General features: G+C 44.5%; 1 protein-coding gene and 1 pseudogene across 1 annotated transcript; both read left to right on the top strand.

Annotated features, from left to right (window-relative positions):
* The first annotated feature begins 28,117 nt into the window (after positions 1-28,117).
* CCDC3 (coiled-coil domain containing 3) lies at positions 28,118-115,958 on the top strand. Its single transcript, XM_068987462.1, has 3 exons — positions 28,118-28,491; positions 32,320-32,494; positions 114,159-115,958. Exons 1-3 carry the CDS (start codon positions 28,118-28,120, stop codon positions 114,432-114,434), a joined length of 825 nt encoding a protein of 274 aa, XP_068843563.1. The 3' UTR covers positions 114,435-115,958.
* Positions 115,959-121,833: 5,875 nt separating this feature from the next.
* LOC138091814 (PRELI domain-containing protein 1, mitochondrial-like) lies at positions 121,834-122,478 on the top strand (annotated as a pseudogene).
* The last annotated feature ends 21,701 nt before the right edge of the window (positions 122,479-144,179 follow it).

Below are 144,179 nucleotides of genomic sequence, written 5' to 3'. Positions count from 1 at the left end.
TGTTTTTGTTTTGTTTTGTTTTTAATGTAGTGATTTATTGTTAAGCAAGGCAAGCTTCAAAATACTACACAGCATATTTTCAGTATGGAGAAATAGCTAGATATAGACACACAAAAACACACAGACAGGAGTAGCTATAGAGATAGTGGTATAGAAATATATGTCCCCAAGTTTTGTATTAAACTGGAGGATGTATATTTGTATTAAACAAGGAGGACAGGCTAGTTTATGAGAGAATTAACAACATTTTAAACATTTCCCAATAGTTAGAATACTTGGGAAAAAATGAATGCACCTTTTGTTAAACTAGAATAAAGAAATATATGTGGCTTAGGTTTCCTAAGGATGAAAACAATTTTTAAAAAATACTTGTTTTGTATTGGAGTATAGCCAGTAAACAATGTGGTGATAGTTTCAGGAGCACAGCGAGTGACTCCGCCACACACGTACATGTATCCATTCTCCCCCAGATTCAGGGAAGGGCTTTTGATGGCAGAGTTAGGGGTGAGAGGGTGAGATGCCTGATAGCTTGTGTACATCCTTTTGGATTGGTTGGTGGTGAGGTAACTGGGTGACTCTAGGAGTCAGTATCATCAACCATCAGGTTTCAACTGGTCTGGGGTGTACATAGCTTTAGTTAGCATGCAGTTAACTTCTTCCACCTGGTGGGTGTTTCAGTATCTGCAGAAGAATTCAAGGATATGGCTCAGAGTGTTATCTATAGCCCTTGAGGAATTAAAGGTCCTTGACTTGGAGGTTTTAACTATCGTTATTTTGTCTTGCTCAACTGTTTTTGTTTCAGCATTTTCTCACTTCTCTGATTACATTTGCTCTTTGGTCAAAGCCTCAGAGGCTAAAGCTTTTCTACAAACAAAAGGCAGGGTCTGTGGGCAGCTCCTCACAGGGTCCTACTTGGTTTCCATTAATTTTTCTTTTTAGTGTGTCCTCCTTTACTTTCAATAGATTAAAGAGGTGGAGAGATGGTTCTGAGTTAGGAGTTTTTCATTCATAACCCACCTAGGCTGGAACATCTAGAAAAATCTCTCTTCTTAAAATAATCTGTGTGTCACATTCCTCCACCTCATATATTAAATACACATCCTGTCCTTCACAAGCCGCACACCCAAAAGCAACCAATTCCAGAGTCCAGTCTCTGTGCTGGGTGCTAGAGATGGAAAAAACAAACAAAATGTGGCTTCTTCTCTCACGTGGGTTGTTACTGGTTGCCACTGGGCGCCTCAATGCTCGTGACTCTTTGGACTGAATAAAGGTGCTTTATGAAACTGCAAAGAAAATGGAAGGAAGTCATAGGAAAGAGCCCTTAGCTTCTGAGATATTTATTGGGAGTTGGAGAGATTTGTTCTGAGGGATATAAAGCCTTGTCCCAGCAGGAAATAATTGTTAAAAATTCTACTGGAGTGTGCCTGACAGTGTGGTGCCAGTTTAAGGTGTACAGCAAAGTGAATCATTATATATATAAGTGATTAACAATATATATATATATGTGATTAACAATGTATACCCCTTCTTTTTCTTTTCAGATTCTTCTCCCATATGGGTTATTGAGTAAATTCCCTGTAATATATTGGTGGTCCTTATGAGTTATCTATTTCTATTTTATGCATAGCAGTGTATATATATTAATTCCAATCTCCGAATTTATCCCTCCCCCCATGTTTCCCCTTTGGTAACTGTAAGTTTGATTTTGAGATCTGGGAGCTGGTTCCTATTTTGTAAATAAGCTTATTTTTATTAGATTCCACTGTTAAGTGATATCATATGGTATCTGATTTTCTCTCTCTGAGTTACTTCATTTAGTATGAAAATGTCTAGGTCCATCCATGTTGCTGCAAATGGCATCATTTCATTCTTTTTATCGCTGAGTAATAATACTCCATTGTGTGTATGCGTGTGTGTACCACATCTTTATCCATTCATCTGCTGATGGATATTTAGGTTGCTTCCATGTATTGGCTATTGTAAATATTGCTGCAACGAACATTGGGGTGCATGTATCTTTTTATTTTTTTTTAAACACATTTATTTATTTGGCTGTGCTAGGTCTTAGTTGTGGCATGTGGGATCTAGTTCCCTGACCAGGGATTGAACTCAGGCCCCTTGCATTGGATGTGTAGTCTTAGCCACTGGACCACCAGGGAAGTCCCTGCATGTATCTTTTTAAATTATGGTTTTCTCTGGATAAGTGACCAGGAGTGGGATTGCTGACTCATATGGCAACTCTATATTTAGTTTTTCAAGAAACCTCCATGCTGTTTTCCACAGTGGGTGTACCCAGTTACATTCCCATGAACACTGTAGGAGGGCTCCCCTTTCTCCACACCCTCTCCAGCATTTATTGTTTGTAGAATTTTTATGCTGACTATTCTGACTGGTGTGAAATGATACCCCATAGTAGTATTTCGGCACTTCTCTAATAATTAGTGATGTGCAACATCCTTTCTGAGCATCCTTTCCTGTGCTTTTTGGTCATCTGTAAGTGTTCTTTAGAGAAATGGCCATTTAGATCTTACACTCATTTTTTGATTGGGTTGTTTGTTTTTGATATTGAGCTCTTTGAGCTGTTTGAATGTTTTGGAGATTAACGTGTCAGTTGCCTCATTTGCAAATATTGTCCCCCATTCTGTGGGTTTTCTTCTGTCTTGTTTATGATATCTTCTGCTGTGCAAAGGCTTTTAAGTTTAATTAGGTCCCATTTGCTTACTTTTGATTTTAGTTTCATTACTCTAAGGGGTGGCTCAAAAGAGATACATTGCTGTGATTTGTGGCAGAGTGTTCTGCCTGTGTTCTCCTCTAAGACTTTTATAATGTCTGTCCTTATGTTTAGGTCTTTAATCCATTTTGAGTTTATTTTTGTGGATGCTGTTAGGGAGTGTTCTGATTTCATTCTTATACATGTAGCTGTCCAGTTTTCTCAGCACTGCTCATTGAGGAGGCTGTCTTTTCTCCTTTGTATAGTCTTGCCTCCTTTGTCCTAGATTAATTGACCACAGGTGCGTGGGTTTCTCTCTGGACTTCCTATCCTGTCCCGTTGATCTATGCAATATATTTCTCTTTTTGTGGCAGTCCCATCACTTCATGGGAAATGGGGAAACAGTGGAAGCAGTGTCAGACTTTATTTTGGGGGGCTCCAAAATCACTACAAATGGTGACTGCAGCCATGAAATTAAAAGACACTTACTCCTTGGAAGAAAAGTTATGACCAACCTAGATAGTATATTCAAAAGCAGAGACATTACTTTGCCAACAAAGGCCCGTCTAGTCAAGGCTATGGTTTTTCCTGTGGTCATGTATGGATGTGAGAGTTGGACTGTGAAGAAAGCCGAGTGCGAAAGAATTGATGCTTTTGAACTGTGGTGTTGGAGAAGACTCTTGAGAGTCCCTTGGACTGCAAGGAGATCCAACCAGTCCATTCTGAAGGAGATCAGTCCTGGGTGTTCTTTGGAAGGAATGATGCTAAAGCTGAAACTCCAGTACTTTGGCCACCTCATGCGAAGAGTTGACTCACTGGAAAAGACTGTGATACTGGGAGGGATTGGGGGCAGGGGGAGAAGGGGACGACTGAGGATGAGATGCCTGGATGGCATCACCCACTCGATGGATGAGAGTCTGAGTGAACTCCGGGAGTTGGTGATGGACAGGGAGGCCTGGCGTGCTGAGATTCATGGGGTCGCAGAGAGTCGGACACGACTGAGTGACTGGACTGAGCTGAACTGAACCAGTGTTTTGATTACTGTAGCTTGTAGTGTAGTCTGAAGTCAGGGAGCCTGATACTGTCAGCTCCTGCTTTTCTTTCTTAAGATTGCTTTGACTATTCAGTGTCTTTTCTACTTCCATACACACTGTAAAAAATTTTTTCTAGTTCTGTGGAAAACTCCATTGGTAGTTTGATACAAATTGCATTGGATCAGTAGATTGCTGGGGGTAGTACAGTTATTTTGATAGCAGGAAATGGTTTATTCAGAGTGGTTCTAGGTATGTGGTGGCCGCCGTGAATTAAATCAGATTCAATCCGATTCCTTAGATCAGATCTGATTTTCCCAGCCTGTGGCTCTTTGTGTCCTGCAGAAGGCGCCAAATGACTGCCCAGAGCTCTGATGCTTTGGAAAACGTGAAATGTAATACTAAAAGGCCAGCATCTGAAAGCATTCAGTGGTCTGTCTGGGACCCTTGCTTTTGCTTCATTTTAGTGTGACGTGGGTCAAAATGAGAAGCAGAAAGGCAAATGGTTGCCTCTCCTGGCACGTGGTAATATTGTGGAATATGAAAATGTGAGTCAAACACAGAGACAGCCCAGTCAAACAGCACCTAAACACAGAGCTTGTATGGGAACTTGTGTGTGTGTGTGTGTGTGTGTACTTGTGCTTCTGAGAAAGATTAAACAGTAAAGAATGGAAGTGATGAAACATACTTCAAAAAAAAGGTAAAGAGAAAATATTGTAGAAAAACCTATAAAAAGAATAAAAAAGTGGGTCATAAAAGAGAGAGAAAGAGAGAAACGAGAGCTCAAGGGGGCATGCGACCAGGGAAGGCAGATAAAAGTACTGCCATGGGAGCTCCAGGAGGCAAGATCCTGGTCCTCTCTTTCTTGCAGTTCTAATAATAGTTGAATTTCAGTGACTGTCATGCAAGTGGAGGACAAGAAGAAACACATCAGGTCACCTGGAACCGATCCAGTGGAATTCTTTATTTCAAGGACTCTGTATAATTTCTCCATATTATATTTTACATATATCTTACATACTATATTTTACATATTATATGTTTATATTATATATATATTTATATATGAACGACAATGTCAGGTGGTAAGTTTTGAATTTTCAGTGATACCAAAGAGAGTGTGGCAGGAATTTAGGAGGAAGTTGCATGGTAGTGAGCTAGTGTGGTCGGGAGAGAAGACTAGCTCGGGAGGGTGGGACATGGCCTGGGCCCTGACTGATGGGAATGAACAGGATATTCGAGATGAATGAACAGAATTCGCTTCCTAGAATAGTTGTTAAGCAAGGATGTTGTGAACATCCATAAACCTACAGTAACGATGGCAGAGTGGCAAAGGGATTAAAAGAATAATCTTGTTAACAGCCTTCAGAGGAGTTATAAAGGATGAGAAGCCAGAAGTTCCTAATTTAGCAACATCATCTCCTTGTTTTTTCAGTGTTCTTGCATCAGTTGTACCATATTTTTTTAAAAACAAATAATAAGTTGGTAAATGGTAGGAAAGCTTGACATGACATATTTACTGTATGCTTTTGACAGATCCATATTTATATCATCCAGCTGCTTTAAAGAGTTAAAATTATTATCATAAGACACATGAAGGGCATAGACAATGAGCATCTTAAGAAGAGGATCAGGTCCCATTTGTTTCTTTTTGCTTTTATTTCCAATATTTTGGGAGGTGGGTCATCGAGGATCCTGCTGTGATGTATGTCAGAGAGTGTTTTGCCTATGTTCTCCTCTAACGTGTATACCTGTGGCGGATTCATGTTGATGTATGGCAAAACCAATACAATATTGTAAAGTAATTAACCTCCAATTAAAATAAATAAATATATGTATATATTTTTAAAAAAGAAGATGATCAAGAGGATTTGAAACCAAAGGAGGAAGATTAGTGTAATTAAAATTACTTCTTGTTTAATAAAGAAAGCTGTGTTCTTTAAGACTTATGCTTAGACATATTATTTGAGGTTGTATTTTGCCTATCTCATTACATGGAAGAAATTTTAATCTCATTAGTTCGTTTTCCTCACCCAGCTCTTCTTACCAGCCCTCCTACAAAGCATTAAAAAGAAAATATTTAAGCCTAATTTGTCCAGGAGGTTTCACTGAGCATGTAGAGTATCCTGCTCACAGACTTGCTGTGTGGTGTTTATTCCCTGGCACTTCTCTGGCAGGTTTCTCTGAACCTTAACATCTAGAACCCATGACCTGAAGAGCTGAGAGCTCTCGCCCTTCACCTGTAGGCAAACCATTTGATTTCTGCTCCCCTTGTCTTCCCATAAAAGGGAGTTTGGGAGGATGATTTCCCAGGAAATTTCTAGTGGTTTTAGATCAAAAACTAGTTTTGATGCCTTATCTCGTTTCTTCCAGCTGTTTTGAGTTCTGTCCTTGGTTTGCAGCTGCTACCGCTGCTAAGTCACTTCAGTCGTGTCTGACTCTGTGTGAACCCATAGACGGCAGCCCACCAGGCTCCCCTATCCCTGGGATTCTGTAGGCAAGAACACTGGAGTGGGTTGCCATTTCCTTCTCCAATGCATGAAAGTGAAAAGTGAAAGTGAAGTCGCTCAGTCGTGTCTGACCCTCAGCGACCCCACGAACCACAGCTTTCCAGGCTCCTCAGTCCATGGGATTTTCCAGGCAAGAGTACTGGAGGGGGGCGCCATTGCCTTCTCCTTGGTTTGCAGAGGCTTATAAAAATGCATTGGTTATTTTGCAGCTTCACAGGTGAGAGCAGAGGCTTCCCAAGGGCCGATCCAGTTCCATTTGAGGCTGGACCAGTCATCCATGTGGTGGCCTCTGGTTCTCATCTGCTGTCTTGTTCTGTGTGGAGTGAAGACGGTGTGCAGAGTGAAGGTACAGGCAGAACGCTTCACGGTTCCTGTGTTCCAAGAGCAGAGATGCTCCACCAGCTCACTCTTGCACCTTGTTTCCCAGCAGGGACGACAGATTTGTTTGAGTTCTGAGCTGCTGTCAGAGTGGGGAGTCTGATTGGATCTCCATGCTAACCAAAATGTCCAGCACTGGTGCATCGCGTATCGACTGATTTCTAACCGGAAGTCCTGGGGTCTTCCTGGAGGAAAGGATAGCAGGGACTTGTCCTTGTGTATTGTCAGTGGTGGTGTCTTAGATCAAATGCCTGCGAAGTTCCAAAATGTGACCCAAGTCAGGTGACCCAGCCCTCTTTCCCATGTAGTGAACAGCGTCAGGGACGTCTCTCCCCAGCGGTGGTACTTGAACTGTGTATTCTCATCTTCGTCATAATAATGTAGCGAACTCTTTGTGCTTGGCAATGAGAAGATGGACAATTCAAACCAGATGATCATAATCCACGTGGCTCTGGATGTAATAAAGACAGGCATATGATGAGACACAGTCTATTTCTTACACACACATTCCACTCATATATGTTTGATTTTAATTGTACTCTGCATCTAATTATAGTCCTTTCTTGACTAGGCCCACATCATCATGGACCATGGGGCCCAGAAAGACAGCTAGGCAGGCACCAAACTGACCTCCACTGGTGGTTATTTGGATCATAAGGCTTCAAGCTCATGGCTGCAGTGGGTGCAGCCCCTACGTCAGGAGCACAGAAACCTTCCTGTTGTACCAGAACGTCCATCTGAAAACAGGTAGCATCAGTAGGAAGGCTGGGGCAGAGGGTAACACTGCCCTAGCAGGTTAACAGTGCTTGAAAACCAACCAATCTCAGGTCCCCTGGAAACTAGAGAGGCCTGTAGCTGTCACGAACAGGTCAGACCACATAGATCTCATAGGAGACTCAGGCCGGCACTCGGGATCAGAGCAGATGATTTAAAGTCTCTTTCTATATAACTATGTGTTCTTTGGGAGAAAAGATTGGGGTGGGGGAGCAAACTGGTTTCAAAATTCTGATATTAGTGGCAAATATATTCTGATTTAGTGGCAAATCTCTAAGAGGGGGAAATAAAAGGGAGCTTTTCCCAAATGTTTTTCAACTAGGATTCCATCTCCACTGAATCACTCACATTTCAATACACACAAACACCCCCCAACCCCCGCCCCAAACCAGTTTGGAGAATATCAGCTGGAGAGGTTAGGGAATCTCCCGCTCTCCAGCGTTGCCAGCTCTGCGGAGACTCAGGTCCCAAGTCAGTGGGAATCAGCTCCCAGACAGTCTGGTGGTGGGGGCCCTTCACAATTGGATCCTCACATGCTTGGCGGTATGTGAATGCTTACTAAGATTACATCAGTGCATGGATTAAAAAACCCTGACGATCCACAGCCTGCCTGTGCATCCTTTCCAAAGGTTGCTCTGCCGAGAGCCGAGCGGCAATGAGCGGTTCCAGGTGGGTGGAGGGTCTTGCTCTCTGCAAAGACCTCTCGATAAAGGTGAGACCTGCCTCTCTCTGCTTACTATGATGAGTTTCTCCAGAGGCCACAAATCCCTTGGGTGCCAGATAAAATGTTTTTTTTGAGAAAGTGAAAGAGTCTGTTGATTTAGTATTAAATCTTTTTGCAACTCAGATGATTCCTAATACTTTGCTTTTATGAAAATTGAGGGAAGACCTAATTGAGCCATCAGAAATTAAATCATTAAAAATCATTTTGATGATAGATCACCCTATCAGAGGGAGCTCGGTAACGGACATTGCTATGATAAAGTTCCTTTCATTTTCTTGTTCATTTTCATGAAAAATGTTTCATAGTGTGTACAACAACTGTAACAACAATAATTGTAAAATGAGATTAATGTTGGTGAAGATTGCCATCTATTTTAGGAAGTAGATGCATCTTAATTTAGCAAGTCTGATGAAAACTGTTTTCTCCAATAAAATTTTACTTTTTATATTTATTATTAATAAAATCCCATGTGATAAATCACATATTAATAGAACCTATAGTGATAATTCAGTTTAGAATTATTTCTTTAATCTCTAGAGCTACTTGGCTACAGGATTGAAACATTACCTTCAAATTAAAATGTACAAAATTGAATTCAAGTTATATACTTATTTTTGCTGCAGATAATAATGGATGATCAATGAAAGGATTTTAGGCATAAAATGTATCACATTAACGTAAAATTATGTGAAGAAAGTAAAGTGGAAATACAACTTTAAGGAGTAAATGAAATAATTTTTGCCTACTAAAGACAAGCTTGTAGGTGTATATTAAAATGAATTATGGTAGATATAAAATTGCTGTGGTATTAGACTGTCCTGGTAACAGTGAAGAAGTCAGATTAGGATTTTATTTTTAAAATTTCCTATTTCTGATTCACCAGAGATTATATCCTTTGCAACGATTTAAGTTGATGAAGAAATGTTTTAGATATTAATTTAACTTCAACACATGTGAAGAGACATATAGTGGTTTTTGTTTTTTTGTCAAATGATAGTGTTACTATGCATTTTGAAAGATGCACAAATGCATAATTTGAAATGACATAGAGTTTAAAATATTATTTTAAGGGATAATCAAGCAGGAAGTGGAAGGTCTCTATATCCAGCAGCACATAAGGAGAATGGAGAAACAGGGTCCAGAAAGGGCTCCATGTGGTCGGGTTCAGGCTCTTTCCACACTTCCTCCCACTGCCCTCCTTCTAATGCAGGACCCAGGTCTAACAGGTCCTCAGCTCCCAGCTTAATATCCCACGTTACCACTGCTCTCCTCCTCCCACGTGTGGCACTCATTTCTTTCACACTTAATGACAATCATGTTGACTTGGCCCTGGGACCACCTCATGGAACTATCTGGGGAGTCATCGTCCCCTGGCCCACGCTCCCTGCCTCACTCTTGCCTCAAATCCCAGAAACCCTCAGACAATAGAAAGCCCAAGTTTAGGCCTAGGCCCTCAGCCCTTGTCCATCTATCGTCATCTGAACGATTGCTATAAATTTGTGCATTTGCAGTTTTCAAAGTGCCTCTCTCTTTATACTTCCTCTTTTCCTCTGTGCCACGACCTGCTGTGATAGATGAAGGTAGAGGATGGATGGATGGATGGATGGGTGGATGGATGGGTAGGTAGGTAGCAAGAAGAAACAGGGGCTCAGAGGATTTCGATGGTTTGCCTGTGATGACGCAGCAAGAAATGGTGGAGTTGGTATTTGGAAGCAGGTCACCTGTCTTCCTCTTGCCTGGAGAATCCCAGGGATGGGGGAGCCTAGTGGCCTGCTGCCTATGGGGTCGCACAGAGTCGGACAAGACTGAAGCGACTTAGCAGCAGCAGCAGCAGCAGCAGCACCTGTCTTCAGACTCTTCGCCTTATGCACAACATCACAGGCAAGTCCAAGGTCAAAGAAAACCAACTGGAATCTTTTGAGTCTGGGGTGGCCCACTCAGAAAACTTACTGATCGTGTAACCCTGGAGATAGTGGTGGGTGTTAGCACGTGGTCCTTGTCCGATGGCTACCGTCTGGGGCCTTCACACTTCATCCAGGTTCTCTGCCAGACATTTGGAAAGGACTTACAGCTGGGGAAATGAACACACGTGTGTACTTCCATGTACCGTGGGACAAGATTACTTAGAACAGGACATGATGGTGTGGAGTTTAGATAGATGAGAATAAACAAACATTCACATAAAAAGGGGCAAGTTTTGCCGTGAGTGGTATTTTAGTCTGGATAGTTGTACCGGAAATAAAACTTGGGTAGATGTCAAAACACCAGTCATCTAACTTTAGTTTTATTTTTAATTAAAGGCACTGACTTTTAGAAACCAAGAGAAATACTAAACTTGTTTCAGCTCACCTCAAAGTGCCCAAATTTATAGTTATTTCTGGCTAAGTTGACTTCACCTATGCTTTTGTGTTATTTTTTGGAAAACTTTTGAGGATACTTTTTTTTTTTTAAGTGCATTCAGATATACAGTTTAAAAAAATAATTACTCTGACTTTGGAGCTTTATATTTATTCTTCAGTGTGAGGTATTTCATTTGAGACAGCCCTTAAGAACGTTGTAAAGTTAGTTGGAATTTAGGGTCACAAAAATTTAGACACAACTTAGGGACTAAACAACAATTGAATAACAGAGTAATTGATTTCTTAGGACTTAAAGGAGTCAATCTGTAAGTCACAGATACACAGTGAATAGTTTTAGTTCACTTAGCACACACAGGACATACTTTACTAAAGAAAGGACTATGGCATAATAAACAGCTGAAGGTTGCTCTCCAAGACTACTTGGAATTTCAAGTGTGCAGATGGCCAGGAGTTCAGCAACCTGGACTTATTCAACCTGTCCTCGTGGATTGGCTCCAGCTGTTTCTGCTGCTGCTGCTGCTGCTAAGTCACTTCAGTCGTGTCCGACTCTGTGCGACCCCATAGATGGCAGCCCACCAGGCTCCCCCATCCCTGGGATTCTCCAGGCAAGAACACTGGAGTGGGTCACCATTTCCCTCTCCAATGCATGAAAGTGAAAAATGAAAGTGAAGTTGTTCAGTCGTGTCTGACTCCTAGCGACCCCATGGACTGCAGCCTACCAGGCTCCTCCATCCATGGGATTTTCCAGGCAAGAATACCGGAGTGGGGTGCCATTGCCTTTTCTGGTTTCCTTCTGAGCATAGCTCAACTTGCTGAGTAGTCAGGCTCACTGTCAGTGATCAATGTGCATAGATTGTCCAGCAGGGAAGGGTGGAAGAGACCAGTGTAAATGACCTCCCCTGGCATTTGGGGCAGGAAAATCTATTTCTGTGAAACTTTGCTGTACAGGAGAAACAGCATCCAGACCCCTGGTGTCTACATATCAGTAATGCTTCTGCTACTATTATGAAGAATAAAAGTCACCTCTCCCAGAGTTTCAAATACTGAGGATCATTTTATGTTCAGCTGCCAGTGCTGGATACAGGGAGGACCCAGGGCTCCAGGGAGGTGCAGGGGCTTGCCTGAGATCATAATGCAAGTTATTAATGGTAAGACAGAATTTTTTCTGATATCTTTTGACTCTAAACACCTGCCTACTGCTATCCACCTGTGAATTTGGAATCAATTTACAGATTAATTTACTACGCATGGCCAGTGTTTGTGAAGTGTTGTAATGTCCTGTGCCAAAGATACTTGTGTGGATGCTCAGTCGCTAAGTTTTGTCCAACTTTCTGTGACCCCGTGGACTGTGGCCTGCCAGGTACCTCTGTACATGGGATTTACCAGGCAAAAATACTTGAGTGGGTTGCCATTCCCTCCTCTAGGGCATCATCCCAAGCTCTCCTGCATCTCCTGCATTGGCAGGCAGATTCTTTACCACTCTGCCACCTGAAAAGCCTTCAAAGATGCTAATGGTATTTTATTAGTATGATTTGATATCTATTTATAGTGTAAGGCAGTAGCAACAGAATATAAGCTATAGAAGAAAATTTTAAGTTGGAATCCATTCTGAAAATACTTGAAAAAAAAAGAAAAAAAAGATCAGGGATGGATAGAACACAACTGTGCCCAGACTGACAGCTTTGGGAGGAGTGGGATATTCCAGTCTGGAGTAGTCTGGAATATTCTCCATACGCCCCAGTGCCGAGCACCAAGCCTGGCTCAAAGCTGACAGCCAGCCAGCGTGTGTTCATCCAGACTGAAGCACGTGCATGTCTGCATTTGAGCTGCTCTCTTAGTTCATCCAAAGGAGTATCTTAGAGTTTTTCATTTCTGATTCCTCCAGGGGTTCCTATCAGGCTCCCCTGGGTTATTGGGAGGAAACTGGACCCTGAAAGTAGCCCAGGTGAGTGGGAACTCAGAAGGCATGAGTTCTTGCCTTCTTCAGAACCTTCTTCAGAAGCTTGAAGCAGCCATGCAAGATGTGGCCAGGACGAGCTGCCAGCGCTGCTGGGCTGGTGTGAAGAGGCCCTCTGGGCAGCTCATCAATCCCCCTGCCCAGGAGCCTTAGCATCCAGAGCAAGGTGCTGGCTCCCAGGTGCTCTGAGCCGCGGGTGCTTCATCCACATTATTGTTTCTAACCTGCTGATGCAGGCTGCGTGTTAAGTACAAGGAAAGGAGCAACTTGGGTTCACATGCAAATCCTCCTGAGCGCCCCAGCCTGCTGCTGCCTTCCAAGAAGAGATGCGGCAGCTCTGCTGCTGGGCCTCAACAAGTCCTCTACATGTGTTTGTGATAGGAGCTTCCTCTTCCAGAACACAGATCCTGTTGGCTGTTTGTTTTTCTGAGACAATCAGCTTTTGTTCTTTCCCAGCAGAGCGCCTCCACAGCCCTAGGCTTCTGTTTCTCTGGACTGTGGAAACCCTACTCTCCTTTTCAGCTCTCCTTGGAAATCCATTAGGGACCTCCTAGAGACGAAAGCTATTGCTTGGGGTTCTAAGTGGATCCAGGAGAGGAGTAGGGTGGTGTGGGCACAGATGATACACGCACCAGTTTCACCAAATGGGACAATGCAGTGTGTCCACAATATCAAATGATACGCCTCTGGAAATCCTAGCTGGCCACGGGATTCACAGTTTAAGAAATGGCTTCGTAACTTATTCAAGTGTGGCAAGTCCTGCAGGATTCTGAGCCCAGTTTTTCAAGCTACTCAATGACATGGGAAAGGAGGGGGGATGCTCTAATGTGAAAGAGATGTAAAAGAGACCTAAGTCACATAATAATAACCCTACATAGTGTCTCAAAGAAGACTATGGTAAGAAAGAGTGTTTTAGGTATTTGAGGAACTTCTGGATATTTGAGAACAAATAGGAATTTGTCTGTATCTGCTAGGTTATCCGATTTTTTGGTATATACTTGTTCATCGAGGTCTCTAACAATCCTTTGTTCTTGTATCTTATCATTTGTAATGTCTTCTTCTTCATTTAAAATTTTACTTCAATCCTTTCTTTTTCTTGATGAGTCTTGCTAAAGATGTGTTTATATTTTTAAAAAACAGAGCTTATTAGTTTCATTGATATTATGTTATTTTTTTTAGTTTCTATTTCATTTATTTCCATTCTGTTCTTTGCCTTCCTTATATAAATTTTGGGCTTGGTATGTTCTTATTTTTCTGGTTCTTTATCAGGTTGCGTATCTGAGACCGTTCTTTTTTTCTTAATGTACACATTTATTGTTATAAACTTTCCTCTGAGAACTTCTTTTGCTCCATCTGTTAAGTTTTGGTGGTATTCATTTTCTTTCTTTCTCTCTCTCTCTCTTCTTTTTTTTTTTGGTGCCTAATACCTATTGTTTAGCAGCTGTTCTGTAAAACCCATCATAGTGTCATGCCAAAAGGTGCAAGTTTCTTTTACCTGACTTTCAGGTGCTAGTAGAAAATGAATGTAAGACATGCTGGAGCAAAACAGGAGCAAAAAGCACTGAAGCTTGCAGAGGCCACTTCCACCTAGTAAAGTTCCCACATGTAAGATTGCCACCCAGAAATAGAGAGAGCCATGGTGTGCTCTACTTGGGCATCCTGAAATAATCCCAGAGCTGCGTGTTACAGAGAGTTCCTTCAGTCTCTTCTGTCTGTAACTCAAATGTACAGAATGAAACTAGCTCCTCAGGCAGCATCAAAGCAGCTTTCCTCCTGTCACAAAAATTTCCAGAAGCGTGAGACTTAGAAGTGGATCCCCAGTGGGGCAGTGGTGTCAGAGCCCACAGCAGGAGCCCGGGGGAGAGGCTTACCAGCCTCCACTCTCATCCTTGCTCACACACCACACGCCTTGTTTAGAACAGGTTGCTCTGAATCAGCAGGAAACCCCATGCATGGTTAGAGCACACAGCGACCCGTTCACTGTCTGTGGAGCGCTGACAGCATGGCCACCACTTTCCAGGGTGCGGCGATGTAGCAGGAACTGGGACACCACGCTTCCTGTCGTTGTGGCATTTATAGTCGAGCAACATCTGAAGTAACACCACATTTATAAAGAGGCAGAAGCCTGGTTTTGGTAGCTTTGATTGTCAGAAAAAGAGATCGCCCCCTTCACACTTTACTGTCCTTGTATTTTCTGTATTTGTGTTTTTGCATCAATTTGTCCTCCTAGGACTCCAACTCAGACCGGTTATGTAGTAGTCTAGGAAACCAGCAGTAGTCCACAAGTTGGCTGCAATACCCTTTTTCTTTTTGGTTGGTGAGGTAGCATAATCCACTAAATCCCTCAAGTTTTGGTACTGCTCTGTCATCTGGGAGTGTTCTAGGAACTGTGAATTAGAAAAAAGTTAACAAATAAATTAGAAATCCCAGTGAGGTTGTTCAGATGTCTGGGTCACATGTGTCCCAAGTTCTGTTCTGAGATATTCCATTGACTATCGATGCTGAGACACCATGTCTTATGTTGACCTAGCCTTTGTAAACCAGGGGGCTCCTGGTCAAAAATGTGGTCAGCATTCCACTGCAGAATCATGGTATCTCCCTAACAGGAATATTAACCTTGGTTTCCATCACTACTTGAGAAGATAGACTAGAAGGTTTAAATGCTGGCTCCAGCATTTACTAGCAGTACGACCCTGAGAACTTAAGCAAGTTCATATAACCTCTCTAAACTATTGCTTCAGTTCATGATCAATCAATGAGGCTAATAATATTTACCTTGTAGTGCTGCAATGGTTAAATGATAAAGTCCGTGGTAGAGGGTTCATATACACTGTGGGCTTCCCTTGTGGCTTAGCTGGTAAATAATCTGCCTGCAACGCAGGAGACCTGGGTTCAATCCCTGGGTTGGGAAGATCCCCTGGAGAAGGGAAAGGCTACCCACTTCAGTATTCTGGCTTGCTTTTAACGTGTACCCCGGGGGCCCCTCACATGCTGATTCTGGACTTGGCCACGTGACAAGCCTTGACCAGTGGAGCGTTAGCAAGGGTGATGCAAGTGAAAGCCTGGTAAGTCCTTGCACATTGGGCTCTGTTTTCTTGGAATCCACCTGCCGTGCTGTGAAGAAGCATAAGCAGCCATGTGGAGAAGCCCAGTTGGAGGAGAATGGAGGCCTTAAGCCAACTCCCAACTGGGCTCCCAGCCTGCAGCCAGTACCGATTTCCATCCATCTGTACGAGTCCATGTTAGATCTTCTAGACATCCAGCTCAAAGCCAGCAACATTCTTGAAGCCTAGTAACCTTGAAGCCGAGTAACCTTGTGGTCAACCCCCAGAGCTGTAAAAAGGAAGAAGAAATTGTGAGAAGCCATTAAATTTGGGGTGATGTGTTATGCAGCAGTCGAAAGCTAAAACAGAGCCATGTGGAGTCCTGCCACCACAGGTGGCATTGATTTTGTGTCTGGTGGAAGAGTGGAGAAGTTTGGAGGAATGACGAAGAGACTGTTTGGTGGAGGCTGAAACGCAGTGGAGGCTATCCTACTGGAAGGTGCAGGAAAGAGAACTTGAGTCATATAGCTGCAGAACAGTTACCAAAACTATGCCAGTGGAAATACGGGAACTAGAAGAGGCGCCTCGTGAACGTGGGGTCTGGCTAAGGAGACTCCTGGACAGGATGCTGAAAGTGTCATCTGCCTCCTTTTAGACACCTGTGGTAAAGTCCAGGAGGAGCTACTTGAGCTAAAGAAGGAAATGTTTAGATTTCAAGCAAATTTAGAAGAACTAAAAAGGCACTAGAACTTGTGGGTTTGATAATAAAATTGCTTTCATCTCTCCAAGGAAAAATTTTCAACGTGAAAAATGGCCTTGGTTTGAAGATGAAATCCAGAGTGCTGTTAGTAAAACATGACCTCAGGGTCAACGTCTCTGTTAAAACATGAGCAAGATTTAAAGAGTATCTCAGTGATCCTCTCAGCTAAACAAGAAAACTTCTAAGAATCTTAAAGGTGGCATGTAAAGCAGAACTACCAGATCATCCAGAGGAGCTGGGAGAAATGTTACCTTGTTATTAAGTCTGTAAGTAGACGGGTGGTTTCTTATGCAGCAATAGACCAGCCAAACCGGTCACTAATGGATTTAGATGCACTTGGATAATGGTAGGATAAAATATTTTTGACTTCACGTTTGACTTTTGCCATATAGTCAGAAAAGGGCTACTTTTGCAAAAATATTCAAAATTTTAATTTTTACCCACGTGCTCTGTATCTTTGTCAACATCTTTATTTTCTCTTCTTAAATTGTTAACTGGTCAAGTTGTATATAAGGGCTTCCCTTGTAAGCTCAGTTGGTAAAGAATCTGCCTACAATGCAGGAGACCCAGGTTCGATCCCTGGGTCGGGAAGATATCCTGCAGAAGGAAATGGCAACCCACTCCAGTATTCTTGCTTGGAGAATCTCATGGACAGAGGAGCCTGGCAGACTACAATCCACGGGGTTGCAAGAGTCGGACATGACTTAGTGATTAAACCACCACCTTCACAAGCTGTGTATATTCTCATTTATTATTGGCTTGACATATTTCAAGCAGTTCTATGAGATTGCTTTCATCAACTTCATGAAATCCTGCACCTTTTGCAGTATTTACAATTTCTTTTCACTTTTACTGTCCTTGAATTTATTATCTGCTATAATGTTGGTAAGATGGATACTAATGTCTTGAAAGAATCGGTCTTCAGTTAGACATCAATTTTATAAGTAGTCAGTTTATTAATGAATAATTTTTCTTTAAAAAGTTTTGCTTCTTTTAAATAATCCAGACATTGGATTCTCATATAATGAGAGGCACTCCAGTACCACTCAATTTATAACTGAACAGGCCCTAGGACCAGACAGGGCTTAACGTTCTGGTAGACGCTGAGTTGAAGTATGTGATTCAGGCTCACCGTCTAAGAGGCGCTTCTGTTTTTCACCCTGAATCTAAATCTTGGTGCAACCCACTCAGATGTAACTTTGGGGCAGGAGAGAACTAGAGAGTAGTCTGGCCCACTTAGCATGCCATTGTAAAGTGTGGAAGAGGTGGAGAAAAGAAATGAATGCTCTGTGAAGACAGCTTCTGCACAGTGTGCAGGAGGAGGCTGACAAGAAAGCTCTGCCCATCCATGTAATCCTCCAAGGCACCATGAGCCTGCTCTTGGCAAGTGCGACCTGAGGCATGTCCTGGGCGCTGGGCAATAACATCAGTACATTTTCATCTCTTGTGGGAAGATAGAGGAAGGAGTGGGTAAAGAAGTAGTAAAGCAGGAACAGAGGAGAAAAGAATCCCCTGTCTCTACAGGGTCCGTCATACTGGAGAGAATCCATCCATTAGATGATGGGAGGCTGGTTGGTCAGAAAGTAGCGAAAGGAGGTAGGTGTTGTACTCAGAGGGCAGATCCCTCTATATTTCCCTCTTACGTTTTTCCCCTTTGGAGAGGAGACAAGAGAACTGAGCAAAGGAAGCCACACTTCTGGGCAGCATTGCTTTAGCAACTGTGATAGAAGCTGGTTACAGGAATGAGCTCTTCAAGTTGAAGTTCAGAAGTTATTGCTAAAAAAAAGCTGTAAGAGTTTTTAAAAGCCCGTTTTCCCCAAAGTCTGTTACTAGAAATAGAAGGGAACTGACTCCAGGAAAGGATTGAAGTGGAATGAGAAGCTCTGGAGTGAAGATCTAGAGATTCGTGTCAGATTAAGCTGAGATTGAGGAGAGGAGAGAGATCCAAGGGAACGTATTGTACGTCAAGTGGATTTCTTTAAGAGTTATTCCCGAAGAGTTCCCTGCTTCTATTGCTGAGTGTTACGCTTAGGTATTTCCACAAAGCACTTCTTTTTGTAAATAAAGAGTAGAACATGTATAGCTATATTATATTATAGTTATAATCGACTCCCAAAGCCCACCTTTTTTTTAGTTTGAACACACAAATTTAATACATGAAAAGATGACATTTAAACTGAATAAATTGTTTCAGTGTTGGATAAATTTCAGCTGAGGTTGTCCATTTATAGATACAGAACATATATATTTGTCCATTCATTTAACAATTATTCAGTGCCTGCTCACTGCTGGTCATTACATGTAGTGTTCATATTATTAATGCAAATTTAGAAAGCTTATTTTAAAGGCTGTAATGTGTAAAGAAGTGTCACTGGCAGTAAGTCATAGAATTTTTAAATGGAAAAAAGTCAGTAATGGCAAATTTGAAAAAAAAAAAAACACAGATATTCTTCTGCAATGTACTTTATCTTAGAGGTAGAAGTTGCTGAAATACTGACCACATTATGCTTTTGCAGTGAGAGCACAGATAGAAAGGTTAATACATGCAGAAGGCAACTGAAAAAAAATCAGGGGGAAAAAAATTTTAATTGTGACGCCTTTGGGGTTTTGCTATAAATAAACCTGTTGGACTTTTTCCTGATGCCAGAAAAGGGGCTGCAATCTAGTATTATTTATGTTTCAGTTATATTTATTAACCCTGTTATTCCAATGCTTTCACAGTAAACGTAAGAATCCCCAAACTGCTTCCAACTTTTCTGTTCATTTCTCAACAGTCATCACAGTGTCCCATCAAGCCAAAAATCCTGTGAGATCCTTCCTCCGGAATAAGAGCCTGTTTCTCAGCAAGGTTTCCAACAGGATTTTAACTCTTCTATGCAGCTGGCCTAAACATTGAACCAGCAAATTGAAAACACACAGTGGTATGTATGCTTGGGTCTTAATGAAATTTCCCACATGTGCTAGTCAGTCAGCTTCATTCATTCTCAGGACAGGTACTGAAGAGCTGAGGAATCAGGCAGGTGCTCGGAGGTGAGAACTGGCCCAGGATACACAGTGTGTGAATTCACAGTCTAGAGAGTGGACCCAGCTTGGGTCTTCTCTTTAGCAGGAGGGCTCTTCCCTTTTAAGAACTGTGTCCCATTCAGCCTGCCATGGCTTCTCCTACGTCCCCGGGAGACTTCACTTCCTGTGGGAAAGAACCACTCGTTGATAATATCTCAGGGAAAGTCAGAGCAGCATTAGAATAATCACACAGATACCCTCTCTCCTCTTCTCAACTGTGGCTTATTTCCATTTGCTTCCAAGGACACTGATGTGAAAGGGAACAATGCGATATTGATGTCAATGAAACCCACCTTGCTCTCAGTCTGAGGGTTGGTTATGCTCTGAAATATAAAGGGGAACTTGGTTCCTTAGAGACCCATCTGAGCCTCACCATGCTAAATCTTAACCGTGGTCAGTTCCATGGACTTTATTTAAGTGAAGGTGTTTCAGAGGACGTTGAACAAGGTTCTCAAGCCATTCTTCCCCGGGTAAAGGCTGTGTCTTCCAAGGCACGCCTTTCTCTCCCCAACCTGTTGATGGCACCAATTTGACTTTTGGTGGATATTCCCCTCAAAAGGAGGGTGCTCTGTTTTATTCACTTCTGTATCCCCAGAGCCTAGAATAGTGCCTGACACATAGCAGTTGAAAGGGAAATGTTGCAAGTTATTTGTTGAAATGTACATGTGATTGACAACAGTGTCAAGATGCTCAATCTATGCCAAACCACTTCCATTTGGCATCTAGAAACTTACATGAGAGGATGGTGGGGATTTGGTTTGATGGACTTAAAATTGCAACAGGAATTCTTAGACCCTCAGCTCAGCTTCTTGGAAAAATCAACGAGTCCCCCTGTTTCTGTTTTGCCAACTGTGAAAAGGGGTCTGGCCAAGTCTTCACTGTGACGGAGTGAGGAAAAAATGCGAGCGCAGTGTTTAACACCTAAGAGAGTGATGCGTTCCTGCGAGGTGCTTGTCAACTCCACTCTTAGCTCCTTCTTTTTCTGAAATGCGACATGGAAAACTAGAGAGTGAGATTTCTACCAAGAGTCCATCCCTCTTGTTTCTATCTTCTCCTGATAGAACTGTCATGGATTCAGCACCGGAATGGTTGTTTAGGCTAAACATTGGTCCCCAGATTGGATGGATTGAAGCTACTATAGACAATGCCTACATGTCCTAAACCTGCCTTCTGAAAATGTTCTCTGTATGAACATGCAGGGGAAGGACGGTGTATGTGGCATGTCAGCAGTCCCATCACTTCCCTGTTACAGAACAAGATTCCCACAGAGTTTGAACACAGAATTATCTTTAAGAAAGGCCCTATTTGGGAGCCAAGGGACCCCAGCCAGGGATTCCTAACCCCGGCCCCGTTCCCAGCACCCCTAATTGCCTGTAGTTTTGTGACCGGGGCAAGGCGTTTAACCCTTGGGACTCAGCATCTTTGTCTGTGAAATAATACTGGCTTCCTGCCTCCCAAGGGGACAGAAGGAAGACTGAATTATTATTTACATAGCACATTGAGAACCTCCAAGAAAGGCACCATACAACTGGGAAATACGATATAATGGGAGGAATGTCTTTTAAGCTGTTAGTCTCTGCTCAGCCTTTCCGCATGTCTCTGGTCAGGCCTGTTCCACATGCACAGTATTAAAAAGACAGGTGCAGGGGCTTGATTGGATAGAGTGCTGGTCAGGCATGGTCAGAACAACAGATGAAGGTATATCTATTATATAATATCACCAACATGATATGTATATATGTGTATATAATATATATCAGGACATACCTATATTTGTATATACTTAGGATACAGGCGGAAAAGTCAATGGCACCCCACTCCAGTACTCTTGCCTGGAAAATCCCATGGATGGAGGAGCCTGGTGGGCTGCCGTCAATGGGGTCTCTAGGAGTTGGACATGACTGAAGTGACTTAGCAGCAGGATATAGGCATATATTTTTTCATTATGCTTCACTTCATTGCACTTTACAGATATGTTATTTACAAACTGAAGTTTTGTGGCAACCTGGTATTGAGCGAGTCAGTTGGTACCATTTTCCCACCAGTATTTGCTCACTTCGTGTTCCTGAATCTATCTTACTAAGGTCAGCCCAAGGCTGAGGGCTTACTCTGTCAGTAGTAGGGACCTATACCAATGCCTTATTATGGTCCCAGGAGCTGCCTGTGGCTCAGATCGTGAACTCTTTATTGCAAACTTCAGACTTAAATTGAAGAAAGTAGGGAAACCACTAGGCCATTCAGGTATGACCTAAATCAAATCCCTTATGATTATACAGTGGAAGTGACAAACAGATTCAAGGGACTAGATCTGATAGACGGAGAGCCTGAAGAACTACGGATGGAGGTTCATAACACTGTACAGGAGGCAGGGATCAAGACCATCCCCGAGAAAAAGAAACACAAAAAGGAAAGATGATTGTCTGAGGAGGCCTTACAAATAGCTGAGAAAAGAAGAAGCAAAAGGAAAAAGAGAAAAGGAAAGATATATCCATCTGAATGCAGAGTTCCAAAGAATAGCAAGTAGAAATAAGAAAGCCTTCCTAAGTGATCAATGCAAAGAAATAGAGGAAAACAATAGAAAAGGAAAACCTAGAGATCGCTTCAAGAAAATTAGAGATATCAAGAGAACATTTCATGCAAAGACAGGCATAACAAAGGGCAGAAATGGCATGAATCTAACAGAAGCTGAAGATATTAAGAAGAGGGGGCAAGACTACACAGAAGAACTATACAAAAAAGATCTTCATGATCCAGATAACCATGATGGTGTGATCACTCAACCAGAGCCAGACATCCTGGTGTGAAGTCAAATGGGCCTTAGGAAGCATCACAATGAACAATGCTAGTGGAGGTGATGAAATTCCTGTTGAGCTATTTCAAATCCTAAAAGATGATGCTATGAAAGTGCTGCACTCAATATGCCAGCAAATTTGGAAAACTCAGCAGTGGCCACAGGACTGGAAAAAGGCTGTTTTCATTCCAATCCCAAAGAAAGGCAGTGCCAAAGAATATTCAAACTACCACACAACTGCACTCATTTCACTTGTTAACAAAGTAATGCTCAAAATTCTCCAAGCCAGACTTCAACAGTACATGAACCGTGAACTTTCAGATGTTCAAGCTGGATTTAGAAAAGGCAGAGGAACCAGAGATCACATTGCCAACATCTGTTGGATCATAGAAAGAGCAAGAGAATTCCAGAAAAATATCTACTTCTGCTTCATTGGCTCCGCTAAAGCCTTTGACTTTGTGGATCATGACAAACTGTGGAAAATTCTTAAAGAGATGGGAATAGCAGACCACCTAACCTGTCTCCTGAGAAATCTGTATGTGGATAAAATGCAACAGTTGGAACAGGACATGGAACAATGGACTGGTTCCAAATTGGGAAAGGAGTACGTCAAAGCTGTATATTGTCACTCTGCTTATTGAGCTTATATGCAGAGTACACCATGCTAAATGATGGGCTGGATGAAGCACAAGCTGGAATCAAGATTGCCAGGGGAAATATCAATAACCTCAGATATGCAGATGACACCACCTTTATGGTAGAAGGTGAAAAGGAACTAAATAGCCTCTTGATGAAATTGAAAGAGGAGAGTGAAAAAGCTGGCTTAAAACTCAACATTCAAAAAACGAAGATCATGGCATCCGGTCCCATCACTTCATGGCAAATAGATGGGGAAACAATAGAAACAGTGAGAGATTTTATTTTGGGGGGCTACAAAATCCCTGCAGATGGTGACTGCAGCCATGAAATTAAAGATGCTTGCTCCTTGGAAGAAAAGCTATGACCAACCTGCTGCTGCTAAGTCACTTCAGTCGTGTCCGACTCTGTGTGACTCCATAGACGGCAGCCCACCAGGCTCCCCCGTCCCTGGGATTCTCCAGGCAAGAACACTGGAGTGGGTTGCCATTTCCTTCTCCAATGCATGAAAGTGAAAAGTGAAAGGGAAGTCGCTCAGTCGTGTCTGACTCTTGGCGACCCCATGGACCACAGCCTACCAGGCTCCTCTGTCCATGGGATTTTCCAGGCAAGAGTACTGGAGTGGGGTGCCATCACCTTCTCTGATGACCAACCTAGACAGCATATACATTACTTGGCTGACAAAGGTTCGTCTAGTCAAAGCTATGGTTTTTCCAGTAGTCATGTATGGATGTGAGAGTTGTACCATAAAGAAGGCTAAGCACCAAAGAATTGATGCTTTTGAACTGTGTGGTGTTGCAGAAGACTCTTGAGAGTCCCTTGGATTACAAAGAGATCAAACCAGTCAATTCTAAAGGAAATCAGTCCTGAATATTCATTGGAAGAAATGATGCTGAAGCTCCACACTTTGGCCACCTGATGTAAAGAACTGACTCATTTGAAAAGACCCTGATGCTGGGAAGGATTGAAGGCAGAGGGAAAGGGGGATGACAGAGGATGAGCTGTTTGGATGGCATCTCTGACTCAATGGACATGAGTTTGAGCAAGCTCTGGGAGCTGGTGATGAACAGGGAAGCCTGGAGTGCTGCAGTCCATGAGGTTGCAAAGAGTCAGTCACAACCGAGCGACTGAAATGACTGGAGAGACTACACTGAACCTCTTCCATCTTGGAGGGAGCAGAGGCGTGTCCTCGCTGGAGTAGATACATTCTAGGTGTCCATCTGCCTTTCCTGCCCCACAGTGCTTCTTCCAGGAACTCTGTCCACAGAACCCACAGAACCTCTTTTCCAGCATCATGGTACTTCCTGTAGCATTGCTTCTGATCAGTGATTTTCATAGCATCTCTTCTTTGATGGCAAAGGGACTACAGCAACGTGCCCTTGGCTGTGGAATTAACTGATTTTACTGAGGATGCCATCACCTAGAAACAACTGGGCAAACTTTGAAAGCTTACTGAGACAGTGTGACAGCTGATGAAGACTCAAGTGTGTCAGATGGGAGTCAACATCCTGAAAGGGTGGGGTGCAGTCTTAAAGGGTACTGTACATGCTGTGAAGGATACAGTGTATATTTGAAGCATAATGGTGCTATCTTCCCCCTCAGCCAGAATATACGGGTCTTGTAATCAAGGGGTGGAAGCAGCTTGTTTCACTACTGAACCCACAACCCAGTTGTAGAATTTTTGCTTCCCATCCTGGCTTCCTTGAGCTCTGCTTCTTTGGAGATCTTGGTCTCCAAAGGGGAGCTACTCACCAGGGGATGCTCACATATGTCCAGGGCTCCAGGTGAACAACCCCAATCAGGGAGGCACTCTGCCAGACCTTCCAGAGAAGCAAAGCATGACTGATGTGTCTGTGAAGAATCCAGGAGAAGGACAACCCTCACAGGCCCCTGTATCCTGAAAATGCATTCTGGGTAGCACTGGAAGAGTTTTGATTCTGTCCAGTTTATACAACAAGAGCGACATCAGCTGCACATACTGATTTTTACTCATTTGTTCATCTAAACGGAAAGAATAATCAGGGTCTTCAGGTCTGTAGAAACAGAAAAACTTTTTCCAGCCCTCTGAAGCACTAGATACAATTTAAAGAAAAACTTCCTTATTCTCTTGTCTGCATAAGTTACAGCACTAACTTAAAATAAACTTAACAACTTAAAATAGAGCAGGGCTGCTGGTGAAAACAAAATTAATGTTAGTCCGGTTACTCCCTCACTTAGCCATCACTGGTGATTCTGTGAAGGTTATTACTATTTATATACTCAGCTTCTTTTTAAATATTCAGTTATTTATTTGGCTGCACCGGGTTTTAGTTGTGACATGTGGGATCTAGTTCCTGGATCAGGGATTGAACCTGGGTTCCCTGAATGTGGAGCATGGAGGCTTAGCCACAGACCACCAGGGAAGTCCCCTCTACTTGTTTCTTGATAAAGGGCCCACCTGAGCCTTTAAAACATTGCTTGTTTTGTCCATATTTTAATGCTGTAGTTAAGAACATGAACTCTGAAATCTGATGCTGGTGTTTGAATCCTGGCTCAGTTCCTTTCTGGCCATGTGATCCTGGGTAAGTCAATTAACCTCTCCGTACCTAAGTCCCCTGTCTCTAAACTGAGGATGATAGCAGTGCCCATTTTGAGTGCTTGGAGCATTCATTACGATAACATAGGTAATATGTTACAATAGTGCTTGGCACGTAGTAAGTGGTGAATAAATAAATGTTAGCAGTTGTTATTGTTAATATTATAATTTGGCAATGCTTGCTCTAAGTTAGCATGCCAGAAATATAAACCATTTTATATCCCCTCTTTCTCTACAAACCTGCAGAACACCTGCTAAATGACCGTTATGGATTGAATTCTGTCCCTTGCTCACATCCCCTCCTCCCTGCCCTGAATTCTTCTGTTCAAGTTTTAACCCCCAATGAGATTGTATTTGGAGATAGCACCTTTACGGAAGTGAATAAGGTTAAATGAGGTCACATGAGTGCGGTCTAATCTGATAGGCCTGGTGTCCTTAGAAGGGCCAGACATTTCTGTCTCTCTACATGTATAAAGAAGACAGGCCATGTGGGGACGCAGAGGAGAGGGGCCGTTTACTAGCCTGGAACCAGTCCCACTGACACCCTGATCTCGGACTTCCAGCCTCCAGCACTGTGGGAAATAAATGTCTGTTGTTTAAGCCCCTCAGGCTGTGGTATTTTGCCATGGCACCCTGAACGGACTAAGACGTTATGAAACGTTTTAACTCGTATATTCAAGGAGAGACAAGCGGGCAGTCCTAACGTAGGATGTCTGATGCCATCCTCAAATGCCATTTCTCCCTGTGGGAAAAGCTTAACTCTACCATCTCCAGTGGTGGTGGTGGGGTTGTCGGGAGGAGTCATATACCAGCGGGACTACAGTCCATTTGCTTCCCTCAATATAACTGTTTTCTACAGAATTAACTGAGGCTCCAGGCTGACTTCCAGCTCTGTAGAGGTTAGTTATTGTCTGTGAGGAGCTCTTACTCTTACCTCTTTCCTCTTCCAACACAGATGATCTTGTAGGAAGAAGAATCTGGTCCATTGAGTCACCACTTCCCTGGTGGCTCAGACAGTAAAGAATCTGCCTGCAATGTGGGAGATCTGGGTTCGATCCCTGGGTTGGGAAGATCCCCTGGAGGAGGGCATGGCAACCCACTCCAGTACTCTTGCCTGGAGAATCCCATGAACAGAGGCACCTGGGAGGCTACAGTCCCTGAGGTCACAAAGAGCAGGACATGACTGACCGATTAAGCACACATCTGTCTGTTGAGTCACCGGTTGGATTCTGGATTGGTGTGATCTTATGGATCTTTAGCCTTCATTCCCTCAGAAGCTGGGCCACACTGGCTGGAGTCCTGGCCATTTCACTTCAAGGCAAGCCCAAAGCCTTCCCAGGGTCTTCTGGTTCCCTGAGATCATGCTGCTCATGGCCTCTTCTCTGAGTCCCTGCCTCACGCCAGCTGGATTTCTGCCCTGTCACAAGAAGCATGCATGAATTTAATTGTCCTGACTGAAGACGGGGATCACAGGAAGATCTGGTTGTCACGGGATGTGAGGCCTTGGGATTTTCTCTCTTCCCCCCTCCCCACTTTTGTCCTTACGTTTCCTTTCCGAATTCTCTAAGAACTCCTGCTTTCAGTCAGAGAAGACTTTGGCTGAGTTCTAAGACTTAAACTTGCAGAAAGCCTGGTGAATAAGATGCTTGCAGAACAAAGAGCCTTCCATTTTACAGCAGTTCTGCTTATCAACTTATTGTAAATATAATATGTATGATATATGTACGATGATATGTATATTATATCCACGCTATTTCATATATATGATATTTTGACTATGTAAAATATTTATACTTACAAATAATCTTTTTTTTCTTACTACATGAAGAATAATTAAGGCAATTGGGAGATAAAAGGAACTGCCTCGTTTAGAAATAAAGATTTAACTGTGGAGTTTAGGTCTCTTCAGAGTCACTCATTGACTCGTGAAAAGCTCTTTGGAGCCTCCGAACCTATTTCTCAGGTGTAGGGAGTTCAGAATCTGAAAGTGGGAATGAGGTCAATCGTGAGACCATGTAGCTGTAGGAAAATCCAAGCAATGTGGCTTTGGCTTTTCAGATGTTGAAGGCTTTGCTAAGAGCATCATTAAAACCTAAGAGATGGAAAGGGAGAGAGAGATTCAGGAAAGTTTTTTAGATCACACAGAATTTCCAAGGTAAACTCTGCGACGGTAAAGTTAGATTTCTGTGCCATTTGAGTGTAAATGAACTACTCAGAAAATACAAAAACGTACGCTGAGTACTCATGGCAATTGACGGCAATCATTCTAAGAAGGCCATGTCTGGAGCGCGCTTTGTGCCTGAAAGCTTCCACCTGGTAGGTGCGCAGGGCGCCGGAAGAGGACTGGGCCGCCTCTCCCCACACTGACTTTTCGGCCGCGGACCTCCGAGCTGGCGCAAACACCGAGCTCGGGGGCTCCCGGTCCAGCGCCGACTGCGCTGTCTCCCCAGCACCGCGCGCCCCTGGACGGCTTCCCGCCTCCGCCCCTCCCGCTGCCGCCCACGCCCCAGCCACGGGGGGCAGGAGGCGGCGGCGGCCGGCCCTCCCCGTGGCCTTTTAAAAGCCTCCCAAGCGGGGCCCGGCAGGGGGATCCCGGCGGAGGAGGGAGCGGCACGCTGAGTCCCGCAGCGGTGCGCGGAGCCGAGCGCCCCGGGCTGCCCCTCCCGCTGGTGGGGCCCGGCACTTCGGGCTCCGCGACGCTCTCGCTGCCGCCGCGGGCCTCCCCCCCGGCCATGCGCCCCGGGTAGCGCGCCTGGGGCGCGGCGCCCACCCGGCGGCTCCCGCCGCCCGCCCCAGCCGCCGGCATGCTGCGCCCGCTGCTGTTCGCCGCGCTCTGCCTGGCCGGCGGGCTGGGGGCCGCCCGCGGCTGCCAGCTGCCCTCCGAGTGGAGACCCCTGAGCGAGGGCTGCCGAGCCGAGCTGGCCGAGATCATCGTGTACGCCAAGGTGCTGGCGCTGCACGAGGAGGTGCACGGCCTGTACAACTACCTGCCCTGGCAGTATGAGGCCAGCGACGCGGGGCTCTTCTACTCCGCTGAGATCGAGATGCTGTGCGACCAGGCGTGGGGCAGCATGCTCGAGGTGCCCGCGGGCTCCAGGCTCAACCTCACCGGCCTGGGCTACTTCTCCTGTCACTCCCACACCGTGGTCCAGGATTACTCCTATTTCTTCTTCCTCAGGTGAGCCTGCCACCTCCCGCCCATACCATCCCTTCGGCCACTTGGCATGGCCAGCAGAGGTGCCTTTATCCCCAGCAGGCTCAGGAACTCCTCCAGAATCCGGTCCGGGCGATGTTAAGTGCTGCCCTGGTCTCCTTCCCGTTTTCTGCTCTTTGGTGCTCCTCATGTTGAGTCTACAGAGATCCTGGGTGCCTCTGCCTAAGACTGTTGGAAAAACAGGGATGGCTCCCGTGCTTGACCAGGGAAGAGTGTTTCAGGCCAAAGCTCAAGGTGGTTTCCAGCAACAAACAGCCTGTTCCCAATAGCAGAGGTTTATGCGGGGCGTGATGGGGGAGGAAGGCCCTGGTCACAGCGCTCTGAGGAGCATGAAGGGCAATGGGACAGGAGCCCTGCCTGGTTGAGTTCCATGCAAGTTGGTCTGTGGTGCAAATGAGATGCCTGTGGGTAAGAGTTCAGGCCATGGCATCTCCTGGAGTTTGAAATAAGAAAGTGGAACCCTAATTGAGGTGGAATCCTTAGAGGAGGAAAGCTATATTTTAAAGTGGATGTGGTGGGAGTCGTTTGGGATGGACAGTGGTCAAAACCAATCCAAAGACTATTGGAATCAGACGGTTGTTGGAATTCTGGCTGCGTTCTTCCTGTCACTTTGAGCAAGTTACTGACCTTGTCAAGACCCTCACCTTCATAACGTGCCAAGCGAGGCTGGATGAGATTAGAGCCTAGTAGCTGCTGCAGAACACCTGGTGCAGGTCAGGTGAGGAGCGTGTGGGTGCTCAGCTCTGCACACCTGCCTGACCGCCAAGATGGGGCCGCGTGGAATGCAGCCCAGCTGTCCTCGTGTTCCACTCGGATTAGCTCACATCAGCTGCCAGCAGACCTCAGGGCCAGGCTCTTCCAGATAGCCCAAGTTGATAGAGGAAGGGCCTGGGGGCGGGGCCGTTAAGGGATTGGGAAGGTGCTCACAGGGCTTTGAAGAACAGAGAGGTGAATTAGACCAGGCCCTGTCTGTTGGGAGACTCCTGGAATCTTGTGAAGTTCCATGAAAGTTTGTCGTGTGCTCACGACGAAATGCATGTAGATAAAGGTGCAGGTTATGCGTTCAACTGAAGTTTGCCATACCAAACAGCAGGTGGAACCCTAATGCATTGGTTCTCTCCTGTTGGAGGAGGAGGCTGAAGCAGGAACTGGGAGGAACCCCAAAATGGAATCTAATGGATAGTGATTGACAATAAGTCCCATCTTCCCAGTATGTGGCATAGCATTAAGGATATTTGGAATGGCCATGACCTTGGTCTGGAGACTAACTTTTAGCTCTTGAGATTTCACATCACTGAGAAAGAAGACAGAAGGTTCCACAGAGGGGCGTCCGTAAGCTCGCAGTAACACATGTTTTCCATATTAAAGCCAGAATATCTAAGTTTAGAATACATGGCGTGCTTTGTGTTCGCTTGGGTGGTTTAGCCAGATTAAGTTGAATTAAAAAAAAAAATACCGGAGAAGTACAGTTTCTAAATAAAGCTGGCAAGGAGTGAGATAGTACCTTCTTAGATTTTTACATGTCTTTATTTAGGGAAACCAGCTCTAAAACTATTCAACAATGAAACTTTATTTTCCAAAGTAAAAAGAGCCAGAGTACTTAAGAAGACATTATTTTCTTTTCCGATTTTATAATGAAATACAGTTTTGTCCGCTGGCTCTCTGGTGGTGAACCAGCTCTTTCCTCTTTCTCTGGCATATTTATAAAATGTTAGGGCAGAGATAGAGTCAAAAGGTAGTCTGACAAGATTTCTATTTCACAGGGCTGTGTTGCCTTGATGTGTGTTAACAACCACATGCACATCATTCCTCTGTTATTCTGGGCCCCTCAGAGAGGAGAACAGATTCGGTCGGTGTCACAGGAGAAAGTGGCAGCGGACACTCCCTGGTGCACCCCCAAATGCCTACTTTGGGCTGGAGTGCAGCTTCCATCTCTTCTTTTCCTTCTCTTGACTTCTCTATCTTGCCAACAGGTACTTTATGCAGGGTTCTGTAAAAATGTTAAGTTTTATACTGTGCTTACTCTGTGCCAAATACTTACTTTTAAAAAAGTGCACTCCTTACACCACCATTAAAAAAATAAGGATGCTGTTGTCATCCTCGTTTAATAGATTGTGCATTTAAGCTTAGAGAATTTAAGAAATTCGTTGTGTGTCAAACAGGAGATAAGTAGCAGTGGTAGGACTTGAATCTTGGGTCATTGCAATTTGGCTTTCTTTTGCCCAGGAAACAAGGAGCACTCCACTAGGAGAAGGAAGGCGGCTTGGGAGATGCACAAATGTTCAGATTCACACGCAGCCATCCCCCAACTCACATGTTTTGAAAAACTTAAGGATAGACACGTGCAGTGTGAGGTAGAGAGAGACTCCTCCAATGCGAGCCATGTAGATGTGTAATTGCAAGCTGCATGTAAATCAGTGAAGTTAGGATATACCCTCACACTGAACAAAAATATCTCACAATGGTTTAAAGACTTAAACGTAACACATGACGCCATAAAACTCCTAGAAGAGAGCATGGGCAAAATGTTCTCTGACATAAATTGGACCTATGTTTTCTTAGGTCAGTCTCCCAAGGTAATAGAAATAAAACCAAATATGAACAAAGGGGACCTGATCAAACTTACAAGCTTCTGCACAGCATAGAAAACCATAAAAAAAAAGACAACCCAAAGAATGGGAGAAAATATTTGCAAATGATGCAATAGACCAGGGCTTAATTTCAAATATACAGACCATACAACTCAACAACAAAAAAAAGCCAATCAAAAAGTGGGCAGAAAACCTTAATAGACATTTCTCCAAAGAAGACATGCAGATGGCCGGTAGACACATGAAAACATACTCAGCGTCACTAATTCTTAGAGAAATGCAAATCAAAGCTACAGCCAGGTACCATCTCCTATTATGGCAGAATGGCTAACATCAAAAACAGAACAAATAGCAAATGCTGGAGAGAGTGTGGAAAAAAGGGAGCCCTCCTGCACTGTTGGTGGGAATGTAAGTTGGGGTAGCCACTATGGAAAACAGTATGGGGGATCCTCAGAAAATTCATGGGACCACCATATGATCCAGCAGTCCCCTCCTGAGCCTATCCCCGGACAAAACCGTAATTCAGGAACACACATGCACCCCCATGTTCATAGCAGCACTATGCCCAACAGCCAAGATATGGAAACAGCCTAAATGTCCCTTGATAGTTGAATGATTAAAGAAAATGTGGTATGTATATATGAATATTACTCAGCCATAACAAGAAAGAAATAATGCCATATGCAGCAACATGGATGGAACTAGAGATAATTATACTAAGCGGAGTGAGTCACAAAGAAAAGAATGAATACCATATTATATCACTTATATGTGGAATCTAAAATATGGCACAAATGAACCTGTTTACAAAACAGAAACAGACTCATGGATACAGAGAATAAACGTGTGGTTGCCAAGGGGAATGGAGGGAGGGAGAAGGATGGACTGGGTGTTTGGGGTTAGCAGATGCAAACTGTTACATTTGGAATAAACAACAAGGTCCTACCTTAGCACAGGGAAGCATATCCAATCTCCTGGGATAAACCATAATGGAAAAGATGTTTAAAAACGTATGTATATGTATAACTGAGTCACTTTACAGCGGAAATTAGTACAACATTGTAATTAAACTCTACTTAAAAACAAAAAAAGATGTTGTATAACTGGCAACACTGTGACAGTCTTCTGTTGACTCTCGATTGAAAATGGTACACCCCATGGGTATCCAGTCTACAGCTCTTGCCTCCTTTTTTTCCATTAGGATGGATGAGAACTATAACCTCTTGCCTCATGGAGTCAATTTCCAAGATGCCATCTTTCCAGACACTCAAGAGAACAGAAGGATGTTTTCTAGCCTTTTCCAGTTTTCAAACTGTTCACAAGGGCAGCAGCTGGCGACTTTCTCCAGTGACTGGGAGGTCCAAGAAGACACTAGGGTAAGAATTGGCTGTACCCTGTGCTATAGCAAAATAATAAGATAGCTATGACTCATATGAATATTGTGAGCAAGGGGGTCAAGAGTCCTCTTCCAAAGTCCAGATCAAGAAGTATTTTTCACCCTCTTCACAGCCCTCCCAGAAGTTAACAAGCACTGCTCATAAACTCTGGAGTCCTCAGGCTGTACTGTGTGGCATGAGGTTCCTCACAAAGTGAGGGGACAAGATGGGCTGAAGGTTGGCATGCTGTGCCTCAGTTTCCTCTTCTATAAATTGGAGGCAATAGTAACATCTGTATCTTAGGGCGGATGCGGCATGATTTAACTATGTAGGGAATGTCAGTAGGTAAAGCCTTTAGTGAGGTGTTTGAGAGTAAGCACTCAATACACGGAGCTGTTATGATTACTTCTGCTGTTGATTTCAAATACTTATGTATGTTCTTACTTGGCCCTGCTGGGTCTTAGTTGTGGCATGTGGGATCTTCGGTCTTCCTTGCAGCAGGCAGGATCTTCAGTTGCAGCATGCAAACCCTTAGTGGCAGGATCTAGTTCCCATGGAACAGAAGGATCCAGATCACTCTGGGCATGAAGATAGAAAAGGCATCTTTCAGTCTGAGGCAGATGCCTGAGTTGTGGGGATATTTCGAGGACTGTCGCTTTCTCCAAGCAGTGGCATTGTCGCAACTGAGCCAGGGGAGCAGGGAGGCCGTGGGCAATCGCTCCCAGCCTCCCACCAAGATGTTTATAGGGCCACGTGACAGACCGCAGGAGACAGTTATGTGGGTCAGTGAACCAATGTGCATGTATTAGGTGGTTTCCTTCTTTCCCCCATCTGTGGTGCCCTTGGTGGGCGCGCTGTCTTTCTCTTGTCTGGTGGGTTGGCCTAGGGGAGTGGTCTTGTTCTTCCAAACCTCCTGCCCAGGGCTCCATGGCACCTGGAGGCTTTCTTCACGTTCTTTGCACAGAAACTGTTCTCATCGCAGGCGAGTGCATCCGACTGCGGCAAAGTGTTAATTCTTCCTCTCCATGCTTTATCCAGGGTTCCTTCCTTAGGCCTGCCCTACTGACAGTTCTCAATGCCCTGACCCCTCTTCAAGATATGCCAAAATTTTCTGAGTGCTTGTCATATATTTCACTCCCCACATGGATCTAAGCACCTTTCTTTCCCTCCCCCTTTTCTTTCTTTCTTTCCCTGCCTCACTCTCTCTCTTTTTTTTTTTTCCTACCCGACTCTTAATCTGTGCCAGCACCCACTCCACATTGAACTGGACCCACCAAGTATAAGCCTGAGTATCCTCAGCCTGGATCAGACCGTAGCATGTTCAAATTAAGTCTTTCTAGTCCTGGTCCTGTGGTTCTCCGTTTTGTGGGATTTTTGCATCATGTACTAAATCCTTGGTAATAGTATATTGATGTCAAGGGATCAGATGTTGATCCAAAAATACCTCACAGCTGAGCCCCAAACTCTTTAGATATATAACTGATTAGCCCTGTGGTCACACAATGAAGCTATTAACATTTCACTGCAATTAGATTTTCCATCATTTGAAAAAAATAGAACAATGGGACTGTGGAGAATTGTTTTAACGTGAAGGCAGTCCTATTTTGGGTAGTCAGATGTTGATCTTGGGGAGAATTCCTTTTCCCTTTCATCATCCTGGTCTCTTAGATAACAGAGGGTGGGTATGTGTGTTTGGACTGAGTCAGAAGCTTTTGGGGAAAGAGAATTAATTGTTCCAGGTTGCTGAGCCGCTGCGGAGCCAAATTGAGGTGTTGATGGACTTTGTATGTATCACATCTTGGCTCCTTCTTCTGCCCACTTTGAAAGGGACCACATCAGAGCTGAGTTAAATTAGCTAGTTCATTTGAGCATTTAGGTTTAAAATAAGCTAAGGTGCTAGCATTTATATTTTATGATATTCCTTGAGAAATTTTTACTTTCTCTGCAGTGATTAAAATCGTTGTGAATTGAAGGTGTCAGAATTAGATGAAGAGTTATGGACAGTTACTTGCTCCTTTCTTGAAAAAAAAAAAAAACTAACTAAAACTAAAAATTATCTGCCTTAAAAAAAACAAAAACTTATGTTCAGTTGCGCTGGGTCTTTGTTGCCGTGAGGGCTTTCTCTAGTTAGGGCAAGCAAGGGCTCCTCTTTGCTGCCGTGCACAGGCTTCTTACTGCAGTAGCTTCCCTCGTCACAGAGCACAGGCTCTGAACACATGGGCTTCAGTAGTTGTGGGCTGTGGGCTCACTAGTTTTGGCACACGGGCCTAGGTGATCTGCAGCTTGTGGAATCTTCCTGGACCAGGGATCGAACCAATGTCCCTGCTTTGGCAGATGGATTCCTATCCACTGTGCCACCAGGGAAGTCCTCTGCTTTTTCTGTGTGAAGGTGAGTATCCTGCTTTCTCTCCTATGCAGGGTAAATAAATCATGTTATGACACAGTCTGTTTTTCCTAAGGTGATGGGTCTTCCATCTTAGACAGGGTCAGAGGAGCTTGTTTGGGTCACCTTTTGATTCCAGTTAGACTCTTGCTGATGGGAACATGTGAACCCTTCATTTGTTCTGAGACCATTATGAATGGCCCTAGACGGTGCACATTGCACAGTTTCCCGGTATTCCACGCCGTGTCTTAGATAACGATGAATTCCGGGGGCACACTGATGAATTCTCATCATTTCCACCGTTGCTGCTGCTCTTCTCTAAGTCCCCAGTCAGCTCGAACAGTGGGTTTAGATCATGGTCGTGAAGGGTGCATCTCCTCCTTCTCATTCTCTTGCAGCGTCACATGAATCTGGGACTCTAGGGTCAGTCCGGAGGTTAAGAAATGGAACCAGAGGAAAATCGGATGTAGGGAAACTTTTGTGATACATATCCAGGACAGCCTGCAACTCCATCCTCAGCAGCCAAATCCTCCCATTCTCTCGTTCCATCCTTAGACATCCCCCCCTCCCCCCAACCCTTGCTTCAGTCAGTGGAAACAAGCTTGCTTTCAAAAGTTGCCAGGGAATCAGCAGCACTTCTAAGTGTTCAGCATCTCTCTGGTTCAGTATCATGGTGTTAATGGGGCCTCCGGGGATGTCTTTGGCAAGTTAGAACATCCATCCCATTTTCTGGCAGGGTTCTCTCCACGCCAGCCAAGAACATTTTCCTTTCCTTTTTTCTTCCCTGCTGGGTGAGTGTAACAATCAAAACAAAAGTTGGCTGTTTTCCTCTCTCAGCAAGTCTTGTCCCCCGGGACTGCAACCCAGACTGACCCACACATAGATCAATCTGACCTAGAGTGTCATGGGACTGACATAAAATCTGTAGAAGACCTCCTGTTATCTTTCTTTTTTCCCTTTTTAGAGTTGGGAAGGATGGTGAGGGAGGTACCATCCTCATCAAGCAATCAGGATTGGCTGTGCCATTTTCAGAGGCGTGACCTCAGGCACAACCCTTAATTTCCCACAACTTCAGTTTTCTCCTTCCCTGATAGCTCAGTTGGTAAAAAAAAATCTACCTGCAATGCAGGAGACCCCGGTTTGATTCCTGGGTCAGGAAGATCTGCTGGAGAAGGGATAGGCTCCCCACTCCAGTATTCTTGGGCTTCCCTTGTGGCTCAACTAGTAAAGAATCCCCCTGCAGTGCAGGAGACCTGGGTTCGATCCTTGGGTTGGCAAATCCCCTGGAGATGGGAAAGGCTATCCTCTCCAGTATCCCGGCCTGGAGAATTTCATGAACTGTATAGTCCATGGGGTCGCAAAGAGTCGGACACCACTGAGCGACTTTCACTTTCAAAACATGTAAACTGTCTCAGGTTGTCCTAAGGACCCAATTAGATCATAGGTTTGAAAGCACTTGGTCAGTTGTAAAGAGTGATGGAGGGATTTTTGACTATAAATGGATAGTTGTAAAGTGTGGCTTTAAAACTTAAAGATGCAGCTTTTAAAAAGCTTCCTGTGTCTTCCCAGGGCAGTGGCGGTGGGGGCAGTGGTGACAGGGTAGGTGGTGGAGAGGGGAACAGATGATGGGGATGCTCTCACGTGTGTTGTAATTCATTCAATAGACTTTACTGGGTTCTGGTCACAGAGCACTTAAAAATTCATGTACTGAGTTATAAACCATGCTCATGTGGATTCCCAAATCTGAAAGTATAAAATGGTAGTCAGAGTTCTTTTCTCCCACCTCTGACACCCATCCACCCAGTTCCCACCTACCCTCCGAATGAATAACCACTGTAAATAGTTTCTTGTAAGCTTCCAATGAGCATTCTCCCCCAACAAACAATTCAGTCAAGATTCACTGTCTTCCTTAAGGGCATGGCAGCCCACGCCTATATTCCTGCCTGGAGAATCCCATGGACAGAGGAGCCTGTCGGGCTTCAGTCCATGGGGTCACAAAGAGTCGGACACGACTGTGTGACTAACTTTTGGTACCAGTGGCACTGCAGTATGCACACGTGGTTGTGTCCTGCTTTGTTCACAAGTGGGTACGTGTAAGTAGACATGTAAGTTGCTATATCTAGACGTGTAAGTTGGTGTAAACAGCTGTGTCGTATTCCATTGTATTAATGTCTTGCTGTGTATTTAATCAAGTCCCCTGTGGACAGGTAGTTACACTGTTTCCAGTCCATGGATATTACATGGAGTGTGGACATGTATGACATTATATCAGTACACACCTCATTTTGTGAAATTGTTGAGTCCAGTCTTTAGCAAGTGACTGTTAAGTGACTGCCACGAGGCAGCTGCTGTGTTAGATTCCAGAGTTTCAATGTTGAGAAAAATACAAAGTCCCTGATCTCACGAAGTTTATAGTCCTAGCGCTGGTGGTGAATACAATCAAAAGACCACATTAATGACTTTAGAATTTAAAATGGAAATGAATGCTTCAAGGGAAAGAAAGGAAATAATCAGGAAGTCTGACTGAGACTTAGGGATAAAGAAAGCTTTTTCTGCTGAATTATACTGGAGCTGAAATCTGATGGAAGAGGAGATACCCTAGTTAATGTTGGAGTATTGGGATAATGAGAGAAATCCAGAGAGGTGAAGAATTTGTGCAAAGGCCATGTAGTAGCAGGATCTATGGTGCCTCTGAGATAATTAAAGAAATCCCCAGTAGCTGGAGGAAAGGGAGTGAGTGAGAAGGATGTGGCAAGAGCTCCAAGTGGGGCCAGACCATGTGGGGATTGATAGTTTCTGGTGAGGACTGGGCTTTGTTCTAACAGTAATGGGACACCTCTGATGTTTTAAAAGCAGCAGGTGATGGGAGCAAATCCATATTTTAAAAAAAACCAAAGTGGCGGAAGTGGGAAATATATTGGAGGGGATCCAGATGATATGGTAAGAAGAGGCAGTGGTTGAAACCAGCCAGCTTAGATGTTGGGCTCGGGTGAAGGTAGAGGGGATGGAGCGATGTAGGCAAACTTGAGAGAGAGAAAATCAGTAGATGTCACGGCGGTTTGGGTTTGGCTGGTAAACTATGTGGGAGGGACAGAGATGACTCCTGTGTTCCTGGCTGACTGCATACCAGGAACTGAGACATGCCAGGATAAATGGAATAGGACAGGTTTGGAGGGGAATTCCTGAGTCCAGTGTTGGACTTGTTGAGTTGAGGTGCCCTTGAGCTGTCCACGTGAGAGCTTGAGTAGGTGGGTGGATCTGTGTTTGGAGGTTTGAGAAGAGCTCTGAGTGGAGGATGTGCCTTTGGGACTAAGTGATAACCAGGTGTCAGCTGAAACTGGATTCAGATGAGATTTCCAAGGGAGAGGACTTGGAGTGAGAGTCGAAGCCCTCAGGTAGATCTGAGCCTTGTGAAATGCTAACACTGGCGGAAAGGCAGAGTCGCCCGAGAAAAAACCAGGAGCGTGAACAGCATAGAATGTGTGCAGAAGGGTGAGTGATTGACAACCAAGAGCTCTTGAGAAGTCAGGTAAGAGGAGGGCTAAAAGTAAGCACCTTATTCCACTGGCAGAGAGAACAGTTCAGTAGAGGGAGAGAGCAGACTCTAGGTTGTGGCGTGGAGGAGAGAGGGCAGCTCCTTCGGGGTGTTCAGGTATGGGTTGAACACCATTGAGGCTGCAGGTGAAGGACAAAATTGTTGAGGGAGGGTTTTTATTTTTTTTTTAATGGCAGCCATCCTGGTCACAGCCTCTTGGTCCCTGTTTTCCTACTCATCAGATGCTGTCTTCCCAAATAGACTAGACTGCTTGAGCGCAGGAGTATCTATTCTGTTCCTTGTTGTACATGTGGTGTATTTTTGTGGTGTCTCATGCATTTGTTGAATGAATTCTTTCATTCCAAGAGCTCCAAGGCCTTAGAAAGCAGGGGCCCCTCTTTCTTTCTCTATTTCTGTTCTCTAAATTAATATTTAATTCCACACAGTAAAATTCACTTTTTCATATACAGTTATGTTTTGACAGATACACATGGTTGAACAATTGCAACTACAGCCACAATATAGAAAACTTCCATCACTGGTGAAACCCTGCCCTGTGCTGCCACTGTGTGGTCAGACCCTTCCCCAACCTAAATCCTGGGGACTTCTAAAGGGTTCTCCAACTAGTTTTGCATTTTCCAGAATGTCATGTGAATAGAATCATTACGTTGCTTTTTGTTTTTAAATTTGTCTTCTTTTATATAGCAGAATACACGAGATTTGTCTGTGGTATATGTCTATAGTTTGTTTTTAATGGCTAAAGCATTTTTTAAAATTAAAGATGAGACTTTAATCTTTGTATGAAAGTGAAAGTGAAGTTGCTCAGTCGTGTCCAACTCTTTGCAACCCCATGGACTGTAGCCTACCAGGCTTCTCCGTCCATGGGGTTTTCCAGGCAAGAGTACTGGAGTGGGTTACCATTTCCTTCTCCAGGGGATCTTCCTGACCCAGGGATCGAACCTGGGTCTCCCGCATTAGAGGCAGATGCTTTACCATCTGAGCCACCAGGGAAGTCATAATCTTTGTGTAGTTGGCCCAATTTTTAGAAGTATTTACGTTTCAGTTCGACTTCTCAGAAACACTGTGAGGCACGTTAACATTGGAAGTGTCAGTATGTCTGTTTTACAGATGAGGAAACTGAGATTTAGGGCAGTTAAGTAGGTGGCAGAAGATCATCCAGCTAGTAAGTGGTGAAGAGACTGAAATGCAGGCTTTCTCATTTTGATTTTGCATTAGCCTTGTATGAGTTTTCCAGTTGTTCTTCATTCTCATTAATACTCGGTATTGTCAGTTTAAAAAAAATGGATATTCTAATAAGTGTGTGGTGCTATCTCAGTGTGGGTTTTAAGAAAAATTCTACATATAAGTGCAACCAAATAGTATTTGTCTTTTCCTGACTTGTATCACTGATTGTGATGGTCTCAAGGTTAATCTGTGTTATCACAAATGGCAGAATTTCCTTCTTTCCTGTGGCTGAATAATATTCCTTTGTATGTATTAATACATATGCCACATTTTCCTTCATTTGTTGATGGATACAGGTTGTTTCCATGTCTTGGCTATTGTGATGAATGATTCAGTGAACATGGTACTGATTTCTTGACATACTGATGTTATTTTCTTATATACTCAGAAGAGGGTTTTCTGGATGATAGTTCTATTTTTAATATTCCGAGGACCCTGCATTTGGACTGTTGCCCATAATGACTGACCAGTTGCCATTCCCATCAACGATGTACAAATGTTCTCTTTTCTCCATATCCTTGCTAACACGTTATCTTTCATTTTTTGGATCGTAGCCATAGTAACAGGCTTCCCCTGGTGGCTAAAGACAGTAAAGAATCTGCCTGTGATGTAGGATACCCAGATTCAATCCCTGGGTCGGTAAGATCCCCTGGAGCAGGAAACGGCTGCCCACTCCATTATTCTTGCCTGGAGAATTCCATGGGGAGAGAGGAGCCTGGTCGGCTACAGTCCGTGGGGTCACAGAGTCAGACATGCCTGGGTGACTAACACACTCACAGCCAGAGTAACAGGCATGAGGTGATATCCCACTGTGGCTTTGGTTGGCATGTCCTCGATTAGCTGGTCATTTGTATGTCTGTTCAGAACCTTCACCTATTTTTAAACCATCAGATGGTTTTACTATTTATTTGTAAGACTTCCTTGTATATTTTGGACCAGATGGATGGTTTTCAAATCATTTTCTCCCAGGCAATAGGTCGCCCTTTTATTGTTTCCTTTGCTGCACAGGGGCTTTTTATTTTGGTGTAATCCAATTTATCAGTTTTTGCTTCTGGGGTCCTATCTAGAAAGTAATTGCTCAAACCAGCATCAAGAGGCAATTTCTTTTCCTGTTTCCTAGTTTCAGGTCTTACCTGTAAGTCTTTACACTGAGTTCGTTTGTGTATAAGTGTGAAAGCGAAAGGGTTTGTCACTTAGTTGTGTCCCACTCTTTGTGAACCCCATGGACTGTAGCCCGCCAGGATTCTCTGTCCATAGGGATTCTCCAGGCAAGAATAATGAAATGGTTAGCCATTCCCTTCTCCAGGGAATCTTCCCAACCCAGGGATCAAACCTGGGTCCCCTGCATTACAGCAGATTCTTTACTGTCTGAGCCAACAGGGAAGCCCCATATAGAGTGAAATAAGGGTCAAATTTCATTTATCTTTATGTGAAACCGGTTTTACCGACATAATTTGTTAAAGAAATGAATCTTCCCCATTTTATGTTCTTGGCATTTTACTGTAGATTATTTGACTGTAACTGTGTGGATTTATTTCTGGGCTCTCGATTCTGTTCCCCTGGTCTTTGTTTTTAGGTCTGTACCGTACTGTTTTAATTACTATACCTTTTAGTATAACTTGAAATCAGGAACAGTGATGCCTCCAGCTTTGTTCTTTTTTTTAAGATTGCTTTGGTTAATATGACCCAGCAATCCCAGTGCTGATCATATACACCGAGGAAACCAGAATTGAGAGACACATGTACCCCAGTGTTCATCACAGCACTGTTTACAATAGCTAGGACATGGAAGCAACCTAGATGTCCATCGGCAGACGAATGGATAAGAAAGCTGTGATACATATACACAAGAGAATATTACTCAGCTATTAAGAAGAACACATTTCAATCAGTTCTAATGAGGTGGATGAAACTGGAGCATATTATACAGAGTGAAGTAAGTCAGAAAGAAAAACACCAATACAGTATATTAACACATATGTATGGAATTTAGAAAGATGATAATGATGACCCTATATATGAGACAGCAAAAGAGACACAGATATAAAGAACAGACTTTTGGACTCTGTGGGAGAAGGCGAGAGTGGGATGATTTGAGAGAACAGCAATGAAACACGTATATTACCATATGTGAAATAGATCACCAGTCCAGGTTTGATGCATCAAACAGGGCACTCAAAGCTGGTGCACTGGGACAACCCAGAGGGATGGGATGGCGAGGGAGGTGAGATGTACACCCATGGCCGATTCATGTCAATGTGTGGCAAAAACCGCCACAATAATGTAAAGTAATTAGCCTCCAATTAAAATAAATTAATTTCTTAAAAAAAGGAAAAAGAAAGAGGTGGGGAAAAAAGGACAACCTAGTTAAGCACCTGACACTTTTGCATCCTGGTTCCATGACCTGCTAGTTCTGTTTCTTTGTGCAAGTCACGGAGCTCTCTGGGCCTCTTTATCACTAAATAAAGTTAATACACATGGGTGGTAAAAAAAAAAAAAGAAAAAAAGATTGCTTTGGCTATTCAGAATCTTTTGCAGTTCCACACAAATGTTTGAATTGTTTTTTCCATTTCTGTGAAAAATGCTATTGAAATTTAATAGCCATTGTTTTGACTATCTAGATCACTGTGGGTAATATGGGCATTTTTAGCAATATTAGTTCTTCCAGTCCATAAATATGGGACCTCTCCCTATTGATTTTTGTCTCTCTCATCAATCTTATAAAGTTTTCAGTGCATAGATCGTTTACTTCCTTGGTTAAATTTGTTCCTAGGTATTTGTTCTCTTAGGTGCCCTCATCGATAGGATTGTTTACTCATTTCCTTTTCAGATAGATTGTTGTTGGTGTAAACAAATACAACTGCTTTTGGGGGTTTTTTGTCATGTTGATTTATATCCTGAAGCTTTACTGGATCATGTATTCTAAATTTGTGGTGTGTGTGTGTAGTCTTCAGGGTTTTCTACATATAGAATCATGACATCTGCAAACAGAGATAGTTTTCCTTCCTTTGTTCCAATTTAAATGCCTTTTATGTCTTTTTTTCTTTTTTTGCCAGTACTTCCAGTATTATGTTTAGTAGAACTGGCATGAGTGGGAAACCCTTCAGTTTTCCCCATTGATTATGATGTTAGCCATGGGCTTTTCATAAATGGCCTTTATTGTGTTGAGGAAATTCTTTTATATTTATTTTATTCAGTTTTTATCATGAACGGGTATTGGATTTTGTGTTTTTTTTTTTCTGTGTACTGAGATGATCATGTGGTTTAAATATTTCATTTTGTGAATGTGCTATATATTACATTGATTTGTGTACGTTAAGCCAGCTTTCCTTCCCAGGGGAAGTTGGGAACACCACTGGTCATGGTGTTTAATCTTTCTGATACATATTTGAGTCCGGTGTGCTAGTGTTATTGAGGAGTTTTCACCTGTGTTTATCTGAGGTATTGGTCTGTAGTTTCCTATTTTTGCAGTGTCTTTGTCCAGCTATGATATCTGGTGAGGCTGCTGTCATTAAATGATTTTGGATGTATTTCCTCTAATTTTACTTTTTGGAAGAGTTTAAGAAGCACTGGTGTTAATTCTTGTTTGAATGTTGGTAGAATTCAACTTTGAATCTAATTGGTCCTAGGCTTTTCGCTTTGAGAGTTTTAAAAATTACTGTTTGAATCTCGTTGTTACTGGTGTGTTGAGTTTTTCTGTTTTTTGTTTTAGTCTTAACACGTTGTATGTTTCTCAAAATTTATCTGTTTCTTCTAAGTTTTCCAATTTGTAATTGTTCATCAATAGTCCCTTATGATTATGCTTCTTTACTTTTTAGGTACCTGTTATAATGTTACTTTCGTTTCTGTTTTTATTTCAGTTTTCTCCTTTTCCTTCTTAGTTTAGGTAAGGTTTTTTTTAAAAAAAATTATTTATTTAAATTGAAGGCTAATTACTTTGCAATATTGTAGTGGTTTTTGCCGTACATTGACATGAATCAGTCATGGGTATAAATATGAGGCTTTATTGATTTTGTTTATTTCTTTCAAAAAATCAACTTACAATTCTTTTCTGTTATTTTCTAGTCTCTATTTGATTTATTTCTTCTCTGATCTTTATTATTTCCTTCCTTCTACTAACTTTGGGTTTAGCTCTTTTGTAGTTCCTTGAGGTATAAAGTTAGGTTGTTTATTAGAGATCTCATAATATGGGCATTTATCACTATAAGCTTTTCTCTTAGTACTGCTTTTACTATATCCTTTAAGTTTTGGTATGTTGTGTTTTCATTTTCATTTGTTGCAAGATTTTAAAAATTCCCTTTTGATATCCTCTTTGATCCAAATGATGTACCCTCAAGGAGAGAAGGAGTTTTATTTCTCCCTTTCAAGTCTGTATGAATTTGTTTCTAGGCTAGGACTTCCTGTATGAGGTTGCATAGGCTGATGAGCATGGATGACCTATCTTAAGCATGATATCATGAGTTTTTGTGTCAGCGCCTGTTAGCAGGTTAAGGAAATTTTCTTATATTTCTGATTTGGTGAGAATTTTAATTGTAAATTGGAGTTAAATTTTGTGAGAAACTCTTTCAGCATCTGAGATTATCATGACATCTTTCTTCTTCAGTTTGTAATTAAGTACATGACATTGGATGTCAAATGCTGAACCACCCTTATATTCTCAAGATAAATCCTGTTTTCAGGTATTGATGGACTTTATTTGCTAATATTTTGCTGAGAATTTTTTTACACTTATGTTCATGAGAGATATTTGTTTGTAGTTTTCTTTTAATTAAAAAAAGGGCATGAGGATAGTATTAGCCTTCCAAAATGGGTTGGAAAGTGTTCTTTCCTGTTCTATGGATGAGATTGTGTAGAATTGGTAGTGTTTGTTTCCCATTAAATGTTGGTGGGTTAGTCTTCTGTGGACAAAAAAAATATCACATAGTGGGTGGCTTCAACAAGAGACATTTGTTCTCTCTCAGTCCTGGAGGCCAGGAGTCCATGATCAGGGTGCTGGCAGAGTTGAGCTCCTCTGGGGCGTCTGTGGCTTGGAGGTGACTCCCCTCTTTCTGCCTCCTCACCTGGTCATCCCTCTGCGTGTGAATGTCCTTAGTATCTCTCCATTTGTACTGATTTCCCCTTCTCATAAGGACACCAGTCAGCTTGGATGGGGCTCACCCTAACAGGCTCATTGTAACCTGATGGCTGCTTTAAAGGCCGTATCTCCAGATACAGCCACATTCTGAAGTGCTGGGGATTAGGGCTCCAGCAAATGAATTTTGGAGAGACACAGTTCAGTCCATAACAGTTTGGTAGAATCTCATCAGTGGAGAATCTGTACCTGGAGTCTTCTTTTGTTGGAAGGTTCTCTACTCATTCAGTTTCTTAAACAGAAGGGACCATTTAGGGTGTCTGTTCTGCCTGTGCCACCGTGGCAGTGCCGATCTGAGACTGGAGTTGGCTGTGGTACAAAGCTGGGTGAGGAAAAAAGAAAAAGAAAGCCAGGGACTTCCTCCATACTCTCTAGCACACTGGGGCTCCTTTTCTTGATCTAGACAGAAATAGATTTCTTGTCGAGTTCCTGCTGCATAGTGATTCAGCCCACTTTGATTCAGGTCCCATTGCCTCTAGCTGTTTAGTTTTCAGAGTCTTCAGGTAGTTGCTTTGTGCATTATGTGCACAGATTTTAACATAATCACTAGAAGTCATAGGCTCCATTCAGTTTCCTTCATCTTGACTTACTGGAAGTTGATGTTTCTATTTGACTGGGCCTATTGAGAACATCTGGTCAATCTTGCATGGAATGTATTATGAGGAGACAAAGAATGATATTTATTTTCTGATGATCAAAAGCAAATAAGAATGGGGGAGGGTAGCATTGAAACATGTATATTTTCATATGTGAAATATTTCCCCAGTCCAGGTTTGATGCATGAGACAGGGTGCTCAGGGCTGGTGCACTTGGATGACCCTGAGGGATGGGATGGGGAGGGAGGTGGGAGGGGGGTTCAGGATGGGGAACACATGTACACCCACGGCTGATTCATGTCAATGTATGTCAAAAACCACTACAATATTGTAAAGTAATTAGCCTTCAATTAAATAAATTAATTTTAAAAAAAGAATGGGGGAGGAAGCAAATAGAAATGGGAAAGAGGATCTGTCATTTTTAAAGTGAAATTTGAGCCCAGATGGGTCAAGAAAAATCATAATTCAGTTCATCCACATCTTCCATAAAGTGCAAAAGTACTTGGTTTAAAATGTCCCTGGAACTTTGCCTAGACAGTCTAATTTACATGTTATTTGTTCAAGAACAAAGATATCCCTTAGGCATGGAGGAGTATAAGGTCAATTTAATGAGTGTTTGTGCACTTGTTAAGTGTAAGTTAAGGACTTTTTCTGTATTTGTTCTTCTTTGATACTACATCAAAACTCAAAAAGTGATAGTTTCTTAATAGCTATGGTGCAGAATCTGAAATCTTATCAGTGAGTTTTGTTGTATTCCTACATGAAAATCCAATAGTCTTTCTTGCCATTTGAATGGGTTTTTTAAATCCATGCATGATTTTGTAACATGATGATTTGACCATATGAAAAATATTGGTTCAGAGTTTCACAGATGTTGAAAATGTTGAGACTTTTAATTATACAGTATTAAAAAATCACTTCATCAATATCACCATCGATCTCATCAGGAAAGTCTTGAAATAGTGGAAAAATGTCAAGCATGCAGTGGCAAGTTTTCTAAAATTCTACTTTTTGCTTGAAAGCTCAAGTTTTATCAGCGGCAAAAAATCTGTTATTTTCCCTTAACATGACAGGCCTCCTTTATTCATTTTCAAGAAAATTTCTATCAAATACTCAAATCTAGAGTTTATCTGTCTTTCATCCTTTCAAGTAAAAATAGTCTTTCACAAAGAAAGCCGCTAGTTCAGCTCAGAACTCAGTCATGGAGGTGCTTTGCCTTGAGACAGCTGTTGTACTTTGAGCACTCGAAGCGCTTTGTGTGCTTCTGATTTCTTCAGAAGTGGCAAGCGGGGCTACTCTGCAGTTGCAGTGTGTGGGCTTCTCATTGTGGTGGCCTCTCTTGCAGAGCACAGGTCCTAGGGCGTGCAGGCTTCAGTAGTTGCAGTCTGTGGGCTCTCAAGTGCAGCCTCAGTAGTTGGGGCTTAGTTGCCTCTTACAGCATGCGGGATCTTCCCAGACCGAGGATCAAAACTGTGTCCCCTGCATTGGTAGGTGGACCCCTTACCACTGGACCCCTAGGAAAACTCATCACGGACCTTGTGGACCGCCTTTTTCTTCTCTGCCCACATCAGGCACTAGACGATGCAATGACTATTAGTGTTACTTGGCAGCTCTGCCTCGCTTTGTGCTAGGTGCCATTGGTTTTGCTCACTTTTGCTTTTGCAGCAGCGGTGCAAATGTCAGCACAGTGGCCCTGACATCTCAGTGTTGTTCTGAAAAGAGTTTTGATCTCAGGGGCTCCCCTGAAAAGAACTCAGGATCCCCCAAGAATCTGCAGACTTTGGGAATCACTGCTCTCGACCAGCTCAGTGAAGGGAGACTGTGCCCACTAACTCATGCTGCTGCTGCTGCTGCTACCAAGTCGCTTCAGTCGTGTCCGACTCTGTGTGACCCCAGAGATGACAGCCCACCAGGCTCCCCTGTCCCTGGGATGCTCCAGGCAAGAACACTGGAGTGGGGTGCCATTTCCTTCTCCAATGCATGAAAGTGAAAAGTGAAAGTGAAGTCGCTCAGTCGTGTCCGACTCTTCGAGACCCCATGGACTGCAGCCTACCAGGCTCCTCCGTCCATGGGATTCTCCAGGCAAGAGTACTGGAGTGGGGTGCCGTTGCCTTCTCCGCTAACTCATGCTAATATGGGGCAAATCCATTCACCTCAATGGATTTTTATGCTTAAAATGTAATTAATACATGCTCAATAATTGTTCTTTGAAATGAAATAATTTCACCTCTGGAAAATGACAGGGTTGCATTTTATTTCTCTAAGGGTTCTGTCAACACCGAGCTTGGTTCTGTTCTAATTATCACAGTTGAGTCAGCTTTCACCCAGACAAGTCAAGGGCTGTGGGTGGACAGTGATGGTGCTGGATGTGAGACCAGTGTCCCCCGACTTCAAGTTCACGTTGTTTCTGGTCTCCATGCCGCCGACTCCCTGGTCTCTCCAAAACGGAGAGATTTTCTTCTCATGGACTGTCATGTCCCTGACCCACTTCCTACCTGCTGTCCTTTTGTGCCGCTCGTCTGGTTCTGTGCTTTGATTGTGCTATTAGTGCACACTTGTTTTTATGTGTGTGGCACTTGTTACCAAAACCACTAAGTAGCGATTTATGGAAAGACTGGTTTACTCTCTATATCCCCCACCTGGAAGGTAAACTCCTTCTTATTGGTGGTTGTATTCCCAGAACCTTACAGTCCCTCTCAGGGCAGGCATGAGTACCAACATACAGAAGGGGGTTGTGTAGGCAGTGAAAGCTTTAGGAAGTCGGAGAAAGGAGGTGGTCAGTGAGGCTCTGATTATTCTAGAAAGATTCCAGAGAAGCGAGGAGGCTTGATCTGAACCTTGTTGATGATCTATAATCCAGTTGACCCTTGAACAACACAGGTTTGACTGGCACAGGTCCATTGATATGTCGATATTCTTCAGTAGTAAGTAGAGTACCACACGATTCGTGATTGGTTGAGTCTGAGGATACAGGGGAACCATGGATGTGGAGGGCCAACTGTATTATATGTGGATTAACCTCCGTGTCGTTCAGGAGTCAGTGGTTCACTGTTTTCAGAGTCCTTTTGAGGTATCAAGGGTCATGTTACCAACTTATCCTCTAATTGAATGCTGGTAACTTTTAGATTGCCATTTTTAAAAACCTGACTGGTCTCTTTGTTAATTTTATTTTTAAAAAATTCATTTGGCTACTCTGCGTCTAGTTCTGGCACGTGGGCTCTTCCATCTTTGTTGCAGCATGTGGAATGTAAATCCCCTGCCAGGGATTGAACCTGGGCCCTCTGCACTGGGAGTGCAGAGTCTTAGCCACTGGACCCCCAGGGAAGTTCCTAGATTGCCATTAATAGATCATTCATTTACCAGAGAGAGTCAGGACTGTGCGGTAGGTAGAGTGGTGCTCTTTTTCATTCATTCATTTATTCAGACCTTCGCCATACACATATTTATTATATACCTGCTGTATGTCAGGCACTGGGAGTAAAAAAAGGGAAAACCAAGAAGAGAGTTCCCTGCCCTCCTGGAACTTACACTGTGGTGGGATGAGGAAGAGACAGTCAATACATCAGTCGATAAGAAAAATGTCACATGATGAGGGGTTTGGCAAAGAATTAAGAGAGGGTGGTGACGGACAAGGAGGAACTAGTAACTAGGCTGAGGAGAGAAAACCTGCACTGAAGTCTGAATGACATAAGGCTGGCCATACAAAGATCAGGTGGCAAAGCATTCCAGGGAGAAGAACAAGCCAGTGCCATCGTGCAACCTAGGCCTTGCTTGACATGCTTGAGGGATGGAAAGGTATGAAGCGGGCATTATTGGTGGGGAAGAATGAAATGAAATGAATTTGTAGAGGTGAGCAGGAGTCAGACCATTCGGAGCTTTCTAAGCAAACGTATGAGGTTTAGAGCTTTGTGCTTTGGGGAGCCGTGGAGGGGTGGTGTGCTGTGAGGGACGCACACTGGGGCTGGGGGCCGCGGTGGCGCTGGAGAGGAACGGCTGGAAGTGGGGCTCTTCTGTGTTCTTCCAGCTCCCTGATCGCAGTCTACTTTTCTTTCCCCACTTTTTTTTTAAGATTTTTTTTTTTTTGATGTGGTCCATTTTTAAAGTCTTTATTGAATTTGTTGCACACATTGCTTATGTTGTTTCTGCTCTGGCTTTAATGGTCATGAGGCATGTGAGATACTACTTCCCTGCACCCCCTACATTGGAAGGGGGCATCTCAACCACGGGACCACCAGGGAAGTCCCTATGCCCAGTTTTAAAAGCTGGTTTTTTTTGTCTTTTTCCTCCTCTTGTAGGGCCTCAGCCACCCCCAAGGTGTTGGCTAAGTACCACATTTCCTGCAAAAGCGTTTGAAAATGCACAGTGGTGATTACGTGTGGAACGTTATGTCTTGACTTTCTCGTGCCTGCATGTGCCCGCTCTGCATCGTGTAGCTCACAAGAGTGAGAATTAAAGGTCTTGAGGCAGGACGCCCTTTATTCCATCTGCAGTGGTCTTTGGGCGCTTCCTACACCCTCAGCGCTGTGTCATGTGTTACAGAGAATATAGTAGAGGAGGACAACCTGGGGCCTGAACTGGAGCATCTCGTTAGAGATAGCTAACCCACATGGAAAGGTGGATGAGCTGGGGAAGTATTTGGATACCTGGGGAGATGAGTTTAGGCAGGGAAGAGCATGAAGGGAAGCCCAGAGATGAGGATGAGGGTGTGTTAGGACAGCAAGAGCTGCATGCCAGGGGCTAGAGGGTGAGTGTGAGGTCATGTGAGTTAGTGGCTCCGTGCCAGAAGCTCTTGATTTGTTGTCAAGTACGTGCAGTTCACACTAGAAGGAGGAGTTCTCTGACATGTTGGAGAGGTGATGGTTTGTAGTCATCAGGGTTAGGGTTATCGTCTCTGCTCCTGCCTTGAACTATAAGCTTTATTGAAACACAGCTGTTGCTTCTCTTAAAGTTAATTTTTATTAGAGTACAGTTGCTTCACCACATTGGGTTAGTTTCTGCTGTACAGCAAAGTGGATCAGCTGTGCGTAGACATATATCCCTTCTTTTTTGGATTTCCTTCCCATTTCGGTCACCGGAGAGCGCTGACTAGTGTTCCCTTAGTTGTACAGTACATGGTCATTAGTTATCTATTTTATGCGTAGTATCAAGAGTGTATGTGCGTCAATTCCAGTCTCCCAGCTCATCCCCACCCCCGTTCTCCTCCTGGTATCCATCCGGTTGTTCGTTTGTCTGTCTCTTTCTGGTTTGCAGATAAGCCGTTACTTTTAAACATTGGCTAATACCCTATGTAGTTATTTAAAAAACACCCACAAACTTCTTATTTTGGAATAAACATAGATTCACTGGCAGTTGCAAAGAAATGGAGCGAAGTCTTTGGCACCCCTCTGCCCCTTCTTCCCCACTGAGCATCTTGGGTAACTAGGGCGATAGCAAATCCGGGTGATGACATGGGAACCATGCACAGAGCTGATTCAGATGCTGCCACTTACTCATGCACTTGTGTGTTTGCAGCTTCCTGTCACCACCAACGCAGTCACGGCACAGAGCCACCCAGGCTCCCTCGTGCTCCTCCTCACAGCGCCGCCTTCTCTGCTGCCCACCCCAAACTCTGGCAGCCACTCACCTGTTCTCTGTCTCCAGAGTTTTGTTATTTCAGTGGTTTCACAAGTAGAGCTATACTGGTTGTGGAACCTTTTGAGATTATCTTCCTTCACTCAGAGTAATCTCCCTGAGGTTAATCTGACTTCTTGTTCTTTTTTTGCTGAGTAACGTTCTGTGTGATGGATGGACCATCATTTGATTAATCTTTCACCATTGAAGGACATTGGGTAGTTTTCAGTTATAAGCTGTAATGGAAAAGCTACTCTGAACACTGGTGTGTAGAATTTTATGTGGACAGAAGTTTTCATTTCTCTACAGTAGATGCCCAGGAGTGTCATAGGCTGGGTCATTTGTCACTTTAAAAGAAACACTTATCATTTTAAAAGAAGCTTGCAAACTATTTTCCAAAGTGGCAGAATCATTTACATTCTAACCAACAGTGTATCAGTGATCAAATTTTTTGCATAGTTGCCAGCATTTGCTTTTTTTTAAAATTTACTGTTGTTTAATATGTAATTACTACATTTATTTACTTAGATTTTTATGACACATCAATATGTATTAATATACAGAATGTAAAATTAACTGCACAGATAAGTATACATTTATCGGGGTGAATGCTCAAAAAATTTTTTTCCATTCTAATTTTTTTATTTTTATTTTTTTGTTGTTTTTTCGTTTTTAATTTTTATTTTTACTTTATTTTGCTTTACAATACTGTATTGGTTTTGCCATACATTGACATGAATCAGCCATGGGTGTACATGAGTTCCCAATCCTGAACCCCCTTCCCACCACCCTCCCCATATCATCTCTCTGGATCATCCCTGTGCACCAGCCCCAAGCATCCTATATCCTGTATCGAACATAGAGTGGCGATTCATTTTTTACCTGATAGTATACATGTTTCAATGCCATTCCCAAATCATCCCACTGTCTCCCTCTCCCACAGAGTCTAAAAGTCTGTTCTATCCATCTGTGTCTCTTTGCTGTCTCGCATAGAGGGTTATCATTGCCATCTTTCTAAATTCCATATATATGTGTTAGTATATTATACTGGTGTTTTTCTTTCTGGCTTAATTCACTCTATATAATAGGCTCCAGTTTCATCCACCTCATTAAAACTGATTCAAATGTATTCTTTTTAACGGCTGAGTAATACTCCATTGTGTATATGTACCACTGCTTTCTTATCCATTCATCTGCTGATGGACATCTAGGTTGTTTCCATGTCCTGGCTATTATAAACAGTGCTGCGATGAACATTGGGGTACACGTGTCTCTTTCAATTCTGGTTTCCTCAGTGTGTATGCCCAGCAGTGGGATTGCTGGGTCATAAGGCAGTTCTATTTCCAGTTTTTTACGGAATCTCCACACTGTTCTCCATAGTGGCTGTACTAGTCTGCATTCCCGCCAACAGTGTAAGAGGGTTCTCTTTTCTCCACACCCTCTCCAGCATTTATTGCTTGTAGACTTTTGGATCGCTGCCATTCTGACTGGTGTGAAATGGTACCTCATTGTGGTTTTGATTTGCATTTCTCTGATAATGAGTGATGTTGAGTATCTTTTCATGTGTTTGTTAACCATCCATATGTCTTCTTTGGAGAAATGTCTATTTAGTTCTTTGGCCCATTTTTTGATTGGGTCATTTATTTTTCTGAACTTGAGCTGCATAAGTTGCTTGTATATTTTTGAGATTAGTTGTTTGTCCGTTGCTTCATTTGCTATTATTTTCTCCCATTCCGAAGGCTGTCTTTTCACCTTGCTTATAGTTTCCTTTGTTGTGCAGAAGCTTTTAATTTTAATTAGATCCCCAGCATTTGCTTTTATCACAACTTTTTGTTTGAGCCATTCTGATGAATGTGCTCTCACTGTTTACTTTTTTTGAGATATAATTCACATTCTATTAAACTCTTCCTTTTAAGGTATATAATTCAGTGAGTTTTAGTATATTCCCATATAGGGTCAATCATCATCATTATCTGTATTTCCAAAACATTTCATCCCTGGTAATGCAGGGCCCATTACCAGTCACTCCCAATTCAGGTGTCTTCCCAGCCACCACTGATCTGGCAACCACTGATCTTCTGCTCTATGGATTTTCCCATTCTAGACCCATCATATAAATGAAATATGATAATATATGGCCCTTTGTGACTGGCTTCTTTCACTCAGCATAGTATTTCCAGGGTTGATGCATGTTGTAGTATGAATTGGTGCTTCTTTCCTTTGTATGGCTAAATAGCATTCTGCTGTATGTGTACACTGCATTTTATTGTTTCCACTTTTGCTTATTATAAACAATGTTTCTCACAACATTTATGTACAAGTATTTCTGCCTATGTGTGTTTTCTTTGGGATATTTTCCTAGGAGTTGAATCGCTAGGTCATATGGTAATTCTGCATTTAGGCTTTGGAGGAACTGCCAAACTGCTTTTCAAAGCAGCTACATCATTTTACCTCCCCACCAGCAGTGTATGAGGATTCTGGTTTCTCTACATCTTTGCCGATACTTGTATTTGTGTTATTGATTCTCGCCATCTTACTAGAAGTGAAGTGGTCTTACATTGTAGTTTTGATTTTTCATTTCCCTGAGGACTGATGATTTTTGCATCTTCGTATGTGTTTATTGGCCATTTGTGTAGCTTCTTTGGAGAAATATCTATTCAAGTCTTTAGCGTCGCCCCCACCCCTTAACTTTCAGTTTTTAAAATTAAACTTTTAATTTTGTATTGGAGTATAGCTGATAAACAACGTTGTGATAGTTTCAGGGGCACAGCCAAGAGACTCGTCCATACATATACATGTACCACTCTCCCCCAAACTCCCCTCCCATCCAGGTGTCTTGCCAAGTTTTAAATGCAGGTATCTTTTTAGTCTTGAGTTGTAACAGTTCCTTACATGTTTTAGACACCAGATTGCTGTCAGATACATGAAATGCCAGTCGTTTCTCCCATTCTGCGGGCCGCCTTCTCACTGTGCTTTAGATTGTGTTTCCCTAATGACTGCTGATGTTGGTCGTTGTTCATCCGCATCTTTGCTGTGTGAATGGCCCCTTTGGTGACATGTCCACTCGTAGTTTTGCGCATGTTCGTCATTGCTTCTTACTACAGCTACGGCTGGAGACATTTCCCTGGATTAGTCTTCAGACTCTTCTTTGCTGCAGCGCTAGCATGGATCAGAGACAAACCTGTGAAGTGGCTCATAGCTATGGATTTTTAAAATTGTGATTAAAAACACGTAACATGGAATCTGCCCTCAACAAATAGGTGTACAGTGCACATGTTAACTATATGCGTGTTGTTGTAAGCAGATTTCTCGCTTGGCACAAACTGAAACTCTAGATCAAGCCCCTGGCAGCCACCATTCTGCTTTTTGTTTCTATGAGTTTGGCTGCTTTAGATACCTTAAATGAATAGAATCATGCATTGTTTGTTCTGTGATGGCCTTATTTCACTTAGCATAGTGTCTTCCAGGTTCATCCATATTGTAGTATGTGACCATAGCTGTAGGGTTTTTAAACATTTTATTGAAGTGTAGTCGATTGTCAATGTCATGTTGATCCCTGCTGTACAGTGAAGTGATTCAGTTATGCATATACGTGTATATATACCCGTTCTTTTTCATATTTTTTTCTACTATGGTTTATCACAGGATATTGACTATAGTTCTCTGTGCCATACTGTGGGACCTTGTTGTTTATCCACTTTCTATATAAAAGATAGTTTTCAGATAGTTTGCATCTGCTAATCCCAAACTCCCAATCCATCCCTCCACCCCGCCCCTCAACAACCACAAGCCTGTTCTGTAAGTCTTTCTGTTTTGTAAATAAATTCACTTGTGTCATATTTTAAATTTTTTTAAATTTATTTTTAATTAATTGATTTTTCCCTGGAGAAGGGATAGGCTACCCACTCCAGTATTCTTGGGCTTCCCTGGTGGCTCAGACAGTAAAGAATCTACTTGCAATGCGGAAAACCTGGGTTCAATCCCTGGGTTAGGAAGACCCCGTGGAGGAGGGCATGGCAACCCACTCCAATATTCTGGCCTGGAGAATCCCCAAGGACAGAGGAGCCTGTCGGGCTGCAGTCCATGGGGTCGCAAAGAGTCAGACACGATTGAGCGACTAAGCACAACACAGCACAATTTATTTTTGGAGGCCGTGCCTCACAGCTTGTAGACTCTGTTCCCTAACCAGAGATTGAACCCAGGCCTCCAGCAGTGAGAGTGTGGAGTCCTAATGACTGGACTGTCAGGGAATTCCCCATTTGTGTCATATTTTAGATTCCACATATATGTAATATCATATAGTGTTTGTCTTTCTCTTTCTGATCTGCTTCACTTAGTATGATAATCTCTAGGCCCATCCATGTGGCTGGAAATAGCATCATTTCATTCTTCTTTCTGGCTGAGTAATATCCTGTTGTATATATGCACCACATCTTTGTCCCTTCATCTCTTAATAGACATTTAGGTTATTTTCACGGCTTGGCTGTTGTGAATAGTGCTGTATAGCTGTAAGATTTTGATCCATGCTAGGCGAGTACTCATTTTTATCTCATTAATAACCACATGATCTTACCATGACTCAGTTTCTCCATCAGGGAAGTGGTCACAGTGGTATGGAACTTGGCTGTAATTAACCTCAGACCTTTGTGAATAATTAATACTCAGACCTTTGTGAATAGTTAGTACTCTGATCCTATGGACAGCCTCATAGATGGGAGATATGCGCTTTTGCCAAGAAGTCAAAATCAGCAGGAGAATGTCCTCACTCTGTTTTTTAATTTTTTTGCTTTATTTATTTGGCTGCACTGGGTCTTGGTTGCAGCTGAGAGAGTTTGCTCTTAGCTGTGGCGTGTGGGATCCAGCGCCCTGAGCAGGGAGGGATTGCTGACACCCTGCCTTGGGAGCGTGGAGTCCCAGTCACGGGACCACCGCGGAAGCCCTCTCATCCTGGTTTGTTGAAGAGGCTTCACTGAATGGCCACATTTCTCTTTTAATTTTTAATTTCTTTTCTTGCATAATGTTTAGTCCCCAAACTATTCCAGAGTGTCTCAGCATACACATCCTGAAAAGGAAAGGAGGGGGGGACCAATTAGGGGTCTGATTCTCATTAAAGGGGCTTCTGTGCCCCCAAAGAGGAGGATCCCCAAGCCAGCCTCCTCCTGACCCCGAGAAACAACCGGTTCTCAGGGAGTTGCTATGGAAATGTGCTCTGGTACGAGGAAGCAGTGAAGTAAAGCATTCCAGGAGTCTTGGAGGCTAGGAAATGGACGTTTTGACATCTGTTCCCAAAGTCTCCTGCAGTTGCTTTTTGCACTAAATTCTTTCTCAATGTTTCTCTGTTCCCCTGTGGACATGGAGGCTGAAAGTGTGGACTGTCGCTTAGAGGCTTTACAAAGGGCAGGAGAGATCTAGAAGATTCTGGCCATCACACTGTGGTTTTTAAATAAGACAGGATGATCATTTATACCCCTTCTTGTCTTAGAAGCAAAAAATCTGTCAGCATCTGAACTCTCCCCATGGACATCTTATCTCATGCAGCCTTCTCTTGGGAAGGGGGGACATATCTTTGCCTTTGTCCTTTCTTCCTTCCCCACCCGCCCTCTTCCCTGTAGACTCTGATTCTGCAGCACCCCTCCCTGAGAGCTGACCAGCAGCTTCAGCTCTCACCTGTCTCAGCATGCACCGTGGTTTTGTGTTCCAGGGACGGATCTGGGTGGTTAGGACAAATACTGCCTGGGAATCTTTGGCCAGAGATTTCTCCAGTGTCTTCCATACTGCTCTGGTTCTCGCTCATCAGACCCTCAGGGATGCTGTCAAGCTTCAGTTCCCATGGCTGGTTTTCATCTTTCTTTCTGTTAAATCAGCTATGACACCTGGCAGAGCCCTACTTCTCGTGGGGGCTGAGGCAAACCCAGATGCTGCCAGCATGTTCTGGGGCCTGGTGTCCCTGGAGTGCATTCAAGGCCAGTCCATCTCCTCTGCACAGACCTGGGGAGAAGAATGTCAGTGCTGGAAAGTCATATCATCAACCCCTTAATGTAACATCATGGAAGAATTTTATTGGAAAACAAAGACCTGCCCCCCAGCTATAGTTCTTAGCATGTGGCCGAGTGATGTTATTTTGACTTTAAATATAATAACTATGATTTCAATGATAAAACTGTTAAAATATTAGTAGAAGCTAGCTTAGGGTTCCAAATGTGTGATGCCTCTGTCACAGCTTTGTACTAAAGCAAAATGGTCAGAAATATAGGTCAAAGGAAGTCAACCAATGTGTGCACGCACACACACACACACACACACGTACGTAAAAGGTAAGGGAAGGACATTCTTGCACAGTGTCAGATGGCAACCCTGTAGGTGCTTTCTAAATCATTTCTATTTATTTGCTTTGAGAAGAGTGTCCTTTCCACCCCCTATTTCCTCATCCTGTGGCCAGAGAGGAGCGTCAGTTTCTCAGTTTTCTGGGAAATGGCTGTGGTTGCATTGAAGACCAGGGTTAGTCTCTGGGGGCTGTTGGTCCTTTTGTCTTTGAGTTCTCCCTGTGGACCTAGGCTGGCTCCCTACCTGGCATCCAAGCTTCCACCTTACCTCCTTCTCAAAGTCCCACTCTCCAGACCTCAGAGGTTTCTTTTCCCTTACCTGTCCTTTGCTGACCTGTGTTGTTTCACTCCAAGGCTCTCCTAGATACTTAAAGCTGATCCCAGAGGCTAATTGAAGGTAAAGTGGGAAAGAAGATTAGAGGCATTCCTTATTGCCTTTCCATAAACATTTATGTTTTAAAGCTTTAGATCCTTTAATTCTAAAAAGAGTCAAGAAAACAGGGGAAAGACACGATAGAGGAAGGAGATTAAGAGGTATAAACAAGTAGATATAAAATAAGATACAACTGGAATACTCTGGTGGTCCAGACTCCCCACTTCTAATACAGAGGGTGTGGGTTTGATCCTTGGTAGGGGAACTAAGATCCAATGCCTCGTGGTGTGGCCAAAAAATAAAAATATTAAAAATAAATTTAAAAAACAAAATTAAAATAAGTTACAAGGATGTAATGTACTGCACACAGGGAATATTGCCAACATTTTATAATAATTTAAATGGAGTATAATCTATAAAAATGCTGAATCACTATGTTATAAATGTGAAACTAGTACAGTGTTGTAAATCAACTATACTTCAGTTGAAAAAAAAAAAAAAAAAGAGTGGAACAGGCCACTCTAGGAAGAATGGGAAAGTAGCTTTTCTTTTCTGGATGTTACATTGGGTCACTCAGATCACACGGTTGATACCATCCAGACACTGGCCATGCCTACATCCGGGCTGTAGTTCATTCCTCTGTCCAGTTGTTCTTGAGGATGAGTAAACCTGCTTTTCCTATTTGGAACCAGTCTGTTGTTCCATGTCCAGTTCTAACTGTTGCTTCCTGACCTGAATACAGATTTCTCAAGAGGCAGGTCAGGTGGTCTGGTATTCCCGTCTCTTTCAGAATTTTCCACAGTTGATTGTGATCCACACAGTCAAAGGCTTTGGCATAGTCAATAAAGGAGAAATAGATGTTTTTCTGGAACTCTCTAGATTGCCAGGAGCAATATCAATAACCTCAGATATGCAGATGACACCACCCTTATGGCAGAAACTGGAGAGGAGCTAAAAAGCCTCTTGATGAAAGTGAAAGAGGAGAGCGAAAAAGTTGGCTTAAAGCTCAACATTCAGAAAACGAAGATCATGGCATCCGGTCCCATCACTTCATGGGAAATAGATAGGGAAACAGTAGAAACAGTGTCAGATTTATTTTTTTGGGCTCCAAAATCACTGCAGATGGTGACTGTAGCCATGAAATTAAAAGACGCTTACTTCTTGGAAGAAAAGTTATGACCAACCTAGATAGTATATTCAAAAGCAGAGACATTACTTTGCCGACTAAGGTCCATCTAGTCAAGGCTATGGTTTTTCCTGTGGTCATGTATGGATGTGAGAGTTGGACTCTGAAGAAGGCTGAGCGCCGAAGAATTGATGCTTTTGAACTGTGGTGTTGGAGAAGACTCTTGAGAGTCCCTTGGACTGCAAGGAGATCCAACCAGTCCATTTTGGAGGAGATCAACCCTGGGATTTCTTTGGAAGGAATGATGCTAAAGCTGAAACTCCAGTACTTTGGCCCCCTCATGTGAAGAGTTGACTCATTGGAAAAGACTCTGATGCTGGGAGGGATTGGGGGCAGGAGGAGAAGGGGACGACCGAGGATGAGATGGCTGGATGGCATCACTGACTCGATGGACGTGAGTCTGAGTGAACTCCGGGAGTTGGTGATGGACAGGGAGGCCTGGCGTGCTGCGATTCATGGGGTCGCAAAGAGTCGACACGACTGAGTCACTGAACTGAAACCTGCTTTTATCTGTCTGTAAATCAGGTCGTAATTTACTAATGAAAAGGAACCCTCTCTCTTAAATCCAGTTATTTTTGTGAACAATAGGAGCTTAATATGTATCTGTTAACAACTGAATATTAATAAACCAGAAGGAGTCAGCAGTAAGTCTTTACTAGTTTAGGAAACCACGTACAAAGGTGATTGGAACAGCCCTGTGAGGGCTTGGATTCTGTGTTATGAGAAACACCAATGAACCGAAAGCTTTAAGCGCAGGTGATTTCCTCTCCCCTTAGCTAATTCACATGGCAAATATGTTGCTCTCACAGCTGGAATTGAATGCTTCCTGGAGAGACCTGTCCAAGGAAATGATCTTGAGATGCTGTCATTGTCAGCACTGTGATCGGCTCGCTGACTCTGCAGAGGCAGCAGGTCTGGTCTTTTCCTTTGAAAAACTTCATCAGTGCTGGTGTCTACAGGCATTCAGGGCACCGAGGAAATATGTCAAGGACACTGCTTACTCTCCTATAGACACTTAAAAAATATTTTTTAAAATATAAAAATTATATATAAATAAATATGACCTGGTGAAGACCTGTGCCTGGTTTTCGTTGCAGCTCATGGGATGGCGGGTCCTTGTTGTGGCATGCAAACTCTTAGTTACGGCATATGGGATCTAGTTCCCTAACCAGGGATCAAACCCTGCATTCAGAGCACAAAGGCTTAGCCACTGGGCCCCCAGAGGAATCCCTCCTATGGACACTTGTGTGGTGGGTACTGTCTTGAGTGTTGGCCTGGGGCTGATCCTAGTACTGGTCTACACTGGTGCTGTGACTGTAGGTGAGATGTTCACCCTCTGAGCCTCAGCTGCTTTATCTGTGAAACTGGAATGATGATCTCTTTGAGCAGCCCTGTTTTAAGATTTACATGAGCTCTGTGTGCAGAGAAAGTGAAAGTCGCTCAGTTGTGTCCAATTCTTTGCAGCCCATGGACTATACAGTCCATGGAATTCTCCAGGCCAGAATACTGGAGCAGGGCTTCCCTTGTGGCTCAGCTGATAGAGAATCCGCCTGTAAGATGGGAGACCTGGGTTCGATCCCTGGGTTGGGAAGATCCCCTGGAAAAGGGAAAGGCTACCCACCCCAGTATTCTGGCCTGGAGAATTCCATGGACTGTATAGTCCATGGGGTCACAAAGAGTCAGACATGACTGAGGGACTTTCACCTTCACCTTCACTGTATGCAAAGAGTTTGGCACAGATTAAGAAGTGACTAGGGAGTGAATAGAAGCCTTAGAGTTTGGTAAATCCCCCCATAGTTCGCATTTCGCCTAATTGAAGTTTCAGGATGGTGTGTGAAGGTGGAGCTTGCAGACAGGAATCTGAGCTTCCAAGCGGATGTCTGTTTAAGTCTTGGACCCCAGAGGGTGACCATGGAGGCTCCCATGGCTGGCCGTGCTATATACTGTCTTGCTCTGGAGCGCAGTTCTCCTTCCGGGGTCGGGGGCGGGGGGAGCGTGGGTTTGGTTGCTGCCATGGAGAGGGCAGGGGGAGAGAGGGCTCAGGGTGGGCAGGCTGGCTGGATGCCCGGAGCTCTTACAGCCACGGACTGAATGTGTGTGTCCCCCCCATAATTTCAGATGTCAATGGAGCTCTTAGAGCCACGGACTGAATGTGTGTGTCCCCCCACCACCATTCAGATGTCGAGCGGAGCTCTTACAGCCACGACTGAATGTGCGTGTCCCCCCCTCACCATTCAGATGTCGAGCGGAGCTCCCAGTGCGATGGAGTTGGGAGGCTGTGATGGGGTCATGAGGCCGGAGCCGTATGAATGGGATTGTGGAGAAGACCTCAGTGAGCTCCCTTGCCCCCCATGTGTGGACATGGCTGCTTACCCACCCAAAAGCTGCACTCCCGTGACACCAAACCTGCCAATGTCTGTTCTTGGACTTCTTAGCCTCTAGAACTGTGAGGAGTAAATTTCTGATTGTCTTTTACAAGCCCCCCAGTCTATAGTGCTTTGTTATAGCAGCTGGACTGAACTAAGATACCTGCCAATATTACGATCCAGTGGTCTTACTGAATTAAAAAAAATACATTTTAGAGCATTCTCAGATTCACTGCAAAATTGAGAGGAAGGTAGATTTTCCATCTCCCCGCTGCCTCAATGCATGCAGGGCCTCCCCCCATCATCAACATCTTTCTCCAGATGCTGCCTGTGTTGCAGTTGATGAACCTACCCTGACAGGATGATCATGGAGTCCACAGTTTGCCTTAAAGTTTGCCCTTGGTGATACGCGTTCTGTGCATTTGTACAGATGCGTAATGGCATGTATCCGCCATCAGAGCACCTTTCAGAGTAGCTTCACTGCCTGAGACTTCCCTGGGTCCCGTCAGCTCACCCACTCCCCCCCCTAGGCTTACTGGACTTTCAGCAAGGATTTAGTTATTTTGCCAGTGGGACAGGACATACTTAGAGGTGCATGCATCTGTTTTTATCTATATCATAAGACCATAAGTTAAAAGTAGGTTCGGATCAGAGGTAGAAAAGTAAATTCTACAACATACCTTTCCTTGTGGCAGGGGATTCTTATCTTGACAAGTCAACCTTGTGCGGTGTAATTCACTTAGAATTCTCGGCTGCTTCTGCTCCCCATATCTGCCACTCCTAACCCTCCGCTTCTCCATGACACCAGATACTCTGAGCATAGGGACTATGTCTTTTTGTTTAATTGGAGTACAGTTGCTTTACAATGCTGTGTTAGTTTCTGCTGCACAGCAAAGTTAATCAGTTATATGTATACATATATCCCCTCTTTTGTGGACTTCCTTCCCATTTAGGTCACCACAGAGCACTGGGTGGAGCTCCCGGTGCTATGCAATAGGTTCTCATTAGTTACTTATTTCACACACAGTATCATAGTGACTGTGTGTCAGTCCTCATCTCTCGATCCATTCCACCCCTTTCCCCCTTGGTAGCCATACATTTGTTCTCTGAGTCTGTATCTCTATTTTTGCTTTACAAATTAGTTCCTCTATACCATTTTTCTAGATTACACAAATATGCATTAATATATAATATTTGTTTTTCTCTTTCTGACTTACTTCACTCTGTATGACAGACTCGAGGTCCATCCGTGTCTCTGCACATGGCACAGTTTCATTCCTTTTTATGGCTGAGTAATATTCCATTGTATATATGTACCATATATACTTCATCCATTCCTTCGTTGATGGACATTTAGGTTGCTTCCATGTTCTGGCTATTGTAAATAGTGCTGCAGTGAACATTGGGGGGGGGGTGTTTCTTTTCTGAATCATGCTTTTCTCTGGTATATGCCCAGGATTGGGATTGCAGGATCATATGGTAGTTCTATTTTTAGTTTTTTAAGAGACCTCCATCCTGTTCTCCATATTCGCTGTACCAGTTTACATTCCCACCAACGGTTTAAGATGGTTCCCTTTTCTCCACACCCTCTTCAGCATTTATCATTTGTAGAGTTTTTGATGATGGCAGTACTCTTGCCTGGAAAATCCCAGGGACGGAGGAGCCTGGCGGGCTGCAGTCCATGGGGTCGCTATGAGTGGGGCACGACTGAGCGACTTCACTTTCACTTTTCACTTTCATGCATTGAAGGAAATGGCAACCCACTCCAGTGTTCTTGCCTGGAGAACCCCAGGGATGGAGGAGCCTGGTGGGCTGCCATCTATGGGGTCGCACAGAGTCAGACACGACTGAAGCGACTTAGCAGCAGCATCTGGCTGGTGTGAGGTGATGCCTCACTGTAGTTTTGATCTGCATTTCTCTAATAATTAGTGATGAGCATCTGTTCATGTGTTTGGTCATCTGTGTGTCTTCTTTGGAGAAATGTCTGCAAGGACTGTGTCTTCTTCATCCTTGCAGCGTAACACGCAGGTTGCTCAGCCCGTGCTCGGTGATGGCAGGATGAATGTTCAAGCACCAGCTTTAAGACCCCACTTCCGTCACGCGTGCTGTTCTGTGAGCTTCTGCTGCCACTCTTGCCTCCCGTGTGCTGCTGCCTCTACTCCTCTTTCCGCCCATCCGTCTGGGGGGGAAAGTGGGCAGAGACTCCAGTCTGCAGAGAGACATGGCGGTTGCTTCTCACTGAGCCTGTGCTTATGGCGGGTTGAGGTGGCTCTGCTCCAGGGTCTGAGCCTCATCTGGGAAGGCCTGGGAGCTTAGATGCAAACAGCAGCCATCTTACTCCTGCAGGGGCTCTCAGCTCTCATCTTTTGACAGTAGGGTACAGTGTGGGAGGGTGTGTCTCAGGCCCAGGCTTTGCTGTGTCCTGAATTTCTAGCCTGGGTCAGACCAACTCACTGAAACCTGGGGACATGCAGTCTAGCACCTGCAAACTGGAGGTGGCTTAACTCTGCCACCCTTGGCAACATGATTAAAGTATGATGAGTGAAACACACCTTGAGGCTCTTTTGGAAGAGTTGCTGGTTAAATGCAGTGTGTCTATCTCTTGTCACCTGCCAGGGGCACCCCTTGTGTGACCGAGGGTGCTGACCACAGAAGGGTGTTAGCAGGACCAGCCCGCTAACATCAGTGAGTGGGCAGCTGCTTGCTGAGAGCCCCCAGCTGCAGGCCTGGCCTGGCCCACAAAGCAGGGAGACTGAGTCCCCCTGGCTCACGGGAGGGGCTGTTGAGTGTCATTCTTCTTCTAGTTGGAAACACAACCAGGGGCAAATCGACTTAATGGACTTTTTCACTTTCAACTTTTCTCATGAAACTCAAACTCTTCCTTTTCTATTACAAGGCTGACCTGTATCAGCAGGGGTTGGGGGAATTGAGGAGAACATGGGAAGCTTCCTATCTGTTCAGAACTTGGGCTGGTGACTGGGTTTGAAGGAGCCTTGCTTGATTTCCATTGAGGGTATGGGGAGGCCTGGAGAGCATTTGTGTTTGTGGGTGCAAGGTGGGTGGAAGGGGCGGCCAGCATCTTCTTCACCATGCCCTCCAAGACGAGGGGGGACACCCTCTGAGATGGGGGATTCCCTCCAAGATGAGGGGAGACACCCTCTGAGATGGGTGATTCCCTCCAAGATGAGGGGAGACACCCTCTGAGATGAGGGGATGCCCTCTGAGATGGGGGGACGCCCTCTGAGATGAGGGGAGAGCCCTCCAAGATGAGGGGGGACACCCTCTGAGATGAGGGGATGCCCTCTGAGATGGGGGGATACCCTCTGAGATGGGGGGATGCCCTCTGTGATGAGGGGGATGGAGGCCTGGTAGGCTCCGGTGGAGGACATTTATGGTGGAGAGTTATCTCTGCTCCCTGCTGGGTCAGGGCCTTGGTGAGACAATGTGGATGGCGGGGTCCAAGTCCACAGTGTTCCAACAGTGTAAACCTAAGCATGGAGGCCGTGCACGTTGATTTGAGCGCAGTCAGTTAGGGACGGACTTGACCCCTGGCCTTGCCAGGTGTTCGACCTTTGGGAATGCCTTCACTGCAGGGGGACCCAGAGACCTCATTTGTCATGGGATTGTGTACAGGGTAGGCGTGACTTACCCAGAAGAGATGAGAATTTCAGGAGATAACGCATGTAAAACACCAGCTACTGCAAGTCCTTTACACACAGTGCATGCTAAGTCACGTCCTGTCCAACTGTCCGACTCTGTGACCCCATGGACTGTAGCCCGCCAGGCTCTGTCCATGGAATGTTCCAGGCAAGAATACTGGAGTGGGCTGCCGTGCCCTTGTCCAGGGGCTCTTCCCGACCCAGGTAGTGAACCCGGGTCTCTTCTCTCTCCTGCATTGGCAGGTGGCTTCTTTACCACTGGCGCCACCTGACAGATGCGCAAAATATGGTCACTGTCGACTGTTGGTTCTTTTAATTTTTAGATATTTATTTACTTGTTTATTTGGCTGCTCCGGGTCTTAGCTGCAGCATGTAGGACAACTTGTAAATTCTAAGTAGCAGCATGTGGGATCTAGGGGTCAAACCTGGGCCCCCTGTATTGGGAGCACTGAGTTTTAGCCCCGGACCACCAGAAAAGTCCCTGTCAGCTGTTAACTGGGGGAAGCACATTCCTGGAGCTCTTTGAGGAGATCTAGAGTTGGCCATCAACCTTCATCCCTGGATGGAATTCAAGAATCTGGTTGTACCCCGTGGAGTGACGCCTCAGAGAACGCCCCCACCCAGGCGGGCAGTGACCTAGGAAGGTGGGAGCGCCCCCTGTAGAATGGGGCATCAAGGACCCAGCTGCTCAGAGAGCTGGGGGCCTCTGCTTGTGGGTCAGTGTCAAGGGTGTGAGAGCTGCGTCTGCTTCTCTTCCTTACAACACTTTTGGTAAAGCTCTCCTGGGACTTCCTGGTGGTCTAGTGGTTAGGACCCAGTGCTTCCACTGCAGAGGGCATTGGTTTAACCCCTGGTCAGGAAACTAAGGTTCAGCATGCCACAAAGCGCGGCCAAAAAAGAAAAGAAAAAAAAGCTTTTGCCCCTGGAGTGGCATTTCTCAGACATGCCACTCTTTTTTACTTGGCCACTCAGAGTGACAATTATCTCATGTCTAGGAGGCCTTGGGGTATTTTTTCAAACACCTGGCATCAAAGTGAACTACAGTATCAGCTATGGGATTAGTTTCTTCATAGAAAAATAAAAATAGGATAATAATTGACCCTACCTTATCAGGTTGTAAGGCATTAAATGTATTAACTCACATTCCTATACTTAATACACTTAGAGTAAGGGATGATTATTGGTTCTGTGGTTCTTACTGTGATTATTCTTTCGTCTTTTCCTCCCACGCCCCCATCCTCTCCTTCCACCCCCTGCCTTTGATTTGGGTTCCAAGAAGTTTCCAGGAAGGCAGGGGATTGTTGGGTCTGTCGTGAGAAGCTGGGTCCATCCTGTCCACCCTCCCGCGCCACCCTCCACCCCCTCGCTGCCCTCCATTCTGATGGGTTGAGTCAGCCCAGTTTTCTAACTGTGTGCCTGGCAGAAAACACGTCTTGCTCCACATAAGGTCGGTTCCTACCCTTGGAGGAGGTGGTGAGAGAGTGTCCTCATCCGACCTTGAAGGACAGGCCTCCAGGCAGAGAGGAAATGAACAGAACACAGGGCATCTCTGGGCCTCAGGAGAACTCTCATAAATACCCTCCAGTTTCTTTTTTGGGATTAAGGATGGAGATCATATCACCGGGAAAAACCAGGCCTCTTCTTGACCCTCTCACCCACTCTTCCTTTCTTCTGGAAAGATGGGGGTGTCCTGCTGGCCCTGGGGCACAGCCCACCTTGGGTCTTCCTCATTGTGAGCTTGGCCCCTGGTGCCACCGTGGCTCCCAGTCAGAGCTCACTTGGCCCTCAGCCCCGTGCCCTCTGCTGTGCAGCACCTCGGCAGTGCTCCAGCCAGGTTGTAATTCCCTTTCCACCCCGCCCCACCCTCCCCTTCTGTGGGATGTTCTGAGGCCAGGTTTGGATCAAATGGCCACATGCGTAATTTCCAAGTTCTGTGTGATTGCTGTCCCTTCCCTGTATCAGGCTATCATCAGGCAGCTCCCTCCCCTCTGCTGATAGAGATAACAGCTATAAAAACACACTTTGAGGGGAAAACAGGAGGAGAGGTGTGTGGCCCGTCCCTGCCGGCAGGCTTGGTGCTCATGGCAGCGGAGACCTCTGGCCTGCGGTGAGCTGCCCTCTGTTCCTGCACTCTGTTGGTCATGCCTCGCATGGGCCATGCCAGCTGGCTTGGCCAGGCTCCGAAAGCTGCCTGTCTCATAAATGGAAACACCAGACAGGACGTTTGAAAGCCGGGCCATGGTTTCTGCATGGGACAAGGTTTTTCTCAGTATACCCAGCAGGTCTTTCCTGTCCAACATATTTCATTGTGGGGTCCACAGATTCGGGACGCTCTGTCCATTTTCCGGTAAATCTCCTACCGTTAAAGGGGCTATTGACCATGTCCTTGACCATGTTGGACCTTTCTGCACTGCTGCCCGGTCTTGGGGTGCTTTTATTTCTTGTTTCATCTGCACAACCACAGACGTCATTATAGATGAGAACATGGAGGCCAGTGACCTACTCAAAGTCACAGAGGTTGTTAGTGGGTAGGAAAGTAGTTTAGGTCCCCAAATGTATGGTCTAGTGCTTTTCTAAAGAGCTACATAATGCCCCTAGGGGAACAGCTGGGGTTATACGTGCAAGGGCCTTGGGGATGTGGGACTGGGGCTAGTTTACCAGGAAGCCCTAAGTGAACTGGAAATTGGGTACTGTGATGTGAATGGGAGGGAAACTCATCCCTCCTCACTGATGTTGGGGCAACAGCAGCCTTCTGGTGGTCCTGGGAACCCAGCAGATAATTGCAGCCTCTGACCTCTGGAAGGAGACTTCCATATCAGAAGAGCATGGTCACCTCCCCCTACTTCCCAGAGCTGGCCAGTGCCGGTGCAGACAGGTGAGAACCAGTGACATTCCCCGAGGACTCAAGGATGAGGCCAGGTTGTCTCTCCCCTTCTTCTGTTAGTCAGGCCTCCCACCTTGCTTAGACTCTCTGCAGGGTCTCCTTCCTCTTCATTTAGCATGGCGACTTACCCTGTAGGGTGGGCGACTGTAGTGGCCCCGTCCCTGGACTCACAGTGGGGGCTGGGGTCGGCAAGGTGCTAGGATGTTCCTTACCTGCATCCCTAAGAGCCGGTCTCATCTGGTCTCCTTCCCCTGTGATCCATCTGACTGTGTATTAGCAAGAGAGACTTCAGGTCTTTAAGAAATGAAACAGCCCACGGGCTTTGCTTTGTCTCCCCGCATCCCGGGCTGAGCACCTGGCATGTAGTAAGGGTGCCTGTCGTTGTCCCTCTGATCTTTATTCCTCACAACAATTCCAAAGCCAGGTGTGACCCCCACCTCACAGTGAAGGGACCAGGCTTAGAGGACAAGGCTGCCTGGTCACAGAAGTCAGTTGCAGTGTTGGGATTTGTAATGTGCAGGTCTGTCCACTCTCAAAGTTGGGGTTTTTTCTACTACAACACCCTGCTTTCCCCTCTGCTGTGCTGTTCACCCCAAACCAAGTTGATTTCTGGAGTTCCTCACTTCTATTAAAAAATTTTTTTTTATTTTTAATTTTCTGTGTTGATGTGCAATGTTGCTTTTCAGGTGTAGAGTGAAGTGATTCAGTTATATATATGTGTGTGTGTGTATACACATGTATGTATTCATTCTTTTCTCATATAGGTTATCCCAGGATATTGAGTAGAGTTCCCTGGGATATGCAGTAGATTCTTGTCGATTATCTGTCTTATGTACAGTAGTGTGTGTTCATCCCAAGCTCTTGATTTATCCCTCCTCCCCATGTTTCCCCTTTGGTAACTATAGTTTGTTTTTGATACCAGACTCTCTGAAGGAGGCCCTGCAGAGAGTCTAAGCAAGGTGGGGGGCCTGATTAACAAAACAAAATTTATTTCTGTTTTGTAAGTCAGTTCACTTGTTCCATTTTTTAAAAGATTAGATTCTACATGTGAATGTCGTATATTTTTCTTTCTCTCAGACTTGCTTCAATCAGTATGATAATCTCTAGGTCCATCCGTATTGCTGCAGATGATATTATTTCATTCTTTATGTCTAAATAATATTCCTGTGTGTGTGTGTGTGTGTGTGTGTGTGTGTGTGTTCCCCTATCCATTCCTTTGTCAGCGGACGTTTAGTTTGATTCTTGGCCTTGATTATTGTAAACGGTGCTGCTGTGAACATTCGGGTGCATGTATCCTCTTGGCTTATGGTTTTCTCTGGGTATATGTCCAGGAGTGGGATTGCTGGATCATATGGTAGTTCTCTTGTTAGTTTTTTAAGGAAACTTCATGCTGGAATTCCTCATTTTTAATTAATTTTTAAATTTTTAATAGAAGGATAATTGCTTTACAGTATTGTGTTGGTTTTTGCCAAACATCCACAAGAATCTGCCATAGGGATGCCTATGTCCCCTCGCTCTTGAACCTCCCTTCCACCTCCCTCCCCATCCCACCCTCTAGGTTGTTACAGAGCCTCAGTTTGAGTTCTCTGAGTCCTACAGGAGATTCTTATCAGCTATCTATTTTCCATATGGTAATATATGCTTCCATGTTCAGTTCAGTCGCTCAGTCGTGTCCGTCTCTTTGCGACCCCATGAATCGCAGCACGCCAGGCCTCCCTGTCCATCACCAACTCCCGGAGTTCACTCAGACTCACGTCCATCGAGTCAGTGATGCCATCCAGCCATCTCATCCTCTGTCGTCCCCTTCTCCCCCTGCCCCCAATCCCTCCCAGCATCAGAGTCTTTTCCAATGAGTCAACTCTTCGCATGAGGTAGCCAAAGTACTGGAGTTTCAGCTTTAGCATCATTCCTTCCAAAGAAATCCCAGGGCTGATCTCCTTCAGAATGGACTGGTTGGATCTCCTTGCAGTCCAAAGGGACTCTCAAGAGTCTTCTCCAACACCACAGTTCAAAAGCATCAATTCTTCGGCGCTCAGCCTTCTTCACAGTCCAACTCTCACATCCATACATGACCACTGGAAAAACCATAGCCTTGACTAGATGGACCTTAGTCAGCAAAGTAATGTCCCTGCTTTTGAATATGCTATCTAGGTTGGTCATAACTTTTCTTCCAAGGAGTAAGCGTCTTTGAATTTCATGGCTGCAGTCACCATCTGCAGTGATTTTGGAGCCCCCCAAAATAAAGTCTGACACTGTTTCTACTGTTTCCCCATCTATTTCCCATGAAGTGATGGGACCAGATGCCATGATCTTCGTTTTCTGAATGTTGAGCTTTAAGCCAACTTTTTCGCTCTCCACTTTCACTTTCATCAAGAGGCTTTTTAGTTCCTCTTCACTTTCTGCCATAAGGGTGGTGTCATCTGCATATCTGAGGTTATTGATATTTCTCCTGGCAATCTTGATTCCAGCTTGTGTTTCTTCCAGCCCAGCGTTTCTCATGATGTACTCTGCATAGAAGTTAAATAAGCAGGGTGACAATCTACAGCCTTGACGTACTCCTTTCCCTATTTGTAGTTTAATTTTAAACAATCCTGCCTTTCCCGCGCCTTCTGACATTCTCAGTGACTTGCTTGTTGTTGTTCAGTCTCTCTCGTATCCGGTTCTTTGTGACCGTGAACTGCAGCATGTCAGGCTTCCCTGTCCTTCACTGACGCCCAGGATTTGCTCAATCTAATGTCCATTGAGTCGATGATGCCATCCATGTAGTGACTTACACCTGTAATCTCTCTCTCTCAAAATCCAACAATCTTTGGGGATAGGAGACAGAAATATATATTGAGCGCTAATGAACTTGCTAACCATAATTTCAAGATTGGTTGTGCTTGGCGTGTATGAGAGAGACGGAGACTGTGCGTGTGACTGTGACAGTGTGTGTACACATAATTTATAGCAACAGTGTTTGGAAGTCTGTCTCTCAGCACTTGTGTTCAGCCTCTGTGTATGAACTGGAGTCCCTTAGTGCCTGCATGTTCTTAGGACGTTTTCGAGCAGTGTGATTTGTGATTCTAGGTTAGTCACTTTTTCTCTTATTCCTTCTGTCTTATTCCCTTAATTTACAATTACAGATGCCTTTGGCTGCAAGTAAGAGAGAAATCTGTACCCAGATAATTTGAAACAATGAGGAAATGTATTATCACATGAGGCAAGAAAGCAAAAAGTATGGCAACTGCAGAAACAGTACAGTCAGGGCTCTCAGTCCCCTCCGGGTGACTCTGTGTCCTCAGACTTGCTTCCCTCATGGTGGCGAGAAGACTGCTGCAGCAGCTCAAGGCACCCAGCCCAGGTCCCACAGGATCCAAAAGAGGGAGACATTTCTTTTCCTGCCTAGCTTTTGTTGAGAACAAATAAAATTATTCTCATGAACAATTTCTCCTTCCCCACAACCTGGCAGACTTTCTCTCACACGTCATTGGCTAGAAGAGTGTCACATAAGATGAGGTGAAATCGCTGAGTTGTGTCCGACTCTTTGCGACCCCGTGGACTGTAACCTACTAGGCTTCTCCGTCCATGGGATTCTCCAGGCAAGAATACTGGAGTGGATTGCCATTTCCTTCTCCAGGGGATCTTCCCGACCCAGGGATTGAACCCAGGTCTCCCACTTTGGAGGCAGACGCTTTAACCTCTGAGCCACCAGGAAGTGTCACATACCTGTACCTTATTTAACTTGGCCCAATAAGGACCCACCTCCTAGGACAACCCCTCCTGGAGCAGTGGCCACGTGAAGAAGGGAGGAACTTTAAACAACATTGTACTTTAATAGGAAGGAGGAAGGATTTAGGCTTACTGTACTGCATATGTGTTTTTGATGAGCCTGCATGCTATATCAATAAAAAGTAGTATTGTGAATGGTATTGTTTGATAAGAGATAGAAGAAGAGAGGTGCAGGGAAAACAAGAGAGAAAAAGTCAAGTTGGTGCAGAGAACCAAAGAGGAGCCAGAGTGAGCAGTTGGTCTATATTTGGTCATCGTCTTTATCTTGGGAGGAGTTGGAGCAGCTTTCTAAAGAAAGGAAAAATACTATTGTCCAACGTGTTAATGAATTCCAGTCTCAGAAGTCTCCTCTTTCCCACAGCTATTTTCTTTCACTAGTTGAAAATGGTATTTAACTGCAGAAGTATTCTTAACACAGCTGGAGGTCTCTTAACCAAATAAAAAGCTTAGATTCCATTACTCTTGATGGGGGGAGAATGGAGCTGGAAAATTGTGTTATGTATCTGTGTGTGTACGTTTAAATATCTCTTTATGAAAAGCACACACGTACACTTGTAAGAAACCATATAAAAGCTATGGCAATCCTAGCCAAGAAAAAAAGGAAAAGAAAAAACTTGGCTTCTTGAGGCTTTTAACTAGAACTAAAAATAATCTTCCTAAGACCATGTTTGATACATTACTCAGGAAAAAATGTACTCTGTATCCTGAATGATTTTGGAGTTCATTTTCACAGTGTATGATTTTAAAAAGGTCCCTGTTGTATCTGATGGTGTTTTATGTTATTAGGGTCTTAGATTTTTGTGCCAGTCACTTGATATGGCATTTTCAATGTAACAGTGGACAACTGCAAAATTACCTGTCTTTAGAAGCAGAAAGGAAGGCAGTTCTAAAAGGGAATGCTTATTTGCATTAACTCGATGATTACTCCTTAGAGTTTGAAGAGATTCGAGGGGGTTGCTGATCATTAGGTATTTTTCCTAGATCTAAAGCAAATCACTTTGAAGGGAGGGTGTCCATCTGCCAGTAGAACTTGTCATATCAAATCCTTTGACTTCAGGGAAGCCAGAGAAGGCAGGGAGAAATTTTGGAGTTCTTCCTCTGGTGTGAAAAACAGCAGTTTCTGTTTTCACTCTTCTTGGCCTTGTATCAAGTTTGACTCTGAATCTCAGGAAGCTACGCTCCATTATTTATCATCAGCCTACTAAACTCTGATGTTTGCCAGTCTCTGCTCTGACACTTAGTATCCACTGATCCAAATGATCATTTCTTCCTTTCTCAGAGGCTGACATTTTCTCTCATGTCTCTCAAAAAGGGGGTCTTCCTTGAGGTGACCTGAGTATTTTCTTTGAAGTTGAGACCAGAAGTAACTATTTGGAAGCCTCGTTGGGGGGTTTGTAGTGCAAACCTGGACCACCGAAGGTTGAAGTAGTAACTGTACTGATTTCAGCTGGTTTCTTGGGGGGTGGGAAGTCCTTAGTGCATCCCCAGCACCATGAGCCTAGTGCTTCTGTTAACTTCCTCATGCAAAGCCCTTCTTTGTCCTGAGTTCTCCAGGCTTCTGAGCAAACAGTGGGCTCAGACTGGGCTGGTTGTATAGGGTAGTCCCAGAGCCTTGAGAAAGAAGCAGCAGAAAAAACAGCCCAATTATGTATGCAGCATCTTTTGTAAGGCTCACAAGGGTCCTTTCTGTGAATATGTTTGCCACATAAACTGTTGCATGGATAATTTAAGGCTGCTGGAAGCTTCTGCCCTCTCTGCATTTCTCATGCCCTTCTGATTCTTCTTTGGCTTTGAAGGAAATACTGGTTTTCAGCAAGGAGTCAATCCACCTGCTGTGTCCTTTCATGACACATTTTTGGGAACAGTCACGGCAGGCTCTGGAGACACTAGGTTTCCACAACAGCCCTGCGATGTGTATACTCTTAGGAACTTCATGCCATAGGCATGGAAGCAGAGACAGGGTGGGGTGAAGTCACCGAGCTGGCGAGGGCAGTTTGGGCCGGGGCTTGAGTGTGGGGGGGGTCCCAAGCCCGTGCTTCTCTGCAGACCCCTGGGGCGGTTTCAGGATGGTGATACTCTCTGACAGCACTTTCAAGGGGATCCATATTGCTAAGGGGGTATTGGTGCTATTTCTGGGCTCTTCCCTGCTGTTAGGCGCATCTGTTCCACCTCCTGCCTAATTTTTTCCCACTGAAACAGCACATTCTAAACAGACCAACCTAAACTGTGAGGCTAAGAGTCTAAAGTCCCCCCAAAGCTCCCTGTGTTTGTGTGCAGAGCTTTGTACCCCCTGGAGAACTTGCCGTGTACCATCCTGTTTGGCGGTTTTTTTTTAGTAGGGCTGCTTCTGGGTGTTGGGACCGAAATCCCAAGTTGGGATCTGGCTGGCCGAGTTTGGCCTGCAGAGTAGTTCTGGTAAGGTGGTGACTTCTCCAGATCCTTGGGCCTGGGGAGGGCTGTGCAGCCTTGCCCCCTTCGGGGGTCTGGGGTCCTTCCTACAACTTTCTTCTTTCCCCACGGCCCAACGTCCCCTGCCCCACCCTGTGTTTCGATTCTGCCTCATTTGTCACTGTGGTGGGAAGGATCTGGAGCCCAGTACAAAAGCACTGGGTGGCACTGAGTACTGTGGGCTTTGGCCTGTTTGTTCCACAGAGATCAAGGCTGGAATGTCACATTATAAATCTCCCATGTCTGGCAGCTGCCTTCTCTGGCCAATAAACAGATAAGCCTTGAACCCAGGGGCAGGGAATTTCCATCCTCGGAGTCACCAGGACCCAGACACGTCCTTCCCTGGCTTCCAGTGATCTTTCTTGCCCCAGCCTGTCTTTATTCTGGCTCTTCTCCTGCACTCTTTCCAAACACATGCAAGGGAAACACTAAAAAATGAGTAATCCCAAAGGTCTGTGGAATTGGAGGATAAAAGCACAACAGAGATTCAAAAATCTTGTGTCTCTCCTTTTCATTGCCTTTTACCCTCAAGGACAGTACAGTTATGCTGAGAAAACTTAAGACAGGAGGGAACATTTTAATTTTCCTGTGTCTCACCTGTAAGTGCTCTGGGTGCCACATGAGGTAGCGGTAAACACTGGGCTGTGAAGAGGCCCCGGCCCTGACCTTGACCCTGACCAGCCTTGAGATCCAGGCCACACCTCCAACCCTTCCTAGTTCAGTTCAGTTCAGTTGCTCCGTCGTGTCCGACTCTTTGTAACCCCATGAACCGCAGCACTCCAGGCCTCCCTGTCCATTACCAACTTCCGGAGTTTACTCGAACTCATGTCCATTGAGTCAGTGATTGAGGCCACACCTCCAACCCTCTCTGGTGCGCAGGTTTTTTCCGACCATAATCTGAGAGGTTTGGCCTAGAAGGTTTCTAAGGTGTCTTTCAGCTCTGATGTTCTCTTGTTTGAGATACTAAGTCCATGGAGATGGCTTGCTACGAGCCGGTCCTTGGGTAACCCTGACCCCTCTATATGCAGATGATGGAACACGTGGGTAAGTAGTGTTGATTGTAAGCCAGGCACTGTGCTCAGGAATAATAAAGCATAGTCTTTGTAGCTTGTAAAGTAATAATAATAAGTGATAATGTGGGTGAGATGGGAGGCGTGCCCTCTTTAGGTCACAGTGAATTGGGGCAGTTGTTGTTGGAGGACAGTTATCAGAGTCCTAGATTTAATTTCACTCCCACCATTGTGGACAGCTGCTGTCTCGGCCATCTTCTTGCTTTTGGCAGTGGCACCCCAACTTTCCGTATGGCCACCCTTTCTCATTGAACTGATGGCCTCCCTGTGAGGAAGGCCTGGCCCAGTAGAACTCACGTCTGCTGGCCACAGTCAGTGTCTGAGAAACGGGCCATCGGCTCCAGTTCTTTGCTGGAACTGTAAGGACAGAGGCTCCCCTTTCCTTTTGGGGTTGCCAGTTGGAGGAACGTACACCTGACGTTGTTGGTGTCTTCACTGTGACATGGGATGGACTTGCCGAGGATCAGATTGATGCCGGGGAAGTCAGAGGAGATGGAAGAGGCTTCTGATGGTCTTATCAGCATAGCTGAGTCCAGAACCGAAACTCAGGCTTGGACGTGTCAGTTTCATGGGCCGGAGATCCTTCTTCCCTATTGGAGTTCTGGGTTGCATTTGTGTTCTACAGCGGTCACAGTCACTGATGCTCCTTGGACACTACTGTATATCTGCCACAGCCTCTGGGCAGCTCTTCATCCTGTGGGCTGAATCAGTTAGGATGTGTTTGGCTTCAGGATCACTTGCAAAGCAGCCTAAACAGTGGGATGCTCATCCATGTCCTATAATGAGAATCCCAGGGCCGCATGGGTCCAGGGTCGGTGTCTAGGTCATCAGAGGCTCAGGCTGTCAGGCTGTCAGGGTCCTGGCTCTCTGCATAGTCTTTGAGTTTGTTCCCTCATGGCGCAAGGCTGCAACCCTAGAAATCACCTCCTCACACAACTGCTGTATCCCAAATGGAAATTTCTCCCCGAATTCCTTAATAGTCTTGGGTGGTTGGAATCCTACTAGCAGCCCTTTAGCAGACTTTCCTTATGTTTCAGGTTAAAAAAAAAAAAAAAAAGCCTGCCATGAGTTAAAGGTGGGAAAGACAGATTTCACTCAGTACTATGACATTAGGGGAGAGAGACTTGTGTCTACATAGAATTGGACTCAACTCTGACCCAGGTAGAGGGAGCTGGGTGTTTTAAGAGAAGAATGAGTAGGGGGCTTGAGCGTAGGCAGGGAACATCTCAGAAAGTAGGCTGCTTAATCAGCAGCCTACATCCATGAGGCCACATGGATTTGCTACGTGGTACTGGTGGAAGCTAGGTTCCTAGTGTCCCACAGAGCCTGGGAGACCAGGGTGCTCCTGATGATTCCATTAGAAGGGAATGGCTCTCAGATCCTTGAGAAAGACATTCCTTAGTAATAGGAGATACATATATTGGGTTGGCCAAAAAGTTAGTTTCGGTTTTTCTTTCATAAAACCCAAGCAAATTTTTTGGCCAACACAGTACATCTCAAAGGAACAGAAGAAGGACTTAAAATTGCAAGAGATTTTTTTTTTTTTTTAATAAATGCTTTAAGAAGAGGGAGACCAAGGCCCTATCAGGCTGTTGACAGAGACAAATGGTAAATTCTTTTGGCAGCTTTGAGTCTTTTCTGATCAGAACTTATAGGGCATTGGGTCCACCCAGGGACGTGTCCACAGGCTGCTAGAAGCCTCATTAGAGTTGGTTCATGTCCTTTAACGGGATGCAGGGGCAAGATCGTTTGTGCTAGAAGTTGGAAGGTCCTCTTCTCCACCAGGCCTCAGGGCAGCTTGACTAAAGCTTCATCGAGAAGAGGTGTTTGTTGTTTCCTTAGCCAGAATTGCCTTATTATTTTTAAAATAAAGTTTAATTGAAATGTTTAATTTACAGTGATGTGTTAGATTCTGCTATACAGCAAAGTGAATCGGCTGTATGTATATATATCCCCTCTCTTTCGGATTTCCTTCCCATCAAGGTCACCACAGAGCGTTGAGTGGAGTTCCCTGTCCTATACAGTAGGTTCTCATTAGTTACCTGTTTTAAACATAGTATCAATAGTGTATGTATTGCAATTCCAATCTCCCAGTTCATCCCACCCTCTTGGTATCCATGTGTTTGTTCCCTGCGTCTGTGTGTCTCTTTCTGCTTTGCAAGTAAAGGCTGTGTATACCATTTTTCTAGATTTCATGTGCATGCATTAATATATAATGTTTGTTTTTCTGACTTACTCCCCTCTGTATGACAGTCTCTAAGTCCATCCAAGTCTTTCCAAATGACCCAGTGTCATTCCCTTTTATGGCCGAATACTACTCCATTGTCGATATGCACCATGTCGTCTTGATCCGGTTGCTTCCACGTCCAGGCTATTGTATATAGTGCTGCACTGAACACTGGGGTGCGTATCTCTTTGAATTTTGATTTTGTCCAGGTAAATGCCCAGGAGTGGGATTGCTGGGTCATGTGGTAGTTCTATTTTTGTTTTTTTTTTTTAAGGAACCTCCATACTGCTCTCCATAGCGGCTGTATCAGTTTACATTCCCACCAGTAGTGTAGGAGGATTCCCTTCTTTCCACGCTCTAGCATTTATTGTTTGTAGATGTTGTGATGATGACTTTCTGACTGGTGGGAGGTGGCACCTCATTGTAGTTTTGATTTGCATTTCTCAAATAATTAGTGCTGTTGAGCATCTTTTCATGTGCCTGTTGCCCATCTGTATGTCTTCTTTGGAGAAATGTCTATTTAGATCTTCTGCCCATTTTTAGATTGGATTGTTTTTTTTTTTTTTGATATTGAGCTGCACGAGCTATTTGTATATTTTGGAGATTAATCCCTTGTCAGTTGAACCTCTCATTCTGAAGGTTGTCTTTTCATCTTGTTTATGATTTCCTTTGCTGTGCCAGAGCTTTTAAGTTTAATTAGGTCCCATCTGTTTACTTTTGTTTTTATTTTGATTATTCTAGAAGGTGCATCATAAAAGATCTTGCTGTTCAGTTCAGCTCAGTCGTGTCCGACTCTTTGAGACCCCATTAATCGCAGCACGCCAGGCCTCCCTGTCTATCACCAACTCCCGGAGTTCACTCAGACTCACGTCCATCGAGTAAGTGATGCCATCCAGCCATCTCATTCTCTGTCATCCCCTTCTCCCCCTGCCCCCAATCCCTCCCAGCATCAGAGTCTTTTCCAATGAGTCAACTCTTCGCATGAGGTGGCCAAAGTACTGGAGTTTCCGCTTTAGCATCATAAAAGATCTTGCTGTAATTTATGTCAAAGAATATTTTGCCTATGTTTTCCTCTAAGAGTTTTACATTGTCTGGCCTTACACTTAGCTCTTTAATTCATTTTGAGTTTAACAGCCCATGATAATTAAGCCACCACCAAAAGCCCCAGGCTTAGACTGTGGTGAAACAAGTGTGATTCTTGTTACTAATGTCGAGTCTGACCTCAAGATCCACCTCCTGGATCTTAATCCATTGAGAGCTGGAAAGAGCCTTTTCTCTGAGTCCAAGACCAGGAGGAAGGTGAACAGAATGAGGCTTCTGTGGGCAGGAAGAGGGAACAAGGAGTGGATTTCAGCTCTGCCACTGAGGCTGCTGCTAACTCCCCGGCTCTGTGAGGTGGAGGGCCCATTGGTGTCCGTCTTCACCATATTTTCTCCATAGATATGCTCGATGAGAAAACTGGCCTAATGAGTATCATCCTGAGCTTTCGGGACAGCTCAATGTAATCTCAAAAAGCGCAGAATGGTGGAGTGAGGGAGTTTTTCCTTCTGACCGTGGGGCTGGTGGTTTGGCAGAAGAGCAACACGTAGTGGTCACAAGTCAGGGAAATAAGGGTAAAGTTATTGAATCTGCATCTTGTTTACAAGCCAGACGATCCACAGGGCTCGTTTGGAACTTTTCTCCCTCTCTTCACTTCCAACATCCTGCCCTGTAATAACTGTGGCTTGGAAATAACTGGGCTTGGCCTCAGACAGGTGTTGTTTTCAGACGGGAATCAAGTGATGGATGGAGTGGATGGGGTGGGGGCAGGATGGAATCCCCATCAGCAGGCAAGCAGTAGGATTTCATTAAGTGGAATTCTGCAAATTGTCTAGCAGATGTGTCCTTGGAAAGCGAGTTATTTTTTATTTGAATTAACAGAGCTTAGTTTTTAACAGAATCTGACCGGGACTCTGTAAACAATTTGGGGACTCATAGCTGCGTTCAACATACCAACTGAAGAGTCTAAATACCAGATGTGTATGGACAATAATAGACTTACTCTAAACGTTTAAAAATAAATGATGAGTCATCAAAAATTGAACAGTTTGATGTGGTGGGTGGTGTGTGGTGGTTGCGTTAAGTGCCGGGCTGTGAGTGACAGCTGGTGAGGTTTATGTGGCTAATCCAGACAGTAAAAATGGAAGGGCCGATGGCAGTGGACTTCACAGGGCTCTCCTGGGAGTCTCCCAGGTGACGCACACATTGTGACTGGGTCCCTTGCTTGTTGTCATGGACAAAACTCATTTTTTAGAGTACTGGATTATAATTGGGCAAGTATCTATTAAATAGCCCATTCAATAACCTGTATCATGCAAGGAAACAGTAAGATCATCCAAAATCAAAAAGCATTTGAGTTGGATGAAGTCTTTTATGAACATGGTGTTGTTCTGACTTAAAATATCCAAATTCTAGAAATATTAATATTTGGCATAGCTCAGATCATGAGCATTCTGAGTAAACTAATACAGTATTTGTTTTCTTAAATTTTCACTTCCTTGGTAGCTCAGCTGTAAAGAATCCGCCTAAAATGCAAGCAACCCCGGTTCGATTCCTGGGTCAGGAACATCCCCTGGAGAAGGGATAGGCTACCCACTCCAGTATTCTTGGTCTTCCCCGGTGGCTCAGATGGTAAAGAACCTGCCTGCAGTGTGGGAGACCTGGGTTTGATCTCTGGGTTGGGCAGATCTCCTGGAAGAAGGCACGGCAACCCACTCCAGTGTTTTTGCCTGGAGAATCCTATGGACAGAGAAGCCTGGCATGGGCTACAGTGCATGGGGTCACAAAGAGTCAGACGGGACTGACGTGACTAAGCCCAGCACGTAGTTGATTTATAATGCTGTGTTAGTTTCAGGTATACAGCAAAGTGATTCAGTTACACACATACATGTCAGTATTTGCTTTCTGAGTGGAGATTTTCAGACATTACATAGCATGATTTCTCTACACTAGGCTAGAGGTTGGCAAACTTCAGGCCTCTGGCCTCAGCTGGTCACTTCTGGCCCACTGTCTGTCTATGTACAGCTCCTGAGCTAGGTATGGTTTTTACACTTTTTTAAAAATTATTTTTTATCTACTTATTTATCTGGCTGTGCCGGGTCTCAGTCGTGGCATGTGGGATCTTTTCACTGTGGCATGCAAACTTCTTAGTTGCGGAGTGTGGGATCTATTTCCCTGAGCAGGGATCAAACCCAGGCTCCCTGCGTTGGGAGCACGGAGTCCTTCCTAACCACTGGACTACTAGGGAAGTCCCGTGGTTTTCACATTTTTAGGTGTAAAACAAAAACTTATGTGACACAAGAACGGTAAGAAATTTGTATATCAGTGTGTGTAAACTGGCTCACAGCCCTGGTTGGTGTTGGGGATTGTGTGTAGTTGTTTCTGGGCTGAAATGGTCTAGATGAATAGTTCCAGGCTGAGGGCCTCACAAGGCAAAAATACCTATTCATTGGCCTTTTATCACAAAAGATCGCCATCCCCACCCTGAACCCTTTTAGAGACTTCCCCTATTTTCCTCTTCCCATGTGAGAGGTCCTTCCTCTTGGGTCGGCACCCCGTGGTTGAGTGCCCACTAGCCCTCTGGGCTCTTCCCCAGTCCCAGAGTCCCAGTTTCCCAGGGTTAAGCCCGAGCGAGCCACCCTCTCAGCGTGTCTCTGAAGCGAGTGAGCAGCAGGACTCCAGGGAGGACGTGCCCAGCACACGATCAGATGGGCAGTGCCAGGGCATAGCCCACTGACTTCCCAGTGCTCTGCCTGTGACAGCACCACCAGCCTTTGACTTTCTGTTTTCCTTTTGCTTCAGGCTGTACACTATTTGATTTGCATGTTTATATATTTTAATCTTTTAAATTTCCTAGTAATTTATGGGAATAGGATGAGATGGGCTAAGGCTGAGCAGGAGGGCTCCAGCGGCACTGACTGGTTTACTCATTCATTCATTCATGTATTCATTTTTGCCCCCAATGAACACTCACTGGATATGAGCCTCGGTAGACCTCGGGGGCTCACAATCTGGTTGGGGAGTAAAACACATAAGCAGGTAAATTGCAGCAGGATGTTAGCAAACGGCAGCTGTACTGGATTTGTACGCAGTACACAGATGGCACAGATGAGAGTTTGGTTTACTCTGCAGATGCTGGGGTTAAGGGCATGTTTTGAGGCGGTCATACCTGACCTGGGACTTCAAGGACAATGGGATGATGTGGCTGGGCTCTCAAAGAAGACCAGCATTTCAGGCCAAGGACACTGAAGAAGCAATGGCACCAAGTCATACGATAGTCCACGCACGGGAGAATTTCCCTGAGTTCATTCTTGCTGAAGAAGAAGTTTCAGCATAGGCTGAGAGGGAAGAAGAAGGTGTAGCTAGAAAGGCTGGAGGGAACTCAGGGGTGAAGAGATGCCCCCAACCAGGGCAGTTTAGTCCAAATGATGCCATCAATACATTTCAAGCTGGCATTTGGTCATTTTGGTTCTAACACAGCGAGTTCTCTATGTCTGGCTGAATATCTTTATTGCACCTCAGTGAAGTATGATTGCTTTGTCGGGTGTGTTGGTACATTGTGATTTTGTCCTAATTCATTCTTTTGTTGAATAATTCATTCAGCTGATATTTATTGATGGCCAGCTTTGTGCTTGGGACTGTTTCCAGGACTGAAGGTAGAGCAGTGAGCTATAGAAAACCTTTGCCTCTTGGAGCGTCCATTCTAACTGGCAGCCACTGGCTATTTGTGGTTGTTCATTGCTTGACTCCACAGGAGATTTGGGGAGAAACACACAAGCCTGCCTTTTGGTCTCTTTTCTTTTGGGCACAGTCATTTTAATTGTGTCCTCTGTGTGGCCACCAGGAGTCATTTTATTAATATATTTTGCACCTGCATCCCTGATCTATCCAAAGGATATAATTGTGGCTTCTTTGAACTCACCCAAAGAACAGTGTCAGAGGTTGTGCAGATGGGGGAGGAATTCCCATGAATTCCCAGCCATTGCTCATTCAGGCAGTGGTTCCCACATGTTTTTGGCTGGAGCTCTCACAAAGAACGCTTTAGAACCAAAACAGAAGTTTCACAGAGTTATGGAAGTGCTGCCCTGATACTTCCTATTCTGTCCTGATTTATTTACAAATGCAGATAGAGACCCGCTCAATTGATTTCATAACCCACTGTGATTGGGTCGTGACCTCCAGGCTAAGAATCTGGCATGAAGACTAACATTCCTTGCTGGCTGGTACAGGGTTTCAACTGTCTTTATTTCTCCCAGTTCTCACTAAGTACTTGTTGATGGATTGTTTCAGCAGCTCCTTGGCCTTTAATAAGCCAAGCAACTGTGCATAAGCGCAACCACAGATCACTCAGGCTCTGTGTGGCCGAGGAATCCTAGCCATCTATGCCCCCCACATGCCCTGCCCCTCCTGTGGTGACCCTGGTCATAATTGCTCCAGTTGGGCATTAAGTGGAGTCAGAACCGTCCTTCCAGAGGGTCTCGCTCTCAGCTCTGAAGAGCTGACACCTGACACCTCCCCCAGGGGAGACTGCTTGTGTCGCGTGCTCTGCTTGGGGTATGCAGATTCTTCTACGGGTTTCAGATGTGGGCGAGGAGGTGGAAAATTGAGAAATGTCTATCTTCTCTATGCCAGTGGCATACAGGAGATTTAGCCAGAAAATCCAGGAAAAGGAGAAAAGATGGCAATCAAATACACGTTTCTCTGGGGTTCACCAACCCCAGGTTGTTAAAGCATTTCATGTTGTTCATTTTAATAGAGATCAATTCGCCTCATTCTGCTGTTCGCTCCTGGGCTGACCTCGGGCGTGATGGCCTGCATCTGAAAGGGTGATGGATTAATTTCTCCCTCAGAGTCTTGCTTAGCATTCCAGCAGGCAGTGTTCCCTCTTTTTTCTTTTTTTTTTTTTAACGGATGCAACCATCCTATGGACAGAGCAGTGACGGTTCAGGCTGGCTTTCTTTTAAACAGGCGCTGCTTCTTGACTTCTCGAGGCGGGGTGAGGGGGTGGTGCTTTGGAGGCAATTTCCTGTTAGCTTTAACTCTCAGACCTGAAGCCTTACTGATTATATTTATTCATTCATTCAGTATGTTCGAGCTCTGACCTGTCATGGGGAGCCCTTGGGTTAGTCAGTGTGCAGGTGAGAGCAGGATCAAGAAAGGACCAGCTTCCAAGAGGGGATGGGGCTGAATCTTTGTCTTCAGGAGAATCGTGGGTGTGGGAAGAGGGCTGTCCTGGAGAGGAGACAGCCACGGGAGCTCAGAGTGTGTTGGTATATAAGGGTGAGGGATCGTAGTAGCTAGGAGAGAGCACAGGTGTGCGCCCCTCAGGAACACTCGGGAACAGGTATGGTGCGATGCCTAGCCCACTGTCCCGCCATTTTGATGGGCCTGCATGACCACCACGTGTATATAACCGTGGGCTTATGTCAGCACCTGCTGCTTGACAGGCTGCACCCGTAGTGATCTCCAGCCAGAGAAGCCCATGGCCACACTTTCCTTTGGTCAGAAAACCCGGATATATTGGTATTAAGGAAAGAGTCTTTTGTGCAAGAATCTGACGTGACCTCCTCAAAGAGTCCTGCCAGGTAATTACTTCCACTGAGTTAGAACCATGAGACTGTTATTACAACTTCTTTCCCAGTAAACAAGACAACCAGTCCTGTCATGTTATATAACTTGACATATATTCCTTAGGATTACGTTTGGGTCAAAGATCAGAAAATCCAACAGGCTCAGGCAGAAGTTTGTTTCTCACTCGTGTGAAAGTCAGTTAGGCAGGCCAGGCTGGAATGGAAAGCCTTGGGATCTGGTCTTTCCGTCTGGTTACTTCCCTGTGTGTGGCCTCTGTGACTTTACTTTAACTCATGCCCCAAGATGTCCATTCCAGCTCCAGCCATCACATCTGCATTCCAGCTAGTGGGAAGGTGATGGAGAGATAAAAGGAGGACATGGATTTTTCTATTATGAAGCACTCCCCAGAGTTGTACGTTATGCTACTCTACCTACCACTTCTACACATATCCTGTGGTCAGAGCCTTGTTCACATGGCCACACTTGGCTCAAGGTAGGCTAAGATACGTCGGTTCTCATCTGGGCAGCCATGTGCCCAGTTGCACACTTCTTATAGGACTCTGTAGGGCTTCCCTTGTGGGTGAGCTGGTAAAGAATCTGCCTGCAATGCAGGAGACCTGGGTTCAGTCCCTGGGTTGGGAAGATCACCTGGAGAAGGGAAAGGCTACCCACTCCAGTATTCTGGCCTGAAGAATTCCATAGACTGTATAGTCTGGGGTCGCAAAGAGTCGGACATGACTGAGTGACTTTCACTTTTACTTTATAGGACTCTGTTGCTGAAGAAAAGAGAGACCTGATATTGAGGGATCACTGGCAGTGATGTTTGGCTATTTGGCTGTTTAAATAAGCAAGAGTCTTCCTTCCCAGGAGCCCTAAAAATCAAATGTGTTTTTGCAGTCCACTCCCAGCCCACTGCTTCCTGTGTACCCTTGTAATGCCACAGGATATGAATGAACTGGCCTAACAACAAGAAGTTGAGTTCTGACCAGACCTGTTGGTCTTCAGTTGGTCACCAGAGGTGTATTTAATGCTCCCAGTGACCTAAGGCATATGAACCTGGGATCTGAGAGGGGCACACCCTGTCCAACAGTGACCTTCACATCAAGGTTGAGGAAGATCTGTTCTAGGAAGAGATCAGATACAAGTAGAGAGAGAAAGAAAGAAAAGAAAGAAGGACGCAGCCTGGGGCGAAGGCGGCCCCTCCCCTCCATCATGCATTGGGTTGGTCAAAAAGTTCGGGTTTTTCTGTGAGATGGTACAAAAACCCGAACTTACTGTTTGGACAGCCCAATATATATGTGGCCTGGCTTCCTTCAGCCGCATCCAATTCTTAGCCCTGCCATCCTGTGACTAGGGAACCACTCTGACCCTACTGTGATTTCTACAGACACCTAAGCTCGTTCCTAACATGGATATTACTAGTGTAACTCTCAAAGGACCATGTGGTTTTAAATCCATTTCAGTCTCCTGGGTACCAGAAATATATCTGGAATGTAGCAGTTTTCTCAACTGTAAAATCTCATTCCCAGGAGAAGCGGTATACTGGGGCTTGGCTTAAGGGGAACAAATTCTTTCAACTACTTTTTCCAGATGCCTTGTTTTTTCTTTCTGTGTTGTTGCTTCTGTAACTGAAATAGTCTAATGTATTTTAAGCTATTTTCTTTTCCCTGTAAAATATCTGCCAGCAGGGTCCTGTGCTTTGTCGGAAAAATCAGCCTGTTTTCAGACATTTAGGTCTGATACATTTACACAGAAGTAAAATTGGAGACAGGGAAGGCCCTGGAATGGGCGTTTGGTCCCTCTGAGCCAGGTCTATCCTATGTTTAAAGGCCTCCAGTCTCACTTTGATGAATTAGGCTAGCACCTAACAGTCTTTATTTCAAGGAGATTCTTTGGGTTTGCCAATTAGTTAAGATTTTTATTACATCATGGGGGGCTGTAAAAAGTTACTGATTTTGGTCAGTCTTTTTTTTTTTTTTTTCTCTTTTTGGCCACTGTGCTGTGCTTAGTTGCTCAGTCATGTCTGACTCTTTGCAACTCCATGGACTGTGGCCTGCCAGGCTCCTCTGTTCATGGGATTTCCCAGGCAAGAATACTGGAGTGGGTTGCTACACCCTCCTCCAGGGGATCTTCCCAACCCAGGGATCGAGCCCAGGTCTCCCGCATTGCAGGCGGATTTTTACCATCCGAGCCACCAGGGAAGCCCAAGAAGGAATAGGAGTGGGTAGTCTAGCCCTTCTCCAGAAGATCTTCCTGACCCAGGAATCGAACCAGGGTTTCCTGCATTGCAGGTGGATTCTTCACCAACTGAGCTACCAGGGAAGCCCCTTTTTGGCCACACTGCGAGGCATTAGGGATGTTAGTTACCTGACCAGGAATTGAACCTATGCCTCCTGCACAGAGTCTTAACCACTGGGATGCCAGGGAAGTCCCAATTCTGGTCGTTCTTAATAGGTTTGCTTATGCTTTGATTTCATCTTTCTTTTAGATTCTTATCATGAGTTGGTTAGAATCTCTCATTTGGCCCCATGTGAGAGAACTGACCATCCCCGAATGTAATTTATTCTTATAGGCCAGCTGATATCTGGACAGGATGGATCCATTTCCATCATTTATTACATACTAGTAATCTTCACTATAAAATATAAAGCTTTCTTCTCAGGCAGCTTAAGAGCTGTAGTTGAATGGACTGGATGGATGTTGAGCACTGGAGTGGGAATTTAGCTTACTCCGAAGAAGGGCAGCTTTTCTATTATAACAGGAAGATTAGAAGTTGCAGATATGTTTAAAGAAAGTTGAGGAGCCTTTATTCTACCCCCTTTCGTTTCTTTGTTTCTCTCTCATTTCTCATACACACACCCACCCCTGGAAGCCTTTATTTCTCTATGAAGCAGGAAGCAAAGTCACCTTCCAGGACTGAAAAAGCAGGTGGTAGGAGAGGGTGGCTTTGAGGAGAGTGCTGAAGGCTGGCATCGCTGTTGTGATTGATGGGGGAGAGAGCTGACTTTTGTGACACGTGAAAGAGCTGGTGGAGAGGGTGTGGAGAAGAGGGAACCCTCTTACACTGTCGGTGGGAATGCAAACTAGCACAGCCACTGTGGAGAACAGTGTGGAGATTCCTTAACAAACTGGAAATAGAACTGCCATACGACCCAGCAATCCCACTGCTGGGCATACACACCGAGGAAACCAGAATTGAAAGAGACACGTGTACCCCAATGTTCATCGCAGCACTGTTTACAATAGCCAGGACATGGAAGCAACCTAGATGTCCACCAGCAGATGAATGAATAAGAAAGCTGTGGTACATATACACAGTGGAGTATTACTCAGCCATTAAAAAGAATACATTTGAATTAGTTCTAGTGAGGTGGATGAACTGCAGCCTATTATACAGAGTGAAGTAAGTCAGAAAGAAAAACACCAATACAGTATATTAATGCATATATATGAAATTTAGAAAGGTGGTAACGATGACCCTATACCTGAAACAGCAAAAGAGACACAGATATAAAGAACAGACTTTTGGACTCTGTGGGAGAAGGTGAGGGTGAGATGATTTGAGAGAATAGCATTGAAACATGTATATTACCATATGTGAAATAGATCGGCAGACCAGGTTCAATGCATGAGACAGGGTGCTCAAAGCTGATTCCCTGGGACAACCCTGAGGTATGGGATGGGGAGGGAGGTGGGAGGAGGGTTCGGGATGGGGGATACATGTACACCCGTGGCTGATTCATGTCAATGTATGGCAAAAACCACTACAATACTGTAAAGTAATTAGCCTCCAATTAAAATAAATTAATTTTAAAAGTAAATGAAGAGCTGGGCAGGGTTGAAGTTGAGATGCTGAGTTTCCATGGAAACAGGAAACAGTCAATGTCTTTGTGGGGAGAAGGAGAGAAGACAGGTCTCTGGTTAGCTCTGGGGCTGGTGTATTGTTGGTGTATTTATTAAAAGGCAGGGGGTTTGAAAGTATGAGAACATAGTTGGAGTTACAGCTCATTGATTCATTCATCCATTAAGCAAATATTTATGAAGCAACCATGGGAGGCAGGGTGGCTGGATAGGGAGGGTGGTGATTTCAGAAATAAACGGATACTTTTGGAGAAAAGGAGCAATCAGGAGATGAGAAACCTCAGGGAGTCAAGGACCCAGAAAGGAAGGGAGGGTATGAATAATCTGGAAGGGTGATAGTGGAAACCAAGGTGTAAATAACCCTGTACATGTGCCAGGCATCATTCTAGATTCTTGGTAGAAACTAACTCATTTCACTCTCCCCACAACCATATGAGAAAAGACTTCACACTTTCCAAGCCTGGAAAAATCAAGTAACTTGTTCAGTACAGAGCTGGAATTCTGAACCCAGATAGTTTGGCGTCGAAGCCCAAGCCTTCTGCATTGCACCTAGACTGCCTCTAGGAAGCTGTGGTCAGAGCGGGTGCAGAATGTCAAGGGTGAGGTGGTTCCAGGTGATTACCCAGTGCTGGGGACATCCATCGGAGAAAGTGGCTAAAGCCCAGTGCGGATGAAGGTCCCTGGAAGCAAGATGGAAGGAACATTATCCACGTGGTTCCTGCGGGGAGAGAAGACTGGGCTGAAAACATTCAGGAGTGTAGGCTGGTGGTTAGAAGGCCAGCGGATGACAAACGATGAGCTGGGGATGGTGATGCAGTCAGATGGCCCGAGTCTGAAAGCTCCAGGTTATTACATGTGAGTGGAGGAGAATTAGTTCAGAAATGCCATTGTTGGGGGAGGAAAAAGCCAGTCCCTCCTCCCAACCCTGCAGCCTGAGGGACTGGGAAGCTGTATTCCTGGGGACAGGCCAGGCCTCAGCTTAGCAGGCAGATGGGAGGAGGATTCTCCCCGTAAGGTGAAGATGTTTGAGGGTTTATTTTCTGCTCCACCGAGTTCCAGGGATGTGGGAGGAAGGGAGGGTGTGGGGAGCCTGGATCCAAGCATCAGAACACAGACAAGATGGGAACAAGAGCAGGGCCAAGGATGGGAGGTGGAAGGGGCCAATGTTTTGAGTGATAACAGGCCTGGGTGGACTGTTTGCCTTCACAGATCCAGGTGGGGCCCTGGTGTGAAGTTGCACGGACCTCCAGCAGGCCAAGGTCCAGGTCGTGACCATTGTCTAGGGGGCCCAGGTTGGCCTTCCATCCGAGCCAGGCCAAAACGGACTTGCTTTCCACAGACCATCAGCTCTCCATTAGCCTTGGCAGCCAGCTGTGAACGGGCTTCTGAATCGTCCTCTGTCCCTCTCCAACGGGGCTTCTTTTTACTGGAGCAGAGTGGATTTACAGTTGTGTTAATTTCTTCTGTACAGCAGAGTGATTCAGTTATGTGTGTGTGTGTGTATATTCTTTTCCATTATGCTTTATTATGGGATATTGAGTGTGGTTCCCTCTGCTGTATAGTAGGACCTTGTTGTTTACCCATCCTGTACATAACAGTTTGCCTCTGCTAATCCCCAGTTCCCATTTCTTCCTTCCCCAGCCTCCCCCTTGGCAACCATAAGTCTGTTCTCTGTGTCACCAAGAGGGGAGCTTTTTTTTTTTTTTAATTAGCGTGGAAGATCTTAGCTGTGGCATATGGAATCTTTTGTTGCTGCATGTGGGATCTTTTGTTGCTCTACGCGGGATCTAGTTGCCTGACCAGGGATAGAATCTGGGCCCCCTGCATTGGGAGCACAGCCTCTAAATGTTAGCACCACAGGGAAAGTCCCCCAACAGGGATTCTTAACCTTCTCTGTGCAGACAGCTCTCTGACAGTCTGGTGATGGCGTGCAGACCCCTTTTCAGAATAATATTTTTTAATGCATAAAATAAGATGCCCAGGGTTACAAAGGCAACAAGTTTCATGTATGGACGTTATCAGAATATAAAAACCAAGTTTGTGATATAGAAATACACATGCTTTATTATTGACACCTTACAGAATAAAAACTAGGTGCAGCCCTCATAACGTTTATAATTTCAGGTAATGATGAGCATCAGTAATTTACTGAGAGCTAAGGTGAGAGGAACATGTGTGATTTCCACCAGTGACTGAATGTCAGATGTTGCTAATACTGCTGTGGCTTGTTGACTGAATGCAGAATCGAGCAAAATGCTATATTTCAGTTAGAAAATAGTGAAAATAAATATGCAATATGTTTTCCCACCCAAATCCACAGAGTCTCTGAATTCTACTCCCAGAGTAAGAAACCCCCACAGAGGAAACATAAGCCAAGGACCTAATTCTTGAAATGCAGACAGTTTAGGACTTCTGGCTTTTCCCATTTCACCATATCTGCCTAAGAAAGTTGGTAACTGTTGTACTTAGGAGTGGACCTCACTCACATAGGTTTGTGGACACAGTACACCCGTCAGAGCTTGAAGTGGGTTTTGCCCCTCACTGTGCAGAGTCAGGTCTGGACCAGAACCTGGGGCAGACACATGTCACTGGAGTTCCCCCTGACACCCCATCATCACAGGCTCCGCCTTGGCTGTCTGCTCTAGCTGTCCTTCTAGAACGGGCTTTCTCAGCCTTAGCACTGTTGACATTAGGGGACAGACACGGGCTGCTCTGTCACGGCGGGCTTTCCTGTGCATTATGGAGGTTTGACAGCATTCCTGGCCTCTGTCCACTGATGGAAGTAGCATTATCTCCTAAGTCATGACAGACAAAAATGTCTGCAAATACTGTCAGATGTTGCCTGGGGCTTCAAATCACCCCCATTTGAGATCAGTTGCTGCAGAACATGGTGTCAGCTGTTAACCCAATAGTAGCAGCCACTACCTGTCAGTTGTGCAGAAAGATAATTCTACTGCACATGTCAAAACGGCATCCCATCCCTTTAATGTCAAATTAACCTCTGGGCTCAGATGGTAAAGAATCCGCCTGTCAACTCAGGAGACACAGGTTCGATCCCTGGGCCAGGAAGACTCTCTGGAGAAGGAAATGGCAACCCACTCCAGTATTCTTGCCTGGAGAATTCCATGGACAGAGGAGCCTGGTGGGTTGCAGTCCATGCGGTTGCAAAGACTCAGACACAACTGAGTGACTTACACTCCACTTCTTTCTTAGTACAGAGAAATGTTCACAGATGGAGGGGAACTCTTATCTGAGTCATGGGAAAAGAGCATCTTCCATTGTTTACAATATTTGACAACATAAAACGGGTAATGCTTTCCCTCAAAATAATACCTGATTATGCTCATCACTCTGCTAAATGTCTGCAGATTGCTTTTGTGACACATACATTTTCCGAGGGCACATTCCAAATTGGTGACCCATTATCACTGAATAGAAAAGAAAGAGAGAAATGTTAGACCCTTCACAGAGAAACTTAAAAAGCTTTCTAGGAGAAAGGGATTGTAAAGAAGGAACTAGAAACCTATTTGATGAAAATGATTTGGCTGAGATTCTGTCTGGAGTGTGAGCTTGATGACATCTGGAATTCTGTTCCAGTTAACTGTGCAATTATGAAAGAAAAAACCAGGGAGGAAAATCATTACCATGACTTGCTCCCAAGTTAGCATCTCTCATTATGACACATAGATACAGGAACAGTACTTTTATTTGAAAACATAGCTGTTAGTCATCATTTCCTTCCCATTTTATGTTAGCTAACTGCCTTCTAATACCCTTCACTTTTCATCTACTTATAAAAAGAAATTTCAGTGGCCAGAGCAAGCCCAGAAGATTCTTTTTCATCCTAGCTTTTCTGTCTTTGTGCCTTGCAGAATAGGACCTTACTTCTCTCACCTCGATCCTTCACTTGCTTCTGTGTGGTGTCTTATAGTTTACGAAGGCCTTACATATACATATTTGTGCGTGATGTGATTCCCAGTTCTATCAGATTGGCATCAGGACTTTCATTTTAAACACAATGAAACAGCCCTGAGAGGTAAAGGTTACCGGCTCAGGATCAAGTGATGTTGGATTGTCCTAAGGGGATCAGTCTTGAGGCACGTTGGTCTTTGGACCAGTGGAAAGGGGTGAACACCAGTCCTGGGCCACCATGATGGGTGAGCGTGTAACTGTGATGTTAGGTGGCATGTGGTGGACAGTGATGGGGAAGATACCTGGCAGAAAGAGGCAACGTGGTCTTCATTTCCCCATGACTCTAACCTGCACAGGGGTGTGTGGGCATCACCCATCAGTACAAGGAAGGACTGGGCTTTCCAGAGAAAACGATAGAGGGATGGAAGAAGGAGCATCGTCTTACCTGATGCTCACAAGCTCTGTTTCTATGACAGTCCTTCATCAGAGTCCCTCACTGCCTTTGCACCTCGATTTTAGTGGCCTTAAGAAGAGGCAGAGGCAGGTCGAGTGTTTTCTCTGTCATGACAGGGTGCAAAAAAAACAAACAAAAAAAGAAGCCTCAGTGTTGAGCAGGGGTCCTGTTTAGGCAGCGTTCTGTCGCATTTCTGAGTCCTCTTTTAGTCTGAGGCCCCTGTTGGCCTGGATTTTCACTGTATCAGAGAAACCGAACCAAGAGGATAAATATAGAAATATAGAAAGACCTCTTAGAAGGGACTGACTCACACCATCTGCCATCTACAAGCTGGAGGTCCAGGAAAGACAGTGGTGTGGTTCCAAACCCAAAGGCCCGAGAACCAGGGGTCCAAAGGTGTAAGTCTCACTCTGAGTCTGAGGGCCCGAGAACCAGGAGTGCTGATGTGTAGGGGTAGGAGAGGAGGGACATCCCAGCTCAAGCAGAGGGAGAACTCACCCTTCCTTCCCCTTGTTGTGCTGTTCGGGCCCTCAAGGGATTGGATGATGCCCATCCACACTGGGAAGGGAGGTCTTATTTACTCAGTCTACCAACTAAATGCTCATCTCTTCCAAAAACACCCACAGTCACCCACAGCAATGTTTTACCAGCTCTCTGGGCACCCCTTAGCCCGGTCAAGTTGACACATCAAGTTAACCATCACACTCACCTCCACCTGGGGTCGACCAGGTGCCTGCAAAGCTGTTCTTGCCAATGATCCATGACCGAGATCTGTCTGCCCTCTCACTTTGGATATTGGGGGACTAAGTGTATCTTCAGCAGAACAAGAGCCTTCTTGCCACATCAGAACCTGTTATGTGGGGAGGGGGTGGTCCAGGGGTGGGGTGGTGGTCAGAGGAAAGAGTTCCTAGAATACTTCTACTCCACCCCACCAGGGCTCCTGTGTGCAGAGTCCCTTCCTGCGGGGAGGCTTGGGGCAGGCTGGAAGCCTGGGTGGTTTGGATGAGAGGTAAGTCACACCCCTAAAAGCAGCTCCAGGGGGAGATTACTGCAGTGACTCCATCTCCCTTATTGAAGAGACCACTTTCCTTTTGGTGACTGAGTATAGCCTTGTCCATGGGCAGGAAGGTGAATCACTAATGATAAACTGATGTTGCTTCCTGGTGACTCAGATGGTAAAGAATCTGCCTGCAATGCAGGAGACCTGGGTTCCATCCCTGGGTAGGGAAGATCCTCTAGAAAAGGGAATGACAACCCACTGCAGTATTCTTGCCTGGGAAATCCCATAGACAGAGGAGCGTGGCAGGCAACAGTCTGTGGGGTCGCAAAGGGTCGGACATGACTGAGCAACTGCAACTTTGCCTTTCACTTCTTCAGCTCCTCAGTATGTCCTACCGAGGATGTCAGTTACAAAGAAGAGTCACTTAATGCCTTCTCTTTCTTTCCTGTTGTTGCATTCTTTATTTTAGTGCTTCTCTGCCTGTGGTTTTCTGAATTTTTCTTCCCAAGATGGTAGGCTTCCAAGCTCTCTAAGAGAGTCCAAGGAACCTTGGGCTGCGGCTGTCGTGAGCACCTCCTCTAAGCTCGGAGTGCGTCAGTATTAAGTCTTATTTGGACAGTGGTGCGATGCCATTTGCTTGACTGTGTTTGAACACGCTGAGGCCCTGGGTGTGTACACCTGCATTCCTTGACATTTCCATGTGCCCTGGCAAGCCTAGAAGTTAGAAAAAAAATTAGATAGTTACTTATGATTTGGCAGTCAGCATTCATCTCCTTCAGGCCCAGGGGGCCGTCTGAAGTTTTTCTCCATGTTAGTGACTCTTCTGGATATATGTGTGTGCTTTGAGGTTGATAGAACCTGCAAGTCTAGTTAGGATTTTTGAAATGCAGATTGAATTTCTCTTGAAATTGAAAAGCCTTGCTCCTGATGATTTTAATAGAATCTGTGGATTTCTGATGGGGTTCAAACTGGCTTAAAACAGATTGAGCGAATTCCCTGGGGAATGAGAAGCCATCTCTTCAGAATGTTTTGGAACAGAGAGTATGTATTAGAGAATTCACTCCTAAACTTCTATAATATTTTTTATTTATGTGGTGGTAATAATTATCTCTAGCAGAGATCTTTGTTTACAGAAAACATTGCTCTTTTTTTTGTTATTCAGTTGCATAAGCCACCAGTTTCTCTTAAGAAATCAATAATGTAAAAAGAAGAAGGAGAGGATTATTATGGCACAAGAGACTCAGCAACCAAATGCAGTATAAGGGCCTTACTTGGATCATGATTTGGACAAACCCCATAGACAAAAGACATCCGTAAAGCAATAGTACTGGTATTAGCTGATATTAAGGTATTATTAAGTGTGATAAGGACATGGTGATTATGCTTTCAAAAATGTTCTTAGCTACTAGAGAACCCTATGAAAGTATTTCCAGGTTAGATGATGTGCTATGTGGGATTTCCGGTAACATACTCTGAAAAAATAGTTGGGGAAGGGCCAGTGGATAAATAAAACAAGAAAGACAGAATGCTGGGAATTGCTGACAGTGGGTGGTGATGGTACATGGAGATTTACCGTATTCACCTCTGCTTTGATGTGTTTGGAAATTTCCACAATAAAAAAAGATTCCTTTTCTGGGTGGAGCTGGAAAATATCACATCAGCTGATTGGAAGACCAGGCTATTGGAGTGTCTTTCTCTGTTGCTAATACTGGACTCTGAAAATCTTTAAATACTTGTTTATTTACAAGGTGGAAGTTGTTTGAGGGTAGTGACTGTATCTTATTTATCTTTCTAATGCCCCACACCATTAAAGAAATGTTCCCTGAGTTTATTTCCTACACTTTTTGTTTTAGGGATAAAAATGTGTATGATTATAATGCTTTCCTGATGAGTTGACTCTTGGTAAAATATCCTCTATTATCTCGAGTAATGGACACCACGTGCTGAAATCTACTTTGCCTGATATCAGAGCGGCCACACCAGATTTCTTGTGCTGTATATTTCCATGATATATCAGTTTCCACCTTTTCACTTTCAACCTAGTTGTGTCTTTTTATTTAAACTTCATTTCTTGTAAATAGCATGTAGTTGGGTCTTACTTTTCCTTCCAGTTAGGTCATCTCTGTCCTTTTAATTATTGCTTAGTTCATTCATATTTAATAGTTGAATTTAGTTGTACCTTCTTGCTATTTATCATTTTATGTTCTTACATGTGATTTGATCTTTGTGTCCACATTAACAGAAAAACAGGATGTAGAGCAGAGAGAGTTTGGGCAGGTGCAGAATTCCAGGAGGCATTCACATCACAGTCTTGAAAAGAGTCCTGCTAGATCACCACTCCGGTACATCACCAACGAGGCAGCCTGGAGAGGGCATCATATCTGTCCCGCCTTCCTTTCACTGGACCTCATAGCTAAGGCTACTGGTGCCTGCCATCCTTCGGTTCCATTCAGCCACAGTTCTTGGTATACAAGAAAGATATATTAATGGCTTTAAGTACATGGTTTTGGTATTCTGTTCAGTGGATCTTAGGGTTATGTCAATTTCCTGGATTCAGAAATTAATGACCACTACTAGTTACACACAGCCCAGTGTGTGGAGTAGAGACCAGCCTACTGTCCCTTATTCACAGCTGTCTTCATACTGTGTTCCCTGGTCCATAGAAAGGATTGATAGGAATTGATGTTCTTATTTTGGTTTCTACTCCTGATGGTCCACCTGTTTCTGCCCTGCCCAGTGTCATAGACCCCACCCGGGACTGGAGCAGATGCATCACCAGGTACCCAGTTGACCTTCTCTATCACTGCCCAACCTATTTAGCACAGCAGCACAAACACCCAACCATACCTGCAGATTCTCCTTCTATAGCCTGTGAAGGCCTCCACAGCCTATTCTACCCTAGTGAACTTCCTTATGAGAGTCCCAGCTCTTCCTCTTCCTTCTCTGTCTTGCCTCCTACATAAGCTTTGGGCTCTAACAGCCCTGGTTAGAACACCTCTTAAGCACAGTGGTCTCTGCTCTGGACATCACATGATGGATGGATGGATGGATGGATGGATTGGAGGGCTTCTTGAGATGCAGAGTCAGACCACAAGGGGTCTTGAAAAGTGTAATGTGAGAATACTCTCAGATGGAGAGGACTTAAAGAAGGCTTGAACTTGTGTAGCATTGATACAAACCTTTGGCATGTTACCTTGGAGAAGAGGGAAGGGCTTTATTCTGTGCGATTCCAGAAGCGAGAGTTGAAAGTGTTTATGTCATATTCTGCTACAAGGCACATAGGTTTTCTTGCCTTTGTGGTGGGTAGCTGTGCTGGAAAATCAAGTGAGCTGGATGTCAGGCATATTCTTCCCTGGAGGCCACTTATCAGAGGCATTTGCCTTTACTGGGCAAGAGGTTGCCTGCAAGAGCTCGAAACATATGATTGAGTGGGGCTGAGTTTTGAAATTACTCTTGATTCATAGTGGGCCCTCAAGGACTTTAAAGAGGGGAAAGGCCATCTGGATGACTTTTTGACTAGGGTCGGTCACCTATTTTGCCAAACATTTGACAAGCATAAGCCAAACATAAGCCAAGTGAAGAGGATACCCTCATTTGGTGACCTTAACAGCCCTCCCACTAGCAGGATTTCTTGGTATTTCAAGGTATCTCTGCAGGCCTTGCTGCTCACTCTTTCTAGAAACTCCTTTGCACTTCCCTGCTTCCTGATGGAGACCCACTGCTCTGACCAAGGTCTCTTGCTCCCCAGATGGGTTCTCCTGGGACCCTGTGTTTCATTCAGACCATCTCTGCTCACCAAACCTACCTTCACCCATGAATGGTATGGGTGGCTCCCTCTCCTTCAGCACACAGAAGCTTCTAGAACTTCAGACTTACTGCATCCTCTCCCCCTGTGCTCAGTGATACCCAGGAGCTGTTCATCATGTCACATCCGGTCCCCACCTTGGGGAACTGCAAGTCTCCCTTGAAAATCTCCAACTCCTCTTTGTCTGTTCCTTCCTGCTCTTCTCCATGGCCCCCCACACTCAGGAGACCCACACTGACCACATATTTTTGGGAGCCTCACACGGATACACATATGCACAAAGAACATGGTAGAAAAGCAGAAGCTGTAGCCAGCATCCCCCAGTTTAAAAGCTGTGTCCCCACAGTGACACTCATGGGGAGAAGTCAGGGAGTTGAGAGGTCCACACAGAGGCACAGCAGGTTAAGAGCAGGAAAATGGATCTTACCCCAGGCCCCTGTGGGGATCATACTTGGCCGTTCCACTTCACCTCCTCTCAGAACATCAGGGTTTAGATATTGTTAGGCTGAGTAAAACATGACAGGTTTCGCTGCCATGGCAACAGTTATAAATTGTTTTGGCAATGAATTTTCACTTCGGAAGGCATTCTAGGATTTCTGCTTCAACCCACAGGCATAGCATTTCCTGAAACAGAGCAGAAGAACCTAATGAGCTCATTGGTGCTCGAAAGTCTGCAGCCTAATGCAGTGCTTTCTGTGTCTTAAATCACACTCTATAGTGAGGTGGTTTCAAGACAGAGTAGGAAATAGGGAATAGCTCTTTGCCCTACAGTTTTCTGAGAGATGGGGAAGGGCTCTAAAAACTCAGAGCTTCACCTGGAAATGTGCATAGCTTAGAAGCTATTAACACCAGATGCCTCAAGCAGGAATTGAGGTGATGAGAATTCTGCCTCTTCTGAGACCTGTCTCCTTCAGGGTGCAGAATTGAACGCACGGATGAATCTCAGGCCAGACCTAGAGTGTCGCCAATCTATCACAGAGAGAAAACTCTACTTTCCCTTGGTTTCACTGCAGAGTGCAGCCATTCTGCCGGGATGTGTGCATTGCTGGGTTCAGGTTCCTTATCTACATTTGCAAAGATCCACATGGAGAGGAGGTTGTATCCACAGGCTGTATGCTTAGAGAAGTGTCATCAACTTGCAAAGCTTAGTAGACTGATGTTTACTGAATACCGGAAGAGTTCCAGGCATGGAGCAGGGGTGCTGAGTGATGGAGACCAGGAGGCAGACACAGGTGTTGCCTTCAAAGTTGCATCATCAAGCATGGAGGTGAAGACAAGTATGTACACGACCATGATGTATCTCTAGGGTGGACCCATCTTTGAACCATATAAGATTTCATGAAGTTGGTTTTAATTCTTGCCTCTGCAAGAGGAGTGCAGAAAGGGAGGTTCCAAGCACCATGGGAGGCCAAGGAGGGTAGATTCCATGCAGTCGAGGGATGGGAAAGGCTTTGTGAAGGTGGCATCAGAGTCTGGCCTGAGAGAGGATAGCCTGAGACAGGCCAGGTAAAGAAAGCATCAAGAATAGAGTCTAGAAGTGATGGTTGGAGTTTGTTCAGGGAACAGTGAGACTAGTTCAGGGTGCCTGTAATTTAGTGCTTCATGATGACAAGTCAGCAAACTAAATGAGGACCACCTCCTGGTGGGCTCTGGTTGCCTTTGAAGGTTTCTGGGCAGAGAAGTGATGTAATCCAAGTGTCCTGGCATGTACTTCCCAAGCAGAGGAACAATCAGATTACTCTCTCTCCTAGGAGATTAGAGGTACAGACAGGCCCGGGGGATGTCTGTGGAAGCCCATTCCAGTCTGGTTTGTCTACTCAGTTTTTTTCCTGTGTTTAAGACTTTCAAAGCCTACAGATGGTCTCTTCCCCCTGCACAGTGACTTTTAGAAATAAATGATTTATTCTTCACATCTAAAAGGGATTGTCTTTCTTCTCTCACTCACAAAGGGGAAGGGAAGGAAGGGATGTCTTGTATCTGTGGATTGAACATTTGGTAAGAAAGCATCAGGACAAGAGTGTGTTTTCTGAGCCCAGGAGACTCTGGGCTCCCCCTCCAGGCTGTAAACTGGCATTTAGGGAACCATCTCTTTCTGTACATTGCCTGCTTGAGAGGAGACATCTCTTTTTAAGCGGGCATTTTTTTCTGCCAGACTCAGCCAAGAGAAGATGTTAGAAACAGAGGCTCCTTGGTATTCAGACAATGGAGGGCCAGCCTCTCTCTTTCTACCACGTGGTGGGATAATACAAACTTTCTGGATTCCAGTCGATGGCAGAGAGTGAGGAGCGGGTGGACGGGGGTGTGGTGGGAAGAGGAAGTGAGGACGAGAAGGAGTGTGGTGGAGACAGAGGGCGCTGGGGTAGTTAGCCGTGGGAGCTGGCACCATCCCATGGAAGGAGAGTGTCAGCATCTAACAGAGCTTTCCTGCTGCCAGGCCCTTGACACGGCTCTTCTTCAGTCCTCACATCCACCCTGGCAGTTAGATATGGGGCCTATTTTGTAGAAGAGTGTGTGGGCTCCTTGAGGTTTGGCCACCTGCCCAGGACCACCTGGCTGCCCAAGGAGGTGTGGGATTGTAACCTTTTTCTGAAGCATCTCCTGACACAGAGAAGCCTGGAGAGCGAAGGGGTGGATCCTGGGCTGTCCAAGCGGCAGATCCTGAGGCTTCCAGGCAGGGAGGTCCAGCCTGAGTCTGCAAGGAGCCCCAGAGGCTATCAGAGTGGGCCCGCTCGAGAGCCTGTGCCACGTGGGTAGTTGTAGCGCAGGCTTCATCCTGCAGCATGGTGCCTCTGCAGAAAGCGATCACCACCTGGAGAAGTGGAGGCCAGTGTATGAGGGCAGAAGTGGAACAGATGTCGGGGAAGGTAGGGTGGGGTGGAAACCCTTAGGGAGCCCAGAGGTGAGGCCTGGAGATGGATGATGCCGTGGAGCTGCGCACATAAACTTGGCTATGTGAAGGTGCATTTTGTGTTCTGTGTATGTTGTCATTGTTCAGTTGCTAAGTCGTGTCTGACTCTTTCTGACCCTACGGATCATAGCCCACCAGGCTCTTCTGTCCATGGGATTCTCCAGGCAAGAATACTGGAGTGGGTTGCCTTGCCCTCCTCCAGGGGATCTTCCCAACCCTTCTGCATTGCAGGTGGATTCTTTATCACTGAGCCACCAGGGACGCCCTCTGTGTACATTACCACAATTTAAAAAATTATTTGAAATAAAGAATAAGGCCTGGCTTTTCCCCTGATCAGTCAAGTCTGTATCAGTGGGCAGGGCTTCCTGCCTTCCAGCTCTATCAGAGGGTGAATGGGGGGCTGGCTGCCCTCTCTGGGCTGACCTCACAGCAGACATGCATGCCCAGCCCTGGGGACAGGATCCCAGCACAAAGGCAGCTCTGGCCACAGAGGATGTGTAAAGTTTATGCGTCAAAAGGTCACCTTCTCAGGGACTAGAGTGGAATTTGATGTTCATTAACTGTGAGATTTTAAAAGCCACGCTGACGTCTTTCTTCACTAAAGTTGCTTTCTTAATTCATTTTAAATTGAATATCCAGACTGACTGCTTGCTAGTGGGATTAGGCACAGGGAAGAGGAGGTAGGCACCTGGATTGCTGGTCTTCAGTTTTCTTCTTTGGTAACTGAAACCACGGTGTCACCAGCAAATGTCATCATGTGTAGTTTGCCCAATTTTGGGGAGGGGGGCGGTGGGGCAATAGGGGGAGTAGTTGGAAGGTGGTGGTTCAGGGGAAATGGCCTTATGTGTGAGGCTGAGGGTCAGGGAAGGCCAGAGAGGAAAGCCAGGCCCGAGGAAACCTCTTGAGCTATTGGTTTGCAAATGAAATCTCCTTTGAAGAGCTCTGTTACAGAGCTTAAGAGCACAGGGCTTGAAGAGACAAGAGTGTGGGCTTTAGGCAAGTTGCTTCCACAGTCTGAGCTTCTTTTTCTGGTCTCTAAAATGGGACAAATAGTGCAACCTACCTTGGGGGTCAAATGTCAGAATTTAATAAGAGAGCACATCCCAAACGGGTGGTAGTATGGTGCCTGGCACGTGGATGCTGGATCAGTCAGTTCAGTTCAGTCGCTCAGTCGTGTCCGACTCTTTGCGACCCCATGGATCGCAGCACGCCAGGCCTCCCTGTCCATCACCATCTCCCGGAGTTCACTCAGACTCACGTCCATCGAGTCAGTGATGCCATCCAGCCATCTCATCCTCTGTCGTCCCCTTCTTCTCCTGCCCCCAATCCCTCCCAGCATCAGAGTCTTTTCCAATGAGTCAACTCTTCGCATGAGGTGGCCAAAGTACTGGAGTTTCAGCTTTAGCATCATTCCCTCCAAAGAAATCCCAGGGCTGATCTCCTTCAGAATGGACTGGCTGGATCTCCTTGCAGTCCAAGGGACTCTCAAGAGTCTTCTCCAACACCACAGTTCAAAAGCTTCGATTCTTCGGCGCTCAGCTTTCTTCACAGTCCAACTCTCACATCCATACATGACCACTGGAAAAACCATAGCCATGACTAGATGGACCTTTATTGGGAAAGCAATGTCTCTGCTTTTGAATAGGCTATCTAGGTTGGTCATAACTTTTCTTCCAAGGAGTAAGCGTCTTTGAATTTCATGGCTGCAGTCACCATCTGCAGTGATTTTGGAGCCCCCCAAAATAAAGTCTGACACTGTTTCTACTGTTTCCCCATCTATTTCCCATGAAGTGATAAAGGGTGGTTATTGTTCTGTTTGCAACACCAGAATCTAGAGACCAGCAAGTCCCATGTGTGGGGATCTTGGGACATGGGTATGTAACAGCGCCTCTGAAGCCATGAGCTAGTTTTGACAGGTTCTGTCCTATGTCCCCAGTCGGTCACATGTTTGGCAACAGCTCCTTCATGACAGGGGTTGGAAAGTGTCACCCATGCCCTGGTTGCTGGTCTGACCCTGATCAAGCTCCTCCTGATCAAGCTTTCCAGAGCATGGCTTTTTTTTTTTTTTTTTACCTGAAATGGCAACTGCAGCATCTCTGTGACTCCTGCGGGGCCAGGACTCGGTCACAGCACATCCCCAGGAGGCCGATGCCCCGGGTGCTCCATGGGGCTAAGTATTGCTGACCACCTGTGCACCCAAGAGCTGACCATCCCTTTGTAGAGTGTATGACTTTAAAATCATGTACTGATTTCTCATTCTACAAGCGAAACATACATGAATAGAGTATTTGAATACTACAGGTAAAAACACTTTTACACTCTTGAGTCCCAGGACCCTCCCTGGAGATGAACTTCCAAACCTCTGACAGGGTTTCACAAGCATGTATGTGGACTCTGATAAAAACAAGTTTTGTGAGTTTTTTATATGTGTGTGGTATAAATGATATCATAATATATGAATGGGTCTGCAACCAGGGAGGGTGGTTCCTACCTGACAATATATGTTGGAGATTTTTATCCGTCTCATTGTGCATTGTGTTTCATCAGGTGGGCAGGCCATAGTTTATTTAGCCCTTCCCTTACTGACGGGCATGAAGGTCGTTCCTGTTTTGTCAGTCTTATAAACAATTCCGTGACCATCCTTCCTTATCCCCATTAGGAACGTCTGTGCATATTTTTCCAGATGGGTAGACTGTATGGATCACAATAAACTGTGGAAAATTCTGAAAGAGATGGGAATACCAGACCATCTGACTTGTCTCTTGAGAAACCTATATGCAGGTCAGGAAGCAACAGTTAGAACTGGACATGGAACAACAGACTGGTTCCAAATAGGAAAAGGTGTACGTCAAGGCTGTATACTGTCACCCTGCTTATTTAACTCATATGCAGAGTACATCATGAGAAACGCTGGGCTGGAAGAAGCACAAGCTGGAATCAAGATTGCCGGGAGAAATATCAATAACCTCAGATATGCAAATGACAACACCCTTATGGCAGAAAGTGAAGAGGAACTAAAAAGCCTCTTGATGAAAGTGAAAGAGGAGCGTGAAAAAGTTGGCTTAAAGCTCAACATTCAGAAAACGAAGCTCGTGGCATCTGGTCCCATCACTTCATGGGAAATAGATGGGGAAACAGTGGAAACAGTGTCAGACTTTATTTTTGGGGGCTCCAAAATCACTGCAGATGGTGACTGCAGCCATGAAATTAAAAGACGCTTACTCCTTGGAAGGAAAGTTAAGGCCAACCTAGATAGCATATTGAAAAGCAGAGACATTACTTTGCCAACAAAGGTCCATTTAGTCAAGGCTGTGGTTTTTCCAGTGGTCATGTATGGATGTGAGAGTTGGACTGTGAAGAAAGCTGAGCACCGAAGAATTGATGCTTTTGAACTGTGGTGTTGGAGAAGACTCTTGAGAGTCCCTTGGACTGCAAGGAGATCCAACCAGTCCATTCTAAAGGAGATCAGTCCTGGGTGTTCTTTGGAAAGAATGATGCTAAAGCTGAAACTCCAGTACTTTGGCCACCTCATGTGAAGAGTTGACTCATTGGAAAAGACTCTGATGCTGGGAGGGATTGGGGGCAGGAGGAGAAGGGGACGATAGAGGATGAGATGGCTGGATGGCATCACTGACTTGATGGACGTGAGTCTGAGTGAACTCCAGGAGTTGGCGATGGACAGGGAGGCCTGGCGTGCTGCGATTCATGGGGTCGCAAAGAGTTGGACACAACTGAGCAACTGAACTGAACGAGAAGAAGGGAACATATAACTTTTATAGGTTAAATCCAGAATGAAACATAAACTTTCATGGCTTTATTCCCTGAATAGGAATAAGACAGTGTTGAATCAAGGGTTTATTTAGGAAAAAACAATGGGCAGGAAGACGGATCAGAAAAGCATATACTTTGAAGCAATTTTTAAAGTTAGATAATAATGGTCAGTAGTTTTTGATCTATTCAAAATATGTTTAGAGCTGTATGGGTTCATAGTATGTTTTAAGATCCGTATAGAATCCTTCTGGATTTTAAAAGTTTGGCCAAGAAATTTTTGAAAAGGAAGATCATATCTTGTAATATACTTTTAATACAAAAGCCCCATGAGATTGGTGTACTACCCCATAGCTGAACAGGACAAAGTTGGTCCAATCAGACCTTAGTGTCTAAGTCAGAATCCTGAGGAAGGAGGTACTACAATCTATGGGAAAGGGAGGAGTAGTTTTTAAAAAATATTTATTAGGCTGCACTGGGTCTTAGTTGTGGCATGCAGGATCCTTAGCTGCAGCATGTGGTATCTAGTTCCCTGACCAGGGATCGAACCTGGGCCCCCCTGCACAGGGAGCATGGAGTCTTAGCTACTGAACCACCAGGGAAGTCCTCAGGGAAGGGTATTTAATAAAATGTGGGAGGATCATTAATTTGCTATTTGAAAAAAAAATGTATTTATGTACTTACATCATACCATATACCCAAATAGATTCTAGGTAAATTTTAAAAGGAATATGAAAAAGTAAACCTTTAATCAGTATAATACTTTTGGGAAACAACTTAGCAACACAGAGCAAAATTCTTAGAAATGTGCTGTGCTTCCAGTCTAATTAATTACCTAATAATTCCACTTTCAAGTGTCCACCCTAAAGAAATAATCCCAATAAAGAAAAATGTGGTGTTTTATTTTCTTGAACATTATTTACAATAGCACAATGTATAAAAACAGCCTGTGTGCCCAACCAAAGGAAGGTGTCTAAATAAATTAAAGAGTAATCTTACAATGAAATAGGTTCAGCCATCAGAATAATGGAACTCTCAGACTGTAAGGCTTTTATGAAATGAGAGCTTGAGAAAGCCAAATTTAAAATTGAAAATATAGGGTAATTTATAACCAGGTTAAAAAAAATCATACCAGTAAAAGAAGTCACTTTTAGCAGTGACTATTTTTTTTTCTTCTGTTTTTATTAGTTTCCAATTTTTAAAATACTTAGCATGTAATAGTTTTATAATTGGTTATTTCAGTCAACACTCTTTTGTGCACTTACTGTATGCCAGGCACTGTATTAGGCACTAGGGGGTAATAGTTAAAAGTGAGAGACAGAGCCCCTGTTTCATAGTTGGTGGAAGAAAGAGCTTAACCATTATTAAGCCAACTGCTCATGCTACTAGGGATACGAGCAGGGTGCCAATAGTCATTAGGAGAGGTTACTTACAGGGTGGCAAGGGAAGACATCTGAGAAGGTGCCACAGGAACCAGAAGGATGAGAAGTAACCTGCTATCCAGTCATGGAACAGCATTTCAGGAAGATGGAACAGCAAATTGTTAAAGAAGTGGCTAGGAATAACTTTGGCTCTTTGTATAATGGGACAATAATTAAGGCATATTTAAATTTTTCTCCTCACAGCTAATATTTCTTTTTCATTGGTTAGAGAGTCTGGCCATAACCATGCAGAGTGGGTAGGATTCTATAATGCCTTTCACATGTAAAATGTGCCCTGGCCATGTTATTGAAACTTTCGAGTTTGCAAGGATTTGTGCCACATACCAAGCTAGAAGGATGGCCCTTCAAAGCTGGCAGAGACACATCACTGTGCTTGAGTATCTGTTTGTCATCTATGGTTGAAGGATTTTCCAGTAATATTTTTACCTATTAAAATACTGATGCTGGGACATGAGGTTAGGGACTGGGCCTGTATGTAATTATAATGGCCAGCATCTAGTGGATGCTTCCCACATGCCTCCATGCAGTCTCACCATTATCTGAATCTCCACTTTCTGAAAGCAGAAACAGCCATGCAGCCTGAGCCAGATTTGAAGCTGACTCTCACTGAATCCCATCCCCAGTTCTGCCCCTTTAAGGACAGGCGGCTCCCAGGCTATCTGTCTTGGTTCAGTAGCAGAAAAGCCTGTATCTGGGTTTGATAAATTCTCCGGAGCAAACAGACCCTGGGCTGAGTCAGGCCCTGGATGTGGCATGTGGACAAATCATCAGTCTCTGGGAAGTAAACAGGGGTGCGCTCACAGCTTATAAATCTCTGTCACATTCCCCAGTTGGGCTGGGCGGGTGGCGGGAACCCTTTGGGTTTTTTAGCCAGTACTGATGATGCCAGGAAAACACACCAGGCATCGGGAGGAAAAGTAGAGCCTGGTCCTTAACTGCCCTTTCCTTCTAGAAGAAGGGCTGGACACTGAATGCTCGAAACCTGTGGGTGTGAAAGGCCCCAGGAAGGTGAGCCTCAATCTAAGATGGGTCAGGACGATGGTGCCTTTGGAGGGAGAGCAGGACAGAGCAGGCAGCTTGCTGGGGCTAGTTTCTGCTCTCAGTTTTCCCCCTCCCTGGTGGATCCTGGTGGTCCATGGTCCAGCCTTCCCACTCTCAGCAGCCTTACCCAGACGTCCTGAGATCAGAGGGGCTGCCTTTGGGTCATCTACGACCGAGTTCAGAGGTCCACAGGGCAAGGTGGAAGCTTCAACTTGGCATGCTGTTTCTTTGGGCAACAGCAGTGACCCAAGGCCTGGAGCTTAAGGAGCTAATCAGTGGCTGTGGCAGGAATGAACTTGGCCCCCATCCCCAGTAGCAGCACGTCTGTCAACTGCTGGGTTCTAGGGGAGGTGCCTACACCAGCAGGCCTTGTCCTTCTTCCTCTCTCACAGCCCAAGATGCCGGGGAGGCAGAGCACGTACATCAGAAGGCCAGCAGCCGGATCTTTAAATAAACCCTGAGATCCCAGTGACCAGGAACAGCACCCATGCCCCCAAAGAGAATCCCTGCTTTGGCAAGTCAACCGTGGGTCTGTTTTCCTCGCACTGTTTTCATGGGAGAGAACCCCAGCCATGGCCAATGAGAGCCTGAAATGCCCACAGAGGCTTTGACCAAACATTCAGAGGCACGGGACCTGGGAAGATGTCTTTGAGGCTGTGACCGAGGTTGAGGGAGGACCATGACTCACTACAGTCACTGACTCATCGGTGGCAGAACTGGGACTAGATGGTGGTGCCCCTGTTTCTACCGTGATGCCAATGTCTGGAGTGAGTTTCTGGAACCTAAACGATCGCACTCTTCTTCCTGCTTTCCCTGGATCTTTTCTTCCTTGCACCATGGAAGGTGCTCAGAACTGAAGGAGAGCTGCTAGCTGCCTTCTCACCCTAGGATCTGTGATTTCAGCTTTACCTCCCTTGATAGGTCCAGAAAAGCCTCATGGGTTGGAATCAGTGTTCCGTGACCTCGTGCTTCCCAGTCATCCCTCCATCACAGTGGAAAATGATGTTCGTGGAACTCCTTGGAGAGATACAGATTCCCCCACAAGAAGCTGAGAACCTAGACTGGAATGCCGCAGAAAGAGACAAGTTCAGTTCCCATCGGTGAGGTCCATGTGCATGTAATTGAGTGGGTAGTATTTCCTGGCTCACAGCTGAGTGGACTAGCTAGGGGGTCTGGCCTCCTCCAGGCCTAAAGAGATGGGAAACCCTCACCCTTGAAATTGGTTGTTGTTGCCTGTGGGAGGGTTCTGCCACAGCCAAGAGAGACAGGGTGTAGTTATAGCGGTTGAGTTAATACGAGACCAGTGAGTACGGTTAATAGGTTAATGTGTATCACATCAAAGAGGGACACATAATATGCAGAATTTCTGAAATCTGTGACCAAAAAAAAAAAACCTCCATTTGTCCCCATGTGAGCATCTCATGAGATGAGCATTGTGTGGACTTCACTTTGGCAGTGCTTTCTAAGTGCATTAATTGGGAGATCTGACTTTATTTCTCTGTAACTGAACTGGTAAACTTCCCTCTCTGTGGTAGCAGGGAATGGACCCAAAGCAGTGCCATCTTTCCTAGTTTTAACTGTGGTCAATTCAGGAGCTGAGCACTGGCTTTTTAAGACTCTGTCCGCTTCTTCCACCATTTCTGGAGTCTTTCTGAAATGTGCGCCATCTCCCAAATTTACCTGGGTTCCTATAACCTAGCATCTACCCTTTGAAATTCAGTCTTTTCTCATCTCCATCATGTCCTGCAACTCTTGTGGGTTTGGTATGGGATGTCCAAGGCAACCTAGTCAGCTGGGCCTGGGTGGGAATCAGAAAAGAAAATGCATGAACTTCAGGGACCCTTAAAGCCAGTTCCTGATCTTACTGCAACAGGGAGTCAGATGGACTTGGGACAGGACTTCACAAGGGCCACATGGAACCCAGTACCCACTTTCCAAAGGTCGTTCCTGCTTCTCTGTTCGTTGTCCACTTTTAAATCACTGAACTTGATTCTGTTTCAACCTGCATCCCTTCATTCATTAAGGGCTGTACTCCATGCCAGGTGCTAGATACAAAAATGAAACGATGGAGCCCTTGCACTTGAGTGGCTTTGACTGTCCAGCAGAGAGTCAGACTCACAGTGTGATGAACTTGACAATGGAATTGGGGAAAGATGACATGGCTCTTTCTGGAGAAATCAGGGAAGGCTTCACAGAGGAGGTGACCCTGAACCCTTGGAGAATAAGAACTGTCTCAGGGTTTGTGGGGTAGTTAGTGGAGGTTTCCTAAGCAGGAGTGCAGAGGCATAGATAACTTGAGGGATAATTGAAGGAGCCCCGTGTGGAGGAGTAGATCAATCAAGAAAGTTCGGGATGAGTAACAGTCCTAAAGATTCATATGCTGTGGTTACTGTATGTCAGGTGCTATGTCAAACGCTTTACATCTATTATCTGATTTCACTTTTAAAATATTTGGCTTCGCCAGGTCTTAGTTGTGGATTTGGGATCTAGTTCCCCGACCAGGGATCAAACCGGGCCCCCCAACCCCCGCACTGGGCGCATAGAGTCTTAGCCACTGGGCCACCAAGGAAGTTCCTATTAACCTTTCACCTTCAAAGATGTCTCTGTTCCTGTTGTATGAATGAGGAGGGGGAGGTGCTGAGGCAGCTGCATTGACGCTGCCGATGCCCCGCAGTCAGATGGGGCAGCCAGGATGCCGTCCCAGTGCTGCTTGGTTCTGAAGCCCGGGATGCCGGATCCTGCGGCGTGTCTGGGGCGGGGGAGCCCCGGAGCCAGTGCTGCCCGTGGGAAGAGCACCCCCCTCCAGCTCTGCCCCGCCTCTGCTCGCCGTCCTCCACGCAGCTGTCTGGGCGTGTGCTCTGCCTTCTCCTGGGCTCCTGGCACAGGGGGACTTCGGCATTTGACTTGGGGTGGAGCAGAGGACCGGGCGCCAAGTCAGAGTCATGGGAACCTCGGGTTGCTTCTCCAGAGAGTCCGCAGTAGAACTGCCCTGTGGTCACTCCGGCTTGGGAGTTTTCTCGGTAGCGCTGGGTATCGTCCAAATTACTACTGTCGAGTCCTTTAGGAAGCCGTTTTGCTTTGACTTGGCTCTGCGGCTCCCCTCCTTGCCCCACTCTAAGAGGTTTAAAAACAATGGTAGAATGGAGAGACAGGGCCTGAGAGAACTGGAGGGAACTCGGGTTGAAGCCTGGTGGGCTCGCCATCAACACCCCCAGGAGTTCCCTGCTTCACCCAGAAAAAGGAGGCATCTTGGCCTCTGGCCTTGACTGGGTCAGAAGACATGAGGCAGTGTAGGCTTTGCGGAACTGACAAATCGTGTGACCAGTGACCCACTTCAGAGCGCCTCTCACCCTGAGAGTGGATGCTCCTGGGCAGTGCGTGGTAGGTTCCAGAAAGCTTATCTTTCCAGTGTCCCTGGGGAATCACTTTAGAAACAGTGTGTTAACCATTTTGGAGAGAGCTGTTTTGTGAACGTCCATCTGGAGGTGTGAAACCAGCAGCAGTCTGTTGAGAGAATCCCTGAGACCTTGAGCTGGCTGCCCAAAGTAGTGCTCGCACTTTGGTGTTTGAAAGTGGTGTGAAAAGGATGGGGGGTGGGCAGTGAGGGTCTTGGCGGACTCTGGGACCCAATGCTATTTTCATCCTTTGCACTCCTCCACACTCCTTGTCTGTTTTCCCTCCAAATGCATCCAGTTGTCAACTGTTACCTTTGCATCTTGGTTTGCCTTGAGCTCCTCTCAAGATGAGGGTTCCAGAATTTTCTCCTATAAGGGCCAGGTACAATTTTAGGCTTTTTGGATTACACAGTCTGTGTTGTAACTCCTCATCTCTGCCACTGTAGCAGGAAAGGAACCACAGACTGGGTGTAAACAAAAGACTGTGGCAGTGTGTTCCAATAAAACTTTATTCACAAAAATGGGTGGTGGGCCACATTGGGTCCATGAGCCATAGTCTGTTGACCTCTGTTGTTGTTTTTAATTTCCTCCTTTTCCCCTCTATTTTGAATCTTAAGAATGGAAGTGAAGTATGAAAAAGGCAAGTTGCTGATCAGTGTTACCACTTTGGGACTTGCCTCATTTTTAACATTTCAGAAAGTACACTTTGTCTTTATAGGTTAGGTTATTTAAATTGAAAACAGCTGTGAAGGCAAGATGACTCTCAGTGAGCCTGTGTGTGTCTACTGCCATGAAACAGTAATTTTTAATGTACTGTCTTTTTGTTTATTAGATACAGAGCTTAGTGGCAGAATAATTCAGGAAGAACTTTGCAACATACAGTACCAGGCATGGTGTAATAAATGCTTCTTGCTGAAATGAATAAGCATGTATCTAGAGGTGATTCTCTATTGCATATGGATTCTGTACATATGCATGTAGGCAGTAACATGGATACAGTTCCTCAATAGGAAGGTCTCAGAGTCCTCCTCCATCTTCCTGCTCCAACTCGGACCCTACCCATGTCAAGGGGAGGCCATGTGATCAAGAGTGAAACACTGACCGAGGAGCTCTCGTCATTTTATTCATCCCCACACATACTTCTAGCTGTTTCTGTGCTACATCTTGGTTCCTCCAGGCCATTGTCAGGGTGGTCTTTAGCGCAGGGAATGACAGGGAAGCCTGGTGTGCTCCTGTCCTTGGGGTCACAGAGAGCTGGGCACGACTGAGCAACTAAACAACAAGAATGGGGAAGAGCTGGCCCCTGGGTCTGAGGGACGCCTGTGAAGGGTGTTGTCTCAGGGGTACACTAACATTCTGCCAAGAGCCTGTGTTTTGAATTAATTTATATTGGAGTAGAGTCGCCTTACGATGCTGTTTTAGTTTCTGCTGTACAGCAAAGTGGATCAGGTACATATGTATACATATATCCACTTTTGGAGTTCCTTCCCATTTAGGTCAGAGCAGAGTCCCTGTGGTATACAGTTGGTGCTCATTAGTTATCTAGTTTATATTCAGTATTAATAGTGCATATATGTTGATCCCAATCTCCCAAAGCACGACTTCTTTTCCTGCTTGGTGTGTATACATTGGTTCCCTATTTCTGTTTTGCAAAGAGGAGAATCTATACCATCTTTATAGATTTCACATATATGTGTTAATATGACATTTCTCATGTGTGTGAAGGAAAGAGAGGAGGGAGACAAGGAAGTCTCAGCGAGACCTGAGTGTAACTTGGGAACTTTGTGCACTATTCTTTACATTTATTTTTTTTTATTGGGGGGATAACTGCTTTACAAATGTGGATCATCATAGTTATACAATGTTTCCCCGCCTGTCTAGGTCATCACAGGTCACCAGGCACTTATAATGTGTCCGCAAGTCAGTTTGTTCTGTTTGTATTCCTGCCCTACAAATAGGTTCATCTGTACCTTTTTCTAAATCCCACATATGCATTAATATGATTTTTTATGGCTGAATAATATTCCATTATATATATTTGTAACACATCTTTATCTGTTAAAAAATACGGCCCTTTTCCCCTCTTACTCTGGGGACCACAGATGAATCAGGTAGTTCCTGAGAGCCCAGGCAGAATAATTACATAGAAGAGAGAGATGCAAGTGTCTGTCTGTCCTTTTTTTCTTTAAAATCCCACTATATAACCCAAGTTGGAGTCTCAGGCAGTGTGGGTTGTGTTTCAAGGCTGAAGAGCTCCACTGTGCTCACAAGGCTGGCAGGAATAGTTGGACAGACAAAACTACATCACAAAGATACCAATCACGAAACAGACACAAGGAAGAAGTCTTCAGGGTAAAGGGGATGAGAACCCAGGGAGGAGAGGTCAAGAGAGGAGGGAGAGAAAAGACTAAAACAAAGGACATTGCTGCTTCAACCAACATGCATGCTTCCAGAAAGGGCCAGTGGAGGAGGGAGCAAGCACCCTGTCCACTGCCCACCGAGGTGGTCAAGCCCCGGAACCAACCACTTGGAGGTTGTCTGTGGGCCCCCAACCTGCAGGTGGGAGCCTCACCCATGCATCCACCCATGTAAAGAAATCTGCCACTCCAGCCTGTTCCCAGCGGGATTTTTCTTGGTGAGAATGTTGGAAGGACTGAATTTCCATCTACTACACAAGATGAGGTCTGAACCTCTTATAAATCTCTGGTCAGGGAGAGCCCACTGGACCAGGGTCTGCATGGCGTGAGGAGAGCCTCTCCTGCCACTGCTGGCCAGAGCGGGCCGGTCTCACAGACTGCGAGGGGTGATGCTGGACCTGCTCTCTCAGAGGAGAGGACAGAGAGAGAAGTAGAGAGAGTCCAGGGGAGGGAGAGGGAAGCATTGCCTGAATAAGGGTCCTGAGGCCCCAGGCAGGCAGATTTACCAAATGTGGCGACGCTAAAACAGGGGGTGCAGGTGGCCTCTTTGCTTCCCCATGGGTGACAGGTTCAGTGGGCCCAGGGGTGCCCAGAAGCTCTCCCCAGAAGGGGACACACTGAGCGCACAACGTGTGTTAACAACCAGGGTTCTTGGCCTCCTTAATCAATAGAAACTGATCAGAGGCCTGGCGAGAAGTTGGGAGGGAGAACAGACAGCTTCCCTTGCTTCCCTGCTCATGGTGGTTGTGATTTGTATTTTCCTCATGATTAGTGATGTCCAGCACCTTCCACATACCAGTTGGCCACCTGTATGTCTTCTTTGGAGAAACATCTGTTGAGGTCCTTTGCGCGAGAGGGTCTGGTGAAACTCACGGACCATTGCAGTGTCCATAGCCGGGACTGGTGTCTTTTTTAATGCTTCAAGATTAACAAAATGTATTAACATTTTCACTTATGCAAATTGCACATGCAGGGACATATTGTTGTGTCCATATTCTGTGGACACAACAGGAGACGGGCAAGCAATCAGAAGGAGGTGTGCAGAGATGCATGGGTGGGCAAGATTCCTCCTGGGTCCCCTGGTGGATCATAGTTCTAAAGTCACTTTTGTTCACGGATAGATGCCAATTTTTTTGTTGGGGCAGGGGAGAGGGATGTGTTATGTGGTCACGATGCTAATATCATTCTTCAGCCTTCTTATAACAGTGTTGTTGTTTTCTCTGTGTGTTTATATACAATACAATTACTATATTATTTGATATTTATCACAGTTATTATTCTAGATATATAATATGTATTTTTGCACATGTGGGAGTGTTTCTATCAGATGAAGCCTCAGAATGACTAGATCAAGGCTATATGCAGTTTTCATTTTGATACAGCCAGATTGTCCTTTATAGAAGTTTACTCTCCACCTGCAGTATATGAGAATGCCTATTTCCCCAAATATGGACTCTGACTTTACCAAAGGGTAAAATCAAAATTTCATTTTGTTGAAAGAAATCAATCCATTGTGGATCTACTTTGCATTTACCTTTAAGAGTAGGGTTAAGCTTTTCCTGTGTTAAAGAGACAATCGTATATTACCGTTCCTGTAGACCATCCATATTCTCTGTGCATTTTTCTGTTTCAGGTTTTGTTCTTTTGGGTCACTAGAGCTGTCCTTTTTGCTAGAGTGACAAAATTTAGAATTTTTTTTTCCCTGTAAGAAACCAAAGGGACTTAGGTAAGAAACAACTCAATTTTTCAAAAGAGGCGCTCACTTGCAGTCCATCCCACAGCAACTAGAAAGATTTCCAGAATGAGGGTATTTGCACCTTGGTGCCAGCAAAGCTCTTTGGTGGAAATATGCTGAGGGCCCCCTGTGGAACAAGTTTCCCTAGGTAATCCTCAAGTTTTGGCTTTCCTGAAAACTGTTCTAGACAGATTTGAACTGTACAGGTGAAAGCACAAGGTGAAGACTGACTGCAAATGGATAAGTACCGAAGACAAACCATGGAGCATCTTTTTACAGCAAAATTATCTAGGTGCCCAACACAGAAAGCAACAGCGGGGCTCTGCAGTGTGGTCTACAGGGGGGAAGCAAAAAGGGGGTATGAGGGCTGGCCTTGTTCCGGGGTCAGGCCATTGGTGACAGGAGGCCTGTGCCTTCGGGCTGGCAACCCCAGGAGGGAGGGGAGGTTTCTGAAACTTACCTGCCTCTCTCCCCCTTTCCGCCCCACAACACCTCGCGTTTCCTCCCCAGCTCATGTGTTCCTCGGTGCAGAAGGCCCTGTTTGAGGAGGAGGACCACGTCAAGAAGCTGCAGCAGAAGGTCGCTACCCTGGAGAAGCGGAACAAGCAGCTGCGGGAGCGGGTGAAGAAGGTCAAGCGGTCCCTGCGGCAGGCGCGGAAGAACGGCCGCCACCTGGAGCTGCTGAACCGCAAGCTGAGCGAGAAGCTGGCGGCAGCGGCGGGCGTGCTCCCGCACATCAACGCGCTGGGCCGCGAGCCCGCGGGTGCCCCCTACCTGCGGGGCTAGCGGGCATGGAGCGCCGGCCTCCCCTGGTCCCAGGCGGGGGCCCCTTGCGGGGAGTGGAAAGGGAGGCGGGACTGGTACACGCACACAGCTCAAGAACCCTCGTAGATGACGTTTTTACTCTGCATTTGGTAGCGGCTACTGGGTTTACAGGGCAAGTCTCCTGTCTCCTTGGCTGCCTGATTCCTGCCCTCCCGTGTGCCTGGGGCCTGACCCTGGCATCGAGGAGCAGCTGGGAAATGCACTTACTAGGGAAAGAACATTTCAGAATCTCTCTAGGGGCACAAGGACTCAAGGGGTTCGGCCTCCATTTTCAAGGAAAGGCAGTGTGGTCCCAGTTCTGAGTGGCAGGACCACCCTGAGCTTGGAGGAGGGTTAAGAAGCAAGTGATGGCACCTTCTGGTGTCATTAAGACTTAATGAGCTCATCACAGGTCAGGGAATGGAACTGGTAATTGAGCAGGGTGAATAATACTTGCTGTCCAACAGCAGCTGCCCAGCGTCCCAGGGGACTCCCGTGGGCCACTTTAACCTAAAGGGGAACTGCCTTTATGGGCCTGTCGTGTTTCATCACAGCACATTTCTAAGCTGGAAGAGCCTGAACTTCCACGGCTAAATTCGAACTTACTGTTTGCTCGGTGCTTGGTTCCAACTTCTCCGACTTCGAGGTGAGCTGACCCAACATGCTGTGAACTTCTGTTGTGCAAAGACATTTCTTTACCTACTGGGGCCTGGGGATCTTGCCTTGTTGCCGTCTGCGCTCTATTCATGAAAGGGCTTATTGCAGACCTCCCGATCTTGGCTTCTTTACACAAATGCTTTCCCCCCACCTGGACTGTCCAGACACACCCCCGCAGTAGTGCTTGTGTGTTGGCCCACTTTTCACCATGGTAGATTCTGTGTACGATCACTTCACCTTCTTTGGGAAGAAAGCTTTAGAGAGAGAGGTATTGTGAATATCTTTTACCTACTATTTGCAGTGCTAACACTTGAGCCCTTGACTTACCCACATGTGATCAGATCCCAGGTGTGTGATTAAGTAGTCACCCACCCCTTGGTTATCCTCTGCTAACGATCTTATAGACCAACCACTTTCCCTTCCCTGCCCCGTGACCACCCCAGATACAGGAGGGCCTGATAATGCCACCCTCTCCACTGGAAATGCTCAGATTTCCATCCACTGCTTTTAGAAAAATCATGTCCTTCTTGCTCTTGGAGACTGTCTGGGGCATGAGCCTTGTGTCCCTTGGTGGCAGGCAATGGCCTCAGGGGAGAAGTTGGTGCCCTGGTCTGCACAGCAGGGGGACTTCTCAAGGGCTCTTCACTGCCATGCTTCTGCCTGCACTTTATTAGTCGTAGTCTTCACAGTCTGGTACAACAGGAGGTGCATCTTCTGGTTGCTTCTTCCCAGGGACGTTCCATTCTGCAGTTTCACTGCCACCCACGGGTGATTTACAGCTAGCGTCTGGAGCACTGTGGAAGCTGGGTCTCTTCAGATGCGTTATGTTCTGCCTTTTCAATAAAGATGAGCAGTAGTTCAGCCACAGCAGCAAAGTGATGTGTGTTTCTTCTGGAGCAGGGAGACTGCGGGATTTCCAGCATGAGCCTGGAAAGGCCATTTCTGTGCTCTGGGGTGAGCACCTGCGGGTCATACCTGGGAGAAAGGGGGGACTGAGCCCAGTCCACTTTTGCTGTCTCCTGGGTTCCCATCTTCCCACACACCTGCAGATGAGCCGTGTGATCCAGGCCTCACCTCATGAGGGACACGCAGCTTCAGTAATCAATGCCTGTAAAAGTGCGCTCTGATCTGTGCCGATGGGAACTCCCCAAGTCCCCATTATCTGCTGCGCTTGTCATCTTACAGCCCCCCCTTGCCACTGGCTCATTGCACGAGTAGGAACTGTTCATGCAGGAAAAACCCAAGAACTGCTCAGAACTTCACACACTTTGGCCAGCCTATATCACAGCATGGCCTCTGAGCCCTGGGGTTCGGTTCCACCTGGTATGATTTTGCCAAAGTCATATAATAAGCAGGAGGCCAATAGATTGTAGCATCTTTTAAACCCATGTGCCCAGGAGTCACAGGCTCATGGCATATGGCCCATAGCTCGTGTTGGGGTGAGGCTGTGTCTGAAGGGAACCCTCACTGGACTACGGGTCTGGGCCACTGTCGCACACCACCCCCACACCCCTCCCCGTCCTCATTTATTTAAACACACATCACACATTTGTGCTACCTGCCTAGCAGCAGAAGTTAACAGGATTTCTGCTTCTGTGGTGCAAGTCTCCATCTTCCTTGGGGGAAGAGAGAAGGTGAACTATCACATGACTACAGATCAGTTGTTAGCTCAGCAGTGTCCATATTCTATGATGGTTTAGGCTCTTGCACACACATCTCATTTAATATTGATAATAATTTCATCAATAGTGATTCTGATTATCATTCTCCAGGAGGAATCTGGGGCTTCACGAGATTCCATTGCCCAGTGTACACACTAGGACAGGTGGCCTGTCAAGGCTCCAAGTCCATCTTTCTTTGTTTGCATGTGCTCACCTGCAGGATGGGAATGGCTTCACTTCTGCCATAAAGGCTGTCAAGAGGGTTGAAATTACTCCTAAAGCTGCTCAGCATGATGCCTGAGAGCCCATACACACTCAATAGGTATAATACAAATCTTCACTGTGAGTGTTAAGTACTCACCAGAAAGGACCAATGCATGTGATAAGGAAGAGGATTCGTGGGATTCCATGTGATCTTCTCACCTTTCTAATCACTGTACAATATTCCAGCTCTTTTCCATTCTCCTTTCTGAACCAGCTACTTTTCTTTCACAATCAGTAGTTGGTTATTCCTCTAAATTTACCATGAAAATATAGTCCATCAAAAGTGTGTTTCCTCCCCTTCCTTGGGTCGCATAACCTGAACTTGAGACTTCAAGTTTTATTCAGTGGATAGGCTGAGGACCTAAGCCTGGGAAGTGCCTCTCAGGTAGCTCTGAAGGACTGTTCCAAAGAGGTAAAGGAGGAGCCAGAATACATGAGTTTTTGCAAAAAACAAAAAGATTACTGTTAGTTAAGGAAAAACCAGACATCTCAAGTTAATGAACTGAGCACTTATGTATGTATGGGAAGATAGAAGAGTCTGGGCTCACTGAAATCATTCCTTTGATAAGCATCTTACCTGTCTGGGGCCAGCATCCTATTTCTCTCTATCCTGAATCCCCTCAGGGCGCACAGTTGGCTGCTGCAGTGGCTGCTGGCCCGTTGGCCACACCATCCTTTGTTTACTGATATGGCAGGGGACGTTCTTCATCCACACTAGTGTGTCACTACCTGCCCCCCTTCTCTCCTCCCTCCCAACTCAAAGGAAGAAACATCACATCCCTCTGGCCCACATCCAGGGTCAAATCCTTTCTCCTGAGTCCATATTGCTCCTCTCAAAACCTGGCTCCACCAATGTTGCCTCATCATGTGTGTGTGTGTGTGTTGCCTTTTTTATTAAGTAATTTTATACAACAAATTGAAAGTCATGTCAAACATAAATGCAGTGCAAACAAATAAGTTCATGTGTAAACAGAATGAATGCATACAAAATATGCGCAATATCATGAGCCTTAGTGAAGGCGCAGAAGCTAGAAGACTTGAGGCCAAGTAATGCCTTTGGACTAGGTTTTCAGGGAAAATATAGGATTCTGTATTTTATAAGTGAACAAAAAGTATTTTCAGAACCAATATGACCCAAATATTGCACAGGATCTCCTTACAAAATGCATCCATTGTCCATTTGTTATTGACGTTTAACTGGGCATCCTGTATTTTTCTTTGCTAAACTTGGCAACTCTACTCTGAGCTTTAGTGTATTTTCACTGATAAGATAATAATACCTAGATAGCTCATCTGGCTGTTAAGATACTCAAATGGGGTACAATGATAGCATGTCATGAATCTTCTTTGACTTAAATATATTCAGCTCTTTGCCTATCTGCTGATGTCTCCAAAAAAGAGACAGAGAGTGAGAAGGAAACAGAGACCAAGACATGGAAAGGGAGACGTGAAATAGCAGGGACCATCCACCCAGCCCTCCGCTGCCTGAGCACATGCCCGGGGTGACAGTGAGACGGGAGGCTGCTTTTGCTGTCCTCGGTCTCCCTGACGCTGCTTCTCATAATGTGAACACCTGGTGGTTCCAGAGTGTGATTCTAGAGTTGAAAGCTACTGACTTTTAAACTGTATTTCCTAATTGGAGTATACTTGCTTTACGATGTTCTACTGTACAACTACGTGACTCAGCTGTAGGTGTATATATCTCCCCTCCCTCCTGGAACTCCCTCATCACAGAGCACCGAGCTGAGCCCCCTCTGCTATGCAGGAGCTTCCCACTAGCTTCTGTTTTACACATGGTAGTGTGTATATGTCAGTCCCAATCTCCCATTTCATCCCACCCTCTCTTTTCCCTACATGTCCAAAAGTCCATTCTCTACATCCGTGTCTCTATTCTTACTCTGCAAATAGGTTCATCAGTACCATTTTCTTGATTCTATATACATGTGTTAAAATACGTTTTTCTCTTCTGACTTACTTCACTCTGTATGACGAACTCTAGCTTCATCCACATCACTAAAAATGACCCAATTTCATTCCTTTTAATGGCCATTCAGAAACAGTTTAGAAAGGATTGAGGCTGTCTTTAAAGATGGTGACACTGAAGGTTCCTGGACTCCCTGCCTCCAATGAACACCAAATGGACAGCTACACAGAGCAGCTCTGAAGAAACTCACTCACTGGTTAAGCACCTCTTACAAAATGAGGGACCAAGATAATGCCTATGTCGAAATGAGTAGGAAAGGCTGAGACACGCTCTTGCTAAAACCCCAGCAGTGGCACAGAGCCCTACAATTGGAATGGAATAGCCAAATACCAGTTTCTCCCTGAGGGATGAAGGGTCTGGACCCCATATCTACAACTCCAGGTTTTAAGATTCCCACCCAAAGGCCTCCAGACAAGTTCCTAGCTCTAAAAGTCAATGAGGTTTGAATCCACCAGTTCCACAGACAACGGGAAGCAAAGAAGCATTTGTTAAAGGCACAAGCACTCACCTCAGCAATCCCCTCAAGGTCAGCACAGATCAAGCCCACCTCCCAGTCTCTCTCTGGATGGGGTCTACTTGGGTACTTTAAACGCTGCTGCCTGAGGGTCAGGCCTCTAATTGAGCACCTATCTAGGCGCTGACTGCAATCCTCCCCAAAGGCACCATCCCTGCCTGCTCTGTCTGACCTGCTCCAAGTTGCCAGGCCCTCCCTGAAAGAAACCTGTGCACACATCTGCATCCCAGCCTCTGTGGCTACTGGTAGCAAGTGGGTCCCCAGATCAGCCATCTCTGACAGCCACCAGGGCGTGCCTTCAGAAGGCAGAGAGGACAACAGAGACGGTTTTAAACTGGACACCCTCCTCCCCCCAGGGGTTACCACAGAGGGCATATAGAAATGCTCGACTCCCAGTCCTTTCCTGAAAAGAGTCTATTTGCCTACTTCTAAAGCTTCTGCTACCCACTCCAGTATTCTTGGGCTTCCCTGGTGGTTCAGATGGTAAAGAATCCATCTGAAATGCAGGAGACCTGGGTTCGATCCCTGGGTTGGGAAGATCCCCTGGAGGAGGGCATGGCAACCCACTCCAGTATTCTTGCCTGGAAAATTCCCATGGACAGTCTGCCAGGGTTCGCAAAGGGTCGGACAGGACTGAGCAACTAAGCACAAAGCTTCTGCCTGAGGGTCAGCCTTCTAACGCATTCTGCACCTAGGGGCGGACTGTGATCCTCCCTTAAGGGCAGAGAAGCCAGCAGACACCTCTCCCTCCAGCCTGTCCTGGGTTGCTAGTTATCTCCCTGGAAGGAGCCTGGACACATGTCTCTGTGCCCCAGCTTTTGTGGCTACCTCCTCAGGGATAGGTGCCCAAGCTGCTTGGTTCTTAGAGCAAACAGGGCTTACATTCATGTAGCAAACAAAGAAGTTCTTAACACATTATTGACCAGAGACATATTAATACATCTTCTGTTACCCAAACGTTATTCATTGCACAACTTATGACTGTCGTCGTTATTCACATTTTGCTCTGTGAGGTTTCTGTTCCTACCTTATGTATATTATACATGCAAGTTAATACTACTATAAAATTTTCAAAAATGATGCATCACCAAATTTTGAGTGAAGAATTTTTCGGTCAATTTTATGCAGATACTTTCTCTTGATTGTCTGAGCAACATATACCTAAGTGTCTCAGAAGAAGATTGGAGAAGGAAATGGCAACCCACTCCAGTATTCTTGCCGGGAGAATCCCCATGGACAGAGGAGCCTGGCAGGCTTCAGTCCATGGGGTCACAAAGAGTCGGACACAATTGAGTGGCTAAGACAGAAGAAAACAGTTCTTTAGGACCTCTCTGGTGGTCCAGTGCTTAAGAATCTGCCAGCCAATGCAGGGGAGATTCCATGTCACATGGCAATTAAGCCCGTGTGCTGCAACTACTGGGCCCATGCGCCTAGAGCCTGCAAAGAGAAGCCATCGCAATGAGAAGGCCGCACACTGCAGCTAGAGAGCAGCTCCCCGCCTCTGCTCTCCACAACTAGAGAAAGCCTGCACACAGCAATGGAGATCCAGTGCAACAAAAAATAAACTATTAAAAACATGACAGTTCTTCAGGTATAGTTAGCACTCAGATGATTCGAACATTAGACCAACACAAAAGACAAAAAACCTTAGTGACCGACTCTGCCACAGAAAGTGAAAATGAAACTCACGGTGCTGGAAAATGCTCCTTTGCTTCTGCAAAAGAGTGGATTGAAGACATTTCATGAAAATTATAAGACTTTATAGGTATGTCAGATATAATGACTGAGTGTAATAACCTGCAAAGTGTTACTGAAATAACAGAATTGATTGTGGGTAACTGCTTTTTTGAGTTAGTTGCTTCTCAAACTTTTATCACCAACAGAATGAAAAATCGTTTTAAAGTATGATAACAGTGACGTAAGAAATGTCTTTTAAAGAAGTTTCTTGAATTTATAATTTTGGTGGACAAATGAGAAAGTCACACTGGATCCATTATTTGAAACATCTATCTTTCCCAAGGTTATGACGAGAAGAAAGTTGGAACAAATAATGACATTTCTTCACTTTAACAATAACTTAGAAACTCCACTCTCTGAAGACAGACTTTCATGAATTAAACACGCTGGGGTTATTTCGATAATTCCTCATGGCGGCGGCTGGTTGGGTGTGGCGCTGTAGCGACCGAGCCGCTGCGCGCATGGCGGCCGCGCGTCGAGCTCCAGCCCGGCCTCCGCGTGCGCTGCGCACGCGCTCTGCACCCCTGCTGCTGCCCGGGCGCTGAGCCCGCTCTGGCCGGGACGATGGTCAAGTATTTCCTGGGCCAGAGCGTGCTCCGGAGCTCCTGGGACCAGTGTTGGCTGCCTTCTGGCAGCGGTACCCGAATCCCTGTAGCAAACACGTCTTGACGGAAGACAGGGCAACGAGAGGCGACCTCTGACCAGAAGCTCCTGTCCCGACGACTCCTGACCAAGACGAACAGGATGCCCCGCTGGGCTGAGCGACTGTTTCCCGCCAATGCTGCTCACTCAGAGTACATCCTGGAGGACTCCATTATGGACCCACAAAAGCCAGACCATGACCACCTTTACGTCAACCACGCCCAGCTGATGGTGGTGGAGGAATGATGTGTTTACTATGGGTACTCTGATGCAGCTGGACCAAAATCTGCCAGGAAGCCTGGGTCTCCTCTAGCTTATTTATTTGGCATCTCCAGAGCTGTCCAGGAATTTGGTCTCACATGGTTCAAAAGCAACTTGACCTAGACTATGAAGGCTTTTAAATACACCTCAGCCAAGCTGCAAAGTGAGGTCCCTCCCAAAACCCTTCTTGAAACAGCCAACGAAACCCAGGAGAAGGCCAAGGAAACAGCACTGGCAGCTACAGAGAAGGCCAAGGACCTTGCCGGCAAGGTGGCCACCAAGCAGCAGCAGCAGCAGTTCGTATAGCAATGCCCAGGCCCCGAGACAGCAGCCTAGCAGACTACGGGCTCCAGTCCCCGAGCCCCCTCCTCCTGTACTTTATTATTGAAAGCCAGCGTCCAGCCCTGTCGACTGTCTGGGTGGTAGGCTGGGGGTAGGTGCCCTGTTTGGCACCTCCAGCACAGCCAGCTGGTTACCCACATCTGAGCCAGGCCTCCTTACTCCTGCATCCGGTGGCTGAGGACAGAGGCGCAGTGACTTGCCCAGGTCACGGCATCCCGGTGAAGTGGTCATAAATGCTAGACTGTAAGCTCCATGAGGGCAGGGACCATTGTTTTATCCTCTGCTGTGTCCCAAGTAACTGAAACAAAATCTTGCGTGTAACAGGCACTCAATAAATACTTACTGAATTCACTCAGAAAAGAAAAGAAAAAAAAAACACTTTGGGGTTATTTTCTACCAAAATTTCAATTGATCTATATACCCAAACAGAGTTATCACTAAATGAGGCAATGATAAGGTGAAGAGGACAACTCAGATTCAAAACCTATAATCCAGAAAACTTACAAAATATGGAATTTTGGTCAGGATGGTTAGTGTAAGTGAAATTAGATATATATGCAACCTTGAGATTTACATGGGTGAAGGAAGGAAACCATAAGAAACAATATTATCGGTCCTGCAACCTTATCTTGGTTCATGGCACCATGGTTACCAAAGTAATTATTCCAACAGTGTGTCCACATCTGAAATACTGTTGAAAAATAAATCCAGAGTTTGTAGGACTATAAGAGAGAACCGTGGTCTACTAAAGCAAATTAAAGGTGAAATCTAAAAATCTACAGAGTGGAAAAATGACATTCTTACAGAAGAAGGATTTCCCTGATGGCTCAGCAGATAGAGTCTGCTGCAATGCAGGAGATACAAGAGATGGTGGTTTTGATCATGGGTCAGGAAGATACCCTAGATAAGGAAATGGTAACCGACCAGGATTCTTGCTGGAAAAATCCCACGGGCAGAGGATCATGATGGGTTACAGTCCATGAGGTCACAAAGAGTTGAACATGATTGAGTGACTAAGCACAACACACAGAAAGGAATAGTGATTCTTCTTATATGGAAAGACAAAAGGCTAATCTACATGGTGACAACTATTTATAACACCTCCATCTACAGGAGAGGGAGACAGGAGCACTGGCCATCAGATAACTAAGCCCACTTACATATTAGAGTGTAATAAATATATGAAAAGAGTTATTGATCTGATTAATATCTGGCAAGCTTCAGTATCTTCTGGAAAACTCAAAAATGGGCTTGTATTTGAGTAATTTTGGTTTATTTGATGCATTTAAAATTTATTGTAGCCTCAATGCATGTAATAAAATGATTTACAAGCAATTTTTGTTACCAGTAGCCACTGACCATTCTGGTGAATGTCAAAGAATGTTCAAGCTACTGCACTCTTGCAATCATCTCACAAGCTAGCAAAGTAATGTGCAAAATTCTCCAAGGAAGTCTTCAACAGTATATGAACCAAGAACCTCCAGATGTTCAAGCTGGATTTAAAAAAGGTAGAGGTACCAGAAATCAAATTGCCAACATATGTTGGATCATAGAAAAAGCAGGCAAATTCCAGAAAAATATCTACTTCTGCCTCACTGACTACACTAAAGCCTTTGACTGTGTGGATCACAGCAAACTGTGGAAATTCTTTAAGAGATGGGAATACCAGACCACCTTACCTGCCTCCTGAGAAATTTATATGCAGGTCAAGAAGCATCAGTTAGTACCAGACATGGAACCACAGACTGGTTCCAGCTGGGAAAGGAGTACATCAAGGCTTATTTAACTTATATGCAGTTAAATATCTTATATGCAAAATGTGATGGGAGGAGATGGTAAAAATATAGAATTTTAGAATAATTCAAACTTAAGTTGTTATCAGCTTATAATAGAATGTTATAACTCTTAGATGTTATATGTAGGCCTCATGGTAACCATAACGCAAAACTCTACCAAAGATAGACAAAAGATAAAGAAATCTATGCATACCACTCAGAAAAATCATCAAATCATAAAGGAAAAGAACAAGAATAGAAAAAAGGAACAGAGGAATTACAAACAGCCAGAAAACAATTAAGAAAATGTAAATAAATCCATATTAGTAAAAGCAGAGAAGTCACTTTGCTGACAAAGGTCTGTATAGTCAAAGTTATGGTTCTTCCAGTAGTAATGTATGAATGTGAGAGTTGGACCATCAAAAAGGCTGAGCATCAAAGAACTGATGCTTTCGAACTGTGATGCTGGAGAAGACTCCTGAGAGTCCCGTGGATGGCCAGAAGATCAAACCAATCAGTCTTAAGGAAATCAACCCTGAATATTCATTAGAAGGATTGGTGTTAAGTGGAAGCTCCAATACTCTGGACACCTGATGGGAAGAGCTGACTCACTGGAAGAGAGCCTGATGCAGGGAAAGACTAAGGGCAACAGGAGAAGGAGACAATACAGGATGAGATGGCTGGCTGGCATCCTGACTCAATGGACATGAGTTTGAGGAAACTCCAGATGGGGAAAGAGGGAAGCTGTTGTGCTGTACTTATGGGGCTGCAAAGAGTCAGACATGACTGAGTGACTGAACAACAAGTAATTGCATTAAATGTAAATGAACTGAACTCTCAAAAAAAAAAAAAAAAAAGATAAAGATATACAGAGTGGCTGAATAGATGTAAAAAAAAAAACAAAACCAAGAACCATCAATGTGCTACCTATGAGAGACTCATTTCAGGTTTATACACACAAACTAAAAGTGAAGGGATAGAAAAAAAAATATTTCATAAAAATGTATACCCCCAAAAGCTAGGGTAGCTATAGTTAAATAGACCTTAAGACAAATTTTGTAATAAGTCAAAGAAGATCGTCATGTAACTATAAAGGGGCCAATCCAACAACAGGACATAACATTTGCAACTACTTATGCACTCAACTTAGAAAAACCTAAATGTATCAAACAAATATTAACAGACCTAAAGGGAGAAACAGCAATACTAGAGTAGTAGGGACTTCTATTTATTGACTACACTTTCATCAATGGATAGATCATCTAGAGAGAAAATCAATAAGAAAACACTAGACGTAACTGACATGTTAGATCAGATAAACTTGGCAGACATTTAAGAACATTCCATCCAACAGCAGAATACACATTCTTCAAGTATACATGGAACATTATTCGAGATAGATCACACAAAACAAGTCTCAACAAGTTTAAGAGGACTGAAATTATATCAAGCATCTTTTCCAACCAAAGAAGTATGAGACTAGAAACCAATTGTAAGAAAAAAACTGTAAAATTCACAGATATGTGGAGATTAAACAACATGTTACTGAACAATCAAGGAATCAAAAAAATCAAGAGAAACAAAAACATCATGAGACGAATGAAAATGCAGCAAAAGCTGTTATAGGAGAGATTAAGTGAGAAAAGCCTACATTAAGAAACAAGAAACATCTCAGTACAGTAAACAGCTTTCCACTTCAAGAAATTTAGAAAAAGAACAAACTAAGCCTAAGGTTAGTAAAAGGAAGGAAATAACAAAGATCAGAGCAGAAATAAATAAAATGGAGATTAAAATGACAAATGATCAATGAAAACCTGGTTTTTGAAAAGATAAACAAAATATGCAAATCTTTAACCATACGCACCAAGAGAAAAAGAGAGGACACAACTAGAAATGAAAGGTGAAATTTTACAACAAATATCACAGAAATGCAGAGATCATAAAATACTTTTCTTTTGGCTATGCTGTGTGGCTTGTGGGATCTTAGTTCCCTGATGAAGGATAGAAAACCTGTTCAGTACAGAGTCCTAACCAATGGCCCGCCAGGGAGTTCCCTTAAGAGACTGTTATGTGCAATTATATGCCAACAAATCAAACAATTTAGAATAAGTGCATGTATTCATAGAAACATAAAACCTTCCTAGACTGAATCATGAAGAAATAGAAGATATGACGAAACAATTACTAGTAAGGAGATTGCATCAGTAATCAGAACCTCTCAACAAGTAGAAGTCCAGACCAGATGACTTTGTTGGTGTATTCTTCTAAATATTTAAGAACTAATACCAATTTTTCTCAAACTCTTAAAAGAAAAAACAGACTAGAATATTTGTAAACATTCTACTGGACCAGAATTACCCTGATACCAAAACCAGAAAGAATAGTACAAGAAAATTATAGGCCAGTATCCCAGATGAAAATACAAGCAAAAATCCTCTCAAGATTCAACAATATTCAGTATTCAACCACATTAATGGGAACATAGAGCATGATCAAGTGGGATTTATTTCAGGGATTACAAAAAGCATAGTTCAACACCCACAAATCAATGTGATATTCAACATTAACAGAATCAAAGAGAAACATGACCATCTCAATAATGCAGAAAACAGTACTGGACAAAATTCAACATCCATTCATAATAGAAACTCTCAATTAACTGGATATAGACTGACTGAACTCAACATCATTAAAGCCGTATGTGGTAAGCCCACAGCTAAGATCACACTCAATAGTGAAAGCTGACAGTTTATCTTCCAAGATCAAGACTAAGACGAGGATACCCACTCTGATCACTTTTATTCAATTGAGTACTGCAAATCCTAACCAAGCCATCACACAAGGAAAAAAGAAATAAAAAGCATCCAAATCAGCTTCAGTTCAGCCGCTCAGTCGTGTCAGACTCTGCGACCCCATGAACCGCAGCACGCCAGGCCTCCTTGTCCGTCACCAACTCCCGGAGTCCACCCAAGCCCATGTCCATTGTGTCGGTGATGCCACCCAACCATCTCATCCTCTGTCGTCCCCTTCTCCTCCTGCCCTCAATCTTTCCCAGCATCAGGGTCTTTTCAAATGAGTCAGCTCTTCTCATCAGATGGCCAAAGTATTAGAGTTTCAGCTTCTACATCAGGCCCTCCAGTGAACACCCAGGACTGGTCTCCTTCAGAATGGACTGGTTGGATCTCCTTGCAGTCCAAGGGACTCTCAAGAGTCTTCTCCAACACCACAGTTCAAAAGCATCAATTCTTTGGCACTGAGCTTTCTTTATAGTTCAACTCTCACATCCATACATGATCACAGGAAAAACCATAGCCTTGACTAGACGGACCATTGTTGGCAAAGTAATGTCTCCGCTTTTCAATATGCTGTCTAGGTTGGTCATAACTTTTCTTCCAAGGAGTAAGCGTCTTTTAATTTCCTGGCTGCAGTCACCATCTGCAGTGATTTTGGAGCCCAGAATAATAAAGTCAGCCACTGTTTCCACCGTTTCCCCATCTATCTGCCTTAGAAAAAGTAAAATGTCTTTATTTGCAGATGACATGCTACAAAGAGCTTCCTTGGTGGCTCAGACAAACTCCTGCAATGACAAGAGACCTGGGTCCAATCCCGGGGTTGGAAAGATCCCGCGGAGAAGGGAATGTCAGTCCACTCCAGGATTCTTGCCTGGAGAATCCCATGGCAGAGGAGCCTGGTGGGCTACAGTCCAAGGGTCACAAAGAGTTGGACATGACTGAACAACTAACACACATGCCACTATATATAGAAAACTCTAAAAACTACACCAAAAAATGTTAGACAAACTAAGTTGTAGGATATAAAATATACAAAATCAGTTATTATACACACACACACACAAAACCACAAGCAAACTGAATTATTCACTCAACATTCAAAGTAGTAGATAAAAATTTAAAACAACTTTTGGCACTATAGAGCAAGGACCATAAGGAAATGAGGACGAAGCACTGTATGTTAGCCACTCAGTCATGTCCGACTCTTTGCAACTCCATGGACTGTAGCTTGCCAGCTTCCTCTGTCCATGGAAATTTCCAGGCAAGAATACTGCAGTGGGTTGCCATTCCCTTCTCCAGGGGATCCTCCCAACTCAGGGATCAAACCCAGGCCTCCTGCATTACAGGCAGATTCTTTACTGTCTGAGCCACCAGGGAAGCCCCATAGTGGGCTTTTAAAGAAGCATTAAAGTAATAAAAAGCACAGGTTATTCTTCTACCTCTGCATAAGGATTTAACTAGTAAACAGTAACAAAGGGAAGTGAAGTGAAGTTGCTCAGTCATGTCCAACTCTTTGCAACCCCATGGACTGAAGCCTACCAGGCTCCTCCAGGTCCATGGAATTTTCCAGGCAATAGTACTGGAGTGGGTTGCCATCTCCTTCTCCATAACAAAGGGAAGTTATTACTAAATATCTCAAAACCAAATGAGCTGCTTATAAACAGTTTATTAGAATAAACTCATTGGACTTCTCTTGTGATGCAGTGGATAAGAATCCACCTGCCAATGCAGGGGACATGGGTTTGATCCTGTTCTAGGAAGATTCCACATGCCGTGAAGCAACTTTGCCCGTGTGCCACAACTGCTGAGCCCGTGCTCTAGAGCCCACGAGCTACAACTACTGAGTCTGCGTGGTACAATTACTGCAGCCTGTGCTCCACAACGAAGAGTAGCCCCTGCTCACTGCAATTAGAGAAAGCCCACACAAAGCAACGAAGACTTAACACAGCCAAAAATAAAATAAACAAATAAAAAATTGTTTTAAAGAACAAACTCATCTATGCTGCAAAATGGAGAGAAGAGGTGACAAGCCTCACAAGCCTGATGATATCTGATTGTCCAAGAAAAGAAACTTAATTCAACTTTAAAAATTACAAAAATTTATAAGTTTCAACTTTTACAAAGGTACAGCTTTTTAGAAATGGGTACGACCTTATCTAGAGAGTAAAAATAACATCATAGCTGGCTTAAAAGCAGTCACCAATTAAGAAGTCATTCAAGCTCAATAATGACTTTATCTTACTATCAACAATAAGCATATCAACGCCTAGTTTTACACTGGACTGATCTATTAGCCAAAAGAAGCAGTAATGTTAACAGGAGTAGCAAGAACTATTTCTCCTGTATAAGCTTATGTCAATTACTGATAGTTAACAGCTGCTGCTGCTGCTGCTAAGTTGCTTCAGTCGTGTCTGACTCTGTGCGACCCCATAGACGACAGCCCACCAGGCTCCCCCATCCCTGGGATTCTCCAGGCAAGAACACTGGAGTGGGTTGCCATTTCCTTCTCCAATGCATGACAGTGAAAAGTGAAAGTGAAGTCACTCAGTCGTGTCCGACTCTTAGTGAGCCCACACAATTCAACATAAAAATACATACTAAGTACATTGTTAACATAACACAGGCATGCACTCAAGCAGATTTCTTAAAGAGTAAGAGGAACTCAGCAAATGTAAACCCCACTTGTTTACCAAAAATCCATCACCCCTAGCATAACTAGTATTAGAGGCACTGCCTGCCCAGTGGTGACTGTTAAACAGCTGAGGTATCCTGACAATGCACAATGCAAAGGTAGCATCATCATTTGTTCTCTAAGTGAGGATTTGTATGAATAGCCACACGAGGGTTTTACTGTCTTTCACTTTCAATCAGTGAAACTGACCTTCTCGTAAAGAGACAGGTATAACAAAATATGATGAGATGATCCTATGGAGTTTTAATTAATTCACCCCAAGACACTAATTAAACCACCAAGGGATAACAAAATTTTCATATAGGTTGATGGTTTTGGTTGGGGTGACCATGGAGAACAGAAAAGCCTCTGAGTGATTAAAATCTAGACTTACTAGTCAAAATATATTATTGATATATTTTTATTAATACATATTATTTGCATATTTATTGATATCTTTTTTAAAGTTTTTAATAAATTTAAAGATAGGCTACATTTGAGCAAAGAGCGACAGTTTTCATCAAAACTAATTAATGTAAAAACTGACATATAAAACATGGGTTTTAAGAGTAGTAATTATAGGGAAACCATTTCAAAATGAAGGTTAAAATTCAGGATTTTCTTTTCAAATACAGTACTTAAAACATGCAAGACTAGTAGTCTTTAACAGAATGTCTCCATAAAAATGAACTTTTGAGCATTCTTTTGAACTGTGGTGCTGGAGAAGACTCTTGAGATTCCCTTGGACGCAAGGAGATCCAACCAGTCCATTCTGAAAGAGATCAGCCCTGGGATTTCTTTGGAAGGAATGATGCTAAAGCTGAAACTCCAGTATTTTGGCCACCTCATGCGAAGAGTTGACTCATTGGAAAAGACTCTGATGCTGGGAGGGATTGGGGGCAGGAGGAGAAGGGGATGACAGAGGATGAGATGGCTGGATGGCATCACTGACTCGACAGATGTGAGTCTGAGTGAACTCTGGGAGATGGTGATGGACAGGGAGGCCTGGCGTGCAGGCCTCATGGGGTTGCAAAGAGTTGGACACGGCTGAGCGACTGAACTGAACTGAACCAATAGATGGGCCCCCTGGGTAGCTCAGTTGGTAAAGAGTCCACCTGCAATGCTGGAGACCCCAGTTTGATTCCTGGGTCAGGAAGTTCCCCTGGAGAAGGGATAGGCTACCCACTCCAGTATTCTTGAGCTTCCCTGGTGGCTCAGATGGTAAAGATTCTGCCTGCAGTGCAGGAGACCTGGTTTCGATCCCTGGATTGGGAAGATCCCCTGGAGGAGGGAATGGCAACACTCTTCAGTATTCTTGCCCAACAATCCCCATGGACAGAAGAGCCTGGTGGGCTAGAGTCCTTGGGGTTGCAAAGAGTCAGACATGACTGAACGACTAAGCACAGCACAGCACAACCAGTATACACAGACGGTCAGATCAAGACCATACACAGCATGCTATTTTCAGCAAAGGAGAGGTACAGATTACCCTGAAAGAAACGCAAAGAGACCGAAACAAAGCTCTCCATTTTCCAAGCTCTGGAAACTTTAACATGGCAATTTAAAGAATGTTTAAGAAGATACAAGTTCACATGGTAACCAAACTGGACTTCACAAAGTATTTGAATAGAATACAAGCATAAATACAGAATTTTGGATGGCAACGATATTCAGTTAAATTCTATTCACCCTTACCAGCCAAATATTAGTGAGGGAAATTAATTTTTGTTATGCAAAGTGGGTCACACATAGGGGAAAAAATATTTTTCCATCATAACTGAATTATAGAGAGTGAAATAGGATAAATTCCTTCAAGTTCTGATGTTTAAAAGAATGAGTACCTCACTACTTATTAAATCTATAGCTATAGCCTTTACAGTCTTGATTTATAATAGAAATCACATAGTACATAATCGCCAATAAACTCTTCAAAAGTGACTGCAACTTTAAAATTATTGGAAAAGCAGCCCCAACTAGTGGAGATTCCAAGAAAGAACTAGAAAAAGGAGTTCTACCTTCGGATCTAAACTCCACCAGTTATTAGTTCTGAGACCTGCTTACCTTTGATAAACATTCAAAAGGTGTAGAGAAAAAATAAGAAAGAAAAAGATGACTCCAGATTTTAGGGACAGGATGAATGGAGTAAAAGATGATGCCCTGATAGGAAACCATATTATAATGGGCAGCATCTGGAAAGGCTAATTCTTTGGGGGAGTAAAGGATTGTAAATTGTGTCAAGTTTAGGTTTGCAGCATTAAGCCAAAGCGCTAAAAATGTAGGCTTAAGGACAAATTGAGGCTGTGCTCACAGGTAAGTTCTCTGTGACAGTGAAGATAGTTGGAGAATTGGACTTTGGTTGATACCAGCATTCTTCAGTAGAAATTTTTGAGATGATGGAAATGTGCTGTATCCGCATTTTCCAGTATGGTAGCCACTAGCCACAAGTAGCTGCTGGTACTACTGAGGAAGTAAATTTTTATTTTAATTAATTAAAATCAAAAGTTATCCATACAACAGAGTATTATTTAGCAATAAATGAGCTATCAAGCCATGGAGAGACACACAAGAACCTTAAACATACATTGCTAAGTGAAAGAAGACAATCCCATCCACAGAACTGTACAACACAGAGAGTCAACTGGAACATAAACTATGGACTTCAGTTAATAACTTGCAAATACTGGCATATCAGTGATAACAAATGCACCAAACTAATGTAAGGTGAAGTAACTGTGTAACTGTGGGGGAAGGCATACATGGAAACTCTATATTTTCAGTGTAATTTTTCTGTAAACCTAAAACTGCTCTTTAAAATAGTCCACTAAAACTTTAAATAATGACATGTACCTAGTGGCTGGTAGTAAATAGCACATGTCTATTAATGAAAAGACTGATATGGGAAGAAAATGAGAATGGCATTTCATTTTTTACCACCAACTCCATAAATATACAAAGTTTATTTTTATCTTGAATACTGACATTTGACAGCAGAAAATGTTCAAATAATCAAGATGAATATCTCTCTAAACTGATTTCTATTAAACAAAATTTAAGTAATAACATTTATTGAACAGGTACTATACTGAAGATATATGTTAGCTGATTTAAATTTCAAAACAATCCTTTAACACAAGATATTACCATTTCTGTTGTCAGGGATGAAGAGTCATATATGATAAAATATGGGAACCAAGATACATCTGACTCCAAAGTCTATGTTGTAATATACTCTGTGTATAGTTCTATGATTTCCCAAATCACACACACAAGTGAATTTTTCCAAAATGAATCTACCATCAAGAACAACAGGTCATACAGCAGAATACATAATTAATTAATGATACACTGTATGTGTGTGTTAGTCGCTCAATCGTGTCCGACTCTGAGACCCCGTGGACTGTAGCCCGCCAGGCTCCTCTGTCCATGAGATTCTCCAGGCAAGAATACTGGAGTGGGTTGCCATTTCCTTCTCCAGGGGATCTTCCTGACCTGCGGCTCAGCTCGGGTTTCCTGCATTGCAGGTGGATGCTTTACCATCAGAGTACTAGGGAAGCCCAATGATACACTAAAGAGTCTAAAGAAGCATCTCTGTATTAAACCGTCCCAAGCTAATGTGATAATTCTGGGCTGGATGAATCACGAGCTGGAATCAAGATTGCTGGGAGAAATATCAACACCTTCAGATATGCAGACACCACCACTCTAATGGCAGAAAGTGAAGAGGAACTAAAGAACTCTTGATGAGGATGACAGAAGAGAGTGAAAAAGCTGGCTTCACATTCAACATTCAAAAAAACTAAGATCATGACATCCAGTCCCACTTCATGGCAAATAGAAGGGGGAAAAGTGGAACCTGGCAGACTTTTTTTTCTTGGGCTCCTAAATCACTGCAAATGGTGACTGCAATCATGAAATTAAAAGACGTTCACTTCTTGGAAGGAAAGCTATGACAAACCTAGACAGCATATTAAAAAGCAGAGATACCACTTTGCTGACAAAGGTCCACGTAGTCAAAGCTATGGTTTTTCCAGTAGTCATATACAGATGTGACACTTGGACCATAAAGAAGCTTGGGTGCCTAAGAACTGATGCCTTCAAATCATGGTGCTAGAGAAGACTCTCGAGAGTCCCTTGGACTGCAAGGAGATCAAACCAGTCAATCCTAAAGGAAATCAATCCTGAATATTCACTGGAAAGACTGATAGTGGAGCTGAAGCTCCAATACTCTGGCCACCTGATTTGAAGAACCGACTCACTGGAAAAGACCCTGATCCTGGGAAAGACATGCTGTTTCGAGCAGCAGCTCCTCTCGGCTCCAAGTCCCCATGGCTGTTGCCACTGCCACGGCAGCCACCGTTGACTCTGCCCCAGGCCGCTACCACCAGCACTGCCTCCAGCCTCCCACCTGCTGCTGAGGCTGCTCCTGCAGCAGGGCCCATCTTGTCGGTCTGCCTCCTCCTCCTCCTCCCTCCTCCATCCTGTTGCTCATTGACCTCATCCCCTTCCTCTCCCTTGGGTTCCCAATATCATTCATTGATCCAAAAATTGATCAATGGAACATGTTACCCTAGGGATAGCAGTGCAATCCTATTCTAGAGTTCATATCAATGATGTATTTGTCATAAATGATTAACCATCTCAATGCTGGACCAGGACTTCCCAATAGTATACTCACTATTAAAGATCCATTTGTTAAATGATTAAAGTCCTACATAATCTGAGCTCATACCAAAATAGTCCAGGTCACTTTCTATCTACTATATATTTTTCCCAGTGTGAAAGGACATGAGAAATAAGGTCTACATTTAAAAAGTGTCTTAAAACTAATTAATGATATAAACTTAATTTAATTAATATATACAAAACCTTACCCAAGAACAGAGTTTCTTAGAGAAGCACAGCTGGGTAACTGCACAAAGTTTAAATAGCCAGGGGTTCAAATCCTCTCCTTAACAAAATGTTCATAATTTTTATAATGAGTTGATAAATGTTTACTTTATAATGAGTAAACTTAATGCTTGTTATCCCTATTCTTCTAGCCATGGGATTCCTGACATTAATCGAATGAAAAGTTCTAGGCTACATGCAACTTTGAAATGGACCAAATAATGTTGTACCATGTGGCCTATTATGGCCTATTGCTGATGTAGTCAAATTATTCATTAAAGAATCACCATGACCAGCTACATCTTCCATTTCCGTATTTATCACACCCACTTTAGCCCTAATCTTAGCTCTAACCATACGAATTCCCTGACCTGTATCTCGTGAAAGCACTGTCAGTCACTCCGTCGTGTCCAACTCTTTGTGACCCCATGACTGTAGCCCACCAGGCTCCTCTGTCCATGGAATTCTCTAGGCAAGAATACTGGAGTGGGCAGCCTGTACCTTACCACCTCATTAACAAAAACTTGGAGGAGTATTACTGACATTTATATCAGATACGTCAAGCCTAACTGTCTAGGCTTGAGCCTAGACGTTGATCCGGATGACGTTCCAATGCGAAATGTGCACTAACTGGCGCCCTATGAGCAACAGCACCGATAGTTTCACGTGAAGCAATGCTAGCGATTCTTCTTCTATCAGTCCTTCTAATAAACGTATCCTGGGACTTCCCTGGTGGTTCAGTGGTTAAGAATCCACCTGCCAACGCAGAGGACATGGACTAGATCCCTGGTCCAGGAGGATCCACACACCGCAGAGCAACTAAGCCTGTGCACCACAGCTACGGAAGTCTGCGTGCTCCAGGGGCTGTGCTCCACAACAAGGGAAGCCACCATAAGGAGAAGCCAAACACCACAGTGAAGAGCAGCCCCACTCGCTGCAACTCGAGAAAGCCTGCATGCAGCAGTGAGCCCAGCACAGCCAAAGAGAGCGAAATAAAAGTCATGGATCCTTTATGCTCTCAACCCTCATCTCAAGGACATTTACGAATAATCTTCCCATCACGACCCCTAGCCATAAGACGACTTATCTCTACTCTAGCAGAAACTAACTGAACCCCCTTCAGCCTAACAGAAGGAGAACCTGAAGCTGTATCAGGCTCCAACATAGAATACGCAGCAGGCCCATTTGCTATATTTTTCTTCACAGAATATGCCAACATCATCATAAAAAAAATTTCCAAAATAATCATTTTTCTAGGAGAATTCCACAGCCCCCCACACTAGAACTATATACAACCAACTTTATTATCAAAATACTATTGTTTACAGTTTTTCCATTGTTCTAGTTTTTTCAGTGTAAAAACAGTTTTACACTGTTTACAGTGAAGTCGAGCATCCTATCCTTGAGTTCCAAAGAATAGCAAGGAGAGATAAGGAAGTCTTTAAGTGAGCAATACAAAGAAATAGAGGAAAGCAATAGAATGGGAAAGACTAGAGATCTCTCAAAGAAAATTAAGAGATACCAAGGGAACATTTAATGCAAAGATGGGCACAATAAAGGAGAGAAATGGTACGGACCTAACAGAAGCAGAACATATTAAGAAGAGGTGGTAAGAATACACAGAAGAACTACACAAAAAGATCTCAATGACCCAGATAACCACAATGGTGTGATCACTCACCTAAAGCAAATCCTGAAAGATGATGCTGTGAAAGTGCTGCACTCAATATGCCAGCAAATTTGGAAAAATCAGCAGTGGCCACAGGACTGGAAAAGGTCAGTTTTCATTCCAATCCCAAAGAAGGGCAATGCCAAAGAATGTTCAAACTACCACACAACTGCACTCATTTCACATGCTAGCAAGATCATGCTCAAAATCCTCCAAGTTAGGCTTCAACCAAGAACTGGACATCCAGATATACAAGATGGATTTAGAAAAGGGAGAGGAACCAGAGGATCAAATTACCAACATCCATTGGATCATAGAAAAAGCAAAAGAATTCCAGAAAAACATCTATTTCTGCTTCACTGACTATACTAAAGCCTTTGACTATGTGGATCACAACAAACTGGAAAATTCTCCAGGAAATGAGAATACCAGACCACCTTACTTGCCTCCTTAGAAACCTGTATTCAGGTCAAGAAGCAACAGTTAGAACCAGGCATGCAACAATGGACTGGTTCCAAATTGGGAAAGGAGTGCATCAAGGCTGTATATTATCACCCTGCTTATTGAACTTATATGCAGAGTACATCATGCAAAATGCCAGGTTGGATGAAGCACAAGCTGGAATCAAGATTGCCGGGAGAAATATCAGTAACTTGAGATAATGCAGATAACACCACCTTTATGGCAGAAAGTGAAGAGGAACTAAAGAACCTCTTGATGAAGGTGAAAGAGGAGAGTGAAAAAGCTGGCTTAAAATGCAACATTCAGGACTTCCCTTGTGGTCCAGTGGCTAAGACTCTGTGCTCCAAATGCAGGGGGCCTGGGTTCGATCCCTGGACAGGGACTTAGATCCCACATGCCACAACTAAGACCTGGCATAGCCAAATAAATAAATAAAATTTCAAAAAGAAACAACATTCAAAAAACTAACAGCATGGCATCCAATCCCATCACTTCATGGCAAATAGATAGGGAAACAATGGAAACAGTGAGAGACTTTATTTTACCGGACTCCAAAATCACTGCAGACAGTGACTGCAGCCATGAAATTAAAAGACGCTTGCTCCTTGGAAGAAAAGCTATGACAAACCTAGACAGTGTGTTAAAGAGCAGAGACATTACTTTGCTGACAAAGGTCTGTGTAGTCAAAGCTAAGGTTTTTCCAGTAGTCATGTATGGATGTAAGCTGAGGGTTGGAGCATAAAGAAGGCTGAGCACCAAAGAATTGATGCCTTTGAACTGTGGGGTTGGAGAAGACTCTTGAGAATCCCTTGGACTGCAAGGAGATCAGACCAGCAACCCTAAAAGAAATCAACACTGAATATTCACTGGAAGGACTGATGCTGAAGCTGAAGTTCCAATACTTTGGCCACCTGATGCGAAGAACTCACTCAATTGAAAAGACCCTGATGCTGGGAAAAACTAAAGACAAGAAGAGAAGCGGATGACAGAGGATGAGCTGGTTGGATGGCAACATCAACTCAGTGGATGTGAGTTTGAGCAAGCTCAGGGAGATGGTGAAGGACAGGGAAGCCTGGCAGTCCATGGGGCTGCAAAGAGTCGGACATGACTGACCAACTGAACAACAACAACAATCCTTGATTCTAGTATGATCAACTTTTCAACAAATTGAAAAAATTTCCTACAAGGAACACTAGCCCTGTGCATTTGACACATCTCACTACCTATCATAACAGCAAGCATCCCCCCACAATGTAAGAAACATGTCTGACACAAGTTACTTTGATAGAGCAAATAACAGAGGTTTAAACTATCTTTCTAGAATCACAGGAATTGAACCTACCCTTAAGAATTCAAAAATTCTTCCTGCTACTGCATAACACTACCTTCTGTAGTAAGGTCAGCTGAATAAGCTAGTCAGCCCATACCCCAAAAATGCTGTTTTATATCCTTCCCATACTAATAAATCCTATCATCTTTATCATTATTGTAACCATTATATCAGGAACCGTAATTGTAATAACTAATCACACCGATTGCTTATCTGAATTGGATTTGAAATAAATACAGTTGCCATTATTCCCATCATAATAAAAAAGTTTAATCCATGAGCCACAGAAGCATCCATTAAATATTTTCTGACACAAGCCACCACATCAATATTATTTGTAATAGCTGCTCTTGTTACTCCATTATATTCCAGCCAGTGAACTATAAAAAATCTTTATCCCAACAGCATTAACAGTCATAGAAATAGCTCTAATCAAAAACTAGGACTCTCTCCATTCCATATCTGAATTCTCATTAATAGCAGACAATTTTATTAACAGGACACAAACTCACACCAGTATTGCACTGAATTTTACCATCCATTAAACTTAATACAATTAATATTTACATCCATACTATTAATTGGAGGATAGCAGTGAAAAGAAGAGAAGCAAAAAACAAAGGAGAAAAGGAAAGATATAAGCATCTGAATGCAGAGCTCCAAAGAATAGCAAGCAGAGATAAGAAAGCCTTCATCAGGGATCAATGCAAAGAAATAGAGGAAAACAACAGAATGGGAAAGACTAGAGATCTCTTCAAGAAAATTAGAGATACCAAGGGAACATTTCATGCAAAGATGGGCTCCATAAAGGACAGAAATGGTCTGGACCTAACAGAAGCAGAAGATATTAAGAAGAGGTGGCAAGAATACACAGAACTGTACAAAAAAGATCTTCACGACCAAGATAATCACGATGGTGTGATCACTCATCTAGAGGCAGACATCCTGGAATGTGAAGTCAAGTGGGCCTTAGGAAGCATCACTATGAACAAAGCTAGCGGAGGTGATGGAATTCCAGTTGAGCTATTTGAAATCCTGAAAGATGATGCTGTGAAAGTGCTGCACTCAATATGCCAGCAAATTTGGAAAAATCAGCAGTGGCCAGAGGACTGGAAAAGGTCAGTTTTCATTCCAATTCCAAAGAAAGGCAATGCCAAAGAATGCTCAAACTACCGCACAATTGCACTCATCTCACACGCTAGTAAAGTAATGCTCAAAATTCTCCAAGCCAGGCTTCAGCAATACGTGAACCATGAATTTCCTGATGTTCAAGCTGGTTTTAGAAAAGCCAAAGGAACCAAAGATCAAATTACCAATATCCACTGGATCATGGAAAAACATCTATTTCTGCTTTATTGACTATGCCAAAGCCTTTGACTGTGTGGATCACAATAAACTGTGGAAAATTCTGAAAGAGATGGGAATACCAGACCACCTGACCTGCCTCTTGACAAACCTATATGCAGGTCAGGAAGCAACAGTTGGAACTGGACATGGAACAACAGACTGTTTCCAAATAGGAAAAGGAGTACATCAAGGCTGTATATTGTCACCCTGCTTATTTAACTTATATGCAGAGTACATCATGAGAAATGCTGGGCTGGAGGAAGCACAAGCTGGAATTAAGATTGCTGGAAGAAATATCAATATCCTCAGATATGCAGATGACACCACCCTATGGCAGAACCTAAATAAGAACTAAAGAGCCTCTTGATGAAAGTGAAAGAGGAGAGTGAAAAAGTTGGCTTAAAGCTCAACATTCAGAAAATGAAGATCATGGCATCTGGTCCCATCACTTCATGGTAAATAGATGGGGAAACAGTGGAAACAGTGTCAGATTTTATTTTGGGGGGCTCCAAAATCATTGCAGATGGTGACTGCAGCCATGAAGTCAAAAGACGCTTAGTCATTGGAAGGAAAGTTATGACCAACCTAGGCAGCATATTAAAAAGCAGAGACATTACTTTGCCAATAATGGTCCATCTAGTCAAGGCTATGGTTTTTCCAGTGGTTATGTATGGATGTGAGAGTTGGACTGTGAAGAAAGCTGAGCACCGAAGAATTGATGCTTTTGAACTGTGGTGTTGGAGAAGGCTCTTGAGAGTCCCTTGGACTGCAAGGAGATCCAACCAGTCCATCCTAAAGGAGATCAGTCCTGGGTGTTCACTGGAAGGACTGATGCTGAAGCTGAAACTCCAATACTTTGGCCACCTCATGCGAAGAGTTGAGTCATTGGAAAAGACCCTGATGTAGGGAGTGATTGGGGGCAGGAGAAGAAGGGGACAACAGAGGATGAGATGGCTGGATGACATCACCAACTCAATGGACATGAGTTTGGGTAAACTCCGGGAGTTGGTGATGTACAGGGAGGGCTAGTGTGCTGCGATTCATGGGGTTGCAAAGAGTCGGATACGACTGAGCGACAGAACTGAACTGAGGCAGTCTAAAGCAAACCAAACTATGAAAAATCATAGCTTACTCATCAATTGCCCATATAGGATGAATTACAGCCATTATATTGTATAATCCAACTACAACAATCCTACTAATTTATATTGTAATAACACTTACCTTATTTATATTATTCATTTGTAGCTCAGTCACCACACTATCACCATCACATCCATGAAATAAAATGCCCACTATTACAACCTTTATTCTCATCACCCTACTACATATATATATATGTATATGTAAATATACATATTAGATATATGTGTGTGTATGTGTGTGTGTGTGTGTGTATGTCTTTCTCAAACAGAGGCCTGCCTTGAGTCTCTGCCTTAGGAGTTAGTAACAGTCCCTCAACTGATTATAAGACCTGAGACAGTTCATAAAATCCCTTGACTAAAGAGGGGGTCAGAATTCTGAAGAAAATCTTGTGGTAACATTACAGAATACTATAAATCTTCCTAGTTATCTACAGGTGCTCACTAGTGTAAATATGCCCCAGAGAAGGGGAAATCCTAAAGCCTTTATAAGACTGGATAACAGCATTGAGTATCAGTCAGAGGGGATGCTTGTAGGGGCTGGGGGTGGGGTCCCGCTGCAAATAGTGTTCTGGCCCAAGTCCAGGTCACAGAAAATCGCACAAGTCTGTGAACCCATTCTGCAGTTATTTCCCCAGCTCCCCAGTATGTGGTTGGAACAGACATTCTTGGGGCCTGACACTGGACCCCTGAACCTCACAGCTAAGACTGTGATGGCAGGGAAGGTCAAGAGGAAACCCTGAAGCTTCTCCTTTTAAGCAATGCAGAAGTATATAAACAGTAAATAAACCAGAATTCATAAGAACAGTATTTTACTAAATAGGGAATATCAATAAGGGAAATCATAAAAAGTTACCAAAGGAAAACGCTAGAAGAGAAAAACACAATAACTGAAACAAAAAATTCACTATAGGGGTTCGACAGGCGACTTCAAAAGAGAGAATAAATAATAAGTGAACTTCAAATGGGTCAAGTGAGATTATCCAGTCTGAGAAACAGAAATAAAAAGGAATGAAGAAAAATGAACAGTGCCTAAGAGGCCCGCAGGACACCACTGAGCTTACCAACATACACACAGTGAGAAACCCAGAAGAGGAGGATGAAAAGAAAAGGGCAGAAATTAAATTAGTGGTTGCCAGAGGCTGGGGTGAATGGGAAATGGTTTTCTTTTGGGGTGGGAAAACTGTTTTGGAATTAGATCATGGTGTTGTTTGCAAAACATTATGAATATACTAAAGAAAAAAATTACACCTTTCCATGGCTAAAATAGTGAATTTTTTGTTATATAAACTTTACTTCAATAAAAAGAAATAACCACACCTCAGTTCCTCCTGCTTTACACCCCATCATCCTAAGCCACACTGGGTCCAGTTCACTCAGCACCCAGTGTCTCTGCTTTATACTATTCCCATGCTTTATATCTTGGTCTCTCTCTGCCCCCTGTCTCTCAAAAAATACCTTATCCAAGTTTCAGAATCTGCTCAAAGTTTGTCATGATTCTCACTTTCCATAGCAACTGTTGTAATTCTTCAGAATTTTATAGTGTGGAAGTGGGTAGCTATTGGGAAGCCTTAGGTTATCCAGTCTAACCTCAACTGGAAAGCCTTGTGAGGCATCATTTTAAAAACTTTGGTTAGAAAAAGAAACCTGTAGCGTTTACCACCTTAGCCATGTTTAAGAGTACACTGCAGTAGTGTTATAAGGACACTGCAAAACAGCTAAGCGTCACTAGACCCTGGTTTGTGAAGCCTTCCTGAACCCCCTAACTGCAATCAATCACCCCTCCTTCTGTGATCCCATAGCATTTGGGGCACACTCCCATTCTAGAGTTTGACCAGTTTTTTTCTTCTGTTTGGCTCTTGTTTCTGTCCCCTTCCCTAATTTGTGAGATCCCTGAGGGCAGGGCTTATTGTGACTTCATCTCTGAATTTTTTTTCCCCTCAGTTCAACATCTATTTTTTTAAATTTATTTTTAATTGGAGGATAACGGCTTTACAATGTTGTGTTGGTTTCTGCGGTATAACAACGTGAATCCGCCATAAGTATACATATATCCGCTCCCTCTTGAGCCTTCCTCCCACCCCTGTTGGTCATCACAGACCCCAGGCTGAGCGCCCTGTGCTATAGAGCAGGCTCCCACTAGCCAGCTATTTTACACGAGGTGGTGTGTGTGCGTCAGTGCTCCTCTCGATTCATCTCACCTTCTCCTTCCCCTGCTGGGGCCACAAGTCTATCCTCTTAAGTCTGTGTCTCGATTCCTGCCCTGCAGATGGGTTCATCAGTCCCATTTTTCTGTATTCCATATATATGCATTAATATATATTTGTTTTTCTCTTTCTGACTTGCTGCTGCTAAGTCACTTCAGTCGTGTCCGACCCTGTGCAACCCCACACACAGCCGCCCACCAGGCTCCCCTGTCCCTGGGATTCTGCAGGCGAGAACACTGGAGTGGGTTGCCATTTCCTTCTCCAGTGCATGAGAGTGAAAAGTGAAATTGAAGTCGCTCAGTTGTGTCTGACTCCTAGCGACCCCGTGGACTGCAGCCTACCAGGCTCCTCCATCCATGGGATTTTCCAGGCAAGAGTAATGGAGTGAGTTGCCATTTCCTTCTCCACTTTCTGACTTACTTCCCTCTATAACAGGTTCTAGGTTCATCCACCTCATTTCAATGAACTCAAATTCACTCCTGTTTATGGCTGAGTAGTATCCTCCACTGTATGTATGTACCGCACCTTCTTTAGCCGTTCATCTGTTAATGAACATCTAGGCTTCCCTCTCTGATTTCTAAATGAAACTCACTGAACGCATGCTGAGGGAAAAATGAAGAGATGAAGACAGAATCATGTACCTAGAATGGTGAGTACCGGAGACATGAAGAGAAAGAAGCAAAGGATGACTGCCTTCATCACCCAGGCCACCTCCTCTTCATCTACATCCTGGTCTAACTTCTCACTCCAGCCTTGGCCAACCACAGGGACCAAGGAGATCACTCCATGGGTTCCAGGTCCTGTCAGCTGCTGGCCTCATGGAAACTCTTACCTCCAGGACAGTTTCTTCCACGGCTAACACCCTACAGTAGCTGAACTGCCATTGTCCAAAGCTCTCTGCTCTGTGTATGAAGATCCAGTCTCCTCCTAGCTTTCAACTCTCCTGGACTCTAGGAAACATCCCTGTGTATGTTTCTTTCCATCTTATATCTGCTCACCAATCTTATACAACCAACATGCAAGAAAATACCCACTTGGTAAATCATTTCTGGGTTATCCAGATACCATTCCTCCAGGGAGGGGATTAAAAAGCTTCTGGCTCCTCTCCTGCCTCTTTTCCCCTGCTTCCATCCCCTTCATGTCTATAGAACTTGCTGTCTTTGGCAGTGGAGACTGAGTACAGTGAAGGGGTAAAGCCCCATGAGTTTGTCTGGTTTCTTCAGCTTTTGCTAAAGGCTCAGAGACGAGGCTGAACCAAGAAACTGAAATGAAACTTTTTGATTATCTGTGTTTTTCCAATTAATCCTGCTCCCCACTAAGGGATCATGAGTTGGCTGCATCACTGTGTCCCTAAGTGATGAATCCCCATTTGCCAGCTGGCCA

Source organism: Capricornis sumatraensis, chromosome 15 (assembly GCF_032405125.1).
Source record: "Capricornis sumatraensis isolate serow.1 chromosome 15, serow.2, whole genome shotgun sequence".
Classification (NCBI taxonomy): Eukaryota; Metazoa; Chordata; class Mammalia; order Artiodactyla; family Bovidae; genus Capricornis; species Capricornis sumatraensis.
The sequence above is the reverse complement of the archived record's forward strand: the minus strand, read 5'-3'. Positions and strand labels throughout refer to the sequence as shown.

What these genes read in the sequence shown, in the direction of transcription:
- CCDC3 (XM_068987462.1), top strand. Translation starts at nt 28,118, where the DNA reads ATGCTGCGCCCGCTGCTGTTCGCCGCGCTCTGCCTGGCCGGCGGGCTG. An exon ending in TCCTATTTCTTCTTCCTCAG is followed by an intron (nt 28,492 to 32,319) that starts GTGAGCCTGCCA and finishes TTTTTCCATTAG; the next exon opens with GATGGATGAGAACTATAACC. An exon ending in AGGTCCAAGAAGACACTAGG is followed by an intron (nt 32,495 to 114,158) that starts GTAAGAATTGGC and finishes TTTCCTCCCCAG; the next exon opens with CTCATGTGTTCCTCGGTGCA.